The sequence below is a fragment of the Sciurus vulgaris genome, assembly GCF_902686455.1.
Source record: "Sciurus vulgaris genome assembly, chromosome: 10".
Taxonomy (NCBI): domain Eukaryota; kingdom Metazoa; phylum Chordata; class Mammalia; order Rodentia; family Sciuridae; genus Sciurus; species Sciurus vulgaris.
This window is the reverse complement of record NC_136470.1, coordinates 75,634,376-75,756,271: the sequence shown is the minus strand read 5'-3', so window position 1 is coordinate 75,756,271 and position 121,896 is coordinate 75,634,376. Positions and strand designations below refer to the sequence as shown.

The 121,896-nt window shown below is 36.9% G+C and overlaps 1 protein-coding gene across 4 annotated transcripts; it reads left to right on the top strand.

The window, feature by feature from the left end:
- The first annotated feature begins 1,067 nt into the window (after positions 1-1,067).
- On the top strand, positions 1,068-104,732 carry LMLN (leishmanolysin like peptidase). 4 transcript variants are annotated; one of them, XM_079156221.1, is made up of 17 exons: positions 1,070-1,619; positions 11,284-11,381; positions 12,276-12,306; positions 14,417-14,499; positions 15,004-15,121; positions 19,143-19,321; positions 30,420-30,525; positions 33,090-33,184; positions 36,012-36,129; positions 56,846-56,953; positions 59,621-59,697; positions 62,555-62,665; positions 72,087-72,219; positions 74,181-74,340; positions 77,506-77,636; positions 95,768-95,978; positions 101,036-104,732. In XM_079156221.1, the coding sequence occupies exons 1-17, from the start codon at positions 1,431-1,433 to the stop codon at positions 101,062-101,064; spliced, it is 1,977 nt and encodes a 658-aa protein (XP_079012347.1). In that variant the 5' UTR covers positions 1,070-1,430; the 3' UTR covers positions 101,065-104,732. The 4 variants fall into 4 exon arrangements, with proteins under 4 accessions (XP_079012348.1, XP_079012347.1, XP_079012349.1 ...); XM_079156220.1 differs by having other exon boundaries at positions 1,408-1,619; positions 101,014-104,731; XM_079156222.1 differs by lacking the exons at positions 95,768-95,978; positions 101,036-104,732 and adding an exon at positions 85,753-86,001 and having other exon boundaries at positions 1,068-1,619.
- The last annotated feature ends 17,164 nt before the right edge of the window (positions 104,733-121,896 follow it).

Here is a 121,896-nt window from a genome sequence, read left to right as displayed (position 1 = left end):
ACCTGAGTATGCAGTGGCAAGTTAATTGCGTGTGCAAATATGTGTTCTTTGTGAACACAATGCAGCGATTGTGAAAGAATGCATTGTTTTTGTTCACCTACTCAAGTTCAAAGGTACTCTGGCCAAAACTGCCACTGGAAGAACTGCATGGTTCACACATGAGTTTTCTGACACTAGTAGCATGTCCTCTATGCAATCAAAAGCCGTTCCTCCAGCATGGCACTAGAAGTCTTAATAGTTCGTGGTCTTAGCAGTGGAAAAAAACATGTTTTGAAAAATTTTGATTTTAGCATGCCAATAGATACACCTAGAGTCGTTACTTGTAAAATGGTAATATAACACCATCACACCCTTCATTTAAGTACACAGTCTCCATTAACATTGTAAATTGAGGATTTTATTTCTGACCACTACATTTCCTAATAATTTACAGTATTCAGTTTTCTGTGGAGTGATGTTGTTTAAGGTGTTTTCAGTTCCTAGTGTTCTGATGGATATTGGACTGGGCTTCACATAATTCTAGGGAAGTGCTTTACCACTGAGCTATATCTCCAGCCTTTCCAGTTCCTGTTTTTTGTTTTCATGGACCACAGGGAGGGTTGTAACACTTCTCTCAATTTTTAAGGTAGTTTCCTTCAACAGCCAGGGTCCACCAATCTTTTCCTGTTTTAGCACAGCTGTAGTTCTTAAAAGGTAACGTATGGTTGGGTGCGGTGGCGCTCGCCTGCAAACCCAGCGGCTGGGGAGGCTGAGGCAGGAGGATTGCCAGTTCAAGGCCACCCTCAGCAATTTAGCGAGGACCTGAGCAACTCAGGGAGATCCTATCTCTAAATGAAATACATAAAGGCCTGGGGCTGAGGCACAGTGATTAAGTGCCCTTTGGTTCAATCCCTGATACAAAAAAAAAAAAAAAAAAAGTATGGAGTTGAGTAAAACAGTATAGGACATAACTGATTTTGTAGGAAATGGCGTTGAGAAATGGGAATAAATTGGTGACACAACATAAGTAAAAACGTTTTTCACTCACCTTTCACACAGGACTACACTATAAAATATTTTGCAGCTGTATATATGTCCATTTACGTACCTGGCACCTAGTGATGGCAAATCCCGTGAATGAATGAAAGGGAGTGAAAACCTGCCTTAGTAAGGACACCCACGTACTACACCACCCGCCTACCATTCATCCGCTAGCCTTTCCGGTTCCCACAGCGCAACTCACGTGAGCCGTTAAATAGCATTTATTGGCTGACTCGGCGCAGTGAGTCGCGGCGGACACGACCCCGGCTGCCGTCTTGTAGGTGACGCTAGCCAGTCGAAAAACGGCTTTCCTGCGGCTGGTTCCTCCACTTGCCCGGGGCGGCGAGGGGCGGGGCTGGTCCCGGGCACAGAGGCGTCACGCACTCCATGGTAACGACGCTCGGCCGAAGATGGCGGCCGAGTGGGGTGGAGGAGGGTGTTGCTCCGGATCAGGCCCGGGTCCTAGCCGGTGGAGCGCTTCTTTGTGGGTCCGCGGCGTCTTACTCCTGTTGGGCGGCCTGCCGGCAAGCACCACGTCTGTTCCCGTCTCCGTGGGCACTTCGCCTCCCTGCCGGCACCACGTCCCCTCTGACACTGAGGTAGGGCGAAGGAAGGGCGGGAGCTGGCCGGGTGAGAGTAAAGTGATAAGGGAGAGTCACAGTAGAGGGTAATGATCCCGAGAAGGTGTTCGGGAAGAGAAAGCGAAATTGGGACGGAGACTGAGCGGTTACAGGGCTGGGACTGCTATCAGCTCCCGACACTCTGCAAAGTGGCCGAGTTAGGCACTGAGCAGCCTCACGTTCCCGTGTTTAGGCGGTAGTTCCACAGTAGTGGTTTTCACCCTGAGTGTGCTTCGAAGCACTTGTTAAAACGAAGATTGCTGTCTCGTCTCCCCCACGTTCTGACTCAGTAGGTCTGACGTGAGTCCTCCGAATTGGCTAAAATAGTTCCCAAGTGGATGATGCTGCTGGTCCAAGGACCACACTTTGGGAACCACTGATCTAAAGATTTGGGGAGAAATTGGTAGGAGAGCCAGACAAAGGCATTGGAGAGATGGTAAGGGTTTTCTGAAGACAAAAATTCAGGTTTCTTTTCGTTATTTCATTACTTCACTTTCTTTAATGCTGTTCCCCCCGCCCCCGTCCTGGAAGTGCCTGCCTTCTTCCCACCCAGTTTTTTATTTATTTATTTATTTATTTTTATTACCTGTTTAAATCCTTTCGGCTTCAGTTCAAATCTCAATTCAGGCATTTAACCATGTGTTGTTTTGTGGTAATGACTTATTTTTCAGGCATGTCTTGTTTTTGCAGTTGTAACATTCCTTGGAATAAGGTTTGTATGATATACTTTGATTCCTTCACAGTACTCAACTCAGAGGTGGACCACAATCATTCTTTTTTTTTTTTTTTTTTTTTCCCTCTTGCCGTACTGGGGATTTAACCCAAAGACACTCTACCATTGAGCTACATCCTCAGCCCTTTTTATTTTTTATTTTTAGACAGGGTCTTGCTAAGTTGCCTGGGTATTTCTTGAACTTGGGATCCTTCTGCTATAGCCTCCAGAGTCACCGGGATTACAGGCATGCCCGACCCAACCTCTTTCAGCCATTAGTAGTCACAATTGAGGAAAGGAGGAACAGTACCTAAGGCAGGGCTGCATGTTGTGATTGGTTTAGGTTCACCCAGAAATTTTCATTTTAACCCAGATATCTAAGCTCACTTATTTTTCTGGCAGTTTCCAAAAATGTTATGCATACCGTTTGTAACTGAGTTTAAGTTTTGCAGCTGTATTTATGTATTATAGCTTTTATCATGACTCTGCATTTTAGTCAAATTTGTTTCTTTAAAAACTCCACAGAGCCCTGCACTTCTCTCTTTGAATCTGGGTTAAAATAAGAGAAAGTATTTCAAAAAACCACAAAACCTTTTTGCTAGAAGGAACCTTAGTAGCTGTTTTCTTCTGGTTATCGCTAGTGTACACATCTCCAACCTGGGGGTTTTTGGGGTGGGGGTTGGGGTGTTTTTTGTTGTTGGTGGTGGTGCTTGTGTGCCAGTGATGTGTGATGCTGGGGATCAAGCCCAGGGCCTCACCCATGCTAGACTAACATCCTAACACTGAACCATAATCCCAAACCCTCCAATTTGTATCCATACCCATAGGGTAATTTTTATCTCTAGAGGCAGCCCTTTGTTCTTTGGAGACGATCATCGCTAAAGTCCTTTTTATCAAGCTGAAAACTTACTGATACTTCCCAATCTTTCCATTTCTGCTTCTTGACTGAACAAGGTTAATAGTGGAAGTACTTCAGATATTAAAAGCAAGCTATTAAGTTCTCAAGTATCCTCATCCCTAATAAATTTCCTAGTTCTTCATAGAGTATATAATAGCAAGTTGTCCTCATCATTCTCCTTGCGTTAACCTGGACAAAAAGGGTGTTAACTGTTGATTGTAATTCATCATGTTCATGCTAGTGACTACACAAACCTCTGTTACATCCTACAGGAAACCACTTGCAACCTTTTGTGTGTGTGTGTGTGTGTGTGTGTGTGTTGTGTGTGTAATGGTGGTGATAAAATACAAAACACTTTGACTTATTTAACCTGCCATCAATCAAAACTTACCCATTTTTACTTTTTATTATATTAAAAAAAAATATGTTAAACCTCCCATGGTTCTAGTTACTGGTTATCAACGTTCTGCCATTCTTGTTTCATATACTTCCAGTCATTCCCCATCACCCCACTTGACTTATTGTTATTATAAAAGGTTTTTTTCTGTAAAATTTGCATGTATTGACAAATGCATCCATGTAAAATCCATAACCCTATCACAATATAGAACTTTTCCATCATTCCATTAAGTTCCCACCTGTCCTGTGCCAGTTAAGTCTCTCCTATCCACCACAGGCAACTTGTGTTTGAATTTTTTTAAAACAGCAGGTTTATTTTTCCAGTTCTAGAACTTAGTTTATAAGGATAGAATTATATGATCTATACTCCTCTGTGTCTGGGTCCTGCTCACATCTATTTCTATGAGATTCATGTTGTTCTATGTGATAGTAATTCCTTCCTTTTTATTGTTAAGTATTCTACCGAATGCCTGTATCATAATTTGTTTTTGCATGGTCTCAATTATTTCCAGTTTTGGGGTATTGTAGATAAAATACATCCTTGTATAAGGGCTTCTGTAGATATGTATTTCATTTTATAAATACCTACAAGTGCAATTGCTAGGTCAGAGGGTAAGTGAATATTTAACTTTGTAGAAAATTACTGAATCTTTCTTCAAAGTATCGTACCGTTTTACTTTCCCACCAGCAATGTATTAGAATTATGATTGCTGCACATTCTCACCAACAGAGGTCCTTTTTAAGAAGTTTTTGCCTATCCACCAGCTCATAAAGACATTCTAGAAACATTTTCCAAAAACTTTTGAAACTATGATTCATTCTCAAATTGATTTTTATTTTTATTTATTTTTTGTGATGCTAGGGATTGGACCCAGGGCCTAGCATATGCTAAACAGGCATTCTACCACTGAGCTACATCCCCAGTCCATTTTTAGTCTGAGAGAGTGTCTGGCTAAATTACTAATGCTGGCAAATCTGTAGTCCCCTTGCCTTAGCCTCTGGAAGTCCACTGTGTCCACCTGGGATTTACTTTGTACAGTTTTTTGTTTGTGTTATTTCATTTTTTTGTTTGTTTGTTTTTGGTGGCACTGAAGAGTGATTCCAGGACCTCCTGCATGCTCCCTCACTGAACTATATCCTCAGTCTTATTTATTTTATTTTGAGACATGGTCTTGCAAATAGCCCAGGCTAACCTTAAAATTGTGATCCTCCTGCCTCAGTCACCCAAGTAGCAGGGATTACAGTTGTGTATACTGTGCTTATTATTTCCTCTTTCTACTTATTGTGAATTTACTTTGTTCATATTACTAGGGGGAAACTTAGGTCATTGTTTTTTAAGCCCCCCACCCCTTGCAACTTTTAATTCAAAGATACAAATTTCTTTTAAAGGCCTGCGGCAGTAGAGTGCTTGCCTAGTGTGCTCCAGGCCCTGGGTTCACACATAGACACACATATACCAAATAAAGAAATTTCTAAGTAATACTTTAATTCCTCCCCACAGATTTTGCCACATTATATTTTAATTATCATTTAGTTTAAATGTTTATTTCCCTTGACAATCTCTTTCTTTATCCATGAATTATTAAAATTGTTTAAAATGTGTAATTTATAAATATTCAGTTCTTTTATTATTGATTTCTAATTTAAGTATAGAATAGCCTCTATAAGACATCAGTTATGAAATTTGAGGTTATTTTATTTATAGCTTAAACTATGTTGTAGCCTATTTTTTTGTGTATATTTGTAAAGAATAAATGTATGGTTATTGAGTAGATTTCTATACATATGAATAAGGTGAGGCAATCGTGTACTTCATATTTCCTGTATTCTTAAAATTTTAGTCTAATTGTTAAGGTCTTAGTCTTTAAGATTATAGATTTGTTTCTTTGTTTAGTTCTGTCAGTTTTGCTTCATAAATTTTGACTCTCTTTTAATTAAATGCATTCAAATTTATAATTTTTTTATGTCCTTTTGATGTTGTGACCTTTAATCATTTTGTATGATATTAACTATAACCATTTCAGCTTGCTTATGATTAAAGTTTACTGGTATATCTCTTTCCATCCTTTTGCAGTTATTGCGTGTGTGTGTGTGTGTGTGTGTGTGTGCGCTTATGCATTTTAGGTAATGTTTATTGTCTTTGTGTGTGTGTGTGTGTGTGTGATACTAAGGATTGAACCAGGGCACTCCATCCCTGCACTATTTCCCCAGTCCTTTTTCATTTTTTATTTTGAGACAGTGTCTCATTGAGTTTCCAAGTCTGGCCTCAAACTTGACATACTTCTGCCTCTACCTCCCAAGTCACTGGAGTTACAGGCATGTTCCACCACGCCTGACACAATATATATCTTTTGTTTATTACATCCATTTAATGTTAATATTGCCTTATCAAACAGACTGGGATTGCAATGTTGAATAGGAATGGCTAGAGTATACACCCTTGCCTTGTTCTTTATTTTGTTCATAATTTTACATCTGTATTCATGAGGAATATTGGTTTGTAGTTTGGTTTTGTTATTTTTATAATACATTTGAGTTTGGTCTGAGAGTGGTGTTGACCTTATAGAATGAGTGGGGAAATTCCTTCCTCTTCTCCCCACTACCTCTTTTTTAAGAAACAGTTTGTGTGGAATCAGTATTTCTTCTTTTTTTTTTTTTTTTCTTTTTTTCTTTTTTTGGTATAAGCCATTGAACACAGTGGCACTTAACTACTGAGCCACATTCCCAGCCTTTTTTAATTTTTGTTTTGAGACAGCATCTCGTTAAATTGCTTAGGGCCTCACTACTGGCCTTGAATTTGTGATTCTCCTGCCTCAGCCTCCTGTGTCACATGGATTACACAGGTTTCTGCCGCCATGCCTGGCGTAATCCCTGAGCTTTTTGATATTGTTGTAACTATATGTATTATAAACATCATTATTACAGATTTTTTTATAAGGTTGTAACTACATATAAGCCTCATGATTACAACTTTATATTTTTTTCCTTAAAAAAAATTTTTTTTTGGGGGCGCTGAGGATTGAACTCAGGGCCTTGTGCATGCAAGGCAAGCTCTCTATCAACTGAGCTATATCTCTAGCCTTAAATATTTTTTATACTTGTAAAGAAATTAAAACATAAGAAAGATGTGTATATTCGCATTGAGGGTTCCCAAGACCACTGCAGATTTGGTGTTGTGCTCACTGAACTCAGCATGTAATCATGCTCACATTTAGGATTTATTTCAGCGAAAGGACATAAAGCAAAATCAACCAAGCATAAAGGATTATTATTCAAAGACTGGAGTAAACCAGGCAAAAAGTTTTAAAGTCCTCTCCAAGTAGGGTCACATAGGTCTTGCTCAGTTCCTTCAGCAGTGAACTGTGTCAATATGCACAAAGTGTTCCCTACCAGTAAAGCTCATTTGAGCCTTGGCATCCAGGGATTTTATTGGAGGTTGGGTATGTAGGGATGACATATTATGTAGAGATTATTTTAACCACTGAAATTCCAGACTCCTGAAAATGAGGAATGGTTCAGCACTTTTTTACACAAGCACTTTATTTATTTATTTTTTTTTGGTACTGGGGATCAAACTCAGGGCCTTGTGCTTGCGAGGCGAGCACTCTACCAGCTGAGCTATCTCCCCAGCCCTACACAAGCACTTTAATTAGAGTGAGCCACCCTTATCATTCAAGGAAGTTTTAGATCAATACAGGGACCTGCTTGCCATTCAATTCCCGAATTCTAGTGGAAGGTCAATCTTGCAAGCAGGCCTTAATAGAGATAACAGTCTCATTCCTGCTATGTTAGCTCTTCTGTTCAGTAGTCTTTTATATCTCCTGAATATTTACTATTTCCAGTGGCCTTATGCCTTCCTCCAGAACCACATTAGCATCTGCTTTCACTTCCATGAAGAAATACCATAAAGAACTTCCTTTAGCATTTTCTGTAATGTAGGTCTGCTGGTGATGAATTCTCTATTTGCATTTTTCTGAATTGCCTAAATTTCCTCTTCACTTTTTTTTTTTTTTTTAATTTGGGGTCTTGATGTGTTGTGTTCGTGGTCCTTGAATTTGCATTCCTCTTTCCTTAATCTCCTGTGTAGCTAGGATTATAGGTATATCCTACCATGACTAGCTTTCTCTTCATTTTTGCAGTTTCATTGGTTTTAGACTTACATGTTCAACATCTGTTTTTAACCTTTTAACAATTGTTTCATTGTCTTCTAGTCTCCATTGTTCTTGATGAGAAGTCAATACCATTCCTATTTCTCTTCTCCTCCTGCATATAAAATGTTGTTTTTCTCTTACTGCTTTAAAAAGTTTCCCTAACTTTCCAGTGCTGTAGTCTCTGAACACTTTGCTGTAGGTCTAACACAGGCCAGTAAGGTTCTGACTTTTTTGCCACTCCAAGAGACACAGAACGAGAAGTGCCTTCAGGCAAATAAACATGCAAATCTCAGTGATACAATTTGTATATTCCAAGAGTAGATTTTTCCAGGTTGTGCCTGGTTTTTAATTGTTTGTTTGGGTTTGGGTTGTTTTTATTTGTTTTAGTACTTTCAAATAGTATTTTAAAAATATTTTGTTCATATTTTATAATGTGTTCTCTATAGGGAGATTAGTCATATTAAGCTACCATTCCATTTCTGGAAGCCACCAGTTCCCAATGTTTGTGTCTACAGATTACTGCTCTGCTTCATTGTCTGTTACATTTAAGTTCAGAGATAATAATCCCTATTTCATTCTTTCAGGTCTTTTCTCAAATATCACCTCCCTGAAACATCTCCTTATTGTTTCTTTAAGTCTGACTTAAGTGCCCTCCTTCTGTGATTTTTATTTATTTTATTGTGGTAATTATTGGATTTATTTGTCTTTTGTTACCTTTAGGTCAGGGACTATATGGTTTATATTTGAATCCAAGTGCCTGTAACAGTGCCTTGCATATGAAGGCATATGTTTTTTAAAAATACTTTTAGTAGTAAATGGACCTAATAACTTTATTTTATTTATTTATTTTTATGTGATGCTGAGAATCAAATCCAGTGCCTCATATGTAGGCATGCACTCTTCCACTGTGCTACAGCACCGTCCCATCCATATATTAATGTAGTACAGCTGTAGCCCAGTGGTAGAGTGCCTGTTTAGCATGAGCAAGATCCTGGGTTCCATTCCCAACACCTAGAATGAATGAATGAATAAATAAGTAAATTTGTTAGTTTTGGCTATTAGTTGAATTCTTTTTTTTTTTTTTTTTTTTTTTTTTTCATGGTACCCAGAGCCTTGTGCTTCTAAGGCAAGTACTCTACCAACTGAGCTATATCCCCAGCCCTTGTTGTTGAATTCTTTTTGAGTCTTGAGTCTACCTTTCATTTTTAATATATTATGGATGCAAAAGAAAATAATTTTTTTACTGTTGTTTGCTTGTGTTGTGGTACTAGAAATGGAACCTAGGGTCTCACACCTGCTAGGCAGGTGCTGTATCACTGAGCTACATACCCAGCCCTTTTTAAAGAATTTTATTTCAAGACAGGTCTTGCCAATTTGCCAAGGCTGACCTGAAACTTGCAGTCTTCCTGCCTCAGCCTCTTGAGTAGCTGGGATTGTAGGCATGCACCACCACCTTCAGCTAAAAAAATGTTTTAATGATTTTATACTATTTTATCCATTTTTTCATATTAATTTCATTAGTGTTAACTCATCCTGAAGAAAGAATATTGTGTTTCTCTTTCCATTTTCTCTGTTTTTAGTTTTTGAAGGTTGATTGATATATGTTTGTGTTTTAGGCACTGTAGATTGTAGAGCAGTTTAGACAAGTATACAGTTAATTATAATACAGTCTAAATAATGATGTACTATGTAAATGAAACTGTTGAAGTTAAAGGAAGGTGAGATCATTTCTTTCAGAGAGGATTTTAGGTTTGTTTCATGGGTCTCACATGCTACAATCTTTTTACTGGAGGAGGATTCTAAATTATGGAAGAGGAGGAGAGACCATTCCAGGGAGGGAAAAGCATAAGCAAGCATGAGTAACAACATGCACAAAGGAAGAGGCAAAGAATCACAATTTGTGTTCAGAAAACACCAAATAGTTTAGTTTCTCCAGAGATAAGTAGTAGGAGAAAGATGGAAGAAATTGTTTTAATGAAAATATTATAGTGAACATTTTTTGAGCGTTTATTTTACATTAGTCAGATTTATGTGTGTTATTTCATATTGTTTACACACAAGAAAACTTGGTCACAGAAAAGTTAGGTAACTTGCCTAAGATCACAGAGTTAGTATACATGGTGGAGCCAAGAATACAGTCCCAGAAATTTAATTCTAGAATCTGCATCTTTAACCACTGGCTTCTAGAGGGCTTTGATATATCAGTATAAGGATTTTAGTCTATAGGTTTCTTAAAATGCAATTGGAAATACCATATCCCTTTGCTATGCTTAGACATTTCTGATGGCTTTTTTACTCGCTATAAAACAGTCTGGGTCTAGGGCCATGTCTCAGTGCTGCAGCACTTGCTTAGCATATACAAGGCCCTGGGATCATCCCTAGCACTGAAGGAAAAAACAGTCTGTTATCTGGAGAGGTGGGTTAGAATGAAATGAAAAGGGGGGAAAGACTGGAGGCAGGGTATCAGGCCAGTAGTGTGGGCAATAAGGATACCTATGAGTTCTTATGTATTAATAGGTCAAAGGCATACAGTAGAGCTGTTTTCTATAAAACATAAAATTCCATTGTCTTTTATATAAATCATCATAAACAATATAAGAAGAAAAATGTGACTGTTCATTGCTAGAGTTATAAGAATGGAGTAGCATATAGCTTACTTTTAGTTGATCTAACACATTTTTTTCTGTAATTTAAGAGTTGCGTGAAGTTTTTTTCTTATTTATTTATTTATTTATTTATTGGTACCAGGGATTGATCCCAGGAGTGCTTAACCACTGAACCACATCCCAAGGCCTTTTTAAAAATTTCTTACTTTTTCATTTTTTGAGACAGGGTCTTGCTGATTTGCTTAGGGCTTTTGTAGTTTCTGAGGCTGGCCTTGAACTTGCAATCCTCCTGCCTCAGCCTCCTGAGTCACTGAGAGTACAGGCATTTACCACTATGTCTGACTAAGAGTTGAATAAAGTTTTGATACTGCTGCCACCTTCCTTCTCTTTTTTTCCCTCCCTTTAAAAAATTATGGAAATGAGAAAATTCAAAATGAAACACTCTTGCAAGAAATTTTTGTGCTCTTTTTAGAATACTTTTAAGATACTTTTAGTCTTTTCCTGAAGACTCAAAATCAACAAAATTGCAATAAGAAATACAGTAAGAAGCTACAGATAAGCAGCAGAGAAACCCAAAACCTTTTTGGCAGCTAGTATTACTGCAACAATTTACTTGTATTACTCAAGTTCCTAGTATTCTTCTAGATGATAGAAGTTGCTTGGGAGATATTTGAGGTTCATGAATGCTGAAATCATGGAATATGAGCCAGAGGACTTTTTCGCTAGATATAAATTTGAAATTTGGTTGTTGATTTTAAGTTTGGATCTCAGTTGACTAATAAAATGGGTATATTTTATTATATATAAATTCTGTCTCAATAAAGAAAAATATGTACATCTTCTAAAAAAATTTTTTTAAAACTATTCCTTTTTCTAGGTCATAAATAAGGTTCATCTTAAGACAAATCATGTTGTAAAGAGAGATGTTGATGAGCATTTAAGAATTAAGACTGTCTATGATAAAAGTATTGAAGAGTAAGTACACTATTATTTTTTCATCTTTTTATTGTTAATCTAAGTAGTAAAGATTTTTCTTCTGTTGTTCATAGATCAAACTTTTAAAAAGGCCAGTATAGCTTTAAGATGGGATTAATCAGGGGCTGGGGTTGTGGCTCAGTGATAGAGTGTTTGCCTAGCATGTGTGAAGCACTGGGTTTGATCCTCAGCACCACATAAAAATAAATAAATAAAATAAAAGTATCGTGAGTCCATCTATAACTAAATATACTTATGAATATATAAAAGATGGAATTAATCAGAAGATGCTTTTTAGTCTGGAAAGCTGAAGGCCATAGGAAATGATTAAAATCAGTTCATGGGGCTGGGGAGATAGCTCAGTTGGTAGAGTGCTTGCCTTGTAAGCACAAGGCCCTGGGTTCGATTGCCAGCACCCAAAAAAAAAAAATCAGTTCATCAGGAATACCTTAAACAGATCAAATGTGAATCCTCCTGAATGTTATCAGTAATAGATCTGGAAGGCTCTTGCCAATAGTACTTGGAGGAAATACTAATATAAACTATAATAAGAAAGTTTACCAAGTTATTAACCAGATTTTAACCTAAGAAGGGTCCAGAAAACAGATGAATTATGAGTCTGTAGTTTATGAAGAGCTATTAGGGGTAGTTTGTCTTTTCCTACCCTTGACATTCCCAGATGAATGAGATAACGTATGATCATACTTAGCACTGTGATTTGGCACAGAGTGATCCTCAAATACTCATTGTGGTAAATGGAGATTTTGGGGAACAGGTACTATATATATATGTTTCCATATAGCATTCCTTGGGCTGTTGACTGATGGAATCTGAACAAATGAGAGTGCTTTGCCTCAAAGTGACGAAGTCTTATGTTTTATGTCATTGTTTCAGGTTACTTCCTGAGAAAAGACACCTTGTAAAGGTATGTAATAGATACTTAGGAATTAGAATATTTAAAATGAATATGTTTTTATATGTAAATTCTTTTTTTATTTTTATTTTTTAATTTTTTTGCAGTCCTGGGAATTGAACCCAGGGGCAAGCTACAACTGAACTATACTCCACCCCTTTTTATTTATTTATTTTTTTTGAGGAAAGGTCCTGGCAAGTCACTACTGGCCTCCAACTTACAGTCCTCCTGCCCCACTCTCTCGTATAATGTATAAATTCTGCTTCAATAAAGAAAAAAATACAAGACTTTTTTGTGAATGATTAAATAAAAGATGTTGGTAGTGAATGTATTTATCATTTTACCAAGTAGTTTTTGTAGGCACTAAATGAAATTTTGTCAGTAACAAGCTAGTTGCCTTATTTTATGATTGATACTAAATCAGTCTTCTCCTTTTTTACTTCTTTCTCAAGTTTTTGGAACAAGGCATGCTGGGTTGGGTGAAAAAGATAACTTTTGAAAAACAGGGAGTATACCTTTCTTTTTGTGAGAATGTTCATTCTTCTGAAGACTGATTGACCTGATATTGTGTACACCAAAGTTGTTTATTAAGATCCTTAATTTCAGGGTGGGAGGGGTGGGGGGAAGGGAAAAAAATAACAGAATGAATCAAACAACATTACTCTATGTAAATTTATGATTACACAAATGGTATGCCTTTACGCCACGTACAAACAGAGAAACAACATGTATCCCATTTGTTTACAATAAAAAAAAAAAAAAAACCCACAGATAACACTCCACACCCTTAGAATGGCCATTAAAAAAAAGGTAAATAACAAGTGTTAGGGAGGATGTGGAGAAACTGGACCTCTCACACATTGCTGGTGGAATGTAAATTGGCATAGCCACTGTGGCAAATAGTTTGGCTGCTCCTCAAAAAGTTAAACATAGGGTTGGGGAGGTACCTCAGCGTGAGAGTGCTTGCCTAGCACATGTGCAGCCCTGGGTCTGATCCCCAGCAACACACAAAATATAAAAGTTAAACTTAGAGTTACCATATGACCTAGGAATTCTATTCCAAGGTATATAACAAGAGAAATAAAAACACGTCCACCCAAAATTTTGCACATAAATATTTCAAGGAGCACTATTTCCAATAGCTAAAGATGGAAATGACCCAAATGTCTATCAATGGATGAATGATAAACAATGAATGGAACATGAATAGAGTGAAATATGGTTTTGGCTATAAAAATAATGCCCACTACACCAAGAGCAAAGCACGTTAAGTAAAAGAAGCCAGATGCAAAGACCACATATTATATTATTCCATTTATATAAAATGTTCAGAATAGACAAATTCACAGAGACAGAAAGTGCACTAGGGACTTGTAGAGGCTGGGAGGGGAGGAGGGGATGGAGACTGACTCCCTGATGCATATGGGGTTTTGCTTTGGGGGGATGAAAATATTCTGGAATTATATAGGGTGATGGTTGTATAACATAGTGAGTATACTAAAAGCCACTGAAACATACACTTTAAAGTGATTAAGATGGTGAATTTTATGTTACATGAATTTTGCCTCCACAAAACAGAGTTAACAGAGACACTGTAGTTAAATAAAGGCCTAGAGTTAAAAAGGTTGAAATATGAAAGTTGACATGAAAAAAAAAAAAAAAAGATCCTTAATTTCATCATGTTTTTAACTACAGAGTCACACACACATATACACATTAAGCCAAATCACTGTGAGCTACAGGAATTGGTGAGTTTACACTTAAGATTTTTTTTAACATAAACTGCCCATGAGAGAGTCTAAATTGGTCTCATACTTCCTGGATTAATAATTGAGATTTACATTTTTTAATTTTTTATTTAAATGGAAGTAGGGAAAGAAGTTTCTGCCTAGTGCTCTTCTTTTCCCAACCTCAACTAGAGAATAAGGAAATTTCTTTCCACCTATTCACTCTTTCCCTATCCACTGCCATACAACCTTTGACTAGTATTAGTATTCCATAATTGTAAGGTTTTTCTTTCTTGTCCTCTCAGTCTTATATACTGTGCTTATTTATTTAACTATAATTTATCCCTTGACTATAATTCTGATTTTTTTTTTTTTTTTTTCAAACTATTATTTAGAACAAACTTTTCCCGCAAGCTATTTCTTATCTAGAGAAGACTTTTCAGGTTCGTAGACCTGCTGGCACCATCTTACTTAGCAGGTAAGTCACACTAAACATTGATTGTTTTCTTCATTCATTTAGTTCTCTGCCCTCCTCATTCTACCAGCATGACAATGTATAAAATTTATAGTACAATATTTTATTTTACTTGTTCTTAGAGACCAAATTGCAACATGTTTAAAAAGAATGAAAAAATACCTGCTGGATAAACATTCTTTCCCTAATTTTCCATTATGAGGTAGCCTGTAGGATGTTTTCCAAGGGTGGTATTGTTTCTCTGTTCCCCAAGCCCGCTTTATCTCTTCTTCACATGGCTATAGTAGTGGCTTCATGAAAGTATTTGGGTGCTTGAAAACCTAGATCAGAGTGATTCCCCCAGAACTAGAATTCCTTCTTAGCCTACTTTTGTAACTTAAACAGTAAACTTATTAGTGAATTAACGTAGCAGCTACCAGTTTATTGCATTGTTTTTAACTGCTATGAACTATTCTTTTCTTACTCTTATTTTTTGTATTTAAACTTTAATATACAAATGTACCAAAGACAATGTGCAACAAACCAATACCTACGGAAAGAAAATGATCCTCATAGATACTGTACTGGTGAATGTGCACCATATACAAAGTGTGGACCAGTTATTGTGCCTGAGGAACATCTCCAGGTAATTCACCCTGCTCTTAGCAATGTTTTTTACTCTATAACCTAACCATGAGAACACATTTAAATCTGTTTCAGCAGGAATTTTTTATAGATTCAAGTATAAAGCCTTAGTAACTTTATTTTTCTACTGAAAGTAATCATGAATATGCTGACTCTGTTCTTTCCTTGCTTTTTAAGTGCATTTAATGACATTTCCTTTCATTTGTTTTCTTCATCATTTATCTATAAAGTGGTGAATCTGTTTAGCTAAGAACTTTATCCTTGTTTTCCAGAACATCTTTGAGCAGTTATATAGCTTACCTCAGTTTTTTTAAAGGGGCAATTTGATATCTCTTAAAATAAAAAATAGTATGCTTCAACCTGACCTATATATTTATTCCATAAAAATATTAATAACTGTGTGGGGCACAATGGTACATGACTGTATTCCCAGCTACTTGGAGGGCTGAGTCAGGAAGATTGCTTGAGTTTATGAATTTGAGACCAGCTGGAGCAACACAGTGAGGCACTGTCTGAAGAAAAGAGAAAAAAAAAAAACCAACTTATTAACTATCTTATGTGTGTTCAAGGGTGTTCTTTATAAAACTATAAGTATACATATGTAGGTTATTATATTATGTTATAACCATAGAATGGTTTGTTATAGAACAAAGTAGATCTCTATGTACTGACTTGGAAAGATATTTAAGCTCTTAAATGAAGAAAAAGTATCAATATGTTTTATTTGAAAAGTGCAGATATGCATATGATAAAAATTATGAAATGGTCTAAAGGAATATGCACATTAAGAAATCTGGATACATATCAAAATGTTAATGATTTCCTTTAAGAACTAATGGTAACTACAAAACTTTAGTGATAAAAACTACATGCTGTCATAAAAATATACATGAAGACCAGTGGAACATAACAGAAGACACACAAACAACCCACACAGATTTAGTCACAGTCATCTCATCTTTGACAAAGGTGCCAGAAACACAAGGTGGAGAAAAGATAGCCTTTTTAAACAAATGGTGCTAGGAGAACTGAATAGCCATTTGTAGAATGAAATTAGACCCCCATCTCTCACCCTGCACAGAAGTTACCTCAAAGTGGAGAAAAGACCTAGGAATTAGACCAGATACTGTGTAACTCAGAGAAGAAAACAGGGACCAATACTTAACATATAAGCACAAGCACTGACTTTCTTAATAAGACTTCTGAAGCACAAGAAATAAAGCCAAGAATCAGTACGTGGAATGGCATCAAATTAAAAAGTTTCTGCACATCAAAGGAATGTGAAGAGAGAGCCTACAGAATGGAAGAAAATCTTTGCTGTTTATCCTTTAGACAGAGGATTAATATTCAGAACATATGAAGAACTCAAAAAATTTAAAACACCAAGAACACAAATAACACAATCAATAAGGGGGCAAAGGAAATAAAGACATTCTCAAAAGAAGTAAGGCAAATGGCCAAGAGATATATGAAAAATGTTCAACATTTTTAGCAATCAGGAAAATGTAAATCAAAACTATATTGAGACTTCATGCCACCCCAATTAGAATGGCAACCATCAAGAATGTAAATAATAATAAATGATGTAGAGGATATGGGGAGAAAGGAACACATAAATTATTGGTGGGACTATAAATTAGTATAACCATTGTGGAAATCAGTATAGCGATTCCTCAGGAGACTAGGAATGGAACCAACATATGACCCAGCTATTCTACTCCTCAATGCTTATCCAAAAGAACTAGAATCAGCATACCATAGCAATACATGCATTCTAATGTGTATAGAAGTGCAATTCACAATAGCCCTGTTAGGAAACCAGCCTAGGTATCTATCAGAAGATGAACAGTTAAATAAAATGTATCTATACACAATGAAGTTTGATTCAGCCATAAAAAAGAATGAAATGGCATCATTTGGTGATAAACTGATAGAACTGGAGAACATCATAATAAGTGAATTTGTATAAGCCAGACTTAGTTAAGAGTCCAATGTTTTATATGCTGAAGCTAGAGAGAAAAAAAGGGGATCTTATGAAAACAGGAAGGATATCAGTAATGTAGAGGTCGGAGATCTGAGGGGAGGGGGAAGGGGAAAAGGGGAAGAACTGGGGAATAAAATTGACCAAATTATGCTATATGCATGTATGAATATATCACAGTAAATCCCATTTTATATATAATTATGATACATCAATGAAAAAAGTACATGTATATGTTTATATTGTAAATAAATAGAAGGAAGACCAGAAGAATAAAGGAAGGGACACAGGGGAGGGAGGACAGGAAGGAAAGGGGAAGTACTGGGGAATGAATTAAATCAAATTGTTTCATGTATATAATGACATGTTATAATAAATCCCACTATTTAGTTATAATATACTAATAAAAACACAAAAAGGAATTGGATGGTAGGCACTTTTCTTTGTTATTTATTTTTGTGATGTTCTGATTTTTCATATTGAGAATCTATTATACTTGTAGCAGAAAAAATAGAAAATTTAAATATATATACCAGAAAACAAATTCATTATACATATAAATCTGAAAATATTATTTTCAGGTACAACTGTTTTCTCTAATTCACTGCATTCTTTTATTACTTATAGAAAATGAATACAGTAGTAAACATTGACTTTATAGCCAATATTAATCATATATTTTAAATTAGATTTCTTTTTTTAAAGTTTTCTTCTTAAAGTATTTGCAGCTAAGTAAAGGCTTCTATAACACTATGGGATGGCACCTGTACAATTTGCTTGCTTCATTTTTATTTAATTTTTCAAATTCTCATGCATAAGAGCTTTAGGAACACGTTTAAAAATTTAAACAAATTGTTGATTGTATCCCTATCTCTTTTGCTAAGGCATTTGCTAGGTATTTTAAGACTAATTTCATTAATTTTTCCTAAGGGTTTGTTCATTGTTTTTAATTTTCTTGGCTCTTCCAAAGTTCTACTTCCTACTTTTTGAAAGTTATGATTTTTTTTAATTAGACAATTATGAGAAAGAATGCTTAAAATTGTAACTTTTTTGTAATACCAGCTATTAATAGGTTAAAATAATTGAATTTTAAAATTATAAAGATATGTTATAGAAGGAAGAGTAAACAACTTATACTTTCTACTAAGTGAAATGGAAGTGTCTGGTTCTTTTGTTTTTGTTTTTTTCTTCTTTGTGCAAGCATAGCTTCACCTAAAAAAAATTTACTGATTTTTTTTCTAATTGTAATTTGAAGAGTCAAAGTAAGATTTGCCTAGAAAATACTAGAAACAAGTCATCTTACTGCTGACAGGGGCAAAAAAAGAAAACTAGAAACAAGGGTAATAATTACAAATGACTAACTTTTTCTTTGTATGGTTTTGTATGATCTAATTTTTTAACAAGCTACATGGATTTCTTTACAATAGGAAATGTATTTCCATTAACTAAAAGTTTTTTATTAATTTTGAAATAACTATAGATTCAAAGAAAGTTGCAAAAAGTACATAGAGGACGTTACTCAGTGGTAGAACACTTAGCATGATGAGAACCTGGGTTCAATTCTATCACCACCAAAAAAAAGGCATACGGAAGTTCCTTCACTAAGTTTTAGGGTTTTAAAACCTTTTCAATTTCCATCTTTTCTGCATCCTTGTTTTTTGACCATATTTATAAATAGAATTATTTGTTTTCATTGAGTTTATAGATTTATGATCATTTTATAAAGTAGAAATTTTAGCCAAATTTAAAGTTAGAGATAGGTTTTTTTTAGGTTTTATTTTGTTATTGTTTTTTGTTCTATTTGCGATGGTTTTCTCACTATGTATCCCAGTCTGGTCTCAAACTCAGCTCAAGCAGTCCTCCTGCCTGAGTCTCGAAAGTACTGGGACTACAGGCATATGCCACTGCTTGTTAAAGTTTAGAGGTAATAAATAAAAGTTAATAATACCATATTTAGATATATATTGGATTCACTCTAAATTTGTCACTTCAGCTAACCACATCTCTGTTCTGATTTTGCTCCTCACCCTCACGGGTGTAGCAATGCAGGGTTTGCCGAGGGGGTAAGTGGCCCTGTGGAGCAGTGGGTGTGCTGGACCAAGAGGGTGTCCAGGATGCAGACTTTGTCCTTTATGTTGGTGCGCTGGCCACTGAGAGATGCCGCCATGAAAACATCATCTCTTATGCAGCCTACTGTCAGCAGGAAGCAAAAATGGACAGGTAAAGGTTCCTTTGAGATTTGTTTTATAAGATCTAATAAGGGAACTCTTAAACCATATTTTTATTGTTACCATTACAGAAATCTTATATTTGACAAATTGCCTCTACTAGTAAGAAATAACATGCTGCCTGGGTTTGGAAGGGTGTCCCTCTGATAGGACTATTAATCAATAGTCCCTATGATAGGACTGTTATTCGTATGGTAATAGAAGTTTTCTGGTCAGAATGAAAGAAAAGTAAAACATTTCCTTTGACTTTTTCTTCTGCCTCTCCTCTTTCATTCTGATCCTATCTTTTTTGCCCATAAACTCCAAAGAAAAAGTGAATTTTCTTTCAAGGTGAATACTTCTGTAAAGAAACATTTCAGTTGTTAATTGAAAATAATTTGTCATATCATTTATTTGATATGCTGCACTTAGCTAAATCATCACTTAAAAATTCAGAAACTTTTTTGGTTTTTACAAATGATTTCAAAAAATTTCATGATAAAGCAACCTAACCTTGAAATGAAAAGTTAGTGTGTGTATGTATATGTATATTTATGTAAGATTGCCTGTCTTACACCAAGCAAATCAGTTAAAAGCAGTAGAAACTGACACATGTCTCAGAATTGACTGTATGGACATTCTCAAATTTAAGAGAGGGTTCTATGACTAGTTCATGTGCATGTAAGAACTATGCTGAGGTGCAAAACATCCACCTATTGATCAAAAGACTCCAACATAAGGAGCTATTTCTCTTCTACTGATGTAATTTACTTAAAGGAAATATAGGAAACTTGGTTGACTGAATCATGTAGACAATACAAAGAAAATGCTGATATATGCTTCAGAATCATATTTTCAATCTTTATTTATGTATTTATTTATTTTTGGTACTAGGGATTAAACCCAGAGGCACTTTACCACTGAGCTACATTCCCAGCCTTTTTATTTTTTATTTTGAGACAGGGTCTTCCTAAGTTGCTTAGGGCCTTGCTGAGTTGCCCAGGCCAGTTTAGAACTTGCAATCCTCCTGTCCCAGCCTCCCAAGTCACTGGGGTTATAGGTGTGCAACACTGTGCCCAGCTTGTACTGACAATCTTGAAGGTGCTTAAGGAAGTGAAAATCAACAGTATGCATTATGAAAAGCAATCTTTTAAAGTATGCTAAGATGTAATTATTGATTGGTGAAATCGACTCAAGTCTTTAGACTGAATGTTGAGAAAGCTAAGCATCAACTCTTGAGTGTATTGCTGTAGAAGAGTATTGTTTTTGAAAATTATGTATATCCTAGTGTTCTTTTTTCCCCTGAGAAGCTGCCTTTAAATTTATATCTTATAATTAATTAATGGTGTCTTAATATCAATGAAATTCGCTAGTTGAAGTATTAAATGAATAAGTTACTTGATAGAATTAGACATTTTCTTAAAGTGGATATCTTTAAGAAATATACTTTCATACTAATAGTGCTGTAAAATCATGATTTTTATTTTAACCAAGCTATATGTATCAAATACAAAATCTTTTTTTGAACATACTATTTCATGTCTAAAGAACATTGCAAAAGGGTACATGGTGAAAAGTATCCTTTCCTTCTCTACCCTCCAGTGCCCCAGTTCTCGCAGCCCTCTTCCCCCAATTCTCAGGAACTGCCCTTATTGATCTCTTACTTTTCCTCCAGCAGCAATGGTTTTATATTTGCTAATTCAGTGTTTGTAGCAACTGTATAGAGTATAACCTCTGTGGATAGTAAGAATCAACTGTATATGAAAAAAAAAAAGAACATTGCAAAACAGAGTACTCAATATGAGTGCATATTTGTTTAAAAATCTATGTATATACTTGACCGTGTTAAGAAAAAAGTCAGAAATAGAATTTTAACATTGAAAGTCTCGCATTCAAGGAACCCTAAGTCCTGGGCACACCAGGATGACTGATCATCATAAAATGGATGCAGAGGTTTCAAGATGGTGGCCTAGAGGGTGGCTGTATTTCATGTTGCTCCAGGACTCAGGATTCAAAAGAGGAGATATTGAGACACTTGGGACCAACTCAAAGCAGCCGGGTGACTCTCACCCGTTGGGAAGGCGTCCCGGATGGGATGGTGGTCCCGGAACGCAGGAAACTTTGTGAAGTAGAGCTGCCGGCAAGACGCCCCTCCCCCCGCTGGAGCAGTGAACTCGGACAACTGGGAGCGTCGTAGAGGAGGCCGCTCAGTGCAGCGCTGGGACTCGAAGCCACCACTGGGGCTCCGGTGGCTGCCTAGGGGAGGAGCGGCGAGGAGAGCTGTGTGGACTCAGAACACCGGGGCCTGCCCTGAGGAGGAGGAGGAGGAACGTGGCCACTTGGATTTGGAGTGACTGCACCAGAGCTACAGGCGGTTGCCAGAGGAGAAGCTCCGCGGCGAGCTGTTTGGACTCAGAACGACTGCTTCTGAACACCGGGGCCTGCCCTGAGGACGAGGAGGAGGAAGAGGAGCGCGGCTGCTTGGATTCGGGGTGACTACACCAGAGCTACAGGCGGTTGCCAGAGGAGGGGCTGCGTGGCGAGCTGATTGGACTCAGACCACTTCTGAACCCCGGGGCCTGCCTGGAGGAGTAGGAGGAGGAGGAGGAGGAGCGCGGCGGGTCGTTTGGACTCGCGCAGTGACTGCATTAGCGCTCCAGGCGGCTGCTCAGAGGAGAAGGCGAGTGGTGAGTTGTTTGGACTTAAAGTGACAGCTCCTGAACACAGGGGGGCTGCCTGGAGGAGAAGCGCGGTGGGTCGCTTGGTCTTGAGTGGCCGCACCAGAGCTCCGGGCGGTTGCCCAGAGGACCCGTGCAGCGGGTCACGTGGATTCAGAGCCACTCAGAGTGACCGCTCCTGAACACCCGGGGGGTTATCTGGAGAAGGAGGAGGAACGGGGAGGGTCACTTCGACTCGGAGTGATTGATTGCCCAGGGCTAAGGGTGGTTGGTGGGAGGAGGAGGCACGAAGTGAGTTTCTTGGACTCCTAGTGACCACACCGGAATACTGGGCGGCTATCTTGAGGAAGAGGCCTGTGGCGGGTCTCTGGGAATCAGAGCGATTGTTCGGGGCCCCAGGTGGCTGCTCAGAGGAGAGGCCGCATAGCCAGGCGATTAGGTGCAGAGCAGGGTCCCAGGATCTAGGAGGCTTCTGGGTGGAAGAGCCGCACAGAGACAGGCTTAGGGCGGAGCAAAGGTTCCAGGCCTGCGGGCAGATTCTCTGAGGAGGGGCAGCCTAAGGAGATTCATCTGTGAAGGGTGAGGCTCCCAGGCCCAGGAGGTAGGGCCGGGCCCCTAGGAACTTTGCAGAGGAAGGCAGCCCAGCCCAGGTGGTAGCTCTAAATTGAGGGGAACCTCTAGGAGGGAACCGACCAGCGAGACCTCCCCACCGGGTGAGTCTTCCCTGCTGGGTGAGGTTTCCCCACAAGGACGGTAAAACCAGAGACTCAGGCCCAAACAGGCCTTGCCTCAGCCCGCAGCCTAGGTCCCCTTTGGATGACCATTGGTCAACGAGTGGAGGCACCTCTGCCCACTAGCAGGGATTATACCCCACCTGAAGGACACCACTCCTAGAGAGGCAGCTTCCTTGTGGAGCACCGCATTATCAACTTCCTCCAAGACTTCAGCCTACTGAAGGCTAAGGGGGGATATATATAGAAATCTTCAGGGACATTGTAAGTCAATAGAGGAAATCTGCAGTATCTCAGCGGTCCACTGATACCTGAACAATATGAGAAAACAAGGAAAGAAAATGCTGCAAACAAATCTAGATGTTACATCAATAAAACCCAATGACAGCATGGCAGAAGAAACGATAGAAATGGAGTTCAGAATGTACATAATTAAAATGATCAGAGAAGCAAACGATGAGATGAAAGAGCAAATGCAAGCATTGAATGATCGCACCAATCGACAGTTAAAAGAGCAAATACAGGAAGCAAAAGATCATTTCAATAAAGAGTTAGAGATATTGAAAAAAAACCAAACAGAAATCCTTGACATGAAGGAAACAATAAACCAAATTAAGAACTCCATAGAAAGCATATCCAATAGGATAGAACACCTGGAAGACAGAACCTCAGACATTGAAGACAAAATATTTAACCTTGAAAACAAAGTTGAACAAACAGAGAAGATGGTAAGAAATCATGAACAAAATCTACAAGAACTATGGGATATCATGAAAAGGCCAAATTTAAGAATTATTGGGATTGAGGAAGGCCTAGAGAAACAAGCCAAAGGAATGAACAATTTATTCAGTGAAATAATATCAGAAAATTTCCCAAATCTGAAGAATGAAATGGAAAATCAAGTTCAAGAGGCTTATAGGACTCCAAATACACAAAATTACAACAGACCCACACCAAGGCACATTATAATGAAAATACCTAACATACAAAATAAAGACAGAATTTTAAAGGCTGTGAGAGAAAAGAACCAAATTACATTCAGGGGGAAACCAATACGGATATCAGCAGATTTTTCAATCCAGACCCTAAAAGCTAGAAGGGCCTGGAACAACATTTTTCAAGCCCTGAAAGAAAATGGATGCCAACCAAGAATCTTATACCCAGCAAAACTTACCTTCAAATTTGACGATGAAATACAATCCTTCCATGATAAACAAAAGCTAAAAGAATTTACAAAAAGAAAGCCAGCATTACAGAACATTCTCAGCAAAATATTCCATGAGGAAGAGATGAAAAACAAAGAAGCAAATCAGCAAAGGGAGGAATTATCCTAAAGGAATTGTCAAATAAAGGAGGAAACAAGTTGTGTCAAACAAATAAATAAACAAAATTTTAAAATTGAACCAAATGACCGGGAAACCAAATCATTTCTCTATAATAACCCTGAATGTTAATGGCCTGAATTCATCAATCAAAAGACATAGACTGGCAGACTGGATTAAAAAGAAAGATCCAACAATATGTTGCCTGCAAGAGACTCACCTCATAGAAAAAGATACCCATAGACTAAAGGTGAAAGGATGGGGAAAAACATACCATGCACATGGACTCAGCAAAAAAGCTGGAGTATCCATCCTCATTTCCGATAATGTGGACTTCAAGCCAAAGTTAGTCAGAAGGGATAAAGAAGGTCATTTCATACTGCTTAAGGGAAGCATAAATCAGCAAGATATAACAATCATAAACATCTATGCCCCAAACAGTGGCTCATCCATGTATGTCAAACAAATCCTTCTCAATTTCAGAAACCAAATAGACCATAACACAATAATACTAGGTGATTTTAACACGCCTCTCTCACCACTGGACAGATCTTCCAGACAAAAATTGAACAAAGAAACCATAGATCTCAATAACACAATCAGTAATTTAGACTTAACTGACATTTATAGAATATACCATCCAACCAAGAGCGAATACACTTTCTTCTCAGCAGCACATGGATCCTTCTCTAAAATAGACCATATATTATGCCACAAAGCTAATGTTAGCAAATACAAGAAGATAGAGACACTACCATGTATTCTATCAGATCATAATGGATTGAAGTTAGAAATAAATGAAAGAGTAAAACACAGAAACTATTCCAACACCTGGAGATTAAACAATATGCTGTTATATGATGAATGGATAACAGAAGATATTAGGAAGGAAATTAAAAAATTCTTAGAGGTAAATGAGAACAAAGAAACATCATATCAAAATCTCTGGGACACTATGAAAGCAGTACTTAGAGGGAAATTTATTTCATGGAGCACATTTAATAAAAGAAGTAAAACTCAACAAATAAACGACCTAACATTACAGCTCAAAGCCCTAGAAAAAGAAGAACAGACCAGCACCAAAAGTAGTAGAAGACAGGAAATAGTTAAACTCAGAGCTGAAATCAATGAAATTGAAAGAAAAGAAACAATACAAAAAATTGACAAAATAAATAGTTGGTTCTTCGAAAAAATAAACAAAATTGATAAACCTTTAGCCACACTAACACAGAGAAGACGAGAGAAAACCCAAATCACTAAAATTTGGAATGAACAAGGAAATATCACAACAGACAGGATTGAAATACAAAACATAATTAGAAGCTATTTTGAAAATCTATACTCCAACAAAATAGAAAATTTCGAAGACATCAACAGGTTTCTAGAGACATATGAATTGCCTAAACTGAATGAGGAGGACATAAACAATTTAAATAGACCAATTTCAAGTAATGAAATAGAAGAAGTCATCAAAAGCCTACCAACAAAGAAAAGTCCGGGACCAGATGGGTACTCAGCCGAGTTCTATAAAACCTTTAAAGAAGAGCTCATTCCCATACTTCTCAAAGTATTCCATAAAATAGAAGAGGAGGGAACCCTCCCAAACTCATTCTATGAAGCCAATATCACACTGATACCTAAACCAGACAGAGACTCATCAAGGAAAGAAAATTTCAGACCAATATCCTTAATGAACATCGACGCAAAAATTCTCAACAAAATTTTAGCAAATCGCATACAAAAACATATTAAAAAGATAGTGCACCATGATCAAGTGGGTTTCATCCCAGGGATGCAAGGTTGGTTCAACATCAGGAAATCAATAAATGTAATTCACCATATCAATAGACTTAAAGTCAAGAATCACATGATTATTTCAATAGATGCAGAAAAAGCATTTGATAAAATACAGCACCCCTTCATGCTCAAAACACTAGAAAAAATTGGGATAGTGGGAACATTCCTTAACATTGTAAAGGCCATTTATGCTAAGCCCATGGCTAATATCATTCTAAATGGTGAAAAACTGAAAGCATTCCCCCTAAAAACTGGAACAAGGCAGGGATGCCCTCTTTCACCACTTCTATTCAACATCATTCTTGAGACTCTGGCCAGAGCAATTAGACAAACCAAAGAAATTAAAGGGATACGAATTGGAAAAGAAGAACTCAAACTATCCCTGTTCGCTGATGACATGATTATATATTTAGAGGAACCTGGAAATTCCACCAGAAAACTCTTAGAACTCATAAGTGAATTCAGTAAAGTAGCAGGTTACAAGATCAATGCCCGTAAATCCAACGCATTTTTATACATAAGTGATGAATCTTCAGAAAGAGAAATTAGGAAAACTACCCCATTCAAAATAGCCTCGAAAAAAATAAAATACTTGGGAATCAATCTCACAAAAGAGGTGAAAGACCTCTACAATGAGAACTATACAACACTAAAGAAAGAAATTAAAGAACACCTTAGAAGATGGAAAGATCTTCCATGTTCTTGGATAGGAAGAATTAATATTGTCAAAATGGCCATACTACCTAAAGTGCTATTCAAATTCAATGCAATTCCAATTAAAATCCCAATGACGTACCTTACAGAAATAGAGCAAGCAATTATGAAATTCATCTGGAAGAATAAGAAACCCAGAATAGCTAAAGCAATCCTTAGCAGGAAGAGTGAAACAGGGGGTATTGCAATACCAGATCTTCAACTCTACTACAAAGCAATAGTAACAAAAACAGCATGGCATTGGTACCAAAATAGAAAGGTAGATCAATGGTACAGAATAGAGGACACGGACACAAACCCAAATAAATACAATTTTCTCATACTAGACAAAGGGGCCAAAAATATGCAATGGAGAAAAGATAGCCTCTTCAACAAATGGTGCTGGGAGAATTGGAAATCCATATGCAACAGAATGAAACTAAACCCATATCTCTCACCATGCACGAAACTAAACTCAAAATGGATTAGGGACCTCGGAATCAGACCAGAGACCCTGCAGATTATAGAAGAAAAAGTAGGTCCAAATCTTCACCTTGTTGGTCTAGGATCAGACTTCCTTAACAGGACTTCCATAGCACAAGAAATAAAAGCTAGAATCAACCACTGGGATAGATTCAAACTAAAAAGCTTTCTCTCAGCAAAGGAAACTATCAGCAATGCGAAGAAAGAGCCTACAGAGTGGGAGAATATCTTTGCCAATCATACTTCAGATAGAGCACTAATCTCCAGAATCTATAAAGAACTCAAAAAACTCTACTCCAAAAATTCAAATAATCCAGTCGACAAATGGGCTAAGGAAATGAATAGACACTTCACAGAAGATCTACAAGCAATCAACAAACATATGGAAAAATGCTCAACATCTCTAGTAATAAGAGAAATGCAAATCAAAACCACCCTAAGATTCCATCTCACCCCAATTAGAATGGCGATTATCAAGAATACGAGCAACAACAGGTGTTGGTGAGGATGTGGGGAGAAAGGTACACTCATACATTGCTGGTGGGGCTGCAAATTAGTGCAGCCACTCTGGAAAGCAGTGTGGAGATTCCTTAGAAAACTTGAAATGGACCCTCCATTTGACCCAGCTATCCCACTCCTTGGCCTATACCCAAAGGACTTAAAATCAGCATACTGCAGAGATACAGCCACATCAATGTTCATAGCTGCTCAATTCACAATAGCCAGACTGTGGAACCAACCTAGATGCCCTTCAATTGATGAGTGGATAAAGAAACTGTGGTATATATATACAATGGAATATTACTCAGCCATAAAGAATGATGAAATTATGGCATTTGCAGGCAAATGGATGAAATTGGAGAATATCATGCTAAGTGAGATAAGCCAATCTCAAAAAGCCAAAGGACGAATGATATCGCTAATAAGTGGAGGATGACACATAATGGGGGGGAGGGAAGGGTTAGTGTTAGGGTTAGAGTTAGGGTTAGGGAGGGGGGCAAGTATGGAGGAAGGAAGTACTGTATAGAGGGTAAAGAGGGGTGGGAGGGGTGGGGGGAAGGGAAAAAATAACAGAATGAATCAAACAACATTACTCTATGTAAATTTATGATTACACAAATGGTATGCCTTTACGCCATGTACAAACAGAGAACAACATGTATCCCATTTGTTTACAATAAAAAAAAAATAAAAAGAAAAAAAAATAAAATGGATGCCCGTGATATTGTTTTGGAATTTAGTAGTATACAACAGGTAATATTTACTTTTTTCTTTATACATTCCTAAATTATGTTAATATATACCTTTTTTCAATGAGTTTTTATTACTTTTCTAAAAGACCCATTCAAATGAACTTTATATATTCAAATAAGAGAGATATCCCTGGAGAAGTGAGAAGGATATGAAATCCTGGGTTGAGTCTAGGTTAGTTTTTAATCTCATTTCAGCATCTCGTAATGTAGAAAGTACCTAAAGTGTCTCATTGTCTTCTGCTGAGAGAATTCAACATAGGAGTCACACAAATGAGAATTCCATAGGTGAGAAGAAGTGTGTTTCAGTGTCATTGTTATGTTTATTTATAGCTTCATTTATTTACACCACCTTAAAGTTTGGTTCACATTTGATATGAATGAGTAGCTAAAAGAATACCTGTTCTTTGTTCCATGACTGTGAAGCTACTAACATCTAGGGAATGATTTTGTTTTTTTCTGAGAGTAGTATTGATGTTGATAGAAGGAGCAGTACAATATCTCCAGTATTTCTTTTTTGAATCTTTTTGAAGAACTTTTCCTTCAAAACTGGCATATTGCATGAATTCATTCCATGATTGTTTGAATGCCTACTATATTGCCAGCAGAGGAGGTGAACAAAATAGACATGTGCACCCACCTGATGGAATTTACAGGTTTCAGAAGGAGACAGATATTGTTTTAAAATATAATTGCAAATATGTGATTTATAATATTATACTTTGTAGAAGAATACTTTGTACAGGATATTATAACATAAAAAATAAAAAGTGGAGATATATTTAGTTAGTTGAGCAAGGAAAGCCTCTTTGAAGAAGTGAAATTTAAACTGTGACCTGAACATTAATAGACTTTACCCAAATAAAGAGGTTAGAGAAAAAACTTTAGTTAGGAAAAAGCATGTGTACATGTTGCTGTCAGAGGCCACTTCAGTGGACTTTCTCATCTCTCCAAGATGAGAGCTTGGAGAGGCAGAAGGACTATTTTATTCCAAGTGCTACGGGAAGTCCCTGAAGTAGCCACACGTGGTGGTACATGCCTGTAATCCCAGTGACTTGGGAGACTGAGGCAGGAGGATTGCTAGTTGAGGCCAGTTTCAGCAACTTAGTGAGATCCTGTCTAAAAATAAAAAATAAAAAAGGGCTGGGCATGTGGCTCAGTGGTAGAGACTCCCTGGGTACAATCCCAGAGTGCAAAAAGCAAAAATAAAAAGGAAGTCCCCGAAGGCTTTTAAGCCTAGCAGTGACATACTTTATATTTTAGAAGTCACTATGGCAATGCTTTGATAAGTAAATTATCTTCACACTTTTTCTAAGTCTGATGCTATTAAGTATAAAGAAATGTACTCCTTTTTTATTTAAATAAGGTAAATCTTCTTTATAAAGAGGGAAATATAATTGATAAGATTTGTGGTATTTCTGTGGCAAATGTTAGAAAAAAAAATGTTAGAAAAAAAAAATTCCTTCGTGTTCCTTAGCATTGTCTTTTTGCCACAGCTTTTGAGAGACGGGTAGGTACATGGTGGAAGTGACTTAATCACTCTAGGCTCTGTGTCCTAGAGTGGTCTTGAACTCTCCAGTTCTAGGCACACAGAGAGATGTAGAAATCTGTAGGTTCTACAACATGTAGAACTTGAAAGAGAATGGGAAGGTAAAAATATGCATGTGAATGTAGGCATTTTGGGGGCAGGATGGAAAATAAGAAAGATTCAGCAATTTTCAGCAACCTGAATGGTTTATTGCCCCATTATATATATGGTTTTCCTGTCTACCTAGTTGTCTCTGTGTCTGAAAATACAGGGAAATCCTAAAAATCGAATATGGACTTTGCAATAAAATTGTATTAGAATGTGAGTTTTTCAGTTCATTCCTTTCTTTTTTTTTTTTTTTTTGGTATTACATATTTTAATTTGTACCAACATATAATCAACTGACCATATATCCTTTATGGAAATAGATACTCCTTTGTCATGCCATAGGAAAGCAGAGGGTACATATCTTGAGAGTAAAAGACAGTGAAAGTTATCTACAAAATTACATTAGATATTAAAGTTTTCTTCTGTCCTTGAGCAGTTTTTCTTAGAGAAGCATAGATTAGTAAATATAGTAATAAGTATTGTTCTGGAATATAATAAAAATTCAATGTCTGTTTTAACAGGCCAATAGCAGGATATGCTAACCTGTGTCCAAATATGATCTCTACCCAGCCTCAGGAGTTTATTGGGATGCTGTCCACAGTGAAACATGAGATTATTCATGCCCTGGTAAATGCTGTTACCTACTGCCCTTTCCTTCATGCTTTGATTTTCTGCTTATACTGCCTTATTTTGAAACATTTTAAATTTTAAGAAATATGAATTCTTACTTTTTTTCAGTAAAACCTAATTAATTAGGTCTCTATGCTAATAAATAATTTTTAAAGATCAGGATAATGGGTAGATTAAATTTTGCTATCTAATATAATTAAATATTTGATCTAATCAGTAAATAGGACTTTTGGGAGAATGATCAATCTTCTTCAGAAAAGAATGTAGTAATTTAGAAAAATTTCCTTTCCTCTAGAATAATTGATATGCTGGTATAGCTCTTAAGAGAGCTCATTTGTAAAAGCCCTCTTGGTATAATATGGGCTTTCTTCTCTTTTTATTTTGTGTGTGTGTGCACCTGTGTGTTGTACTAAGGATTGAACCCAGGGGTGCTCTACCACTGAGCTATATCCCCAGCCCTTTGTATTTTTTGTTTTGAGACAGGGTATTATTACCAAGTTGCTGAGGCTGACCTTGAATTTGTGATCTATCTTTTCTCAGCCTCCTGAGTTGTTGGGGTTATAGGCGTGTGCCATTACTCTGGGCCATTTGGGCTTTCTAAATATATATGTACTAACTGATTCAGAACTTCTATATTTCTTTTCCCCAATATGTCCAAAATAATTAAATTTTAACACATGCCTAGGGCATTTAAAGAAGTTGCTTAAAACCCTAGGAAATGTTCTGATACTATTTAAGTATGTTTAGGAAACGGAGGGGAACAAAATACACTTGTTAAGAGAGAATGGATCACACAGATGTAGGTATGAATTTTCTTAGCTGTATGATGAAAAATCTTTGGGATTTGGGGCAAATTAGTTAGCCTTTGGTAGCCTCAGTTTCATTTATAAAATGAAGTAAATAATGGTACATACAGCAATGAATTTTATTTAATGAAGGTTAAACAAGACAATACATACAACCGGTGTAGCACCATGCTGATGTAGTAAGCTAGAATAAAATTTGTGGCTATCACGTTTGACCTTGAAGTACAGGTCTGTCTTTAAATTATCAAACATACTAATTAACAAGGTGAAACTCTAATGTAACTAGATAATAGTCATGTTCTTCACATAAGAAGACACTAAAATGAAATGTCTGTTTTACCTTTTATTAACAAAGCAAGTTGCTGGGCATGGTGGCACATACCTGTAATCGCAACTACTTTGGAAGCTGAGGCAGGGGGATCACAAGTTCAAGGCCACCTGGGCAACTTAGACCCTGTCTCAAAAAAAAAGTCTGGGGATGTAGCTCAGTGGAAAAGTACTGCTAGGTTCAGTCCCCAGTACCAAAAAAAAAAAAAAAAAAAAAAAAAACGGGCTTGGGTAGTGTAGTCCTTGCGTAACACAGGCAAGACCCTGGGTTTGATCCTTAGCACATTCACCAAAAAAAAAAAAAGAGGAGGAGAGGAAAGTAAGAAGAAACATGTAGGGATAAAAGTATAACCTGGGTTGCACTAATCATTTTGACAAACCTTATTGACACAAAGCAAAGAAAAGAAAGTTGGCAAGGAAGTTAAATAGGTGATCGCTTATAATTAATAGCTTACAATCCTGAAATTTATAGGTTCAATACCCAGTATCACAAAAATCCTGAGATTTATGAATAAAGAGTACTAAAAGGTCTATGAGAGTGTATAGCTGTAATGGAGCCCTGGGCTGCTGCTTCTTCTGATAGCCATGAAAATCCTTTAGGCCAGGCGTGGTGGTGCACACTTGTAGTCCCAGTGGCTCAGGAGTCTGATGCAGGCTGAGTTCAAAGCCAACCTCAGCAACTTAGCAAGGTACTGAGCAACTCAGTGAGACCCCATCTCTAGATAAAATATTTTAAAAGGGCTGGAGATATGGCTCAGTGGTTAAGTACCCCTGGGTTCAATTACTGGTATCCAAAAAAGGAAAATCCTTTAGCAAGAAAATAGCAATGACTACTACCTTCTCAGAATTAGAGAAGAGGATATGGTTAACTGAGTAATAATTTATTTCTCTGTGTATTTGATAATGTAGAAATGTACATCTTCACAGTAATTTTTAATTAAATTCAACTATTTTATTTTAACCAGTGTCAAGCTTGACTATGCAATTCAGGGTACTGCTTTCATCATTTCAGATCTTACATTCAGAAATGATGGATGATAGGTTCTCAAACAAGGAAGAAGGCCAAAATAACTTTAGAAAGCAGACAGAGGAATTAAAAAACACAGCAAATGCTTTTTAGTATGTGATTTAAAAGCTGTAATAGTGCCTAGATGTATTATAGCACAGTAATTGCTATTCATAGTATTTATACTGAAAGTAATTTTAAAATACATAACACATTTTGGAAGAACTTGCATTTTATGAATTTGGAATTCATAAACATGGCCCACTGAATTATAGTCTAGATGCAGTCTATGAGAAGTTCCTGCATTGGCCTGATATTTTATGTATTTATATCAGCATTCTCTTTTGATAGCAGACATGTTATGATATCTGTAATCAGACTTGATATTTTCACATTAAGACATTTCAAACTTTTTCTTATAGGGTTTCTCTGCTGGGCTGTTTGCATTCTACCATGATAAAGATGGAAATCCTCTAACTTCAAGGTTTGCAGATGGTCTCCCACCTTTTAATTACAGGTATTTACTATTTTTATTTTCTTCTTTTAGAAAAAAAGAAGATGCTTAGACAAAAATCAGAATCATAGTATGTTAGGTGTTAAATAACAGTATCTTTATCCCTAACCCAAGGAAACTAGATAGTAAAACAAGATCGGATCATTTAGCTTCATGACTTATTCAAAGAGCCAGGACTCTTTTCACTATATTGTGACTTACATTACCTTACAGTACAGTCAGGCTGTGGTAAAATATGGGTTGATTATATTTTGCCCTTTTAACAATCATTGCCTGTGCATGGCAGTGTTTACATGTTAACTGTTATTTTGTTTAGTTTAGCAGATAGTGGTGATCCAGAGGTTCAGGGCCTAAAATATGCCATAATGAGAAATACTGAAAAGGTTTGTCAAGAATTTTGTAGTGGGGCTGGGGTTTTAGAACAGGGATATAACATTTACCTAGCAGGTTCGAGGTTCTGGGTTTGATCCCGGCATTGGTTTTAAAAAAAAAAAAAAAAAAAAAAAAAAAAAGCATTTTATAGAGAATATCAGTCATAGACCTGTAACCATGCATTTATATAAAAAAGTCTATATTAAGAGCACATGTCCATAAAAACACTTGTGTAAAATATTCATCATGATTTTATTGTTAATAGTCAAATCATATAAAACACCAAAAATATAAAACTTGCATCAGTAATAGAATAGGTAAATAAATTACAATATATTCACATAACTGAAAACTACATAGCACTAAAAAAGAAACACTGTTGGTTGGGCTCAAAGGTAAAGTGGGTACATATGAGGCCCTGGGCCTCCCAAAAAAAAATCCCCAGCACCAAAAAAAAAAAAAAGAACAAACTATTACTACATGCAGTAATGTGAATTAATTTCACAGATATAATGTTGAACAAGTCAAATAGTCCAAAACTGTTTTGAATTGACATTCAAAAAATGTCAATGATAAAAGATGAATGCTTTTACACATTAGGGGGCAATCTGTGAAATGCCATAAAGGTATTATATAATACCTTATACCTTATATATTTATACCTTATATATTATACAAGGAAACCTTCCAGTGGTACTGACCCTGTTCATATCTTTATTAGGGTAGTGCTGTACATTAAAAAGTTAATCAATTCTTACATTTATGATTTGTTATTTTATGCATATTTAACTTCAATTACAAAGACCTAGTAAAATAGTTTATATTGAATAAATGTATTATATTTTTAGAATACATGTAAAGAAATAAAAATTCTAATGTAGAAATAAATGTTTTCCTTCCTAGATTGTGTTAATTTATTTGGTAGTATGGGAAAACTTTTTTTTCCTAAGAATTTTGGTCTTTATGAAAAACATAAATGATAAAATTGGCATTATCTACATAGTGATATAATATAAGGAGGGGAGAGATACCCACAAGAACTTATGTGAAGCTGATAATTTGTGAACTCTTCCAGTGTAAATGGAGAAAGTAGAGTAATAAATTCACTTGTTTTGCATATAAACAATTGGATCTGTCTAACCTATTTATTTGGAGAAAATCCTAATCTCGGATGTGTGAATGAAGAAGAGGGTATTGGAATGATTAATAAGGCAAAAACTTAAATTTTCAGCCTGACTTTGTTCACTATTTATGTTTAAACCTTGCCTTGCCATGGAAAAAGATGAGGACTTAAAAATAAACACTGTAAGCCATTGGTAGGTAGGTGAACAGATATATGATATAAAAATATTTTTTAAATTATTAATTGAAGAATTGAGGTGATAAATATGGTGTAAAGACGTTTACCATGTAGTTCTTTTAACATTTATATTTTTGAAATTTTCATAAAATAATATTGGGAAAAATACCCTATTTATGTTCATATTTATTGATTAGAAAGAGATTCCTGGGAACAGTGATAGAAATAATCTAGGATAAAAGCTAGGAAAAAGAAGTTTAGAGGGAAAAATGAAAATCAACGTCCATCATAATTTCCTATAATAAATAAGTATATTACTTTTATAGTATTGCTTCTATTTATATGGGATAGATTTCCCAAAGTGGGTTTGCTGATAAATCTACATATACTTCATATCTTAACAAAAACTGCCATATTGCTTTTTTAGTTATCTGTTTGCATTCTGAGAATAGAACCCAGGGACTCACACGTACTAGGCAAGCACTCTACAACTGACCTACTTCCCGCCCGATACTACGTTTTTGAAGATGTGGCCAAGTATATGATGATGGCATGAATGCTTGCTACCAATAATTGAATATTATAGGTCATTTTTTAGTCCTATCTGATGAATAAAAGATGTTGGGTCATTGTATTTTCAGGACTACTAGTGAGGTTTTATATCTTTGGTTGTTACCTTTTGTTTTCTTTGTCCAATCTTTTGGGTTAGTTTTGTTTTTCTAATTACTTTGTATGAGTTCTTTATAAACTAGAAATATTAATCCTTTTTCATGTATGTTGCAAATATTTCTCCTACTTGTGTATCTTTTTGCTGCTTTTGTCATGCATACATGCAAGTGGGTGACATCTCTTTATCTACAAAATAGTGCTTACAACCCATAGCATTGTTCAAAAGATTAAATTAGAAAATCCCTTTCATGGCTATGGTATGATGTAAGTTCTCAAATATTTTTTTTTTTTTTTTTGAAAAAGGAAAAGTGTTTTATTGCTTTGCTAGCAAAAGAGAAACACAGGGATTTCTGTCTCAAAGGCTCTGATTCTGCTCATTAGCAAGAACAGGGGAAATATTTTAATTTCATATTGATATTCATTAATACTTTTATATTTAAAGTGGTAGTAAATTTGCAGAAATGACTGTCTTTTATTCTATAATTGCAGTCTTGGATTATATCAGTGGAGTGATAAAGTAGTTCGAAAAGTGGAAAGATCATGGAACGTTCGGGATAATAAGATAGTTCGTCACACTGTGTATCTCCTAGTAACACCTCGTGTTGTTGTGAGTATTACTGAACTTCTTCATGTCTCATGAACCATCTTCCTTCATTATAATCCTTTCTTTATTAATCATTACTGTTTAAGAATTTATAATTAACTTTCAAAGCCTGACATAGAATAAGGAGTATAAAGGCAGTGCTATAAAGCTATAAGCCAGCAGAAATATGAGGAAGTGGAAATTTGGCATTGACATTCATGATTCCCATCCTACACACTGTTTTAAAGCAGTACTGCCTCTGTTATGATACGTCTTAAGAACATTATACTATTTCTGTATTAGTCAAGGGTCCGCAGAGAAAGACAGACAGGGGGAAGTGTGGGGGTGGGTTTGTGGGGGGGGAGAGAGAGAAATAGAGATAGAGAAATAGAGAGATGTTCTTTTAAGGAATTGGCTCACAATACTGTAGAAACTTGGTATATCCAAATCTGTTGGGGTAGGCAAGCAGGCTGGAGACTCAGAGAAGAGTGACAGTTTGAATCCAAAGACAGAATTATTTCTTGCTTACAGGTCAGTCTTTTTTCTGTTTAAGCTTTCAACTGATTACTTGAGGCCCACCCACATCATGAAGGATAGTCTGCTTTTAACTCGGGGGTCACTGATTTTAATATTAATCTCATCCAATAAAACACCTTACAGTAGTATCCAGAACAGTGCTTGACTAAATTTCTGGGCATGGTGGCCCAGCCAAGTTGACAAATAAAATCAATTATCATAGGATTTCCCCTTTTTTTAATGGCAGAAAACTATTCTTCCTTCCCCTTTCTTTTACTACCTGTAACTCTCTGCCTTTTTAACTTTTTCAGTGTTCTTGGCTATTTTCTATCCCTAGAAATCTCTAACTCAAATACAGATAAAACCTAATAAGCAAATTTGTTTTCTACTCAATTGCTCTTTTTGCTGGGTGTGGTGGCACATACCTGTAATCCCAATGACTTGGGAGACTGAGGTGGAAGGATCATAAATTCAAGTCCAGCCTGGGCAACTTAACAAGACCCTGTCTCAAAATAAAAAATAAAAAAGGCTCTGAGTAATAATAATCATCATCAATATCTGAATAACTTTTCCTCTACAAAAGCTACTTCCATAACAATTTGTACCAGCATTAAAATTATTCTTGTGAGAACAAGGGTAGCTATACTTAAACCAATTAGACTTTAAGTAAAAAATGGTATAAAGAGGCAAATAGGAACATTATATAATAACAAAGTGGTCAATTCATCAAGAGGATAATGGCAGTAGTAAATCTATCAATACCAACTTCAAAGCACCTTAATATGCAAAACAAATATTAACTCTCTGAAATAAGAGATAGATTGCAATACAACAATAATAGGAAACTTTAATATTATACTTTGGACAATGGACTGATCACCCAGACAGAAAATTAATAAGGAAACATTGGACTTGAAAGCACATTAGGCCAAATGGTACTAAGAGATATACAGAACATTCCATTCACCAGCATTAGAATGCACATTCTCCAGAATAGATCACATGTTAGGGCATAGAAAAAGCCTTAGCAAGTTTAAAAAGAATCGGTCATATCAAGTACTTTTCTAACCACAGTTGTGAAATAGAAATTAATGAGAGCAGGAATTTTGGAATTTCCAAAATACTTGGAAATTAAACAACATATTCCGACACATAGGTCTGTGCCATCACTGGCGGTCGCAGTCATGGAGCGAGCTGGCGGGTGAGAAAGGCCGCTTGCATCGTGGGGGTAGCAGACGGGCATCCAACCCGCCTGCTTTTCGAGGCTGGGCGGTGGGTAGCCAACCTACCCAACCACCAGGTAAAGGACAGACGCCATCACTGAACAACCCCGCCTGAACACCATGCCGAGGTTTGTCGCCATCCGAAGTTAGCCAGAGGCGTCTTTATAGGCTGGTGCAGGAATTTTGAATTACTCCTGAGGGCGTGGCCATCATCATTGGAAGGGCAACTCCCTTCCTGAGACACCTACAGGAGGCTAGAGGACCTCTAACAAGAACCAGGAGTCAAGAGGAGGAGGTATTGAGAGACTCAGGACCAACTCAGAGCCACCGGGGAATATACCCCATCTGAAGGCCACCACCCCTAGAAGGCCAGCTTCCTAGAGGAGCACCGCACTATCAAGTTCTTCCAAGAGAGGTGAGTTATTGGAAATCTACAGAGACAATATTAGTCAATAGAGGAAATCTGCAATATCCCAGAGTTTCACTATTAGAGGGGTAGATAACTGAACAATATGAGAAAACAAGGGAAGAAAATGTCCCAAACAAACCTAGATGGTATAGCAATAAAATCCAATGACAGCATGGCAGAAGAAATATCAGAAAGGGAGTTCAGAATGTACATAATCAAAACGATCAGGGAAGCAAACGAGGAGATGAAAGAGCAAATGCGGTCATTGAAGGATGAGATGTAAGGGCAAATGCAGGCATTGAAGGATTGCTCCAATCGACAGTTAAAAGAGCAAATACAGGAAGCAAAAGATCATTTCAATAAAGAGTTAGAGATATTGAAAAAAAAAAAAAAAACCAAACAGAAATCCTTGAAATGAAGGAAACAATAAGCCAAATTAAAAACTCCATAGAAAGCATAACCAATAGGATAGAACACCTGGAAGACAGAACCTCAGATATTGAAGACAAAATATTTAATCTTGAAAACAAAGTTGACCAAACAGAGAAGACGGTAAGAAATCATGAACAGAATCTATAAGAATTATGGGATATCATGAAAAGGCCAAATTTAAGAATTATTGGGATTGAGGAAGGCTTAGATAAACAAACAAAGGAATGAACAATCTATTCAATGAAATAATATCAGAAAATTTCCCAAATCTGAAGAATGAAATGGAAAATCAAGTACAAGAGTCTTATAGGACTCCAAATATACAAAATTACAATAGACCCACACCAAGGCACATTATAATGAAAATACCTAACATATAAAATAAAGACAGAATTTTAAAGGCTGTGAGAGAAAAGAATCAAATTACATTCAGGGGGAAACCAATACGGATATCAGCAGATTTTTCAATTCAGACCCTGAAAGCTAGAAGGTCTGGAACAAAATTTTTCAAGCTCTGAAAGAATATGGATGCCAACCAAGAATCTTATACCCAGCAAAACGTACCTTCAGATTTGATGATGAAATAAAATCCTTCCATGATAAACAGAAGCTAAAAGAATTTACAAAAAGAAAGCCAGCATTACAGAACATTCTCAGCAAAATATTCCATGAGGAAGAGATGAAAAACAACAATGAAAATCAGCAAAGGGAGGAACTACCCTAAAGGAACCACCAAATAAAGAAGATATCAAGTCGTGTCAAAAAAAAAAAAAAAAAAAAGAGCCAAATGACCAGGAATACAAATCATATCTCAATAATAACCCTGAATGTTAATGTCCTGAACTCATCAATCAAAAGACATAGACTAGCAGATGGGATTAAAGAGAAAGATCCAACAATTTGCTGCTTGCAAGAGACTCATCTCATAGAAAGAGATACCCACAGACTAAAGGTGAAAGGATGGGGAAAAACATACCAGGCACATGGACTCAGCAAAAAAATGGAGTATCCATCCTCATATCAGATAATCTGGACTTCAAGTCAAAGTTAGTCAGAAGGGATAAAGAAGGACATTTCATACTGCTTAAGGGAGCCATAAATCAGCAAGACATAACAATCATAAATATCTATGCCCCAAACAGTGGCTCATCCATATATGTCAAACAAATCCTTCTCAATTTCAGGAACCACATAGACCACAACACAATAATACTAGGTGATTTTAACATACCTCTCTCACCACTGGACAGATCCTCCAAATAGAAATTGAACAAAGAAACCGTAGATCTCAAAAACACAATAATTTAGAGTTAATGGACATATATAGAATATACCATCCAACTAAAAGCGAATACATTTTCTTCTCAGCAGCACATGGATCCTTCTCTAAAATAAACCATATATTATGCCACAAAGCTACTGTTAGCAAATACAAGAAGATAGAGATACTACCTTGTACTCCATCAGATCATAATGGTTTGAAGTTAGACATAAATGACAGAGTAAAAAACAAAACTACTCCAACACCCAGAGATTAAATAATATGCTATTGTATGATGAATGGATAACAGAAGATATCAGGAAGGGAATTAAAAAATTCTTCGAGGTAAATGAGAACAAAGAAACAACATATCAAAATCCCTGGGATACTATGAAAGTAGTTCTTAGAGGAAAGTTTATTTCATGGAGCGCATTCAATAAAAGAAGAAAAATCGACAAACGACCTAATACTGTGGCTCAAAGCCCTAGAAAAAGAAGAACAGAGCAACACCAAAAGTAGTAGAAGACAGAAAATAGTAAAATCAGAGCTGAAATCAATGAAATTGAAACAAGAGAAACAATAGAAAAAATTGACAAAATAAAGTTGGTTCTTTGAAAAAATAAACAAAATTGATAAACCCTTAGCCACACTAACAAAGAGAAGGAGAGAGAAAACTCACATTACTAAAATTCAGAATGAACACGGAAATATCACAACAGACATTAGTGAAATACAAAACATAATTAGAAGCTATTTTGAAAATCTATACTCCAGCAAAATAGAAAATCTTGAAGACATCAACAGGTTTCTAGAGACATATGAATTACCTAAACTGAACCAGGAGGACATGCACAATTTAAATAGATGAATTTCAAGTAATGAAATAGAAGAAGTCATCAAAAGCCTACCAACAAAGAAAAGTCCGGGACCAGATGGGTTCTCAGCTGAGTTCTACAAAACCTTTAAAGAAGAGCTCATTCCAATACTTCTCAAAGTATTCCATGAAATAGAAGAGGAGGGAACCCTCCCAAACTCATTCAATGAAGCCAATACCACCCTGATACTTAAACCAGAGACACATTGAGGAAAGAAAATTTCAGAACAATATCCTTAATGAACATTGACGCAAAAATTCTCAACAAAATTTTAGCAAATCGCGTACAAAAACATTAAAAAGATAGTGCACCACGATCAAGTGGGTTTTATCCCAGGGATGCAAGGTTGGTTCAACATCCGGAAATTGATAAATGTAATTCACCATATCAATAGACTTAAAGTCAAGAATCACATGATTATTTCGATAGATGCAGAAAAAACATTTGATAAAATACAGCATCCCTTCATGCTGAAAACACTAGAAAAAATAGGGATAGTGGGAACATTCCTTAACATTGTAAAGGCCATCTATGCTAAGCCCATGGCCAATATCATTCTAAATGGAGAAAATCTGAGAGCATTCCCCCTAAAAACTGGAACAAGGCAGGGATGCCCTCTTTCACCACTTCTGTTCAACATTGTCCTTGAAACTCTAGCCAGAGCAATTAGACAGACCTAAGAAATTAAAGGGATACGAATAGGAAAAGAAGAACTCAAACTATCCCTATTTGCTGATGACATGATTATATATTTAGAGGAACCAGGAAATTCCACCAGAAAACTTTTAGAACTCATAAGTGAATTCAGTAAAGTGACAGGATATAAGATTAATGCTCATAAATCCAATGCATTTTTATACATAAGTGATGAATCTTTGGAAAGAGAATTTAGGAAACTACCCCATTCACAATAGCCTTGAAAAAAATAAAATACTTGGGAATCAATTTAACAAAAGAGGTGAAAGACCTCTACAATGAGAACTACAGAACACTAAAGAAAGAAATTAAAGAAAACCTTAGAAAATGGAAAGATCTCTCATGTTCTTGGAGAGGCAGAATTAATATTGTCAAAATGGCCATACTACCTAAAGTGCTATACAGATCAATGAAATTCCAATTAAAATCCCAATGACGAGTCGCCGAGGCCAGAGCCATCGCCGGGGAAGCGCAGCCGGGCTCGGGTGCTCCGGCTGCCGCCGCGGCTGCACGACTGGTGCAGCTGAGCGAGCTCGCGCGGGCTCTTCCACCGCCGCCTCCGCTGCTGTCCACCCCGCCGCGCCGCCGTCGCTGCCGGTCTTGCAGGAGGCCACCGGGGAGGGGCGGCCGAGAGAGCTGAGCACGAGGAGGCGGAGGCGGCGGAGAAGTGATGCTGGCGCCGGGGATCCGGGCAAAGGCAGCGGAGCAGCAGCATCTTCGGGACCCTGGCTGCAGCGTCCCTGTGGCCCGTGGGCCAGTCCAGCCGCCAAAGACCACGCGCCGGGCGGGTCTGTTAGAGACACTTCAAGAATTGCTCAATCCAGGAGTGAGGGGATTCTGTGAACACATGGACTCTTTACCCTGAGAGGAGTGCAGAAGTTTTCATCAGAAGAGGAGAAGCTGCCCGGCGAGCTGTTTGGACTCTAAGCTACCGCTTCTGAACACCGGGGCCTGCCCTGAGGACGAGGAGGAGGAAGAGGAACGCAGCCGCTTGGATTCGGGGTGACTACACCAGAGCTACAGGCGGTTGCCAGAGGAGGGGCTGCGTGGCGAGCTGTTTGGACTCAGACCACTTCTGAACCCCGGGGCCTGCCCGGAGGAGTAGGAGGAGGAGGAGGAGGAGCGCGGCGAGTCGTTTGGACTTGCAGTGACTGCATTAGCGCTCCAGGCGGCTGCTCAGAGGAGAAGGCGAGTGGTGAGTTGTTTGGACTTAAAGTGACAGCGCCTGAACACAGGGGGGCTGCCTGGAGGAGAAGCGCGGTGGGTCGCTTGGTCTTGAGTGGCCGCACCAGAGCTCCGGGCGGTTGCCCAGAGGACCCGTGCAGCGGGTCACGTGGATTCAGAGCCACTCAGAGCGACCACTCCTGAACACCCGGGGGGTTATCTGGAGAAGGAGGAGGAACAGGGAGGGTCACGTCGTCTCGGAGTGATTGATTGCCCTGGGCTACGGGTGGTTGGTGGGAGGAGGAGGCACGAAGTGAGTTTCTTGGACTCCTAGTGACCACACCAGAATACTGGGCGGCTGTCTGGAGGAAGAGGCCTGTGGCGGGTCTCTGGGAATCAGAGCGATTGTATGGGGCCCCAGGTGGCTGCTCAGAGGAGGGGCCGCATAGCCAGGTGATTAGGTGCAGAGCAGGGTCCCAGGATCTAGGAGGCTTCTGGGTGGAAGAGCCGCACAGAGACAGGTTTAGGGCGGAGCGAAGGTTCCAGGCCTGCGGGCAGATTCTCTGAGGAGGGGCAGCCTAAGGAGATTCATCTGCGAAGGGTGAGGCTCCCAGGCCCAGGAGCCAGGGCCGGGCCCCTGGGAACTTTGCAGAGGAAGGCAGCCCAGCCCAGGCGGTAGCTGTAAATTGAGGGGAACCTCTAGGAGGGAACTGACCAGCGAGACCTCCCCACCGGGTGAGTCTTCCCTGCTGGGTGAGGTTTCCCCACAAGGACGGTAAAACCAGAGACTCAGGCCCAAACAGGCCTTGCCTCAGCCCGCAGACTAGGTCCCCTTTAGATGACCATTGGTCAACAAGTGGAGGCACCTCTGCCCACTAGCAGGGATTATACCCCACCTGAAGGACACCACTCCTAGAGAGGCAGCTTCCTTGTGGAGCACTGTATTATCAACTTCCTCCAAGACTTCAGCCTACTGAAGGCTAAGGGGGGATATATATAGAAATCTTCAGGGACATTGTAAGTCAATAGAGGAAATCTGCAATATCTCAGCGGTCCACTGATACATGAACAATATGAGAAAACAAGGAAAGAAAATGCTGCAAACAAATCTAGATGTTACATCAATAAAACCCAATGACAGCATGGCAGAAGAAATGACAGAAAAGGAGTTCAGAATGTACATAATTAAAATGATCAGAGAAGCAAACGATGAGATGAAAGAGCAAATGCAAGCATTGAATGATCGCACCAATCGACAGTTAAAAGAGCAAATACAGGAAGCAAAAGATCATTTCAATAAAGAGTTAGAGATATTGAAAAAAAACCAAACAGAAATCCTTGACATGAAGCAAACAATAAACCAAATTAAGAACTCCATAGAAAGCATATCCAATAGGATAGAACACCTGGAAGACAGAACCTCAGACATTGAAGACAAAATATTTAACCTTGAAAACAAAGTTGAACAAACAGAAAAGATGGTAAGATATCATGAACAGAATCTACAAGAACTATGGGATATCATGAAAAGGCCAAATTTAAGAATTATCGGGATTGAGGAAGGTCTAGAGAAACAAGCCAAAGGAATGAACAATTTATTTAATGAAATAATATCAGAAAATTTCCCAAATCTGAAGAATGAAATGGAAAATCAAGTTCAAGAGGCTTATAGGACTCCAAATACACAAAATTACAACAGACCCACACCAAGGCACATTATAATGAAAATACCTAACATACAAAATAAAGACAGAATTTTAAAGGCTGTGAGAGAAAAGAACCAAATTACATTCAGGGGGAAACCAATACGGATATCAGCAGATTTTTCAATCCAGACCCTAAAAGCTAGAAGGGCCTGGAACAACATTTTTCAAGCCCTGAAAGAAAATGGATGCCAACCAAGAATCTTATACCCAGCAAAACTTACCTTCAAATTTGACGATGAAATACAATCCTTCCATGATAAACAAAAGCTAAAAGAATTTACAAAAAGAAAGCCAGCATTACAGAACATTCTCAGCAAAATATTCCATGAAGAAGAGATGAAAAACAAAGAAGCAAATCATCAAAGGGAGGAATTATCCTAAAGGAATTGTCAAATAAAGGAGGAAACAAGTTGTGTCAAACAAATAAATAAACAAAATTTTAAAAATGAACCAAATGACCGGGAAACCAAATCATTTCTCTATAATAACCCTGAATGTTAATGGACTGAATTCATCAATCAAAAGACATAGACTGGCAAACTGGATTAAAAAGAAAGATCCAACAATATGTTGCCTGCAAGAGACTCACCTCATAGAAACAGATATCCATAGACTAAAGGTGAAAGGATGGGGAAAAACATACCATGCACATGGAATCAGCAAAAAAGCTGGAGTATCCATTCTCATTTCCGATAATGTGGACTTCAAGCCAAAGTTAGTCAGAAGGGATAAAGAAGGACATTTCATACTTCTTAAGGGAAGCATAAATCAGCAAGATATAACAATCATAAACATCTATGCCCCAAACAGTGGCTCATCCATGTATGTCAAACAAATCCTTCTCAATTTCAGAAATCAAATAGACCATAACACAATAAAACTAGGTGATTTTAACACACCTCTCTCACCACTGGACAGATCTTCCAGACAAAAATTGAACAAAGAAACCATGGATCTCAATAACACAATCAATAATTTAGACTTAACGGACATTTATAGAATATACCATCCAACCAAGAGCGAATACACTTTCTTCTCAGCAGCACATGGATCCTTCTCTAAAATAGACCATATATTATGCCACAAAGCTAATGTTAGCAAATACAAGAAGTTAGAGACACTAGCATGTATTCTATCAGATCATAATGGATTGAAGTTAGAAATAAATGAAAGAGTAAAACACAGAAACTATTCCAACACCTTGAGATTAAACAATATGCTATTATATGATGAATGGATAACAGAAGATATTAGGAAGGAAATTAAAAGATTCTTAGAGGTAAATGAGAACAAAGAAACATCATATCAAAATCTCTGGGACACTATGAAAGCAGTACTTAGAGGGAAATTTATTTCATGGAGCGCATTTAATAAAAGAAGTAAAACTCAACAAATAAACGACCTAACACTACAGCTCAAAGCCCTAGAAAAAGAAGAACAGACCAGCACCAAAAGTAGTAGAAGACAGGAAATAGTTAAACTCAGAGCTGAAATCAATGAAATTGAAACAAAAGAAACAGTACAAAAAATTGACAAAATAAATAGTTGGTTCTTCGAAAAAATAAACAAAATTGATAAACCTTTAGCCACACTAACAAAGAGAAGACGAGAGAAAACTCAAATCACTAAAATTTGGAATGAACAAGGAAATATCACAACAGACAGGACTGAAATACAAAACATAATTAGAAGCTATTTTGAAAATCTATACTCCAACAAAATAGAAAATTTCGAAGACATCAACAGGTTTCTAGAGACATATGAATTGACTAAACTGAACGAGGAGGACATAAACAATTTAAATAGACCAATTTCAAGTACTGAAATAGAAGAAGTCATCAAAAACCTACCAACAAAGAAAAGTCCGGGACCAGATGGGTTCTCAGCCGAGTTTTACAAAACCTTTAAAGAAGAGCTCATTCCAATACTTCTCAAAGTATTCCATAAAATAGAAGAGGAGGGAACCCTCCCAAACTCATTCTATGAAGCCAATATCACATTGATACCTAAACCAGACAGAGACTCATCAAGGAAAGAAAATTTCAGACCAATATCCTTAATGAACATCGACGCAAAAATTCTCAACAAAATTTTAGCAAATCGCATACAAAAACATATTAAAAAGATAGTGCACCATGATCAAGTGGGTTTCATCCCAGAAATGTAAGGTTGGTACATCAGGAAATCAATAAACGTAATTCACTATATTAATAGACTTAAAGTCAAGAATCACATGGTTATTTCAATAGATGCAGAAAAAGCGTTTGATAAAATACAGCACCCCTTCATGCTCAAAACACTAGAAAAAATTGGGATAGTGGGAACATTCCTTAACATTGTAAAGGCCATTTATGCTAAACCCATGGCTAATATCATTCTAAATGGTGAAAAACTAAAAGCATTCCCCCTAAAAACGGGAACAAGGCAGGGATGCCCTCTTTCACCACTTCTATTCAACATCGTTCTTGAGACTCTGGCCAGAGCAATTAGACAAACCAAAGAAATTAAAGGGATACAAATTGGAAAAGAAGAACTCAAACTATCCCTGTTCGCTGATGACATGATTATATATTTAGAGGAACCTGGAAATTCCACCAGAAAACTCTTAGAACTCATAAGTGAATTCAGTAAAGTAGCAGGTTACAAGATCAATGCCCATAAATCCAACGCATTTTTATACATAAGTGATGAATCTTCAGAAAGAGAAATTAGGAAAACTACCCCATTCAAAATAGCCTCGAAAAAAATAAAATACTTGGGAATCAATCTCACAAAAGAGGTGAAAGACCTCTACAATGAGAACTATACAACACTAAAGAAAGAAATTAAAGAACACCTTAGAAGATGGAAAGATCTTCCATGTTCTTGGAAGGAAGAATTAATATTGTCAAAATGGCCATACTACCAAAAGTGCTATACAAATTCAATGCAATTCCAATTAAAATCCCAATGACGTACCTTACAGAAATAGAGCAAGCAATTATGAAATTCATCTGGAAGAATAAGAAACCCAGAATAGCTAAAGCAATCCTTAGCAGGAAGAGTGAAACACGGGGTATCACAATAACAGAACTTCAAGTATACTACAAAGCAATAGTAACCAAAACGGCATGGTATTGGTATCAAAATAGAAAGGTAGATCAATGGTACAGAATAGAGGACACGGACACAAACCCACATAAATACAATTTTCTCATACTAGACAAAGGGGCCAAAAATATGCAATGGAGAAAAGATAGCCTCTTCAACAAATGGTGCTGGGAGAATTGGAAATCCATATGCAACAGAATGAAACTAAACCCATCTCTCTCACCATGTACGAAACTAAACTCAAAATGGATTAAGGACCTTGGAATCAGACCAGAGACCCTGCAGATTATAGAAGAAAAAGTAGGTCCAAATCTTCACCTTGTTGGTCTAGGACCAGACTTCCTTAACAGGACTCCCATAGCACAAGAAATAAAAGCTAGAATCAACCACTGGGATAGATTCAAACTAAAAAGCTTTCTCTCAGCAAAGGAAACTATCAGCAATGCGAAGAAAGAGCCTACAGAGTGGGAGAATATCTTTGCCAATCATACTTCAGATAGAGCACTAATCTCCAGAATCTATAAAGAACTCAAAAAACTCTACTCCAAAAATTCAAATAATCCAGTCGACAAATGGGCTAAGGAAATGAATAGACACTTCACAGAAGAAGATCTACAAGCAATCAACAAACATATGGAAAAATGTTCAACATCTCTAGTAATAAGAGAAATGCAAATCAAAACCACCCTAAGATTCCATCTCACCCCAATTAGAATGGCGATTATCAAGAATACGAGCAACAACAGGTGTTGGCGAGGATGTGGGGAAAAAGGTACACTCATACATTGCTGGTGGGGCTGAAATTAGTGCAGCCACTCTGGAAAGCAGTGTGGAGATTCCTTAGAAAACTTGGAATGGACCCTCCATTTGACCCAGCTATCCCACTCCTTGGCCTATACCCAAAGGACTTAAAATCAGCATACTGCAGAGATACAGCCACATCAATGTTCATAGCTGCTCAATTCACAATAGCCAGACTGTGGAACCAACCTAGATGCCCTTCAATTGATGAGTGGATAAAGAAACTGTGGTATATATATACAATGGAATATTACTCAGCCATAAAGAATGATAAAATTATGGCATTTGCAGGCAAATGGATGAAATTGGAGAATATCATGCTAAGTGAGATAAGCCAATCTCAAAAAGCCAAAGGACGAATGATATCGCTAATAAGTGGAGGATGACACATAATGGGGGGGAGGGAAGGGTAAATGTTAGGGTTAGAGTTAGGGTTAGGGAGGGGGGCAAGTATGGAGGAAGGAAGGACTGTATAGAGGGTAAAGAGGGGTGGGAGGGGTGGGGGGAAGGGAAAAAATAACAGAATGAATCAAACAACATTACTCTATGTAAATTTATGATTGCAGAAATGGTATGCCTTTACGCCATGTACAAACAGAGAAACAATATGTATCCCATTTGTTTACAATAAAAAAAAAATGAAAAAAAAAAAAAAAGAAATTCAGAGAAAAAAAAAAAAAAAGAAAAAAAAGAAAAAAAATCCCAATGACGTACCTTACAGAAATAGAGCAAGCAATCATGAAATTCATCTGGAAGAATAAGAAACCCAGAATAGCTAAAGCAATCCTTAGCAGGAAGAGTGAAGCAGGGGGTATCACAATACCAGCACTTCAACTATACTACAAAGCAATAGTAACAAAAACGGCATGGTATTGGCACCAAAATAGACAGGTAGATCAATGGTATAAAATAGAGGACATGGACACAAACCCAAATAAATACAATTTTCTCATACTAGACAAAGGTGCCAAAAATATGCAATGGAGAAAAGATAGACTCTTCAACAAATGGTGCTGGGAAAACTGGAAATCCATATGTAACAGAATGAAACTAAACCCCTATCTCTCACCCTGCACAAAGCTCAACTTACAATGGATCAAGGACCTTGAAATCAGACCAGAGATCCTTCATCTTATAGAAGAAAGAGTAGGTCCGAATCTAAAACTTGTTGGCTTAGGATCAGACTTCCTTAACAGGACTCCCATAGCACAAGAAATAAAAGCAAAAATCAAGAACTTGGACAGGTTCAAACTAAATAGCTTTCTCTCAGCAAAGAAAACTATCAGCAATGCAAAGAGAAAGCCTATAGAGTGGGAGAAAATGTTTGCCACTCACACTTCAGATAGAGCGCTAATTTCCCGAATCTATAAAGAACTCAAAAAACTCTACACTAAGAATACAAATAACCCAATCAACAAATGGGCTAAGGATATGAACAGACACTTCACAGAATAAGATCTACAAGCAATCAACAGATATATGAAAAAATGTTCAACATCTCTAGTAATTAGAGAAATGCAAATCAAAAGTACCCTATGATTTCATCTCACCCCAATTAGAATGGGGATTATCAAGAATACAAGCAACAACAGGTGTTGGCGAGGATGTGGGGAAAAAGGTACACTCATACATTGCTGGTGGGGCTGCAAATTAGTGCAGCCACTCTGGAAAGCAGTGTGGAGATTCCTTAGAAAACTTGGAATGGAACCACCATTTGACCCAGCTATCCCACTCCTTGGCCTATACCCAAAGGACTTAAAATCAGCATACTACAGAGATGCAGTCACATCAATGTTCATAGCTGCTCAATTTACAATAGCTAGATTGTGGAACCATTTTAGATGTCCTTCAATTGATGAATCTATAAAGAAACTGTAGTATATATATACAATGGCAGCCATAAAGAAGAATAAAATCATGACATTTGCAGGCAAATGGACGCAGTTGGAGAATATCATGCTAAGTGAGATAAGCCAATCTCAAAAAACCAAAGGACGAATGATCTCACTGATAAGCAGATGATGACACATATAGGGGGTGGCAAGGGGGCAAGAATGGAGGAAGGAGGCACTCTATAGAGGAATAAGAGGGGTGGGAGGGGTGGCGGGGGAGAAAAAATAATAACTGAATGAATCAAACAGTATTACCCTATGTAAATGTATGATTACACAAATGGTATGCCTCTACTTCATGTACAAACAGGAAACAAGATGTATCCCATTTGTTTACAATAAAAATGAATTTAAAAAAATATTCCTGAATATTCAGTGCGTTGAGGAAATAAAGGGGAAATTTTTCAAAATCTCAAGATGTTGAAATATCTTTAAATAAATGAAAATGAACACACAACATACTAAAACTTACAGGATATAGGAAAAGTGGTTCTAAGAGGAAAGTTTATAGCAAAAAACAACTACATCAAAAAAGAAGAAAGGACCCAGATGTGGTGGCACATACCTGGAATCCCAGCTGCATGGGAGGCTGAGGCAGGAGGATCTCGAGTTCAAAGCCAGCCTCAGCAACTTAGTGAGGCCCTAAGTAACTAAGCAAAACCCTGTCTTTAAATAAAATATTTTTAAAAAGGGCTGGGGCAAGTGGCTCATTGATTAAGTGCCTCTGGGTTCAATCCCTGGTACAAAAAAAAAAAAAAAAAAATCTAAAATAAACAACTTTGCATTACTCCTCTAAGAAGTAGAAATAGATGAACAAACTAAGACCAAAGTGAGAGGAAGGAAGGAAATGATAAAGAACAAAGTAAGAATTTGTGAAATGGAGACTAGAAAACAATTACAAAAGATCAATGAAACTTAAAAAAATTTTTTTAAAGATAAAATTGATAAAACATTAGCTAGACAAAGGAAATAAAGGAAGAGGACTGAAATAAAGTATAAATGAAAGAGGAGACATTACATCTGATACCACAGAAATACAGAGGATCATAAGAGACTACTATGAACAGTTATATGCCAACAATTTGTCTTTTTCTTTCTTCCTTTTTTTTTTTTTTTTTTTTTTTGGTACCAGGGAATTGAACCTAGGGGGTCTGAACTGTTGAGCTACATCCCCAACCCTTTATATTTTTTTTTTGAGACAGGGTCTCACAAAGTTGCTTAGGGCCTTGCTAAGTTGCTGAGGCTGACTTTGAACTTGCCATCCTTTTTCCTCAGCCTCCTGAGCTACTGGGATTACAGGTGTTGCCACTGCACTCAGCTATGCCAACAGATTTGATAACGTAGAAGAAATAGATAAATTCCTGTAGTTAATAGTGCTAAAATATCCATGCTACCCCAGAGAGTTACAGATTCAGTGCAACCCTGATCAAAATTCAAATGTTCTTTTTCCCAGAAATAGAAACAAACAATTCTAAAGTTCATATGGAACCAAAAAAACTCCTAACAGCCAAAGCAATCATGAGTAAAAAGAACAAAACTGGGGGCTCACATTACCTGATTTCATAGTACAGTAATCCCCCCTTTGTCTGAGGCATTGCTTTTTACCCATCTTAAGTTCAAAAATATTAAATGGAAAATTCTTGAAGTAAACCGTTTATGAGTTTTAAATAACTGTAATATAGTATATTGTTATTTTATTATTAATTATTATTCATCTCTTCCAATTCCTAACTTGTAAATTAAACTGTTACCATAGGTATGTATACATGGGAAAAAGCATAGTGTAGGTTCAGTACTGTCAGGATTTCAGGCATCTGATGGGGGTCTTGGAATGTATCCCTTACAGATAAGGGAGAACTACTGTAGTAGTTTGAACAACATGGTACTGGCACAAAAATAGACACATCAGGCAATAGAACAGAATAGAAAGCCCAGAAATGAACCCATGCATATATGGTCAGTTGGGTTGTTTTTAGAGGTGCCAAGCATACACAGTGGGAAAAAGATTGTCTCTTCAATCAATTGGAAAACTAGATATCCATACACAGAATAGATTTGGACCTTTATTTAATACTTTATGCAAAAAGCAACTCCAAATATATAAAGTACTAGAATAAAACAGTGGGAAAGTTATACAACATTGATCTGGAAAATATTTTTTTGTTTTTATTAACTCCAGAAGCACAGACAACAAAAACAAAGATAGACAAGTGAGATTATATCAAAGTAAACACTTCTGGCTTTCCCTTTTTGGATTGTACAGAATAAGCTCTTGGGTCTCAGAGACCCAAAAATTGAGTTTCCTTGCAGTCAGGAAGCTGTGTGGCCTGTGATTTTATAAAAAGAGTATATTTAATTACAATATATATACTGTGGATATTGTTTGGATTACCATGAGAAAAACAGAAAGAAGGAAAGTCTAGAGTCTCATGAATGTTCAAAGAGGGAGGAAAAAAAAAGATTGGCCCAAAGACTAAGGGCTACCATAAATAGCACTGTGCTGAAAAAATACAAATGAAAACGACTATCAAGGTGCTTAAAAAGAGAAACACTAACCAAAAGAATGATGAAAAGACTCCACAGGGAGCAGTACAGTCCTGTCTACTGGACAGAGGACAGTCCCAATTAAAAGTACTTTCTAACATGATTATACAAAACAGAAAAGAGACATCAGGAAAATAATAAAGTCCTTCTGCCCAACATTCATGCCCAGGGAGAAACAGAAGTATTAAAAGTTATTTAAATAGTAAAGAGAAAAAAGAAGGTATAGAGGAGGATAGTTGCTAGAGTCTGCTTTCTTGAATATGACTTTATAAATAAACCACCTGTATTTGAAAGATTCTTGAGAACCAGGGATTTACATTTCAAGAAGACCCATGTAACATATCCTGAACTGAAAGCCATCTATTGCCCACCAATACTTGATGTGAATAAACATCCTTTGTATCCAATATGTTCAACTTTGAATGTTATTACCAAAGATATTGCCATTTAGGTAAACATGAGTGAGTTGTGCCTTATGAAACAAAGAGGCAAGGTTATTTGGGGGAAATTATGCCCAATTTATCAACCATCCTTGAAAGTGATGGACTTATAAATGTAGTCTCAGTGTTTTGACAGCAGTTTCATTTACATAACTCCTTTTTTTAATTATCAAAGACTGTGATCAGGAAACCTACCATTACTGTGATGTTTCTGAATGCTATCAAGTAGCCTTGTATCTCTGCAATCAAGAGAACTATTTATTAAATTGTAAAAAAACATTAAAGTGTTGAAAAAAATCCATATACCAAAGGAAACAATCAACGGTGTAGAGAGAAAATTTGTGGATTGGGAGAAAGAAATTGTAAGTCATATATATGATAGAGGTTACTATCTAAAAATGAAGAACTTAATAACAAGAAAACTAAAAACTCAGATTGAAAATGGGCAAGGAATATGAATAGACATTTCTCAAAAAAAGACATACAAATGACTAAAAGATATGAAAAAATGTTTGACATCACTAATCACTAGGGAAATGTGAATTAAAACTACAATAATATGTCTCACGTGTCAGAATGGCTGTTATCAAAACAACAGAGGAGGACTGGTGTGTCCCAGTGGCAGAGCACTTACCTAGCATGTGTGAGGCACTGGGTTTGATTCCAGCACCACATATAAATGAATGAATAAAATAAAGGTCTATCAACATCTAAAAAATATTTTAAAAAAAGACAACAGGATAACAAGTATTATGAGGATGTAGAGAAAAGAGAACCCTTGTACTCTGTTAATGGAAATGCAAATTAGTACAGCCATTATGGAAAAATCGATGGAAGTTCCTCTAAAAATAAAAATACCATATGATCCAGCAATCCCACCTATGGGTATTTATGCAAAAGATTTGAAATCTGTTTTGTCAAAGGGATGTCTGTGCTTCCATGTTCATTGCAGCACTATTCACAATAGCCAAGTTGTGAAATCAACCTGTGTCCAGCAATGGATTAATAAGTAAAGAGAATAGACAATATATACACAGTGGGATTACTATTTAGCCTTAAAAAGGAGGAAAATTCTGTCATTTATGACAAGATGGATGGAATTAAAGAACATTATACTAAGTGAAGTAAGCCTGGCACAGAAAGACAAATAATGGAACATTATTATGTTATTATAAACATGTTATGTGGTATCTAAATGAAATGCATAGAAATGGAATAGAATGGTAGTTTCAGAGGTTTGAGGGAAAGGAATGGAGAGATGATGGTCAAATGGTACAAAATCTAAGGAGGAATAAGTTTCCTGATTTTTTTTAGTTTATATTCATTGTAAAACATGGTGAATATAGTTAATATTGTATTGTTCATTTCAAAATTCCTGAAGGAGTAAATTTCAAATGTTCTTATCACCAAAAAAGATATCTACTTGAGATGATTTATAAGTTAATTGGCTTGATTTAATTATTCTACCTTATATTCATAAATCATATCACTTTGAACCCTATAAATATATACAACTATAAATTATAAATTTACAAAAAACAATTTAAAACAACTGTTGGTGAAATAAAAATTTTAAGTGGAAATCATAAGTCTGTAACTTTTTAAAAATATATGTAACTAAAAAAATCAATTCAAAAATGGATCAAAGAACTAGGAAGTAGTCCAGAAATAATACAACTCCTAGAAGAAAATGTAGGGTCAACACTCCAGCTTTAGGCACAGGCAATGACTTTCTCAACAGGACCCCTAAAGCTCAGGAAATAATGCCAAGAGTTAATAAATGAGATGGCATCAGATTAAAAAGCTTCTGTACAGCAAAGGAAACATTTAGGAATGTGAAGAGAGAACCTACAGAATGGGAGGAAATCTTCATTAGCTAATCTTCTGACAGGATTAATATCTAGAATATATAAAGAACTCAAAAAATATTATACCAAAAATTGAAATCGCTCAATTAATAAGTGGTCAAATGAATTAAACAGACACTTCTCAAAAGAAGAATTGCAAGGGCTGGGGATGTAGCTCAGTTGGTAGAGTGCTTGCCTTAAAGCACAAGGCCTTGGGCTCAATCCCCAGCACAACAACAAAAAAAAAAAAAAGAAGAAGAAGAAGAAATGCAAATGGTCAACAAATCATGGAAAAATGTTCAACATCATTCATATTTAGGGAAATGCAAATCAAAATAACACTGAGATTTCATCTCACACCAGTCAGAATGGCAGTCATCAAGAATACAAATAATAATAAATGCTGGAGAGGATATGGAGAAAAAAGAACCCTTACACTGTTGGTGGGATTGTAAATTAGCACGACCACTATGGAAATCAGTATGGAGGTTCCTCAAAAGACTCTAGGCATGGATCACCACCATATGATCCCTCTATACCAGTCCTCAGTGTTTAGCCTAAAGAATTAAAGTCATCAGACTACAGTGATGCATGCTTACCCATGTTTATAGCAGCATAATTCACCATAGCAAACTATGGAACCAGCCTAGGTGTCCATCAGTGAATGAATGGAATTGTGGTAGATATAGACAATGGAGTTTTATTCAGCCATAAAAAAAAATGAAATTATGTCATTTACAGGGAAAAAGATAGAACTAGACACCATTATGTTAAGTGAAATAACTAAACTCAGAAGGTCAGGGGTCATATATTTTTTCTCATCTGTGGAAGCTAAAGAGGAAAAAGGGAAAGAAAGGTGGAGGGGACACAAATCTCATGAAAAGCAAAAGGAGATCATTAAAGGAAAGAGATCAGTGGGTGGGAGGTGAGGAGGGTGTGGGGAGATGCTGGGCCATATTACATTGTTATATCGTGTGCATGTACAAATACATAACAACAAATTCCATCATTATGTATCACTATAATGCACCAATAAAAAAGCAGAAAAAAAGAAATCATAATAAAATACACCTAATGTAAAAAAAAAAAAAAAAAAAAAAAACAGACTAAAAGTCACATCATAGTAGACCTGTGTTTTAGCAGCACAATTCACAATAGCCAAACTATGGAACCAGCTTAGGTGTCCATCAACAGATGAAAGGATAAAGAAAATGTAGTGTGTGTAGTGTAGAACACAGTTGAGTTCTATTCAGTCATAAAGAAAAACGAAATTATTTTATTTGCAGGAAAATGGATGGAACTAGAGACCATTATGTTAAGCAAAATAAGTCAAATTCAGAAGATTAAGGGGTCATATGTTTTCTTTCATATGTGGAAGCTAGAGAGGAAAAAGGAAAAGAAAGTGGGGTTGGGGACATCTCATGAAAATCAAAAGGAGATCAGTAGCATAGACAAAAGGGACCAGGGAATGTGAGAAGGGGAGAAAGCGGGGATGTACTTAAAAGCAATTTTTGCCAAATTATATTGTGATTTTGTGTATTGTATGCATGTGTGGATACATAACAGCAAATCCTATGATTATGTACAACTATAATGCACCAATAAAAATGTATAAAAAGAAATATATATATGTACTTATATGTGTATATATAGTAATTTCCTAGCAAAGAAGAATTTGGCACCATCAAAATTAATTTTAAAAATGTATTTTTAAAAAAGTTCTCTTACCAAAATAATTTTTTAATGTCTGTTATATTTATGTGATGAAAAAATTGACATTATCTAACAGTACTTTTGTGTGTGTGTGTGTGTGTGTTTTTTTTTTTTTTTTTTCTGATTGTTAGGATGAAGCACGAAAACATTTTAATTGTCCAATTCTGGAAGGGATGGAACTTGAAAATCAAGGTGGTATGGGCACTGAACTCAACCATTGGGAAAAACGGTTATTAGAGGTCAGTTTATTTTTAAGTTTTACTAGACTTTTTTTTTCAAGTAATTCATAGTCATGGGGAAAGATATTTAAACAGATTCCTCTTCAGTTCTTAAAATCCACTTTCCAAATGTAATCACTAAGCTTGTCTTATATTCTTCCTTAAATATTTTGTATATTTATGTATGTATACATACACACAAAGAAGTTTTTCTTAATGAACTCATATAACTTTTTAAACTTAATGATATATTATAGACATCTTACCAAGACAATACAGATGCTTCTGCTGTAATGCAACATATACTTTCACTTTTTTATGCTGGGCATGCCAGTAATCCCAGCAGCTTGGGAGGTAGAGGCAAGAAGATCACAAGTTCAAGGCCAGCCTCAGCAATTTAGCAAGTCCCCATCACAAAATAAAAAAGGACTGGGAATGTAGCTTGATGGTAAAGTATCTCTAGGTTTCATCCCCAGTACTTAAAAAAAAAAAAAAAGAACTTATTCTTCAATATGATACATTAAAAATAACAAAACTTGTGGGAAAAACAAGTATCCAGAGCACTAACAAAAATAATAAATCATAATAAAGTTACTAACTCACTTTAAAAAGACATTAAATTTCCAATAAATGCAGTCATTTGTCTACTCTAGTATCTCTACCTTCAACAACAACAGACCTATAATCCCAGCTGCTTGGATTTCAGAGGCAGATTTGCAAGTTCCAGACCAGCAGAGGCAACTTGGGGAGACCCTGTCTCAAATATTTAAAGTAAATAAACAAAAGGGCAAGAATATAACTCAGTGATAGAGTGCCCCTGGGTTCATTTCTAGTACTGCAAAACAAAAATATCCACAACAAGTACAAAACAAAAGCAAAACCAAAAACAAAAAACTAGCAATGGGTAACTGAGTGGAATTATAAATCTGAGTAAGAGGGGCAAGAGTAAAATGTACCAAAATTAGAGAAGATGTGCAATTAGTACTTGCAGGCAGAGTCTCTGACCATACTGAACCAAGGGGAAAGAGGTATCATACTCAGTATAGCATTCTCTATTCTGTCTGTCTTTGTTTGTTTGTTTGTTTGTTTTTTTAATCTTAGTGTACTTTTTATTTAGCCACTATTGCTTCATCGTACAATATTAGCATCCAGGGAAAAATCATAATGAACTAGCAGGATTATATTGATTTCATCCCTTTATTTACCATCTCACGAGTTCATTCACATTACTGAAATATATACATTAGCAGACTAGACTGTATGCTTTGATTTCCTCATTTTTTTGTTTTGAGGATAAATTTCCTCATTTTTTAAAGCTATATGGTATTATATTATACAAATGTAACCTAACAGTCCTGTGTTAAAGAAAAATTATGTTTTCAATTTTAAATTTAAAAAAATTATAATGAGCAATTTATTTATACATGCTGTGCTTTCCAGGGTTGGTGTTTCAGGGGATATTCTTAGGTGCAGCTAAACAGTCAAACTCACAAGACTCCAACAGGCCACACTGAGAAAAGATGTCCTTAGGAAGGGTATCAGAAAGTATGCACAGCATGCCAGCATGGCAGTGTCAGTCACTTTCCGTGTGCTGAACACAGCAATCTAGGGGCTGTCATTGGTGTCTCTCTCCCTCCCCCTCTAACTCAAGGACAGCAGTACAAGACCAAAGTAGACAGATGCAAGAACCAGCCTGACTTTAAAAGTACCATTTCCCAAATAGGACAGTATCTTTTTAACAGTTCCATAGACATAATTTTCAGTTCCCTATAAAGAACATACTCAAAGTCCCTGCCACAGGGAAGTCCCAGAACTGTGGCTTACCAGCAGGTATTCATGTTCATTTACAGTAATCCAAGCCCAGAAGCATTTCAGGGGGTTTTATTTCCTCAAGTACTAATGCCTGGTAACACAGTTGACATTCCACCTTTATTAGGTTTCCAGGGGAACAGAACTAGAAAGTTAACCCAAGGTCACATTTGTTTAAAGAGAGAGAAAGAATAAATTCCTGTAAGTGGAATTTCTGGGTCAGAAGGTATTAAAGTTTGAGAACATCTTTCCAATGTTCATTTTAAAGATTTGAAGAAAAATTAGAGCTGTCCAAAGATGAAATATGCTTCCTTAAGAGGCAACAGAATCCTCACTGTAGATGACCTCCAGAAAGGAATTTTATCATATAAATTAAAATTGGGTAGATAGTATACCTTGAGGATATTCTAGGTTCCTCATATAAATTCTTTGATCTCAGGATTCTGTCATACTTGTTTTGCATATTAGAGTATTGGTGATCACAAAGGATTAGGAAAGTATTTTCTATGTAATTCAGGTAATTATTTCCCTAACCCCAAATTACCTGGACAGTGTCTCACTTTACTTTGCCTGGAGAATCTTTACGGTAGTATGTCTGATTTCACATATATTTATCTTCATTTTCATCATAACATCTTAAATGTTAGTTTCTGCCGTTCCAGGGAAATTGTGTACAATGGAGACATTGAGGCAAAATATAGATTTGACTTTAAACTTCAGTCTAGTCATTTTAAAGATGGTTTTTGTACTTCACCATTTTTAAGTGAATATTTTATCAGTCTCTCACTGGAAACATTTTAAATATGCATCAGAGAAATCACAGAAATTATTAGGAATTGCAGAGTCATTTTCTAACTAAAATTTGTTGATGATTTTCAGAATGAAGCAATGACTGGTTCTCACACCCAGAATCGAGTCCTCTCTCGAATCACTCTGGCATTAATGGAGGACACTGGGTAAGACAGCAATGAGAAGACATGAATTGTGTAGTAAAATGAAATGAATATTAAGATTAGCTTAAGAAAATACTGACATTTTACATCAGAGCAAAACTATTGGATCATTGGATTTTGTGCATTTAGCTGTTCATTATCTGTACCAAATCTGTTCATTCATTCAATAATTGTTTAAGGCCCTGAGGTATAGTTATAAATAGAGCAATGTTAATGAGATTTGTTTTCTAATAAGAAAAAGCCTGGATATTATGAAGGAAAAACTATCTAAATAATTTCCAAAATCATAAATGGAATTGGTATGTAGGTTCCTGGTTTTTAAAGTAGTGAAACTATCTGGTAAAGCAGTAAAATGTTATTAAATGAATCTTTTACAGAACCTTTATATATCCAATAAAATCAGAGCTGCTTTAGTGGAAACATTACTTCTTGCTTTTTCTAAGATAACATGAGGAAACATTTGAAAATGGAATCAAATTTGAAAATCAATACTATAAGTGTTATTAAATCATGAAAATAGTTGACATAACTTAACTTTTGGGCAGTGGTCAAAGAGAAATAAGGATTTTAAAATATAGAGCTAATTATTGACCCTGAGAACAGTTTCAATAAAAATGGAAGGGACTGAGAAATTCTTAGGCTGATCTGCTTACACAAGAGAGGAATACATAGGTAAGAAAGGATTTTATTAAGACATCTTTTCCCCTGAGAACGCAAGATGGATAGGATCCAGAGAACCAAGAGAGAAATAAGTTAAATGAGAATTAGCTTCTGTTAATTCAGGAAAAAGGAATGGATATAAGAATGTAAGACAAGAACTGGGTGGCTCAGGGATAGAACACTTGTCTGGTATACATGAGGCCCTGGATTTCATTCCTAGTAACACACACACACACACACACACACACACACACACACACACACACAAACACACACAAGAATTCAAGTTATTTTGTGTATGGAGTCAAGAAGTTGAAGAAGTTCAGAAATTTTGTTCTCCCTGTCTCCATCAATTAGAATCAAAACCATCCCTGAGCAAAAGAGGAAAGGAAAAGTTATTTATAGCTAACTTAAATATGTCATGGGCATTGTTTTAGGATATTATAGTAATTTTTTTGTTTTGCTGCAATTCTGGGAATGGAAACCACGGTCTTGTACATACTAGGCAAGCACTGTACTACTGAGCTACATCCCTAGCCCCAGGACAAAGAATCCATAAAAGTTATCTACTTTCTAATTCTCCTTTAGTCCATTTGAAAAACAATAAGGTAAAACAATGTAGCATTCTTACACATTTTAGGAGGTAGCAGATAGCACCCTGAAAAGTCATTAGCCTTCAATGCTTTAAGGTTAAAGATTACTTTCTACAAAGTGGTAACAAATTTTTGATGTCCATATAGACTTCATCTCAGGGATATTATTCTTTTAAATATTTATTATGAAACTTACCAATACATAAAAAATACATGTGTAAAACAATCTACATAATAAAATGAACACTATATGCTTTCTGAACTGGATTCAATAGTAATTATGTCATCATATTTGCAACATTCTTTATTTTTGCCTTGCAAGTCACAGACATCACATCCTTTTATTTCTATATACTGTACCATGAGTCCCTAAAATATGTGGACATTGTTTAATGTAACCACACTTACCAGTAACAAAATTAATAATTTCTTGATATCCTCTAATACCTAGTTCATAAGCACAAAATCATTTTATCTCTCTTTTTACAATTGTTTTATTTAAATCAGGATGCAAATAAAACTCTGGTTGTTGTATCTCTTAATAAGATCTTTCAATGTACAGCAGTCTTGTATGCCTCTGCCACCTTTTTTTTTTTTCTTCTTCTTCTTCATTGCAGCTAATTCATTGTTGACCCAGAGTTCTGGATTTGCTTGTCTATTTTTGTTCTACAGTACCTTGTATTTCTTGTAAATAGAAGTTATCTCCATGTTATGGGTTAGATGAGGTATCCTCCAAAAGCTTATGTGTGAGACAATGCAAGAAGGTTTAGAGGTGAAATGACTGGGTTATGAAGGCCTTAACCAATCAGTAAATTCATCCCATGGTAGGGATTGACTGAGTGAGTGGTAACTGTAGGCAGATAGGGTGTGCCTGGAGGAGATGGGTCCCTGGGGGCCTGGCTTTGGGTTTATATGTTGTTCTTGTTGAGCAGAGCTCTCTCTCTGCTTCTTGGTAACCACGTCCTGATCTTCCCTCTGCTACCCACTTCCACCACAATGTCCTGTCTCACCTTGAGCCCCAAGGAATGTCAAATAAGATTCAAGGCCAGAACAGCAAGAAACTAGAGCCAACTGAGTCTAATTAGGTTAAGGACAGCCAAGCAGTAATTCCGTTATTTCTTTCTTTTCTGCTTCTCTTTTTCTCTCATTCTGTTTGCTTGTTCTCATTTCTCTTGTCTCACAACATAATCGCTTTCTACTTTTTGACTCCCATCACTTTGGAAAATCACGATGGAAATATGTTTTGTTTTGTTTTCTAATATGAAAGTAGTTTGGCATAGAACTGGTTACCCAATCCCTGCCACAGTAATCCTGTACAACAGTCCCTTGGAAACAAGCACTTTGTAAATGCTCACTTGTGATGGCCTCCTGAGTCCTTTTTAAGGTCCTGATTTGCTAATTGTTGAGATTTGTAATTGGTATGATGGAGTTTTTTAAGTGACAGTAATTGATCATCATTATTGGAATAGCAAGTTTAGCTTAGTGGTAGAGCACTTACTTGGTATGCATGTGGCCCTGAATTTGATTCTGAGCATTGCAAAGGAGAAAAGAAGTAAATTTAAATGATGGTGATAATAAAAGGTGCTTTGTTTGAATTATTTCCACAGCTGGTATAAAGCAAATTACAGCATGGCCGAGAAGTTAGATTGGGGCCGAGGAATGGGCTGTGACTTTGTCAGAAAGAGCTGTAAATTCTGGATTGATCAGCAGAGACAAAAGTAAGAATGTATTTCTTTGCATATCTTTGATTATACAATTTGTTTTTGATTTTGTTCTTTATCCTGAGCATAAAATGTCAACTATTTTCAAAATATGCCCTGAGCAATTCAGTTTCAAAATGTATAAAAATCCTTCTACAGGTACTTGCAATAATATCCTAATAAGTAGGTGAAAAATTATTTTTAATTATATACTAAAATAATCATAGCAAGGTGGTCAGAGCCATGAACATTTCCGTTTAGCTTATAATTCATAATTTTGCATACTATTGTCATTTTTGTCATTTTTCTTCAGAGAATGCATATGTAAACATAGATGCAAATATTCATTCAGTATCAAAAACCAGGCTGGGCATAAAGAAGAATGAAATTAAGGCATTTGAAGGTAAATGGATGGAACTGGGGACTATCATGCTAAGTGAAATAAGCCAATCCCCAAAAAATGAACACTAAATGATTTCTTTGATAAGCGGATCCTGACTCAGAATAGGCAGGGGAGTGGGAGGAGTAGAGGTTCACCAGATTGGACAGGGTAGGATGTTGGAAAGGGAGTAGGGATGGGAATGGGAAAAACAGTAGAATGAATGGGACATAACTTTCCTATGTTGTAGTGCCTAAGTCTCTGATCCACTTTGAGTTGATTTTTATGCATGATGAGAGTTAGGGATTTAATGTCACTTTGTTGCATATAGATTTCCAGTTTTCCCAGCACCATTTGTTGAATAGGCTGTCTTTTCTCCAATTCATGTTTTTGGCACCTTTCTCTAGTTTGAGATAACTGTATTTATGTGGGTTTGTCTCTGTGTCTTCTATTTTGTATCATTGGTCTACATATCTGGTTTGGTGCCAATACCATGCCATTTTTGTTACTATCGCTCTGCAGTATAGTCTAAGGTCTGGTAGTGTGATGCTTCCTGCTTCACTTTTCTTGCTAAGGACTGCCTTGGCTATTTTGGGTCTTTTAATTTTCCAAATGAATTTCATGATTGCTTTTTCTATTTCTATGAAGAATGTCATTGGGATTTTAAAAGGTATGACACTTATGGTAGTATGGCCATTTTGACATTATTAATTCTGCCTATTCAAGAGCATGGGAGATCTTTCCATCTTCTAAGGTCTTTCAGTTTCTTTCTTTAGTATTCTGTAGTTTTCATTGTAGAGGTCTTTCACCTCTTTTGCAAGATTGATTACAAGTATTTTATTTTTTTGAGGCTATTGTGAGTGGGGTACTTTTTCTAATTTCTCTTGCAGTGGATTCATCACTTATGTATAGAAATGCATTTGATTTATGGGTATTGATTTTATATCCTGCTACTTTGCTGAATTCAATTTATGAGTTCTAGAAGTTTTCTGGTGGAATTTTTTGGATCTTCTAGATATAAGATCATGTCAGCAAATAGTGATAGTTGAGTTCTTCTTTTCCTGTTTGTATCCCTTTAATTTCTTTCATCTGTCTGATTGCTCTGGCTAGAGTTTTTCTCCATTTAGAATGATATCGGCCATGGGCTTAGCATAGATAGCTTTTACACTGTGGAGGTATATTCCTATTATCCCTAGTTTTTCTAGTGTTTTGAATGTGAAGGGGTACTGTATTTTGTCAAATGCTTTATCTGCATCTATTGAGATAATCATACGATTCTTGTCTTTTTAAGTGATGTGGTATATTACATTTATTGATTTCCATATGTTGACCCAGGCTTGCATCCCTGGGATGAACCCTACTTGATCATAGTGCACTATATTTTTAATATTTTTTGTATGCAATTTGCCAGAATTTTTTTGAGGATTTTTGCATCTATGTTCATGAGGGATATTGGTCTGAAGTTTTCTTTCCTTGATATGTTTTTGACTGGTTTTGGTAAAAGGGTGATACTAGCCTCATAGAATGAGCTTGTAAGGGTTCCCTCCTTTCTATTTCATGTAATAATTTGAGGAGTGTTGGTGTTAATCCTTCCTTGAAGGTCTTGTAGAACTCGGCTGAGAATCTGTCTAGTCCTGGGTTTTCTTGGTTGGTAAGCTTTTGAAGGTGTCTTCTATTTCATTGCTTGAAAATGATCTATTTAAATTGTGTATGTCCTTCATGCATCAGTTTTGGTAGATCATATGTCTCTAGAGATTTGTTGATGCCTTTGAGTTTTTCTATTTTATTTGAATATAAATTTTCAAAATAGTTTCTAATTATCTTCTGTATTTCAGTAGTGTACGTTGTGATATTTTCTTTTTCATCATGAATTTTAGTAATCTGAGTTTTCTCTCTCTTAGTGTGACTAAGCATTTATCAATTTTATTTATTTTTTCAAAGAGCCAACTTTTTGTTTTGTCAATTTTTTGAATTGTTTTGTTTCAATTTCATTGTTTTCTGCTCTGATTTTAATTATTTCCTGTCTTCTGCTGCTTTTGGTGTTGATTTGTCCTTATTTTTCTAGGGCTTTGAGATGTAAAGTTAGGTCATTGATTTGTTGACTTTTTATTTTTTTAATGAATGCGTTCAATGCAATGAACTTTCCTGTTAGCATTGCCTTCATAGCATCCCGGAGATTTTGATATGTTATATCAGTGTTCTCATTGACCTCAAAGTATTTTTTATTTCCTCCTTGATTTCTTCTTTTATCCATTCATCATTCCCTGGCATGCTATTTAGTCTTCAGGTGTTGGAGTAGCTTCTATTTTTTATTTTATCATTGATTTCTTGTTTCATCCCATTATGATCTGATAGAATGCAGGGTAATATTTCTATTTTTTTGTTTTAACTGGGAGTTGCTTTGTGCATAACATATGGTCTGTTTTAGAGAAGGATCTGTGTGCTGCTGAGAAGAAAGCATATTTGCTGATTGATGGATGAGATACTCTATATATGTTCGTTAAGTCTAAATCATTGATTTTATTATTTAATTCTATGGTTTCTTTGTTAGTTTTTGTTTGGAAGATCCATCCAGTGGAGAGAGAGATGTGTTAAAATCACCCAGTATTATTGTCTTGTGGTCTATTTGATTCTTGAAACTGAGAAGGGTTTCTTTGATGTACATAAATGCTCCATTGTTTGGGGCATATATATTTACAATTGTTATGTCTTATTGGTGTGTGATTCCCTTAAGCAGTATGAAATGTCATCCTTTATCCCTTCTGACTACCTTTGGTTTGAGTCCACTTTGTCTGATATCAGGATGAAAATCCCTGCTAGTTTATATTGTTCATGTGAGTGATATGTTTTATCCCAAGCTTTCACCTTCAGTCTGTGGGTATCTTTCCTAGGAGGTGAGTTTCTTGAAGATGGCATATTGTTGGGTCCTTTGTTTTAATCCAGTCTGCCAGTCTGTGTCTCTTGATGAGTTTAGACCATTAACATTCAGGGTTATTATTGAAATATGATTTGTATTCCGAGTCATTTTGGTTTATTTTCGGTTTTTAACTTGATTTTGCTTCTCCCTTGGTTGACCTGTCCTTTCGTGTAGTTCCTCCCATTGCTGGTTTTCACTGATTTCCTTCATTTCCTCCTCATGGAACATTTTGCTGAGAATGTTCTGGAGTGCAGGCATTCTAGTTGTGAATTCTTTTAACTTTTGTTTATCATGGAAGGTTTTTATTTCATCTTCAAAACTGAAGCTTAATTTTGCTGGATATAAAATTCTCAGCATCCATTTTCTTTCAGAGCTTGATATGTGTTGTTCTAGGACCCCCTGGCATTGAGGGTCTGGGTTGAGAAATCAGCTGAGATCCGAATTGATTGCCCCCTATATGTAATTTGATTTTTTTTCCTCTTACGACCTTTAAAATTGTGTCTTTTTTCTGTTTGTCATTCCTATTATAATGTGCCTTGGTGTGGGTCTGCAGTAATTTTGTACATTTGGGGTCCTGTAAGCCTCTTGTAGTTGATTTTCCATTTCTTTAGATTTTGGAAGTTTACTGATATGCCATTGAAAATATTGTGCATTACTTTGGTTTATATCTCCACACTTTCATCTATTCCGATAAATCTGAAATTTGTCTTTTAATGTTATCCCATATTTCTTGGAAGTTCTGTTCATGGTTTCTTACCATCTTCTCTGTGTGGTCAACTTTATTTATTTATATTTTGTCTTCATTTTCTGAGGTTCTGTCTTCCAAGTAGTCTAGTCTGTTTGTGATGCTTTCCTTTGAATTTTTAATTTGGTTTATTGATTCCTTTGAGAATTTCTGCTTGATTCCTTTTATATTCTTTGCCTCTTTATTGAAGTGATGTTTCATTTCCTGTATTTTCTCTCCCATACCATCCTTTATTTCAAAGATCAATGTAATTATATATTTTCTAAACTCCTCCTACATTTCTTTACTGTTGTCTTTGTATTCTGTTGTTGGAATATCTTGGTTTGTTTAAAGCACTCTGTTCCCTTGTTTTTTTCATGTTGTTTTTATGTCTTCTCATCTATCTGTATGGATCTGAGGCAGAAGAGATTCTACCATGTAGTCTTATAGTGTCCCTGAAGGCTTCCAGTACCTCACCTTTAAGGGGGGGCCAATATTAGAAGCACCCAATGCAAATGATATGCCACCTTAAATCAAATGACTCCTACTAAGGCATTTACAGTTTCATCGCAATAGACTGAAGTGATTGTTCAATTATTGTATACAATATAAATAGTAAGTTTGATAAAAGTGTTTATTGTTTCAAATGATGGACAGTGAGGGAACAGTAGTAGTTTAAGATGTGATGTTTATGAAGGAGAGGGAGAGAAGATAGAGGTAAAAATTTATATAGGAAGAGGGAGGGAGAAATTAATAGAGGTTGAATGTTAGTTTGAGAGAAGTGATAAAGAGAATCCAGGGAGACAGTGAGAGAAAAAAATATGTACAGATTTCTTTTTAGACGTTAAAAATATAAGAATACACAACAGAACTGTCATGTACTATTCAGACATCCCATTCCTCAGTAAATTGATGCATGAAAAATATTTGGATTCAAAGATGGTAGAGGTTGGAGAGAGGGCAAAAAAGGGGAAAAAAGGAGGAAAGTCTCAGTGGAAAATTGAATGATTGCTTCCATTGGCTTTCAAAAATGTTCTCAGCTTCCCTTGTCCACCGATTGGTGGGGTTATCTGAAGTTTGATGTCAGCTCCAGTTCAGTGGGTGGCAGACCGGTTGGGTGAGTGAGCTGATAGCAAGATGCCCTCACACCCTCTTCCAGTCTTCCTACATGTTGTAGCTGGCTCCTTCTGCCCCTGCACACTTCAGTACTCACTGAACTGGAGACAGCCCAGTTTTCTCCAGTTTCTTCAACCTGTGCTCCCCCCAGGGTAATTCCTGTAGTCTCTGGCTTTCCACAGGCTTGCCAGACCCAGACTGACCTACACAAACCCACCTGCAATCTGATGGACCTGGGCTTCAGCTGCCCCAGGCCCTTTCTTGCTGCGGTCCCAAGATCTCAATGCATATTTACCTTGCAGAGAGACCACCAGGGATGCACTCACACAAAAGAGTGACCTTGCAAAGATGCAGCCAGATGGCAGCCACTACCACACAGAGCAGAAAGAACTCAGGTACAACCAGACCTGCAGGTACCCCAGTATTTCTCCAGGCCTTGGCCTGAGTCCCCAGGTCGAAGTGGCCACAGCCCAAGATGGCAGTAACCACTGTGGGAAACCTGCAGGCCCTGGCTATTGTCATAAGATGTCGGCAGCCATGTGTAACCAAACCTGGAGGTACTGTGGCAATGGACTTCTAGGCAGCAGTGGGCACAGGCAATCTGCTGGTGGTTTGCAGACAGTCTGCAGGCTGAGGATGGATGATTGGCAGATGGACTTCTGACGGTGGATGATGGGTAGGTGAAAGGCCCATGGGCACGTTAAAGGGTGAGCAGACGGGCAAATGGTCGATGATGGGCGGTAGTCAGTGAGTGATCTGTACTCAAAAGGCGGGCAGTATTCTGGCAGAGGGCCATTAAGTCTCAAGTACTTTTTGTGTCATAAGATACCATTATCATGTTTTCTTGCTTGGGTTCAGTCACAAAGCAATTTATTTAGGAATCTGATGTCTGAATTATAACCCTAATGTGAAAAGAGCTGCTAATAATCACTAGCAGGAATCACCTGCCAATCACTTTGGGGCCAACTTGTTATCCAGCACAACAATTTGATCTGCCAGTTTAGTGATTCCCAGATTTCAGTGGACATTAAAATAATCATCTAAAGATCTTTAAGAATATCTCAATACCACCCTCCAAAAAAAGAAAAGAAATGGTTGGAAACATTAGATCTATCAGAACAAAGATTTAAAAATAATCTTAATACCCCAGTTGCACTCCATACTAATTAAAATCAGAACATCTGTGATGATAACCAGGCATTGGTGTTTTTTGTTTTAAGAGATCCTCAGATGATTTCAGTATGCAACAAAGATTGGAAACCACTGTTCTGGTGTATTAGGAAGTATGTAGCTGGTGGGACATACCCATAATCCCAGCTATTTGGGAGGCTCAGGCAAGAGGAATGCAGGTTTGAGGCCAGCCTGGGCAACTTAGTGAGACCCTGTCTCAAAATAAAATTTTTTTAAAAAAGGAAGTATGTAACTAACACTGAAGCTATAAGAACTTAGAGGAACTTTTTTTTCTTCCTGTTAACAACTCTTGATTGTACCCCTTTGAATCTCAAATTATAGGATCACTTAAGACCAAAAGTAGAAGAGTTCCTCTTCCCCTTTCTTAAAAATGGTTTGCTTCTACAGTTTTTGTGGGTCCCCTGAATTCTCTGCTATTCAGTGAATCATAAGTGGTCAGCATTTCTTGGTAAAAGACCAGATAGTAAATATTTCAGGCATTGATCATTCTTAGAGTCTTTTTTCTTTAAAAAAAAATTTTTTTTTCAGTACAGGGTATTGAACTCAGGGGCACTCAACCACTGAGCCACATCCCCAGCCCTATTCTGTATTTTATTTAGAGACAGGGTCTCACTGAGTTGCTTAGCACCGCGCCATTGCTGAGGCTGACTTTGAACTTGCAATCCTGTCTCAGCCTCTTAAGCCACTGGGATTAGAGGGGTACACTACTGTGCCCAGCATGTTAGAGTCTGTATACAACTATTCAACTCTACTTTTGTACAGCAAAAGACAAAATGAATGGGTATGCTCATGTTCTAATAATTTTATAAAAATAGGTTGTGTGCTAGAGTTATAACTCAGGGTAGAGCTCTCACCTAGTATGCACAAAACCCTGGTTTAATCCCCAGCGCCCCCCCCCCCACACACACACACACAAAGCAAGTTGTGGGCATGGCCCAAGAATTGAGTTTGTGGACCCCTGCCATAGCATTTCAAATATCTCACTTGTGGAGGATTGAAATCTAAAATTATTTGCCATCTTCTGGCACCTCAGGCCTGGTCTCACTATGTCCCCGAGTTACCTTAGAGGCTCTCCTGTGATCCTTCCTGAGCCCAAGGGCTGGTGCTTCACTTCTGGGCTTTATCATCTGTGACTCTTCTCCTTCCCTGTTGTTGGGAAACCAGTATTGGAAGGGGTCTGCTGAGGAAAGGCAAAGCCACATTCATTTGAATCCCGAAATCTATGCCCACTCGAAATAAAATTCTTCCTTTTTATTTTTTGGTGCTGGAGATGAAACCTAGGGCCTTACCCATGCTGGGCAAGTACCCTCCCACTGAGCTACATCTCAGCCCTATTGTTCTGAAGCAACTGATCTGATAAATACCCAACTCGTCTGTCTAGTTTATTTGCCATTAATAATGACTTTAGAGCTATACTGTCCAGTATGGAACCATTAGCCACATATGGTTACTGAAATTTATATTTAAATTATTAAAGTTAAATAAAATCCAAAATTGAATTATTCATTTGACTGATCACATTGTAAATAGTTGACAGCCATATGGGGTTGGTGGCTACCACATCAGGCAGTGCAAATATACAGCATTTCCATCATTGCAGGTGCTTCTACTAGATACTGCTGCTCTGCAGTTTGTAAGTCATGAGTCTTGAAGAGCTCCAACTTTGGAACTTGTAAAATTGCTAATTTTTAACCTCTTTGTTCCTCTTCATTCATTTAACCAAGACTGATGTTTCTATTGAAGTAAATGTACTATTTTGTTTTAAAGGGAAAAAAGGAAGTGAGATTCATGGTGTCAAGAAAATGACTAAGAACTACTGGTCATATTCATTGGAAACTTTATCATGGGATGTTATAAAATTGCCCTATAAAATCGTGGGGACAGTGGAAATTTCATTTATTGACTGACTTGTATGTGTTAGGCACTAAAAACTTTGTTGTTAAAGCTCAGAAAATTAAATACCAAGTAAGTGGCTGGCACTGGTATTTGAATCCAAACCTTTGTGATGATTTTTTAAGACCTTCACTCTCCTATTATACTATGCTACTTCAAGTTTACTTGGTGGGTATTTTACCTGTTTTATCTCAGAGAGCTATAATTCCCTAAAGATGTTATATTAAGGGCTGGGATTGTGGCTCAATGGTAGAGTGCTTACCTAGCATGTGTGAGGCAGTAGGTTTGATTCTCAGTACCGCATATAAATAAGTAAATAAAAATTAAGGTCTATAGACAACTAAAAGAAATATTTTTAAAAAAAGATGTTACATTAATTTTTGTTTGCCTGTTTGTTTTACAGTGCTGGGGATAGAATCAGAGGTTTTGCTAATTTAAATGAGACAAGTACCAATTTTCCATCAAATAAAAAAATGTACCTTAGCTTTTTTTCCATAGGAAATATGTGGAAGAAGAAAAATATCAGTGATCCTAGTATAATTCTGTGGATACATTTTACCAAAATTTCTATGAAATACTGAGATTTCATTTATTACTATTATGGCATTAATATAATCATGTATTACAAATTACCAATTTGATGACTGATCAGATTACAGGTTTGTTTGATGGTTAGTTTTACGGGACAGTGCCATAGATTCTGATATCATTTGAGAATTTATAAGACTACTTTTATCAAATTATCTTTCCAAGAATAGGTTTAATAGGGATTAGAACAAATTGGTAAAATTTAGGAATAGTCTCACAGTCTTCATTTTGCACAATAATACAAAATTAGTTGTCTTTTGAATATTTTCAGTTTAACAATTAGTCAAAATTCTTTAAACTAGATTTTGACATAGGAAAAGATTGCACTCTTTGTAGCTGCAGGGCAAAAGGAACATCACTACCATTTCTTTCTCAGACTCCATTTGTTAATTATGAATATTTGATTTTTAGACCAGCATCTGGAATTTAATCTGTTGGCATTAAAAACACAAAGCTGATCTGCAGCTCAAATTTACTAGCAAAAACAGAAAGAAAAAAAAAAAAAAAGATAAATAGTATCTCATTCAGTAATAATACAACAATGTTAGAATTTATCTAGCATGGACAAGTTCTATACTAGACTTCAAATTTTTTTTTAATTTGATGATATGGTGCTTATTTTTGTGTGCAGAAGGCAGATGCTGAGCCCATACTGTGACACGCTCAGAAGTAATCCATTGCAGTTAACTTGCAGACAGGACCAGAGAGCAGTTGCAGTGTGTAATTTGCAGAAGTTTCCTAAACCTTTGCCACCAGAATATCAGGTAACATGTGTTTTTAGCACAATTTAGGAATCATCTTTTTAAAAAGTCATCTCCATTTTGACTTCAGAGAGTAAATTCCGCAAAGCCAGGTGCTATGGCACACACCTATAATCCCAGGAACACTAAATTGTTTCAGCAATTTAGTGAGATCCTTAGCAACTTAGAAAGACCCTATCTCAAAATTAGAAGGACTGGGAATGTAGCTCAGGGGTAAAGCACCCCTGGGTTAAATCCATAGTACCAAAAAATAAAAAAGTAAAATAAATCTTCCTAAATTTTTTGATGTATAAGGCCTCTGTACTTTCCATATTAGAAGAAAACTAAAGGATTCCTCCATTTCATTAGTTATACTCATCAATAGCAATTGCTTAATATCTGGCAGTGCCTTATAATAATAGTAGAATGTATCATTTTGATCTGTTCCTAAACTCTTTTCTTTCTAATTTCTTCCAAAGTCTTCTTTAAGTTCCTCTAATTTACTCTGAAAGTCACTTAGGTGTCTGACATGGTAGCCTCCACCTATAAGACAGTTACTTGAGAATCTAAGGCAGGAGGATCAGAAGTTTGAGTCCATCCTGGGTAACATGGCAAGATCCTGTCACACAATAAAATTTAGAAAGGGCTGTAGTTGTAGCTCAGTGGTAGAGCATTTGCCTAGTACATGCAAGGCCCTGGGTTCACCAATAGCATTTTTAAAAAATGCAACTTAGGTACTCTAATTCAATTAATTAGAAGGCTTGAAAGTTCTGCTTTAGAAAAGATTTGATTGACGTACTCTAAAAGATGAAGGAAATGGTCCCAATAACCAGTCTGCATCCCTGAAGACCTTTAAGTTTCATGTTGCCATTGACTCTCTCTAAAATTCTTTGCTCCACCTGCCATTTTCAAAGCAATCTTGAGCCAGAAATGATGTCTCAGAAGCTAATTTAAAATGATTGCTGATAATTTGAGCTCCCTATGTATATTTATGACCTCACTGAGTGCTTCAGACACCATAAGATGGCAACTATACTTCTTTTTCTTTTTTCTTTTTTTCTTTTTCTTTTTTCTTTTTTTTTTTTTTTTGGTGCTGGGGATTGAACTCAGGGGCACTCAACATCTAAGCCACATCCCCAGCCCTAGTCTGCATTTTATTTAGAGACATTGTCTCACTGAGTTGCTTAGGTGTCTTGCTGTTGCTGAGGCTGGCTTTGAACTTGTGATCCTCCTGCCTCAGCCTCCAGAGCTGCTGGAATTGCAGGTATGTGCCACTGTGCCTGGCCTGGCAACTGTATTTGTAAGCATAGCATTATAACTCAATAATATGTTGTAAAATGTGAAATCTTTAAGGCTTATCTGATACCTTGTTTGGTATTCGAAGTTTTTTTATATTTAATTTCTTTTGTTTACTCAAATTTTTCAAGTTGGTCAAAACAGCTTATCAGTTAAGTCTCCTAAAAACACTTGTACATTTTATTTGTTTGTTTTTGAGACAGGGTCACACATGTTGCCTAGATTGGTCTTGAACTCTTGGGCTCAAGCAGTCCTCTTGCCTTAACCTCCCCAATGGCTGTGACTATAGGTGTATACATCACCTGGCCTTTTATATTTAAAGTGTCTTAATTCTATGCATTATTTTTATGTTTTGTTAACTCTTAAAACTCTTCCTTTTGCTGTTAAATTCTTTTTTTAAAACATTAATCGAATTTGTCATCCTAATTGATATTAAATTAATTTATATATTCTGCTTATTTCTTAAACTATAGCAACCTCAAAATACCCCTCATATGGCACATTGTATCTTCTTTGTGTTATGTAGTTTATGAAGAAAACTACATTAATATCTTGTGTTATACAGCATTAGAAAATTGCTATAAGTGGCCTGTGGACTTTGTTTTGATTATACAGAATGACTCTTAATCTCCTTTCTGATTTTATATATATATATATATTTTTTTTTTTTTTTTTTTTTTTTTCCCCAGTACTTTGATGAACTCAGTGGAATACCTGCAGAAGATTTGCCTTATTATGGTGGGTCAGTAGAAATTGCTGACTATTGCCCTTTCAGTCAGGAATTCAGTTGGCATTTAAGTGGTGAATATCAGCGCAGCTCAGATTGTAGAATACTGGAAAATCAACCAGGTTAGTAGTCTAGTTAAATCAAGTATTACATGCACAGTAGATTATGTATCAGCAATATAAAATAGTGATTAAGGGCACAATCCTGGAACCAGCTTTTCTGAGTTTGTGTTTTAGTTCCATGCTATTCATCAGTAAGAAGTTAACTTTTCTCTGCCTGTTTCTTCATCTGTATAATGGGAATAATAATACCTATCTCATAGAATTGTTTTGAGAATTAGAAAAGTAACATCCTAATTGCATAGAACTATGCCCTGATCCATTAGATACATACATGCGTGCATGTACACAGACTGCATTTTAGCAAAACCTTATATCTGCATGGCAATTTTCACCTGTAAAGCACTTTTCATTATATATCATTTCCTTCTATTTTTCTAAAAACCTAATGAGAGACATAAGGGAGATATTATTGTATTCCATTGGTGAGCGAACAGACAGCAAGTAATGCAGTTAATTGGTGTCAGTGCAAGATCCTTTGCACTGGGGCTGGGGAGATAGCTCAGTTGGTAGAGTGCTTGCCTTGCAAGCACAAGGCCCTGGGTTCAATCCCCAGCACCACAAAAAAAAAAAAAAAAGAAAATTCTTTGCACTGTTTTTGTTTTTGTTTTTTTCCTTTGAGCTGCTTTTTTTCCCCCCATTTTGTTTTATTTTTGTATCAGGTTGTTTTTATTAAAATGCCTTAGGTAGCCTGTTTTATTTTTCTCTCAGAAGAAGTGTGTATTTTATGTAGTTTAGAAGTAACATGTTACTCTTCAGGTCTCAAAATAATACTGTTGTCCCATGGCCAGTAAGATATATTGCTAAAGCCAGGCATGGCAGCCCATGCCTGTAATACCAACAACTTGGGAGGCTGAGGCAGGAGGATCAAAAGTGTGAGGCCAACCTCTGCAACTTAATGAGACCCTGTCTCAAAAAGTTTTAAAAAGGACTGGAGATGTAGCTTAATGGTAAAGCACTGCTGGGTTCCATCCACTGCACCAAAGAATAAAAATTTTAAAAGATATATTGCTGTTTTATTTATTTCTTTCAAATCATAGAAATGACAAAGATAGCAAGGAATAAACCATATGGTAATTGAGTATTTTGAAATAATCGTTATATAATGTTCTTACATCTAATTTGTTAGTTCAAAGTGTTTTCAGATTTTAAACATTGTCTTTCCTTCCTCTCAACATTATTTTCTCCTTTATTACAGATTTGGTCACTTAAACTTTAAATTTCTATGATGCGTTTACCAATTTTTCTTAAACCTGACAGATTCATTTAACTGTATTTCAAGTCTTTTTTTTTTTTTTTTTCCCCATCACTCATCTATTTAATACATGTCCTGAAGACTTAAAATAACTACTCAGAAGTTCCATGTTTAAGCAAAAGAATACACAGATCTGTCAGTTATGGATTTGCCAGAGATAGCCATTTTATTATTTTAGAGCTGGAGTTGGCAAACTTCTTTGTGAAGGGCAAAATATTAAATATTTCAGGCTTTGCCATTCATATGGTCTCTGAAGCGAGTGCTCTGCTTCTACAGTGTAAAAGTAATAGGTAAACAACATTACATTATATGTAAGCATATAATGTAAGCAACATTATGTGTAATATTATATAAACAGTATTAGCTGCACGAGGATATCAGGATTTGGCTGGAGGGTTATGGTTTACAGAACCCTCTTTTGCACACTGATCACTATCTTTTTTCTTTTTCTTTTTAATGGTACTGGAAATTCCAGAGGTGTTCTACTACTGAGCTATACCACCAGACCTTTTTATTCATTTATTTTATCATTATTATTAAATTATTATTATTATTATTTTTTTTTTTTCAGTGCTGGGGATTGAACCCAGGGCCTCGTGCTTGCAAGGCAAGCACTCTACCCACTGAGCTATCTCCCCAGCCCTCATATTATTTTTGTTTATAAAAGATCTCTCCAAGTTGCCAAGTTGGGCCTCAAACTTGCAATCCTTCCAAGTATCTGGAATTAGGGGTACGAACCACCACATGTGGGTCACTATGCTTTTTGAAGACCTTGAAACTCATAAATAAAAGAAATATAGAGTTGCATTTTGTGTTTTATTTCTTTCTCCTATAATTAAATTTTTAAAAAACTGACACTATTTCAAAATGGACTAGTTGAACTCTCTACTTTAAAAAAAAAATGAAGCTTGTATAAAGAGGGTGCATTATTACTAGGCTTTGCCCATTAGGTTCATTCCATGCTGCACCTCTGCAGGTGTATGTTCAGTATGAGACTAGGTCAGCATGTTATTTATGGACTTTACAGAGGTTGCACAAGTTGAAGTTTAAAAAATAAAAAATGCTGCAACACCCAAAAAACCTGCATTATATAAATCATTTGGCCTCATCCTATCATGAATCACTTGGAAGTAACTCATTACTTAGGCCATCAGTGAAGGTGATTGTTATTTTTTCATTTTATTTTATTGGCACATATTAATTATACAGAAGGATGGGTTTTGTTTGTGGCATATTTCTACATGCATGTAACATACTTTGATAATTTCCAACCCCCCCATTATGCCCTTTCCCTATCGCCTTCTTTATTATATTTATATATATATATACACATATTTATTTATATATATTTAGTCGTAGATGGGCACAATACCTTTATTTATTTATTTTTTTATTTTTTTTAACTTTATTTTATTATTATTTATTTATTTATTTATTTTTATGTGGTGCTGAGGATCGAACCCAGTGCCTCCTGCATGCCAGGCAAGTGCTCTACCACTGAGCCACAACCCCAGCCCCACCTTTATTTATTTTTATGTGGTGCTGAGGATTGAACCCAGTCCCTCTTACATGGTAGGCAAGGGCTCTACCACTGAGCTACAGTCCCAGCCTACATGTTTTTTTCTAATAGTCTTCCTTCTACAATCTGTAGTTCTTATTTTGGTCTCTAATCATTTAATGATTTTTAATGCCAGACCCTTTGTATATTTAATCTAGATACTTTCAGCCTACTTTTATTTCCTTGTTTCTGATATAGTGACTCTACTACACTAGTTCCTTTATGACAATTCAATTTGAATTTAAAATCCTGTTTTTCTTAAATTTTTATTTAAAATGTCCATTTAAAAAGAACACTTCAATTTCTTGTTCTTTGTATTAAAAATCTAATTTGAGACATGTCTGGTTTACTTCAGAAATTTTTAAAAACTATGGTGCTGAAAAGTATGGACCCCATTCAGTTTGTCTAATCCAGAAGTCAGCATTTATCATGGAAAAGTGTGAGAGGAAGCTGAGTTACCCGGACTGGGGAAGTGGATGTTATCAGGTAATCTACATGTCTTAATAATTATGCCAAATATTATAGAACTTTATCTTATGATCTTTTATATTTGAAATTATGTTTTATGCATTTTTAGATAGATAATTTACTTATTGATACATTAACTTATTTTGATTATTTATGTAATTATTAGTTTGGTGCTTGTGTTTTGTGCAAATATTTTTATTTCTTTGAGGAAAAATTTGCCTTTCTACATTTGTTTAAAAGTATATATGATTGGGCTGGGGATATAGCTCAGTTGGTAGAGTGCTTGCCTTGCAAGCACAAGGCCCTGGGTTCAATCCCCAGCACCGCAAAAAAAAAATATATATGTGTGTGTGTGTGTGTGTGTGTGTGTGTGTGTGTATGCCACAAACAAAACCCACACATATATTATATATAATTGCAGCCGGGTGCAGTGGTTCCTGCCTATAATCCCAAAGACTTGGGAGGCCGAGGCAGGAGGATCAGAAGTTCAAGGTCAGCCTTGGCAACTTTGCAAGACCCTGTCTCAAAATAAAAAATTGAAAGGGGATATAGCTCAGTGCTAGAGTGTCCCTAGGTTCAATCCTTACCACAACCCCCTACAAAAAAATACATATGTATATGTAAAATGTCCATATATTAGAAAGTTTCATAATATTTTTACTTCTGAACATAATGAGGAAAAAATAATAAAGATTAAGTTTTGTTCTTGAACAAATATTACTTTGTATTGGAAGAAATGTATAGTTTTATTTCAAGAGGTCTGAGGAAAGCATGAGTTATAAAACTTAAAAAACCAATTGCCAAATTGTTTTTTAACTGGGATGTAGCTCAGTGGTAGAGCACTTACCTAACGTGAGACAGGCCTTGGGTTTAATCCCCAGCCCTCCAAAGAAAACAAAAAACTGAGATTAGAAGTCCAAACAGGAAAACTGCTACCTTCTCAATTATTTATATATCTGATAGTGATTGCTACCTTTTTAAGAACTGATCAAGATATAGGAATTCTATAAGTTAGGAGCATCCAAGTTAATGAATTTTCCATGTCAGGAAAAATAATGTGATCCTGAGAATTGAAGAATAAACATTGTGCCATTTCCACTACAAGAGTTAGATGGTCTTTTGTAACTAGGAATTTAGCAGTTATTCTTAAAGTTGCCTATGAAATTAATTTCTTGGTAGCAGCTTTAGTGAAATATATTTCATTTAATTCCATCTAATTCATATAAAATTAAAGCCTTACAAAGAAAATTAGAAATAAACATGTTCTAGCTATAATCTGACCACTGTAATCCAGGAAATCATGTTCTAATAAATTCCATTAAAGGTGTATGTATTGAGCACTTGTACACTGATGGTGGGACTGCAGACTGCTACAACCACTTGGAAAGCAGTGTGGAGATTCCTCAGAAAACAGGGATGGAACCACCATGTGACCCAGCTATTTCACTCCTGGGTACTTTTCCAAAAGATCTAAAATCAGCATACTACAGCAGCGTAGCTCATCAAGATTTATAGGGGCACAATTCACAGTAGCTAAATTACGGAATCAACCCAGATGCCCATCAATAGATGAGTGGATTAAGAAAATGTGGTGTATATTATATAATGAAGTTCTGCTCAGGCATTAAAAAGAATGAAATTATGGCATTTGCAAGTAAATTGATGGACTTGGAGAATATTATGCTAAGTGAAATTAGCCAAACAGAAACTCCAAGGTCAAATGTTTTCTCTCATATATAGAAATTAGAGTAAAATAAAGGAAAGGGGGAGGGTAGGATAGGATTATGTAGAGAACCAATCAAATACAAATTAATAGAGAACTATATGAAGGTGGGGAGGTGCCGGGGTTACCAGCACCCTGGTAGAGCAGAGTCCTGTTTGGAGGTGTGAACAGGCTGGGAAAATAAAAAGTGAGAAAATAATAAGGAACAGAAGACAGTAGGCAGAATACAGTTTTAAAAGCAGGACACCTGGTGGGTCTTCCAGCCCTAATAGGAACTGGAACTGAACAAGGGGGAAAGGCCCAGATCCTTTATTTAAGGGGAAATACATCAAAAGGTTTCAGTGTGGCAGGCTTCTTGAGGAAAACATACTATACTATTATAATACTTTAAAATGGTGCCATGTACTGCAGCCATGAAGAACAGCATATTATGGGAAAACAAGTTATTTGAGGCTTGGTAGGTTATGCCCATCTCTAGGTGGCTACGTTTGAACCTAGGGCTGTGAGCTAAGGCAGGACGCCAGCAGGATCTGGGCTTTCCAACCAAAGAATTTCACCCAGGAGTTCCCAGAAAAGTAACCCCCCTTCCTTATGTTGGCTCAAACAACCTCATAATTTATACATGGCTTCCGACAGGGATGGGAGGGAAAGGGGGAACCATGAACTGAAGCAGATTTTCATGCATATATGAGTTTGTTGGGATGAACCCAACTACTATGTATAACCATACAGCTCTATTAAAAAAAATAGATGTACATAGTTTTGACCAAGTTAAAATCATAGTATATAAATTTGTCTTACTGGCTTCACTTAGTACTGTTTTTTTTTTTTTTTGGGGGGGGGGTGGTGAACACTGGGGGTTGAACCCAGGGCTTTATGATGCTAAGCAAGTTCTCTAGTGCTTTTAATAGGGAATACCTCTTCCAGGATTTTCCATTAATAATATTTGCTGTTCTTCATGGCTGCAGGACATGGCACCATTTTAAAAGTATTATAATTAGGAAAGTTACTCTCCTGTTATATATATATTTTTTTTAATTTATTTTTATTGTAAACAAATGGGATACGTGTTGTTTCTCTGTACATGAAGTAAAGGCATACCATTTGAATAATCATACATTTACATAGGGTAATACTGTTTGATTCATTCTGTTTTTTCCTTCCCTCCAACCCCTCCTACCCCTCTTTTCCCTCTATACAGTCCCTCCTTCCTCCATTCTTGCCCCCCTCCCACTCCCCACTATGTGTCATCATCCACTTATCAGCAAGATCATTCATCCTTTGGTTTTTTGCAATTGGCTTATCTCACTTAGCATGATATTCTCCAAATTCATCCATTTGACGGCAAATACCATAATTTTATTCTTCTTTATGGCTGAGTAATATTCCATTGTATATATATACCACAATTTCTTTATCCATTCATCAATTGAAGGGCATCTAGGTTGGTTCCACAGTCTGGCTGTTGTGAATTGAGCAGCTATGAACATTGATGTGGCTGCATCTCTGTAGTATGCTGATTTTAAGTCCCATTGGGTATAGGCCGAGGAGTGGGATAGCTGGGTCAAATGGTGGTTCCATTCCAAGTTTTCTAAGGAATCTCCACACTGCTTCCCAGAGTGGCTGCACTTATTTGCAGTCCCACCAGCAATGTATGAGTGTACCTTTTTCCCCACATCCTCTCAACACCTATTGTTGCTTGTATTCTTGATAATCACCATTCTAATTGGGATGAGATGGATCTTAGTGTAGTTTTGATTTGCATTTCTCTTATTACTAGAGATGTTGAACATTTTTTCATATATCTGTTGATTGCTTGTAGATCTTATTCTGTGAAGTGTCTGTTCATATCCTTAACCCATTTGTTGATTGGGTTATTTGTATTCCTGGTGTACAGTTTTTTGAGTTCTTTATAGATTCTGGAGATTAGTGCTCTATCTGAAGTATGAGTGGCAAAGATTTTCTCCCACTCTGTAGGCTCTCTCTTCACATTACTGATAGTATCCTTTGCTGAGAGAAAGCTTTTTAGTTTGAATCTATCCCCGTTATTGATTCTTGCTTTTATTTCTTGTGTTATGGGAGTCCTGTTAATGAAATCTGATCCTAAGCCGACATGTTGAAGATTTGGACCTACTTTTTCTTCTATAGGATGCAGGGTCTCTGGTCTGATTCCAAGGTCCTTGATCCATTTTGAGTTGATTTTTGTGCAGGGTGAGATATAGGGGTTTAGTTTCATTCTGCTGCATATGGATTTCCAGTTTTCCCAGCACCATTTGTTGAAAAGGCTATCTTTTCTCTATTGCATATTTTTGGCACCTTTGTCTAGTATGAGAAAATGGTATTTATTTATTTGCGTTTGTGTTCATGTCCTCTATTCTATACCATTGATCTACCTTTCTATTTTGGTACCAATACCATGCTGTTTTTGTTATTATTGCTTTGTAGTATAGTTGAAGTTCTGGTATTGCCATACCCCCTGCTTCACTCTTCCTGCTAATGATTGCTTTAGCTATTCTGGGTTTCTTATTCTTCCAGATGAATTTTATGATTGCTTGCTCTATTTCTGTTAGGTACATCATTGGGATTTTAATTAGAATTGTGCTGAATCTGTATTGCACTTTTGGAAGTATAGCCATTTTGACAATATTAATTCTGCCTATTCAAGAACATGGGAGATCTTTTCATCTTCTACGGTTTTCTTTAATTTCTTTCTTTAGTGTTCTGTAGTTCTCATAGTAGAGGTCTCTCACCACTTTTGTTAGATTGATTCCCAAGTATTTTATTTTTTTCGAGGCTATTGTGAATGGGGTAGTTTTCCTAAATTCTCTTTCCGAAGATTCATAACTTATGTATAAAAATGCATTAGATTTATGAGCATTGATCTTATATCCTGCTACTTTACTGAATTCACTTATGAGTTCTAAAAGTTTTCTGATGGAATTTTCTGATTCCTCTAAATATGTAATCATGTCATCAGCAAATAGGGATAGTTTGAGTTCTTCTTTTCTTATTTGTATCCCTTTAATTTCTTAGGTCTGTCTAATTGCTCTGGCTAGAGTTTCAAGGACAATGTTGAATAGAAGTAGTGAAAGAGGGCAACCCTGCCTTGTTCCAGTTTTTAGGGGGAATGCTCTCAGATTTTCACCATTTAGAATGATATTGGCTATGGGCTTGGCATGGATGGCCTTTACAATGTTTAGGAATGTTCCCATTATCCCTATTTTTTCTAGTGTTTTGAGCATGAAGGGATGCTGTATTTTATCAAATGCTTTTTCTGCATCTATCGAAATAATCATGTGATTCTTGATATAATTCTTGATATAATTGATATAATTCTTGATATAATATATCTGTTGATATGGTGAATTAAATTTATTGATTTCCAGATGTTGAACCAACCTTGCATCCCTGGGATAAAACCCACTTGATCATGGTGCACTATCTTTTTAATATATTTTTGTATGTGATTTGCTAAAATTTTGTTGAGAATTTTTGCATCAATGTTCATTAAGGATATTGGTCTGAAATTTTCTTTCCTCCATGTGTCTCTGTCTGGTTTAGGTATCAGGGTGATATTGGCTTCATAGAATGAGTTTGGGAGGGTTCCCTCCTCTTCTATTTCATGGAATACTTTGAGAAGTATTGGAATGAGCTCTTCTTTAAAGGTTTTGTAGAACTCGGCTGAGAACCCAAGTGGTCCCAGACTTCTCTTTGTTGGTAGGCTTTTGATGAATTCTTCTATTTCAGTACTTGAAATTGATCTATTTTAATTGTGTATGTCCTCCTCGTTCAGTTTAGGTAATTCATATGTCTCTAGAAACCTGTTGATGTCTTCGAGATTTTCTATTTTGTTGGAGTATAGATTTTCAAAATAGTTTCTAATTATGTTTTGTATTTCACTCATGTCTGTTGTGATATTTCTTTGTTCATTCCTAATTTTAGTAAATTGAGTTTTCTCTATCCTTCTCTTTGTTAGTGTGGCTAAGGGTTTATCAATTTTGTTTATTTTTTCAAAGAACCAACTATTTTGTCAATTTTTTCTATTGTTTCTTTTGTTTCAATTTCATTGATTTCAGCTCTAATTTTAACTATTTCCTATCTTCTACTACTTTTGGTGTTGCTCTGTTCTTCTTTTTCTAGGGCTTTGAGCTGTAGTGTTAGGTCATTTATTTGTTGATTTTTTTCTTCTTTTATTGAATGTGCTCCATGAAATAAATTTTCCTCTAAATACTGTTTTCATAATGTCCCAGAGATTTTGATATATCTTTGTTCTCATTTACCTCTAAGAATTTTTTATTTCCCTCCTGATGTCTTCTGTTATCCATTCATCATATAATAGCATATTATTTAATCTCCAGGTGTTGGAGTAGTTTGTTTTTTATTCTGTCATTTATTTCTAATTTCAATCCATTATGATCTGATAGAATACAAGGTAGTATCTCTTTCTTCTTGTACTTGCTAACATTAGCTTTGTGGCATAAAATATGGTCTTTTAGAGAAGGATCCATGTGCTGCTGAAAAGAAAGTGTATTCGCTCTTGGTTGGATGGTATATTCTATAAATGTCCATTAACTCTAAATTATTAATTGTGTTATTGAGATCTACGGTTTCTTTGTTCAATTTTTGTTGGAAGATCTGTCCAGTGGTGAGAGAGGTGTGTTAAAATCACCTAGTATTATTGTGTTGTGGTTTGTTTGATTTCTGGAACTGAGAAGGATTTGTTTGATGTACATGGATGAGCCAATGTTTGGGGCATAGATGTTTATGATTGTTATGTCTTCCTGATTTATGGTTCCCTTAAGCAGTATGCAATGTCCTTCTTTATCCCTTCTGACTAACTTTGACTTGAAGTCAACATTATCTGATATGAGGATGGATACTGCGGCTTTTTTGTTGAGTCCATGTGCATGGTATGTTTTTTCCCCATCCTCTCACTTTTAGTCTGTGGGTATCTCTTTCTATTCTCCTGTTATATATTGAGTTTCTTTCCATTTTCACCACATAAAAATGCTTTTATAAGTATATTTATATTTTTAAAATAAATTTCCATTAGTGAGTATATTAGATTAAAGGAGATAAAGCTAGAGCAGTCACAAGTGTAATAGAAAGGTGACCTTTTAAGCTCTTTTAATGTTTTGTAAACCCAAACCACCACGAAGGGATTATATGGATTTGTCATGTCATCTACAAAGATTGGCTGTACTTTCACTGTACCAAAATATTGTCAGTTTTTTTTCTAATTTAATACTAGCACCTTTTATTTGGAAAAATGCATTTGATTTCTGAATAACAATTTGATTAGCTCTTGCTTTTGTGGACTTTGGGTTTTTTTTGTTTGTTTGTTTATTGGTTTCAAGGTTGTTGTTTTATTTATTTTGTTTTGATTGAAAAACCACCAGAATAGTTAAAAAAAAATTTCTGAACCATTTAATGCAAATTGCAGGCATGCTACCCTTTCACTCCTAAATACTTTAATGCATATTTCTTATAAACAAGGACATTCTTCTTTTTTTTTTTTTTTTTTTAAGGGAGACACGGGTTTAATTTTTTTTTAATTTATTTTTATTGTCAACAAATGGGATACATGTTGTTTCTGTTTGTACATGGAGTAACAGCATACCATTTGCATATTCATACATTTACATAGAGTAATGATGTTTGATTCATTCCGTTATTTTTTTCCTTTCCCCCACCCCTCCCACCTCTCTTTTCCCTCTATACAGACCCTCCTTCCTCCATTCTTGCCCCCCTCCCACCTCCCATTGCCTGTCATCATCTGCTTATCAGTGAGATCATTCGTCTTTTGGATTTTTGAGATTGGCTTATCTCACTTAACATGATATTCTACAAGGACATCCTTCTACATAACCATAACATCATCTTTTTCTTTTTATTCCCCTGCCCCTTTGATAGTATTTAGCTCTTTCACCTTTTCCTTATATTATATTCACTTCCTGGTTCTCCATCTTTGCAGTGGTAATTTTGGATAGGTATATATTCACTGTTTACCTTATGATGACTATGTAAATGTGAAGCCATGTGTTTTACAATGATTACTTCTCCAATTCTCCCCAACATTTTTCCCCTCTGGATTTAATAACTTTTATGTTTTTGTTCAGTTTTTCTTTATTTAACACTAATTTAATTCCAAACTGTTTTCCCAGTTGTACTAATCTAGTTTCAATGTAATCCGATGCTTTAGGTATTCTGTCAGTTTCATCTTAAGAAAATTTCCTCTTTAAATTTCTGATCCACACTAACCTGGACAAAGATAATCTTTAAATTTATAACATAGCATAGTCATTTTACTTCTCTACTCATGATCATCCTGGAAATTCCTCTGTCCCTTTCTTACATTGTTTCCCTTGCTTCATGGACTTGTGTCCTTTCTAGTTTCTTTTTTCATTTTAGTGGATCATGTCTCCTGGTGGATTTTTGAAGAACACCTGGGAGAGGAGAATTTTGAGACCACTTGCATGTGGGAGCATCAAGATCCTGCCCTTATGCCTGATGATAGTGTAGAGAAGGAAAGACTCGAGCTGGGCCCGAGGAGTAAGTTGGCAAAAGGCCCATTCCTAGGAGTAAAGCATATGCATTTATTTAATATAAGTTTTATTTGAAAGAAGTGGTAAAATCTATATGCTTTTATACTAGGTTGAACAAAGGGAGGCAATTACAGAAAAGTAAGTAAAAGATATGGCGAGGCTAAAGGAAGGTAAGAATTGTTTTAACAACATCTGTTTGTACTAAAATTTGTTCAACTTTGACTCCCTGTGTCCAGTGATAATGATATTTCTTTTATCCTGGAATAGGGAAGATATCTTTCATGTGGGAGTTTTATCGCCTACTTTCAAAAAGAAAGGGAAAGTCAGAAAAGTCAGAACACTTTCTGTGTATCTGCTGTTTTTCAAGTGCCTTTAGCTCTAAATAATTCTTATGCCAAAATGGCATATTTGGGAGTGGCATGATCTACTATTCTTCAATAGTTTGGGTATAGTTTTCTTTTTGAAAATCACTGTCCATTAGGATTCTGAAGAAATTTTTCCTTTGTATTCTGGCTCTTGATATCATTCTGATTTTTTAATGTATATAATCTTTTTTTCTTTCCCCTCTGGAAGCTGGTAAATTCTTTTTCTTTAACTCTTTATTGTAGTGAAGGTAGTAGTCAATAGGCTTTATGTATATATACTCAGTGTTTCCAAATTGGTTTTCAGTCAGTTCTTGAATAGGCTGTTTAAGAACACCAAAAATAGATCTCTTAATAAAATAAACTAATCTTTCTAACTGTAGCCTGTATTTCTTGATGTCTGGGGTCAGCAATTCTGGGCCTTCCTGTGTTCAAGTTACATCACGTTGCTTCTTGAGTTTCCTTGCTGCTAGATTTTGATTCAGCTTGCTTGAGTCTGTTACTACTTTTACATCTACCTTGTCCACCAACACTTAATTCCCAGAATTCTTCAATGAGAATAAGTTTCATCAAGGGAATTTTTCCATCAACACTCTCATCTCATCTCAAAACCATGTGTCTTCTGTTTCCCAATGTAACATCTATATGTACCTTACTATGCTCCAAATCCTTGCACACCTGTATCCCCAGCAACTATGGAGGCTGAGAGAGGAGGACCTCAAGTTCAAGGCCAGCCTCAGCAACTTACCAAGACCCTGTCTCAAATTTTTAAAATAAATAAATTAAAAGGACTGGAGAAATAGCTCAGTGGTAAAGCACCTGTCCCGACCCGCAGGACTTCAAGGTCCCCCTTTTTTATTTTATAGAGCTGGAGTGACAATCCCTCGGGAACTGCGCCTGTCTTAGGTTGTCCGTGCCAGAGCAGCATCCTTACCCGTCATTGGATAATGAGGCTCTAGCCCTCATTTCCTGTCTTAGGTTGGTATGCGCTCCCACGAATCTTACCCATCATTGGCTGACCAGTTCAGCGCACAGGGGTGATGGTCTATTAGGATCTAATATTGATCAAATGTTGCACCATCACAGTCCATCATCTCCAGCCGATGGTAATGAACCTGAATAGGTTTTGCCTGTATAGCCTCAATTTGAGCTTTGATGAAAGCCATAATCTTGTTGAATATCAAAGGACCTATAGATATGACTAGCAGCAAGCAAAGGAGGGGACCTAAGAAAGGAAGGAGATAGGGAAGGAGTCCACTGAATCCAGTCCATAGTGGATTATCAGCCAGTGCTCATGGGCGTTTTTCTAGGTCTTCTTGCAGCTGTTTGATCTTGTCCTTAATGATTCCTGACTTGTTGGCATAGAAACAGCACTTCTCCAGCCTTAGCAGGGTCCTCAAACCCTGCATGGCTGTAGGAGAGCAGTGAACAGGCAGCCATCATCCAGAGAAGCAATGTTTTGTTCATTCCTGTGGAAGGAAAAGAAAAAACTCTCAGGGATGATTTTTATCCCTGGAGGAGGTAACTTCATTAACTTGGCGTACAAGGCACTCTGGCAGCCATCTGGCTGCATCAGCTTTTTGAGAGAAGATGCAGACTGAACCTCGACCCCAGATTAAGACTGGGTCTGGACCATGCCATGAACCATCCAGTGGATCTTTCCATTTTACCATGGCAAAATGCTTTTGAGATTCTGGGTGCCAGAAACGATCAGCGGCAGATTTCCCATGATTATCCATTTTTAAAAAATTGAGAATGAGTAAAACATGATTGAGTATATTACGGGGAGAACCCTTGATTGGGTACCATTCCCCATTTTTTATTTTATCAATAGTAGTTTTAAGAGAGAGATGTGCTCTCTCGACCATTCCTTGGCCTTGAGGATTATAAGGAATTCCGGTGACATGTTGAATTTGTAATTTTTCACAAAGTTTTTGGAGGGTTTTTGCTGTATATCCAGGGCTGTTATCTGTTTTAATTTGTTTAGGTATGCCCAAGACTGAGAAACAATGTAATAGATGGGCAATTACGTGTTTCGTTGCTTCTCCAGCCTGAAGTGTAGACAATATAAATCCACTAAATGTATCTATGCAAACATGAATATATTTTAGATTACCGAACTCTAATAAATGGGTAATGTCCATTTGCCACACCATGTTAGGAACAAGGCCTTTAGGATTAACTCCTAGATGTGGAACCGGTAGATGAGTAGCACATGTGGTACAGCCTTTTACTATTTGCCTTGCTTGTTCCCTAGTGATTTTATAGAGTAACCTAAGAGAGCGGGCATTTAAATGATGTAGGTTATGAGTGTCTTGAGCTTGCTTAATATTATCTGAAAAAGCTACTACTACCATTTTGGTAGCTGTGTCAGCAATTCTGTTGCCCTTAACTAATGGCCCTGGAAGGCCAGAGTGAGCTCTGATGTGTCCAATAAACAAAGGCTCCCCTCTATTATGGGTGAATGTCTGACATTGAAGGAACAGTGATGCTGTTTTAGAAACATGTCTGATCTGAGAGACAGTTTCAAGGAGTGGCATCGAGTGCTCTATGTAGGCACTGTCTGTGTAGATATTAAGGGGTTGATTGGGAAAGGCAGATAAAACTGCAATAAGAGCCTGTAATTCAACAAGTTGGGCAGATGTACATTTCGTCTGGAAAGTGACAGTTCTATCAAGGAAGGTGTAAGCAGCTGTTCCTCTGGATGACCCATCAGTAAAGACAACAAGAGCGTTGTGTAAGGGCTCCCTTCTAATAATATGAGGGAACACAAAAGGATGTAGTTTGCAAAACTGAACCAATTTATTTGGTGGATAATGATTATCTATATCACCTGTGAATGAGGCACAAGCTATAGGCCAGGTGTCAGTATTTTGTAACAGCCAATTGACCTGAGATCGGGTGTAGGGTTGAATAATCTTATATGGCTCTATTCCAAAATATTTTCTAGAATCTTCTCTCCCCATGATAATCAGATCAGCTACTGCATCATAATAAAGCAATAGCACCTTTTTGGGTGAGGAAGGCAGATGAATCCACATAATAGGATTATCTTGCCAGAAAAGACCCGTTGGAGTGATGGAAGAATTAAATATAATGAGTATTAAGGGACGAGGATAATCAATATTGGTAACAAATTGACCTGCAATAGCATCTTCCACCTTTTTAAGAGCAGCTAATGCATCAGGAGATATAGTCCTGGATGATTGTGGATTAGGGTCTCCTTTTAATATCTCAAACAATGGTTTTAACTCCCCTGTGGTTAATTTAAGGTATGGTCGAAGCCAATTTATATCTCCTAGAAGCTTCTGGAAGTCATTAAGTGTATTTAAACGATCTCTCCTGATTGTTGCCTTTTGATTAATAATCCTAGGCCCATTGAGCAGGAAACCTAGGTAAGTATAAGGGTCTTGTAGCTGAATTTTTTCTGGAGCAATTTGTAGTCCTACTGCAGTCAGCTGCTGTTTAAGTTGTGTGAGACATAGTAATACCTGTTCTCCTGATTGTCCTGCTATGAGTATATCATCCATATAATGAATAATATACATTTGTTTCCAAGAATCTCTAATAGGCTGTAAGGCACGAGCAACAAATTTTTGGCATAAGGTTGGACTATTAGCCATTCCTTGTGGCAATACTTTCCACTGATATCTTTTCATAGGTTCTCTAAAATTTATTGATGGTAGACTAAAAGCAAATCTTTTTTGATCATCTACATGTAGAGGGATAGTAAAAAAACAGTCTTTGAGGTCAATAATTACCTTAAAATATCCTTGAGGGATGGCTACAGGAGATGGCAGCCCTGGTTGTAGGGCTCCCATGAGCACCATAGTGACATTGACAGCCCTTAAGTCCTGTAGTAATCTCCATTTACCAGATTTTTTCTTAATTACAAATATAGGAGTATTCCAAGGAGAATTACTCTCTATGATATGTCTGGCTGTTAGCTGTTCCTGCACTAACATTTGAGCAGCTTCAAGTTTTTCAGAAGTTAGAGGCCATTGATCAACCCAAACTGGTTCATCTGATTTCCAAGTTATTGGATCTGCACACAGTTGGGGTGCAGGCATGTCAATGGCCAAAATCAAAAATTTCCCAAGCCTTTTCTGTCAATCTGTCCTACATTGGGATTGGGATGTAAAATACCATTTTTGGCCTTTCCTAGCCCTTTTCCTGGTGTATATCCCTGAGATAGCATTTGGGCAGCAACCGTTTCATTGGGGCTGCACATGATTACTTTCATCTGAGATAATAGGTTTCTTCCCCACAAATTAACAGGCAAATGAGGTATGATATAAGGCTTAATAAGACCTGTGTTGTTTTCTTTGTCTCTCCAAGTGAGGTATTTAGAACTCTGCTTTGGATTTGTACTTTGACCAATACCCCTAAGATTAGTCATAGTTTCTGGGGTAGGCCAAGAAGAAGGCCAATCCTCTTGTTTAATTATGGTCACATCTGCTCCTGTATCTATTAGATCTGTAAAGGACTTGCCATCTAGCCATAAGGTCAAAGAAGGTTTTTGATCAGTTATGTGTTGTACCCAATATACATTAGAGGATCCCAAACTTCCATATCCTCTCCTAGGATTTTGAACTGGGTGTTTGGTTGGAACTAATGGTAACAGTATCAGCTGTGCTATTCTTTCTCCCTGAGTAACAGTAATAATGTTGCTATCTGTTTTAGCCATGATCTTAATTTCTCCCAAGAAATCTTGATCTACAACTCCTGGGAGTACTTGTAAACCTTTCATGGTAGAACTACTTCTTCCTAAAATTAAGCCAAAATAACCTGAGGGCAATGGGCCAAAAATTCCAGTATTCAAGACTTGAGGGCCCATGTCAGGAGTTAATACGACATGGGAGGTGGAACTGAGGTCCAATCCTGCGCTCCCTGGGGTTGCTCTACTGAGGTCTGAAATGGATTGTTGTTGCTGCTGTTGGCTGGAATGAAACTGATAGCCCCATATGCTTGTTTCGGGGCCTGAGGTGGGCCCCTCCTCCCGTTTCCCTGATGTGGCGGAAGGGGATTTCCCTGATTGTCTCTTTTGGACTTGCATTCATTAGCCCAATGTTTTCCTCTCTTGCACCTAGGGCAGAGACCAGGTATTTTGGTCTCAAGAGTTTTTTGTAAATCTGATCTGCAGTCTTTGGCAAAGTGTCCGCCCTTGCCACATTTAAAACAGGCCCTTTTGTTTTTGTCTTTATTATTAAGAAAGTCCCTCACTGTCTGTCCACTAAAAGCAGCTGCCATTTCTAAGCCCTGTTGATAAGAAGGTCCTATATCTGAGCACAGACAAATATATCCTGTTAAATCTGTCTTCTTTCTGTATGGTCTTATAGTGGCGTGGCATGCGGGATTGGCATTTTCATAAGCAAGTTGCTTGACATAGTCAAGACCTGCATCAAAACTGCCAAAAATACAATCAGCCATTGTTATAAGTCTGTGAACAAAGTCGGCAAAGGGCTCATTGGGGCCTTGTTTGACTCCTGTAAGAGACATGCTGATGTCTCCCTTAACAGGCAATTTTCTCCAGGCCTTAGTGGCTGCCGCCTGTATCTGAGCATATGCTCCAGGGTCATACTGCATCTGATTGTCTGTGGTTTCATAATCACCTGCTCCAGTGAGCATATCAAAAGTCCACCCATTTCCTGCTTGTTGATTTCTTTTAGCTGTCTCTTTGTAATTTTCAAAATATTCAGACTTCCAAAGCAAGAAGTCATCTCCAGTCAGGGTGGCTCTAACTAAAAGTATTCCAATCCTGTGGTGTTAACCAATTTTCTGCTATGGAGTCTAAAATAGCAAGGGTGTATGGCGCTGTAGCTCCATACTGAGAAACAGCAGTTTTTAATTCTTTTATGATAGTAAAATCAAAGCCAGTGTGGTGCCTCCAGGGTTGTCCCTGGTTATCCCTTGTCTCAGTAACAGGGAAAGCACTTAGAGGAGGGGGTTTTAAATCCCTGTTGATTAAGGGAACTCCTCCTCTTGGACACTGTTGTCCAGATAGAATTTGAGGGCGAATATCCCTTTTAAATCCATCAGGACTGGGCACTGATTCATTGCCTGTCTTTAATTTTTGTAACCTGGTAATCAGAGCTTGGTATTGTTCCTCTAGATTTATTTGTTCCTCCAAATGTTTAATTTTTTCTTTAAGGTCTTCCTTTGGATCTATCACCGCCATTGCCATAGGAGCAGAGTGTGTGCGATAGGGAGGTGGATATGAGAAAACGGACTGTCCTTGTTTAAGTGGGCAGTCGGGATTATGATATTTTGAGGCTTCCTCATTTATGAGGTCCAAATCAACTTCCTCATCATCTATTTTATTCTCGTTTGAAGGGTCTTTAAAACGAGTCAATGAAGGATAAATCTTAGGTGGAGCTTCGTTCTGATGTTGAGTTTTCTTTTTAACATCTGTGCTGCCTGCATCTGGAAAAGGACTTGTAACTTCCTCATCTTCACTCTCAAGGGAACTAAGATCTCCCTCCCCCTTTTCCTCGGAGGGCTCTCCTGTTTTGATGCTGCTTTTTAAATGTCCTCTGTCTGAGTAACTGCTGCTGCTATATCAGAATCATTTGTTGTATGTTCTAAAAGTTCCTTTATGAGACTCCAGTAAGCAAAAGCTGTAATAGGAACTTTATCTGGGCCAAACGTTCTGTGAAAATCTCCCAAAGCATCTCCCACCCTATTCCAACTTCTTATATTAATGCTTCCTTCATGTGAGAACCACGGACAGGTGTCCTTAATAAGGTCAAAAAACTTAAAAAGATCATTACTCTTAACCTTTACTCCCCGTGTCTTTAAAGCTTCTTTTAATTGCTTAACAAAAACTTTATGCTTACTTAATTCTTGTCCCATAGTTAGGCGCTACTGTACCTTTAAGAATGGCACGACAGGCTCCCACGGCGATCTTTGTCGAACTTTCACTTTTTTTTTTCTTCAGCTGCACACTTAGACGCCTCTTCCCTTGTGAATTCCCCTGTATCCAAAGCCCCACGTTGGGCACCAATTGTCCCGACCCGCAGGACTTCAACGGGAACCTGGAGGGGGGAGCGGGGATTGGGAGAGACAAGAGACACAGGAAATGGAGACAAGACAAAAGCCTGATCAAGTCTCGTTTATTAGGGGAATAAACACAGTTAATATAAAGTACAAAAACCAATCAGGGGAAAGTGTGCGAAGGCAAGACTAGTCCTCGCACCAGAACTCGAATAAGGAAGTGTAGTTGGCCAATCATGAAGCACCACGCAATCTAGTCTGATGCACCTGGTATAGTCTGACAGTTGTGTATACAGGTAGAGGCACGCCCCACCAGCATCTGGCAGGCGCCATCTTAGCTCAACATGAGGCGAGGCAGGGGGCGTGACCATGAGACAAGGCAGAGCGCGTGACCTGCCGGCTCCGGACAAGCACCCCTGGGTTCAATCTGCAGTATCAAAACAAACAAACAAATGAATCTTCTGTCCATCTTAGGATATAAAAATTTTTTAAGAGTTTTTTAAAAAATATTTTTTAGTTGTCAATGGACCTTTATTTTTTTCATTTATTTATATGCAGTGCTGATAATCAAACATTCTAGGCAAGCGCTCTACCACTGAACCATAACTCCAGCCCTAAATGCTTTTTCTAACATGAAAATTTCTGATATTTGCTGCTCTTGGTTCTACCACTTTCAATTCATATTCAGTCTTTTTTTTTTTTTTTTTTTTAAGAAAAAATCATTATGTGCTATGCTATGTCTTTTTCCTAAATTAAGTGTTCAAGAAGGCTGGTACTGTATCATGGACTTCTTTGGTATTCTTTTCAGCACCAAGCATAATGCTTAATCAGATCTTGCTTAAGATAATGATTACATTACATTATAGCTAGGTGATACTAGATGTGGGTCATTGAGTGTCAGACTTATGGAAAAGGTCACTTTGTATTTTGATTTTTGATAGCTTATTGTAAGAAATTTCCAAATTATGGGGAAAAAGGTACACTCATACATTGCTGGTGGGACTGCAAATTAGTGCAGCCACTCTGGAAAGCAGTGTGGAGATTCCTTAGAAAACTTGGAATGGACCTACCATTTGACCCAGCTATCCCACTCCTCGGCCTACACCCAAAGGACTTAAAATCAGCACACTACAGAGACACAGCCACATCAATGTTCATAGCTGCTCAATTCACAATAGCCCGACTATGGAACCAACCTAGATGCCCTTCAATTGATGAATGGATAAAGAAACTGTGGTGTATATATATATATATATATATATATATATATATATATATATATATATATACACAATGGAATATTACTCAGCTATAAAGAATAATAAAATTATGGCATTTGCAGGCAAATGGATGAAATTGGAGAATATCATGTTAAGTGAGATAAGCCAATCTAAAAAATCCAAAAGAGGAATGATCTCACTGATAAGCGGATGATGACAGGCAATGGGGGGTGGGAGAGGGGCAAGAATGGAGGAAGGAGGGACTGTATAGAGGGAAAAGAGAGGTGGGAGGGGTGGGGGGAAGGAAAAAAATAACAGAATGAATCAAACATCATTACTCTATGTAAATATATGAATATGCAAATGGTATGCTGTTACTCCATGTACAAACTGAAACAACATGTATCCCATTTGTTTACAATAAAAATAAATTTTAAAAAAATTACCTATTAAATAAAAAGAAATTTCCAAATTAGTCTTATATTTCAACTTCACTAATGATAGTTATTTTTTAAATGACTCATTGTTCAACTACTTTTGGAACTCCTTTTTTTAAACTGCCATTTGAATAGTTTAATAACTAAGAAAATCAACTTTTAACATTTTATATCACCCCTGTGTTACATCTTGTGTTAACTAGTTTAGTCAACTGCATTTACCAGACTTGGTTCTGGGCAGCTTTGGGCTATTTCATAAATGACATCTATTTTGGCAAGTAAAAATTAGTTACCATCAGACATTTTCAGACTACATATCATACTATTAAGATAGTTCCAAGAAAAAAGTTCCAGAAATATTCAGTATGAAGTAGCATATTTGAAATTAACATGAAGGCTTTGTAGGAAACAACTTTGAAGAAGACAGTGATTTTAAATGTTTTAAAAATCATCTTTAATGTGTTTGTTTTTTAAAATTTATTTCATTAGTTATCCCTGCAGTTAAGATTTGAATCTTGCCTTTCAAGATGTTACTAGTCTGACTTCTGGAGAGAGGTGATGTGATTGATGGCTGTTTGACAGGGATTTAGGCTGAAGGATACTGAAATCTATAGAAAATATCACTCTTTATAAGTTGACTTCACAGTCTGTGAATTCATGTTGCTGAGCTGGGAGTTTAAGAAGTAGTACCATAGTGAAAATCTTTAAGAAACTAAGTAACTTAACCCACTTGATATGAGTTACATATATGCTCACATCCCAAATTGTGCTTTATAGCCAATATTTCAGGTGAATTTTAGCATTAAAGGAGAAATCTCATATCCTAGAATCTTACTGACCTGATTTTTTTTTTCCCTCCCTACTGGAAGATTTCTTGCTCTCTTCAAGGTCTAATGGTTTGGGTCCAAGATACTTCCTATTTGTGTAGCCGGGCTGGGCAGGTCCTCCCTGTTAGTATTCAGATGAATGGCTGGATTCATGAGGGAAACCTGCTCTGTCCATCATGCTGGGATTTCTGTGAGCAGTGTCCTCCGGAGACAGATCCTCCGGTGGCTAACCTGACCCGAGCTCTTCCACTGGGTAAGTACTCTCTTTGGTTGGAGCAAAGAGGGAAAGTAATAAGGGGGACATTTCCTCTATGTTAGTAGTTACCTTTATAAGAGCTCTGGAACAAGTTGAGTTGCTTCGCTCCTGATTGCAGCTCTGTGGGGAAATCTTCCTTCCATTATAGAACTCTAAGGAGGTAAGCATGACACTTGTATTCATACAAGCAAGGATGAGGAAGCCTTCCATGACTGTCAGAATCTGACTTGCATAAAATAGCTCATTGAAGGTCACAAAAAGTGAGCATTTCATCCATTGATTTTGAAATTAAGAATAAGCAAAATTCAGCAGTGTGGTGGTTACACCTAGAATCCCAGCAGCTCAGGAGGCTGAGACAGGAGCATCGAAGGTTTGATTAGTTACTTGCATTGGGGGTCTTGAAGACCACCTCTAGTTCTGTTGGCTCAATGGAAGGACTCACAGGACTTGTCATACTCAGGGCTTAGACTCATTAAAGCAAAAGGATGCAAAGCAAGATCAGCAAAGAGGAAATGTGCATAGGGTGAAGTCCAGAAGACAGTAGTTCCCAGACAGTGGCTATGGACCATTTTTGCAGGCAGAATTTCTAAGGATAGGCCTGCCGTGTTAAAACTTTTTTCACAGTATTTTAGTCAGCTAGCTGAATTTTCTGCAATTCTAGTAGTAATGACACAATTAATTATTTGAAATTCTATAAAATCTTAGGCCTTTTGATGTAGTATACAGTAAATATAGTGAAAAATCTGCTCATTTAACTTACTTTTAATATGGAGGTAATTGGAAGACTTAATTTTCTTACAGTTGTTATTAAATTACTTTGACTAAAATCCATAAATAAATAGTTCTGATAGAGTTCCCATTCTCAGACCTAATCACAGATTTTAATTGTAAGAATCTATCACCATCTCATTGTCAAAGAGATAAGCAGAGATTCAGACCACTACCAGCCTTGAGTTGAAATAAAGGGAGCATTAAACCAGCTGGGGTTAGGGGTAAGAATCTTTGGAGTCCAGGAAAACAATGTGTAGGAATAAGGAGAAAACCAGACCAAGTCAGGGGGCTTTGAAATGATAAAATTCCCACCTAGGAGCATGACAAAGACAAGGGAATCTGTTGAAAAGAGATGGGCAGCACTTGATCATCAGCTGGCACCTTACACTCTACTTCTTATCCTGCTCCCTCTATCAGTCCTTTTTCTGAGGCCTTTGGGTTGTGACCTATTTCTTTTCATGTTAACTTGCCAGTTCAGTGGGAGGCAGGCTCAAAAGCATTGTAAACTTCAAATTACTAACATGATATTGAAAAATGTGTGAAAATAATTATAAGAATGGATAACTTCAGGCATTACTTTTAAACTTTGTAAGCATCACTGTTGAAATTCTAGAATAACATATCCTGTATTTGCAAATATGTGTGAATAGAGCACACACAGAGTTTTAACTGAACATCTGTTAAATTATGAACTAAGGACCTGGACAGGTAAGTTGTTTCTCTTTAATAGACTTTATTGACCAACATATTGTAAAAAATATTTGGCACTTTAAATGTACTTGTATGAATAATAATAATAATTAGAATTAATCTACAATGAAACTTATTAAAGTCATTCCTCATCTGTCTTCTGAATTAAAGTATTTTTTAGGTATGACTTTAAAACATTAAAACAATATTCTGGAGGAAGCATAATGATAGTCCTATCCCCAAATTGCTCTGATTTTGTTGTCATTGTTCTCAAATAATCTGTTCACATAGCCTCCTTACAGTTGTAGTTTTATTAGAATGTTAAACTTATCTTCTTTTCTCCTTCCTTTTCCATACTTATCATTTCTAAATGCTTGAGGATGATTAGATAGTTGTTCTGTATTGCTCAAGTCACTAATGATTGTGATAGATTGATTCCTAAATTTGTCCTGGTCTTTTCAGATCATAAGAATTTTTTTTGTTTCCATTTATTGCATACTAGTTACTTTACCAAGCACTTTGTTATATATCATTGCATTTATTCATTGTAAAAGCTAATGAGGCAGGTATTATTTTTTATTAGTATTACTTTTAATTAACGAGTCATAATTGTATACACTTACAGGGTACAATTTAATGTTTTGATATATGTGTGGAATGATTGAAAAGGCTCATTAACATACCTTGTCACCTCACTTACCTGTTGTCATTTATGATGAGACACTGAAATTTATTCAATGATTTTGAAATACATAATACATTATTGTAGACTATAGTCACTCTGCTGTGTTGTGTTATAGATCTCAAAACTTATTCCTCCAGTCTGTCTAAAACTTTGATCAGCAATTCCCCATTTTCCTCCCTTCCACACCCACTTCTCAACCCCTCCAGTCTTTGGTATCCATCATTCTACTCTGCTTCTATGAGTTCAGGTTTTTTAGATTCCACAAGTAAGTGAGATCATGGGATATTTGTTCTTTTTTTCTGACTTGTTTCACTTACCATAATGTTGAGGAAGGGTTTATTATAATCATATGACTTACGAGAAAATCAGTTATAAAGAGACTAAGTAGTGTAGCCACAATTATGGCTAATAAATAATTTGGTTTAGATCTAAATGCACATTTGAGCAACTCCAACTCATTTGAAATATTCTCTTTCAATCTTTTAAAGAGCACTATAACAGAAAGCATAACTTTTGAAGGGCAGAAAGTATCCCAGAGCTGGTATTAAATGTTTTTAAAGCTTGTTAATTTGTAGTAACAATAGTGGATAAACAACAGCAAGGTCTCCTGCCTGTTTTCTTTGGAACAAATTGAGAATCAGGAGATAAAGACCTCTGTTATAAGTAACTCCAGCCAACCCCACACTACCTGATGCAGTAGGCCAGAAATTGTCCCAACAGAGCATTCTGGGTTAATGGAAATATTCTGTAATTCACACTCTCCAATTCAATAATATAATAGTCACTGGCCACATGAGACTATTGAACATGTGCAATGTGGCAAGTCCTGCCATTGAGCTATACCCCTAAGCTCTAACATCTTAATTTAACTTTAATAGCACATATAAGTGGTGGCTACTATAATGGACATTTACAGCTCTAGGTCAGAGGTTCTCAAGCTTTAGCATGCATCATCATGCATCAGAGAATTTGAATTTTTCATAAGGTTCTAGGGATGCTGATACTGTCTAGGGACCATACTTTGAGAAACACTGTTTTCTACCATGAACTTTTCATAGGATTTGTATACAAATACAATTACATTTGTAACAGTTATAGAGTAATTCCCTTGGGAAAGAATGGAAATTCCCCATAGGTTACCTGTGTTACATGCCATTAGACAGTTTTTTTAAATGATAGTCCACACTCTGTAGATGCTCAAAGAGCAGTATAATGCCTTCATATTATCATTGTGCTCATCTGTAACTGAAGATCAACTCTCTTTTTGTTATCTTTTAAGCAATTCAGACTTGAACTTTAGTGGTTCTTTAAAAACCCATCTTCAGTGTTCAAAATATTTTTCAGAGTCAATAAGTATTTAAAGTAATATCACATTGTGATTTTTTTTCCCACTGCCCATCTCTAAAACTTGAGTCAAGATTAACCTTAAAAGAGAAGCGATTTTAAAAACAGATGCTTGACTCGCAGTTATCCTATCAGCCCACAATTCTTATATTTGGGTTTCTTTTATCTCTACTTGAATTATGGACATACCAATGACAACTTCAAAATTCTGCATGTAGGATCTTTATTGTTCAAAATATTAAAAAGGGGCTGGGATTTATGGCTCAGTGGTGGTGTGCTGGCCTAGCACATGTGAGGCCCTGGGTTCGATTCTCAGCACCACATAACAATAAAATAAAGGTGTTGAATCCACTTACAACTAAAAAGTATATTAAAAATTTTAAAAAGGACAACTCATTATCAAATAAGTTTAGGTTGGCCTGGTCTCAATGGCTATAAAAATACTTCCATTATGAGAATTATTTAGGGAAACAGTTTAGCCATGAGAACAGCTCATGAATAAATTAAAATATATTCCTAGTGCCTGAAGCCCATCATCTGCTGTTTTCCAAATCAAATCTTGCATAATATGGCTGGATCGGTAGATTTTTAGAAATTGGGGACCATCTGTCCTAGTTTGACTGGGATAGTCCTTATGTCTCTTCTTCTGTTGTAATTATTAACAGTGTCACTTCTATTCTTGAACTGTACTGGTTTGGAATGATAAATTATATGGTCACCCTACTTACAGGGGACAAGGAAGAATAAAAGAGTTCTTCCTAGACACAGTGATAATATGCCTGTCAACCCAGCAACTCAGAAAGCTAAGGCAAAAGGATTACAAGTTCAAGGTCAGCCTTGGCAACTTAGTGAGAACTGCCTCAAAAATAAAAATAAAAAGGGTTGGGGAGGTAGGTCAGTGATAGAGCACCCCTGGATTCAATCCCCAGTACTAAAAAAAAAGAGAGTTCTTCATCCCATCACAGAATAGACAAGTTCACTTATTTTCCTATGTACCAACTTTACTTTGTTGGATACCACCCTAAGAAGACACTTCTTTCTTTTCATGGGTTCCATTTTACTATTACCTTGACTTGGTGATACATCTTTTCTTCCTCTGTGTGTATTCTATTCTTCTATTATATATATATATAACTCTATGTGTTGGGGTTTCAGGAAGTCACTCTTTCTTAAATTAATTTTTGTTTGTTTGTTTGTTTATTTATTTATACTGGGGATTGAACCCAGGATCATTTAACTACTGAGCCACATCCCCAGCCCTTTTTATTTTTTATTTTGGGACAGGGTCACACTAAGTTGCTCAGGGCCTCACTAAGTTCTGAAACTGACTTTGAACTTGCAATCCTCCTGTCTCAACCTCCCGAGCTGCTGAGATTACATGCATGCACCACCATGCCTGGCCAAGAAGTCATTCTTGATTTTACTAAATATGGTTCTTGTTCACCTTCTAATAATCACCTCTATGCAGCCGTCAATATTTAATTTGTGTGATTTAATCACAAAAATGGTTATGGAAAGTCAATTTCTTGTTTTCAACCCTAGATCTCTGTTCCCGTTCCTCTAGCCTGGTGGTCACCCTCTGGCTTCTGCTAGGCAATCTGTTCCCTCTGCTGGCTGGATTTCTTCTCTGTGTGTGGCACTAGGAATGGAAACATGAAATTTCAAGAAAAGTGAATTCTCAAGACACTTCTTTATCTCATATTCCTGTGAACAAAGCACAAAATCTGGGCAAGCACCAACCTGTGCAGATGGTAGAGTGGCATTCCAGACTTTGGCTTGGAAGTGTTCACTACAATGGACCTTGAAGCAAAACTTCACAGCAGTCGCTCCTCATCAGCCACCCAGCCACCTCAAAGATTGAAGAAGGAGAAGGAATTATAAGTCATCATGTCTTTATGTTTCAAGATACATAATATTCCTGAAGTTTTCTTTTGAAAACAGGATAATTGGTGAAATTTCCAGAGTGATTACTTACCTCAGCATTTTCATTAACCTAAAGTAATAAGCAACTTCATCATGGACACCACAGTAACAAACAATAGCCAATTATTACAAAATTGTAAGTTGTGGATCTTGCCCTCAGAAGTATCAATTTTCCTTTGATTTATAGAAAATAATTGAATTAAAATTTCTATATCTCTAATATGCCTATTTTAAACATGATGGCTATACATATGGTATACTTTTATTTGGGTTTAGTTTGGTTTGGTTTGGTTTGGTTTAGTTGCCCAGGCTGGCCTTCAGCTTGCAATCCTCCTGCCTTGAGGTCCCAAGTAGCTGGGATTATGGGCTTGTGCCATCATGCCCTGCTTGTCCATGGTACATTTGAATCATTGTTTGTCCTGAAGAGTTTTAAATTGTTTTGTTAAATCTTGTGATTTCATCCCGCTTGCCTTTTTGCCAGCTCTGTAACAGTGTACTACTGAACTACAGTCAGTGTGTTGTTAGCCCTGTGTATGTACTCATCTTCAGAACTCAGCTTCCATTTCATTGCCCATTAACTTAATACTGACTCGGAAAAATGTGGAAGCAGAAAGAGTGAAGTACACTGCCCTGCAAAAATGCTGAAGATGCGCAACCAGAAGAAAAAGTAATTGTACATTTTTCAAATAATAGTTATGACAGCTGTAATCCACTGAAGCAGAACTATATATTTTATCCTTTTTGACCAATGTAGATAAAAAGAAATTGTGGCATAAATATGTATATAGTTATTTTCAAGTGGACTAAAATTGTTACAAAAAAATTTAGAATATCTGAAAATTCTTTTATGGATAAGATGAAAACTGTAACTCAAAACAAAATGATCTGAATTGTTTACTAATAGCAAAGTGTAGGTGTGGTGTAGGACCTGTGCACCAGGATTCATTTACCATATAACACATGGCTTTGTCCACAAAAGTTGGAAGATTCCCTTTTACCTCCTGCTTTTGATAACTCCTCTTACCACATAGAGTCTGTGAAATAATTCTACAGTGGTACCAGAGCACCAACCCCATTTCTTAATTCCTCTTTGAAATTTCTTTAATGACAGGTGATGCCCAGTTTTTCTCTCTAAAGCTAATGAGTTCTTGTAGTATTAAAAATTCAACCCTTGAAGGAAGCTTGTTTAGAAATTGTGCTAAATGAGAAAAGCAGCGTAACTACTAAAGAGTAATTCCAACTGATGATTTGGCATTGGAGCCAAACAGCAGTCCCACAAAAAGGAAAGTCACTTTTTTAAAATATGTAAATCTAAAATATGTGTTTGCATGAGATATAAATTGGAGGTATTTGTGGTATTTGTCATTGAAAAGCTGGGGCCCCAAACATAGTTAATTTCAGCTTAAGAGAAGCTAATAGTAATGGTCTGCTGGCCAGCACTTAGTGTTATACATATGTTAAATTGTGCAAGGTGAGAGAAAACTAGAGTATATTTTTAAAGAATTGTATAATTATCTAAACTTACATACCTGGTGATTATGTGTTACCCCACAAAGTTGTATGAAGAACTTCACCAAAAAATCAAATGGATTAATAATATATTTGAGATTCACAGTGCTAGGTTTGACTATATTTTGACTGTTGTGCAGTAATGCCATTTAGGTAGTATTGTTTCCAAGCATGGTGCTTTTTATACTTGAAATATATTTTTGCTTTATTTTTTATTGATATAATTATATTTGCACTGATAACTTTATGAATAAAATATTATAGATGACATTTTTTGTATATATATTATATATATATATTTATTTATTAAGCTTGGAATCTGGTATCCCAGTGCACAAACATGAAACTTGATAGAGTCTGAGATTAAGGAATTGTGAGTTCCTGAAGGTAACTAATCGAGTTGGTATCTCCCTTCCTCTTCGGTAAGGCTTGATCAAGGTTGTTTATCACTGATTCTGCATAGTGTACTCAGCAAGACTTAGAAGGACCCTGAACCTGTTAGAAATTTAGCCTCTTAGAATATGACAATGAAGCAAAGACTTTTAAAATCTGAGACAATGCAGAATCATTACTATAGAATTCAGCTGTGAGCTGAAGAATTTTAAATAGCCTATATGTTGGTATTCTGTGGTGGTTAAGCCCTCATGTTAGAAAAAACAAAACCAGTTCCCTCTGTAAGAGAGACTGAGTGGGCTGCAACCATGGTGGAAGTTAATTGGAGCAGGGAAGAAGAGTGCAGAGCTGCTAATTTAGGGACAATGAACTAGTGTCCCTTCCCAATTTGAAAAAGGTCAAGTGCTTATAAAAACTGACTACCTCGGTTTTCAGTTCAGACTTAGGTTCATTTTGATCGTTTTAAGGTCCCAATTATCAAAAATATCACAAGAATTTGTCTCAGGTTTTCAAGACCAGAATTTACAGGAAGGAAGTAAAAGCCATGTCAGTAGCCTTGAGCTGACAGCTTTAAAGAAACTGGCAAGCAGTTAGGTAGTCTTATTGTAGATCTCTCTGGTATTCTCTCAGAAAACATTCTTTTTCTTTGCTTACTTCTTAAAATCAGCAAACCTTACCTTTTTCCTATAAGATATTTATTTTTGTTAAGACCAAATAGACATTCTTAAAATGTTAAAATATGGTTAACATTAGTTTTCAGTCTATGTTGGCTTAGAGTTCATTGATACTTAAAGTTGAAACCTAATTTTATGTTTAAATAGTTTTAGGAAGATATATAAATAGGTATATCAGTATTTCTTCAAATTTTGTTGATATTCTTTTGAGTATGAGAAGACTTATTGATTGAGGCCATCTCTAAAACAACTAGATGATTTCTCAGAATCCTTCCAGCTGTAGTATTCTATGACTAATTCTCAGCCACATTGCTAGTCACCGCTGACTCTGATCCACCTCCTGGAGTGTGCAGCCTTCATGCTGTGCTCATCACAGAGTCTTTGCTCAATGCCTTACCGCAGGCTTGGACACCTGATGGACAGAGAAGAATCTGTCTCTGAGGGCAATTGAGTGACAGTCCCGGCAGAAGGAGACAGACTTAAGTCACAGCCCCACAGCCCTGTTTCACAGTGGGCACTGGTCATTCCCACCAGGACCTTGCAGCACAGGAGGATGAACATATTTTAATAGTCTGTACTTTTCATTCTGAAAAAAGAACTTGCCTGAAAGGAAGAATTTTTTTTTTTTTTTTAATGTATATTGGGTCAGGGGAGGGGAAGGAGTGGTGAATTCTTTTCCTTTATGTTTACCTTTTTAATAAGTAAAACAGAAAATTTGAGAATTATTATTTATGGTATTGAACTTTAAGTGTAATATATTCCTTAGAAAAACACAATTTAATAAAAAATAGAAACTAATTTGTGTCTTGTCTTTACTTAAAACCATCAATGTTTTAAAACCTGGGTAAGGAACAAAAACATAGTCATGCACCCATATTTGGAGAAGAAGAGGTATTTATTATGAAATATAATTCAGTTTTTACTTAAATGTGAGTAAAATTGTCCTACTTACAGAATGGGGACAGATCTTATGCAAAGCTACAGAGACTATCCCTCAAATAGTTAAGCAGTAAAGAGATCAGACTAGACCAATTCACAGAACAGTTTGTTCCATGCTGTGGGTCAGGAGTTTCATTGCATGACCACCTGGAGCACCAAAGTACCACATTTACATGGCTGTAGTCAGGGAGTGTAGTTCTTCCCTATAACCTGAACATAGAAAGTCCCCCAGGGGCATGCCTTTCCAATGTACACTTAGAACCATTCTGCCTGTGACACAAAGCCAAGAACTTTGTGAAATTGATAGCTGTGTGACCTAATTGTTGAACCTAGATCTTTGTTGGAATTTCATAATAATATATAGATTTTTAAGAGTTTTAAATGTTCCATATAAATAGCTGGAACTATATGCAATAAATTATTTAATGCAGCTGAATAAATCCAATATTATTTGCTCAGCATATACAGATAAAACCGTCTACAACTAAACTCATGTATTACCTTGTTTACATCAAGTTTTGTCATGGACATAACAAAAGTATAGCTTACTTAGGGGGCTTAATTACATATAGGTCAGTCTTGTTCACAATCTCTCCAGTAGATTTTTTGAAGTGGAGTTTATTTAAATCAAATTCCGCCCCCGCACACACACTGGGAATTAAACCCAGGGTGTAGCTACCACTGAGCTGTACCCTCAGATCTTTTATTTTTTATTTTTTTATTTTGAGACAGATTATCACAAAGTTGCTAAGGATGGCCTTGAACTTTTGATCTTTCTGCCTCAACCTAAGTTGCTGGAATTACAGGTGTGTGCCACCACACCTGGCTAGAAGTTCATTTTTTTAATGTTCAAAATAAATTGAACAGGCTGGGCATGGTGACACCCACGGTGATGCTTATAATCTCAGTGACCCAGGAAGCTGAGACAGGAGGTTCACCAAATTAGAGGTTCACCAAATTGGGGGAAGGGAGGGAGGACGGGAATAGGAAAGAGTGGAATGAATCGGACATAACTTTCCTATGTTCATGACCAGTGTAACTCCACATCAGGTACAACCCCAAGAATGAAGTTACACCCCATGTATGTGTGACGTATCAGTAGAATACATTCTACTGTCATGTGTAACTAAAAAGAACGAATAATTTTTAAAAATTGAACTGTAATAAGATTACAGGATACTAAAAAAAAAAAGAGGGCAGGGACAGGCTGGGGATGCGGCTCAGTGGTTAAGTGCCCCTGAGTTCAATCCTCGGTTTAAGATTTTTTTTCTTTTATTTCAAATAGGTTGTTTTTTTTTTTTTTTTTTGAATCTTCATTGTTTTCAGTTATCCTTTTTAGGAATGCCAGTTATGTGTATGTGTGAATTCAATTACTATCATTTTCTCTGTAATCTTTAGTTCCTGATTTCTATTGCATTGTCTTTTTCTCATCTCTGTCCACTTTGTTCTTTACCCTGTTTTCAACAGTGTGTTCTCCGTTACGCTTCTTTTGTTTTTGCTCTATTTCCTGCAGTTTTGCTCTCTCTGGTATGTCTTTCATGAGCCTACAGCTGTCAGCATCTTCAAGGCAGGTGATTGGACACTGGACCTCTGGGTATCACTGCAGCTGTCTCTAAGTATGTCAGTCTTCATAATTTTGTCTACTAATAGCAACAGCTGCTGAAAGATGAGTCCTGTTTCAGATTTGCCTTCTAAATATTGTGTGTGGGGGGTGTATCTGATTGGCAGAACCTAATTACATCCAAAATCCTAACTTCAGGGGAGTCCCAGAAACACATTCCCTCTGCAGGATGGAAGAATGGATACTGACTGAGCTGACCCACAATATCTACCACTTTTTACAAGCTTATCACTTGTTAGTAGAAGTTTTAAATGGTTCCTTATTTGGTTTTTTGCCTTTGGTATTATGCTTAGAAGTCTAACTTACCCCCATTGTAAATTTTTTCACTTTTAAAAGTTTAGCCTTTTTCTTTAGAAAATACTGAGCACAAGTAATAGAAATACTTAATAGTTCTACCACTCTTAAAAATATTATATATAGTGATAAGACTACTCCTATGTCCTCCGTCTCCTCCACTTCCATCCCACCAGAGGTAATTTGTAGATATAGCTTGCATTTGCCTGCATAGATGCTTAAGGTTCAGCACATCTTTCCAGATCAGTAAACTTACTTATTGCAGTTTATAATGATTGCATGATACTGAGGATATAGCATTCCTTATTTAACCACTCCCCCACTAATGGGCATCTGTGTTATTTCCAGTACAATTATGTGCCTATATTTTATTGTGGTTTCTTTAATTTTCACGTTATTCTTTAATACAGCAGGAATTCATTTTGTTGTTTAGTCTGAGGAAGGATTCCAAGTAGTTCATGCTACGTTATTTATTAAACCAGTAGAAAACGATTTTCCAAGGGTCAGGGGAGGTATTTCCCTAGAAAAGAAGACAAAGTGGCTCAGTGCCAAAAGAATTCAAACACAAAAATCCAAAACTCACCTCTTCCCAGAAACTACTCTTTCCCAGGCTTACATATATCTTTCTGGTATTTCCTTCAAATTGAAGGGGGAAAAAATCATATATCTCTTAGGTTAAACAAAGGGATTCATTCATTTTCAAGAAAACAGACATATACCCTCTCTAGAGATGGGTTTTTTTTTTTTTGCCATTGTAGGCAGATTTTATTGTGAAATGAGATATTCCTGGTTTTACTCTACTCAACATAGGGAGGTTTGTCTGTCTTTCCTTCCTTCCTTTTTTTTTTTTTGTGTGTGTTTTTTTGTTTTTATGGTACTGAGGATTAAACTCAGAGGCCCTCTACCACTGAGCCACATCCCCAGCCACTCACACTGCCCACTCCAACCCCGGCTTTTTTTTGGAGACAGTCTCTCTAAGTTGCCCAGGCTGACCTTGAACATGTGATCTTCCTGTCTCAGCCTTCAGTCACTGGAATCATAGGCATGCACTACCATCTGCAGGGAAAAAGTATTCTAAATTAATTAAAGAGAGTAGAATCTACAAGCATGAAAAAATGATATCACTATTCACTTAAACCCCCATATAATATCAGCATTAGATGGGGAGGAGCGAGGTGTTTTTAGTCAATCTGATATGGTACCTGATCATATCCCCTCAGAAACAGATGTATTATTTCTGATTGTAATTCAGAAGACAGAGGTAAGATAATTTGCCTGGATCATAAAAATACATTTGAAATTTCATCTGTGCCAAAGGGACAATATTTCTCAATCCAGTTAAGCAAGGCATTGTCTCAGTTGGAAATGTATTTATTTTTCTCTAGAAATTAAATACAAGTGTTTCATGTTTGGAAGCTAGAGAGAAGAAAGGAAAAGAAAGATTGGGGGATCTCATGAAAATCAAAGGGATATCAGTAAGCACCAAAGAAAGTGATCAGGGGGAGGAAGACGGAAGGGAAAGGGGGAGTGATATTGGCCAAGTTATATTGTGTGCATGGATGAATATGTAACAACAAATCCCACCATTATGTATAAGTATAATGTACCAAAAACATGGAAAAGTGAGAAGTAAGCATACAGTATTATGTAATAGGATCTTGATATCCTACTTTTTATCTTTTATTTCTTCACTAGATACATAAAGAACACATTTTCTTGATAATAGAGTATACAGATCAACATCATTTTTAATGATCTTATAGTATTCCATAGTACAGATTAGCATAATTTATTTAACCAATTCCTAACTGATGGATATTTACTTTGTCTCGTTTTTTTTCCCCTAGTACTGGGGATTGAACACAGGACCTTGGAAATGCTAGGCTAGGATCATCCTTGTAAATATTTGTTGTGTGTGGGAATACGGGGTCCTGGGGATTAAACCCAGGGGAGCTCTTCCAGTGATCTACATCCCCAGCCCTTTGTATTTTTTTTTCTTTTTTTTTTTTTTTTCTTTGAGATGGGAACTCACTAAATTGCCCAGGCTGATCTCAAACTTGCGATCCTCCTTCCTCAGCTTCCCTTGTAGCTGGGATTACAGCATGTGCTTCCAAACCCAGGATACCTATATGTTATTTAAATTTCTCCAATTTTCTCCTTAGGATAAATTATTGGAAGTGATAACACTGAATGAAAACCATATTAAAATGTAAACACAAAGTGAAATGGGGCATAATTGCTTAAGGAGTACAGGGTTTCAGTTTGGGATGATGAAAAATTTCTGGAGAGTCATGATGGTTGCCCACTATCTTAATGTGCTTAATACCACAGGACTCTGTACCTAAAAATGGGTACAGTTAGCAATTGGGCTGGGAATAGGTAGAGCACTTACCTAGCATCACAAGACCCTTGGTTCAATTTTCCCAGGACCAAAAAAAAAAGGAAGATGCAGATGCTGGCGGTGCACAGCTATAAAAAAGTAACGAGAGAGGCTGAGGCACAAAGATCAAGAAGATCACCAGCTCTAGGGCACCCTGGGCAATTTGCCGAGACCTGGTCTCAAAACACAGAGGGCTGGGGGTGTAGCTAAATGGTAAAACACCCCAGGGGTCAGTCCTCAGTACCAAAAAGAAAAAGGCTCAAATGACAAATGTTATGCATATTTTACCATAGTAAAAAATAAAAATGTAAGATAAACAGACTTCTAGGGGAGCATTTTCCTCACATAATCATCAATGCTAGATTCTATCCATTTTTTAAATATTTTTAGTTGTAGATGGACACAATATCTTTACTTTTTATGTGGTACTGAGAATCGAACCCAGTGCCTCACACATACGAGGCAAGTGCTCTCTACCACTGAGCCACAGCTCGAGCCCAAGATACTATTAATTTTTAAAATTTTTTATCAACTAATAGGTGACTATTTGCATTGTTGATTACTTGTAAGGTTGAACATTTTTCTTACACTTATTAGTGACCTATATTTTTTCTGTTGATACTTGCATATTGGACTCCTTTGACCGTTTTGCCATTAGGGGTATTTGTCTTTTTCTTAACGATCTGCACGTGCTCTTCATGTGTCTTAGAAATATGAACCCTTTGCTCATCCTGGACAGGTACCTTTCAGGCTCCCCTCTCCTTTTCCTGGAGCACCTCAGGTCTAACCCAATCCACCCACATCCTCCCTCTGACCTTCAGTGCCTCAAGGGGTTGGCTGTTCACAACCTTTTACCTCAGTGATTTCAAAGTAGGGTTAGAAGGGTTCCTTAAATATCTTCCCTTGTACCTTGTTTTTGCACCTCTAAGAAGAAAGAAGAAATCAAGGTAAATTTGAGATGAGATTAATCCTCACCACTTCTTCATCTCCTCTCCTCTTTGCCTGGCCTCCCCAGACACCCTTCCCTCGTGCTTCCAGGTGAAATGTCCCTTCCTGATTTTAGACAGGCAGCCTCACGAGAAGCTGATGCAGAGTGCTGGTCTGACTGCTGGTGTTGAGGATGGGAGCTTCCTCTGCCCTTTACTGGCAAACACCTTATCTGAACAAAGGAGCAGAGGTAATCAGGAATTATCTCATAGGAATGTTGAAAGGATTCCTTGGAGTGATACCTGTAAAACATCTCACTCTCTAGCACATAATGACTATTGTTGTCATTATTGTATTATCCCGATTATGAGGATGAGGACAAAGACATGGGTGTTGGTGGTGATGGCTGTAAGCAAAAATAACCAAAATGATTTTGGCACCATAATGAAAGTATAAATAACCCAGATGGGAGCAGACCTCATGAATTCAGCCAAACTCTTATTCAGCAGCCAGGTCAGGAGTCAGATGACTCACTTCCTGGGCAGAAAGATGACCCCAATTACAGGGGAGGTGCGGGTTTATACATGTTACATTGGGGGATGTCTCAGTCCTTGAAAACTTTAACAAGATGTGGGCGAAAGGCTGCAAACATCTGGAAGTTATTTTACTGGGCATGGTTTTTACTGGATATATCAATAAGACAGTGTTTTTACAGGGCAAAGATGGAGGGTTTAGGATTCAGAGCCCAGTACTCATCTGACTCCTGGGGTCAGTGTATTGACACGGGGACAAGATTGATGTGTAGCTCACTGTCACTGGGAGTGAATTTATTTGGGAAAGGATCCCTCCTCCCAGGGACAGCTGTCTTGGATTGATGGTTGTTATCTTCTTTTCAGGGCTTGTCTGTCACTGGGGAATAATTGATTGGCTTCTCTCTCCCTCCCTCCTCCCAGGTCACACACTGTCTTGGGAGTTTATTAATCCCATATCCTTCAGTGGTCATGATTATAGTGATGAGAATGCAGAAACAAAACAGTATAACAGGTCTAAAGTACACAATAAAAAATGGCACACTTATACACACACCCCCAAATTTGGGGAGGCTTATGTTCCCTGTAATGCACTGTTCACTAGAACGATGAGTACCTGGCATTATCAAACACCCCCAGGGCACACAGTTTAGATGACAAGATTGCATTCACCTCCTCCCTGGCTCCTGCTGCCTTATCCCTCAGGACCTCTGGGATGACCCTCTGTGGCAGTCAACCTTCTTATATTTTACTTCTTTCCCCTGTGCAGTTTTCTTTGGTCAGGTTTTGCTTCTCTCTTCATGAATTGTCACTTTGTGTGTGTGCAAGTGCATCTGCAACCTGTTTGGGATCTGTTTGAAAACAGACTTGTCAGCACCACCCATGTGAAAACTGGAGGCTCCTATGGCACAGAGGAGTTTGCAACATCCCTCTGAGCCAACCAGAGACCTGAACATGTAAAACTGCTTTAAAAAATCAATGGGGGAAGATGGCGGGCTAGAGGGTGACTGCATCTCCAGTCGCTCCAGAACCCAGGATTCAAGAAGGGGAGGCATTGAGAGACTCGGAGTAAAATAGAGCCACGGGGTGAGTCTCCCCCACCTGGTGAAGCTCAGCCCAGGCGGCAGGCCTGGAGTCGGGCGGCTTATTAGAGTATGGCAGGACAGTTAGAGTCTCCCCCAGGCAGCCCTGAGCACTCTGGCAGTGGGCTCCTCCCACAGGGCCAGATACTCCAGCTTCTTGGAGCAGGCCCCCAGTGAGAGCCTTTCTGCACAGAACCAGCTCCAAGTCCCTGATCCAGCGCACAGCGCAGCCAGGGACTTCCCCAAGCAGCCCAGCTCCCTCCGGCGGGAAGTGCCTTTTTAGGCTAGCTTCTTGGAGCAGACCGCCCAGTGACAGCCTTTCCACACAGAGCCAGCTCCAAGCCGTGGAACCAGTAGCGGGCTAGGGGCAGCCTTCTTTGGAAGCACTGCATTATCAAGTTACTCCAAGACTTCAGGCTACTGAAGGCTGGGAGGCGATACACTGGAAATCTACAGGGACACTACAAGCAAATAGAGGAAATCTGCAGTATCACAGAGTCCCACTGATATCTGACCAGTATGAGAAGGCAAGGGAAGAAAATGTCCCAAACAAACCTAGATACTATATCAATAAAACACAATGACAGCACAGCAGAAGATATGTCAGAAAGGGAACTCAGAATGTACATAATTAAAACAATCAGGGAAGCAAATGAGGAGATGAAAGAGCAAATGCAGGCATTGAAGGAGGAGATGAAAGAGCAAGCGCAGGCATTAAATGATCGCACCAATCAACAGTTAAAGGAGCAAATATGGGAAGCAAGAGATCATTTCAATAAAGAGTTAGAGATACTGAAAAAAAAAAAAAAAAACCAGAAATCCTTGAAATGAAGGAAACAATAAACCAAGTTAAAAACTCCATAGAAAGCATAACCAATAGGATAGAAAACCTGGAAGACAGAGCCTCAGATATTGAAGACAAAATATTTAATCTTGAAAACAAAGTTGACCAAACAGAGAAGATGGTAAGAAATCATGAACAGAATCTACAAGAATTATGGGATATCATGAAAAGGCCAAATTTAAGAATTATTGGGATTGAGGAAGGCTTAGAGAAACAAACCAAAGGAATGAACAATGTATTCAATGAAATAATATCAGAAAATTTCCCAAATCTGAAGAATGAAATGGAAAACCAAGTACAAGAGGCTTATAGGACTCCAAATATACAAAATTACAACAGACCCACACCAAGGCACATTATTATGAAAATACCTAACATACAAAATAAAGACAATTTTAAAGGCCACGAGAGAAAAGAATCAAAATACATTCAGGGGGAAACCAATAAGAATATGAGCAGATTTTTCAATCCAGACCCTAAAAGCTAGAAGGGCCTGGAACAACATTTACCAAGCCCTGAAAGAAAACAGATGCCAATCAAGAATCTTATACCCAGCAAAACTTACTTTCAGATTTGATGATGAAATAAGATCCTTCCATGATAAACAAAAGCTAAAGGAATTTACAAAAAGAAAGCCAGCATTACAGAACATTCTCAGCAAAATATTCCATGAGGAAGAGATGAAAAGCAATGATGCAAATCAGCAACGGGAGGAACTAGCCTAAAGGAATAGCCAAATAAAGGAGAAACCAAATGATTTCAAAAAAACAAAAATGAGTCAAATGACTGGGAATACAAATCATATCACATTAATAACCCTGAATGTTAATGGCCTGAACTCATCAATCAAAAGACATAGACTGGCAGATTGGATTAAAAAGAAAAATCCAACAATATACTGCCTGCAAGAGACTCATCTCATAGAAAGAGATACCCATAGACTAAAGGTGAAAGGATGGGAAAAAACATACCATGCACACGGACACAGCAAAAAAGCTGGAGTATCCATCCTCATTTCAGATAATGTGGACTTCAAGCCAAAACTAGTCAGAAGGGATAAAGAAGGACATTACATACTGCTTAAGGGAAGCATAAATTAGCAAGACATAACAATCATAAATATCTATGCCCCGAACATTGGCTCATCCATGTACATCAAACAAATCCTTCTCAATTTCAGAAACCAAATAGACCACAACACAATAATACTAGGCGATTTTAACACACCTCTCTGACCGCTGATTAGATCGTCCAAACAAAAATTGAATAAAGAAACCATAGATCTCAATAACACAATCAACAATTTAGACTTAACCGACTTATATAGAATATACCATCCAACAAAGAACGAATACACTTTCTTCTCAGCAGCACATGGATCCTTCTCTAAAATACACCATATTTTATGCCACAAAACTACTGTTAGCAAATACAAGAAAATAGAGATACTACCTTGTACTCTATCAGATCATAATGGATTGAAATTAGAAATAAATGACAGAATAAAAAACAGAAACTTCTCCAATACCTGGAGATTAAATAATACACTATTATATGATGAATGGATAACAGAAGACATCAGGAGGGAAATTTAAAAATTCTTAGAAGTAAACGAGAACAAATATCAAAACCTCTGGGACACTATGAAAGCAGTACTTAGAGGAGGATTTATTTCATGGGGCACATTCAACAAAAGAAGTAGAAATCAACAAATAAACGACTTAACACTACAGCTCAAAGCCCTAAAAAAAGAAGAGCAGACCAACACCAAAAGTAGTAGAAGACAGGAAATAGTTAAAAACACAGCCAAAATCAACGAAATTGAAACAAAAGAAACAATCGGAAAAATTAACAAAGTAAATAGTTGGTTCTTTGAAAAAATAAAATTGATAAACCCTTAGCCACACTAACAGAGAAAGAGGGAGAAAACTCAAATTACTAAAATTCGGAATGAACAAGGAAATATCACAACAGACACGAGTGAAATACAAAACATAATTAGAAGCTATTTTGAAAATCTATACTCCAACAAAACAGAAAACCTCGAAGACATCAACAATTTTCTAGAGACATATGAATTACCTAAACTGAACGAGGAGGACATACACAACTTAAATAAATCAATTTCAAGCAATGAAATAGAAGAGGTCATCAAAAGCCTACCAACAAAGAAAAGTCCAGGACCAGATGGGTTCTCTGAGTTCTACAAACCTTTAAAGAAGAGCTCATTCCAATACTTCTCAAAGTATTCCATAAAATAGAAGAGGAGGGAACCCTCCCAAACTCATTCTATGAAGCCAATATCACCCTGATACCGAAACCAGATAGAGACACATGGAGGAAAGAAAATTTCAGACCCATATCCTTAATGAACATTGATGCAAAAGTTCTCAAAAAAATTTTAGCAAATCGCATACAAAAATATATTAAAAAGATAGTGCACCATGATCAACTGGGTTTTATCCCCGGGATGCAAGGTTGGTTCAACATCCAGAAATCAGTAAATGTCATTCACCATATCAACAGACTAAAGGTTAAGAATCACATGATTATTTCAATAGATGCAGAAAAAGCATTCGATAAACTACAGCATCCCTTGGTGCTCATAACACTAGAAAAAATCGGGGTAGTGGGAACATTCCTTAACATTGTAAAGGCCATCTATGCTAAGCCCATGGCCAATATCATTCTAAATGGTGAAAAACTGAAAGCATTCCCCCTAACAACTGGAACAAGGCAGGGATGCCCTCTTTCACCACTTCTATTCAACATCGTTCTTGAGACTCTAGCCAGGGCAATTAGACAAACCAAAGAAAGTAAAGGGATATGAATTGGAAAAGAAGAACTCAAACTATCCCTGTTCGCTGATGACATGATTATATATTTAGAGGAACCTGGAAATTCCACCAGAAACTCTTAGAACTCATAAGTGAATTCAGTAAAGTAGCAGGTTACAAGATCAATGCTCATAAATCCAATGCATTTTTATACATAAGTGATGAATCCTCAGAAAGAGAACTTAGGAAAACTACCCCATTCACAATAGCATTGAAAAAAAAAAAATACTTGGGAATCAATCTCACAAAAGAGGTGAAAGACCTCTACAATGAGAACTACAGAACACTAAAGAAAGAAATTAAAGAAAACCTTAGAAGATAGATCTTCCATGTTCTTGGATAGGCAGAATTAATATTGTCAAAACGGCCATACTACCAAAAGTGCTATACAGATTCAATGCAATGCCAATTAAAATCCCAATGATGTACCTTACAGAAATAGAGCAAGCAATCATGAAATTCATCTGGAAGAATAAGAAACCCAGAATAGCTAAAGCAATCCTCAGTAGAAAGAGCAAAGCAGGGGGTATCGCAATACCAGATCTTCAACTCTATTACAAAGCAATAGTAACAAAAACGGCATGGTATTGGTATCAAAATAGACAGGTAGATCAATGGTACAGAATAGAGGACATGGACACAAACCCAAATAAATACAATTTTCTCATACTAGACAAAGGGGCCAAAAATATGCAATGGAGAAAAGATAGCCTCTTCAACAAATGGTGCTGGGAAAACTGGAAAACCATATGCAACAGAATGAAATTAAACCCCTATCTCTCACCCTGCACAAAACTCAACTCAAAATGGATCAAGGACCTTGAAATCAGACCAGAGACTCTGCATCTTATAGAAGAAAAAGTAGGTCCAAACCTTTAACTTGTTAGCTTAGGATCAGACTTCCTTAACAGGACTCCCATAGCACAAGAAATAAAAGCGAGAAGCAACAACTGGGATAGATTCAAACTAAAAAGCTTTCTCTCAGCAAAGGAAACCATCAGTAATGTGAAGAGAGAGCCTACAGAGTGGGAGAAAATCTTTGCCAATCATACTTCAGATAGAGCACTAATATCCCGAATCTATAACAAACTCCAAAAACTCTACACCAAGAATACAAATAATCCAATCAACAAATGGGCTAAGGAAATGAACAGACACTTCACAGAATAAGATCTACAAGCAATCAACAGATATATGAAAAATGTTCAACATCTCTAGTAATAAGAGAAATGCAAATCAAAACTACCTTAAGATTCCATCTCACCCCAATTAGAATGGCGATTATCAAGAATACAAGCAACAATAGGTGTTGGAGAGGATGTGGGGGAAAAGGTACACTCATACATTGCTGTTGGGGTTGCAAATTAGTGCAGCCACTCTGGAAAGCAGTATGGAGATTCCTCGGAAAGCTTGGAATGGAACCACCATTTGACCCAGCTATCCCACTCCTTGGCCTATTCCCAAAGGACTTAAAATCAGCATACTACAGAGATACAGCCACATAAATGTTCATTGCTGCTCAACTCATTATAGCCAGATTGTGGAACCAACCTAGATGCCCTCCAGTTGATGAATGGATAAGGAAACTGTGGAATATGTATACAATGGAATATTACTCTGCCATAAAGAATGATAAAATTATGGCATTTGCAGGCAAATGGATGAAATTAGAGGATATCATGTTAAGTGAGATAAGCCAATCTCAAAAAACTAAAGGACGAATGATCTCGCTGATAAGCGGATGAGGACATATAATGGGGGGTATGAGGGGTTAGCGTTAGGGTTAGGGTTCAGTTTAGGGTTAGAGATAATGAGGGTGGTAAGAATGGAGGAAGGAAGGACTGTATAGAGGGAAAAGAGGAGTGGGAGGGGTGGGGGGGAAGGGAAAAAAAATAACAGAATGAATCAAACAACATTGCCCTATGTAAATTTATGATTTTTAATTAAAAAAAAATCAATGGTGGACTTCTCTGATGGAGCTAGCAGCACTTTCAGTTTTCATCCTGGAGAGCCCAGCTTTTGGATGGTTAACAGTACTTACCTTAGTTCAGGTGCCATAACAAATTCCTATAGATTGGTGGCTTAAATAACACACATTTATTTCTCACAATTCTGAAAGCTGGCAGTCCAAGATCAAGTTACCAGCCAATATGGTTCCTGGTGAGGGCTCTTTTCCTGGCTGTGCCCTCACATGACAGAGAGCAAAGAGTGAGGAAGCTACGTAGTACCTTTCTTCTAAGGGCATTAATCCTATCGTGAGGACTTTATGCTCATGACCTGGTCTAACCCCCACCCGCTTCTCCAAGGCCCCATGTACAAATACTGTCTCATTGGGGGTTAGAGCTTCTTAAGAATTCCAGGGGTGTGGGGACAAATGCATTCAGCCCATAAGGGTGGTTGTTATTGTTCCTTGTAGCCAAAGTAATATTACTGGGAGTCTTGTCTTTTCTTTGTTATTATTGTTTTCATACTGGGGGTTGAATCCAGGGCACTTTACCACTGAACTACACCCCAAGTCCTATTTATTTATTTATGTATTTATTTTTGAGACAGGTTCTCACTAAGTTGCTTAGGGCCTCCCTAAGTGTCTGAGGTTGGCCTTGAACTTGGAATCTTTCTCTGTCTGCCTCCCACGTCACTGGGATTATAGGTATGTTTTTTAAATTGTCCTTTTCCTCTTAAGATTGTGAGAAGCAGGGAAAAGGAACTTGGCAGTCTCAGACATGGATACAAAATGCAGATGGACGCCACCATTCACCTCCTGTGGCCTGGAGCAGGTTGCTTCACCTCTATTGCCTCTTCTGTGAATTGGGACCAATAGTATTCACAGGACTTTGAAGGATTAAAAGACTTAAGAAATTTAAAGCAATTAGAATTGCCTATGATGAAGAAAGACTTCAAAAATGTAAGCAAGCATTACTTTCCTTTTTAAATTTATTTTCGTTTTTAACATTTCTTAGCAATCATCATTTCCTTCGTCTTCTGAGGTGTTTTTGTTGATCTTGTGTTTTTCCCCTTCCACCTCACTTCATAGGTCTGCCTTCTTCTATCCATTTCCATCACTGCCCCCCGGTCCAGGATTATATCCTTATGCTTGTTGGACGAAACAAGAGACGAGCTTCCCATTGACCCCCCCAGGCTTCTCTCAAACAGCAGCCCTTGCCCTTGACACCTCCTCTAACTCCTTCAACTCCATACTCTGTGGTTCTGCACAGCAGTGAAGAAAATACTGAGGGACCAAAACAAGTTGAGGCAGGGAAGATTCCATCCCCAGCCTGGTTCCCTCAGAGGCTCACAGCATGACTCACTGGTAAGCTGGGGGTGTCTGCAGCAACTATCCTGGATTTGCCTTTGATCCCCAAGGGTCCCCTCTATGGGCTCTCTAGGCATTACTTTTTGGTCCAGGGTTGACTGAAACTTAGGAAGCCTGAAACTCGGAACAGATTTTTTTGTTTTTAAACTGGGGATTGAACTCAGGGGTATGTTATAGCCCTTTTTATGTTTTATTTTGAGATAGGGTCTCACTAAGTTGATGAGGTCCTTGCTAAATTGGTAAGGCTGGCCTCAAACTTGTGATCCTCTTGCCTCAGCCTCCTGAGTCCCTGGGATTACAGGTGTGTGCCATTCCCTTGTTTTCTGTTTGCTCCTTATTTTTCTGAGGGCTCCTAGTTTGCTGTTCCTTTTATTGCAAATAAAACAAAAAGCCCATACATCGGTTTGAACATGTCACATCTCAGTTTTGATTCCCCTCTGGCTTAAATCTGCATCTCTCATTCAGCTGAAATTCTTTTTACATATTTTTTTTTTTTTTGCCTGCCAGTCTTTGCTTTTATTATCTTTTTTCCTTCTCTTTCCTTAATACCTTGCTCTATGTCTGAGGATAGCCATGTGGGCTACTTCTTGTCACCACAGATGATGTGTGAGTCTCCACTTTTCTCTCTTCACATGTGTCTTGGTCTTAGCTGAAACAACCTGTTTTCTGTTTAACTATGCCATCCCCTCCAAACTCAGTCCAAAAATTCCTTCAGTCTTCATACTGATAAGAGAGAAATTCTGTACTGCCCTAGTTTAATGGTGTATCAGAGGATTGAACTTTCTGGACTATGAACCAATCCAAAAGACAAGTCCTTCTCTTTATGCACTGTTCTCTCTTCCCAAAGCTTTCCTCTCAAAACTATAGTTAGTGTAGGTCCAATATAAACAACTTATGCCTTCCTTCTCCAAATTAAAAAAAAAAATTTTTTTTTAGTTGTAGATGGACACAACACCTTTATTTTACTTATTTATTTTTATGTGCTGAGGATTGAACCCAGTGCCTCACACATGCTAGAAAAGTGCTCTACCACTGAGCTACAACTGCAGCCCCCAAATTTTTGTTATAAAGAAATATTCTTAGTTCTAGATCTGGCAGAGATGTTCCCAGCTGCCACCAAGCCCTACTGCTAGAAGTTGTAAGAACTTATCTCAAGACCTGGTCCTTTCCTGGCTAGCATCTGTAATGGCCCACTAAATTCTTTTGTTTCAGAGAGCCCTCAGTCCAAGAATTTTGGATTAATGGTACTCTGGGCTCATTTTTGGCTTTGCAATTCATAATAGCAAATGTGCAAATATTCACAGACACAGAGCTTGTTATAAGCAACTTTGTATTAATGATAATCTATGGATTAAAAGTCAAAGTGGTGGCTAGGGGTGTGTAGCTCAGTGATAGGGCACTTTTCGAGCATATGGGAGGCCCTTGGTGACATCCCCAGCAAAGAGAAAAAATTCAAAGTGGCATGCATGCTACAACACTGATGACCCTTGAAGATGTTATATTAACTGACATATTAAAATAAGTCAGACACAAAGGACAAATGCTCTGATTCCATCTATATGAGGTACCTAAAATTATCCAATCCCTGGATACAGAAGGTAGAATAGCAGTTACTAAGAGATTGGAGGGGGAGAGTGGAGGGATCAGTATGGACTGATAAAATAAGTTCTGGAGATAGATGTTGGTGATGGTTTGCACAACAGTATGAATCAGCACATGTCACTTAACTTAAAAATAGTAAATTTAAGTTGGGCGCAAGTCTATAATCTCATCAGCTCAGGAGGCTGAGGCAGGAGGATCTCGTGTTCAAAGCCAGCCTCAGCAATTTAGTGAGGCCCTAAGCAACTCAGCTAGATCCTGTCTCTAAATAAAATATTAAAATGGCCTGGGGATGTGGCCTCTGGATTCATTCCCCAATTTAAAAAAAATAGTAAATTTATGTTATATATATTTTATCACAAGAAACACATTTTTAAAAATAATATGTGGTTATTATAGATCTTTCAGAAAACATAACCAGGTAAGAAGAAGAAAATTAAAATTCACTTAAAAAGTTATTTCCATTTACTATATTATAAACTTCTTTCCAAGTCATTGGTTCCTGATAATCTTGCTACAAAGTTCTTTAAAGATTGACTGATATTTATTTTAAAGCTATACTATAATTTATGTAATTAAGATCCCAGTAGTGAATAGGGTTTTTTTCCTTTATTGCTTTTCTTTTTAATTTTTCTTTTGAGTCCTGGTGATTGAACCAGGGTTACATTCATGCTAAGCATGCCTCTACCACTGAGCTATACCGCCAGCCATTTTTTTTTTTTTTAATTATTAGAATGATTACGGTAAGAAACATTCTTTTTTTTTTTTTTTTTTTTTTTTTGTTCCAGGGAATGAACCCAGGGAAGTTTTATCACTTAGTCACATTACCAGCCCTATTTTATTTTTTATTTTGAGACAGGGACTAAGTTGCTTAGGGCCTCGCTAAATTGCTGAGGCTCGCTTTGAATTCCCGAGTTGGGATTACAGGTGGGCACCACCACACCTAGCAAGAAACATTTCTTGCAGCTAAATATTTAAGACATCAGGAAGTAGATATGGTTATAAAAGGGCAAAATGACTGTGGTCACAGTAATACACCTATACTCTCAGGAGGCTGAGGAAGGAGGATCACAAGTTCAAGGCCTGCCAAAACAACTTAGTGAGATTCTGTCTCACAATAAAAATAAAAGGGCTGGGAATGTGTCTCAGTGGTAGAGAGCCCCTGGGTTCAATCTCCAATACAGGAAATAAAGGCAAAAGGACATATTCTCATGATGATGCTTATTCTGTATCTTGACTGTGATGATAGATACACAAACCTATGTGATAAAATTATATGGAACAAGATACACAATAGCACACAAACACACACAAATAAGGTTGAGTAAAATGGGAATTCTGAGTAAAATTGAGAGATGCTGCTTGTGATATTGTATTATGGTCTTATAAGATGTTGCCATTGAGGGGAACAGGTGAAGAACTTATGGGGGCTCTCTGGAGTATGCCTTACAACTGCATGTAAATCTACAGGTATTCAAAATAAAAGCCTTAGTTTTTCTAAATTTAATATATATATTTTATATATATATATGCATGTCAATGTAAAAGAGGAACTTCCGG

Bases quoted from the DNA above. Each gene is read 5' to 3' on its own strand.
- LMLN (XM_079156220.1), top strand. From the start codon at position 1,431: ATGGCGGCCGAGTGGGGTGGAGGAGGGTGTTGCTCCGGATCAGGCCCG. The intron at 11,382-12,275 runs GTAAGTACACTA...TCATTGTTTCAG, and splicing joins TATGATAAAAGTATTGAAGA to GTTACTTCCTGAGAAAAGAC. The intron at 59,698-62,554 runs GTAAGACAGCAA...TTATTTCCACAG, and splicing joins GCATTAATGGAGGACACTGG to CTGGTATAAAGCAAATTACA.